Source organism: Lepus europaeus, chromosome 18, assembly GCF_033115175.1.
Source record: "Lepus europaeus isolate LE1 chromosome 18, mLepTim1.pri, whole genome shotgun sequence".
NCBI lineage: Eukaryota > Metazoa > Chordata > Mammalia > Lagomorpha > Leporidae > Lepus > Lepus europaeus.
The window spans coordinates 4,123,056-4,245,635 of record NC_084844.1 but is presented as its reverse complement, the minus strand read 5'-3'; the positions used below and the strand labels follow the sequence as shown (position 1 = coordinate 4,245,635).

Below are 122,580 nucleotides of genomic sequence, written 5' to 3'. Positions count from 1 at the left end.
CTCTGCTTCTCAAATAAATAAAATCCTAAGAAAGAAAATACTTGGGGGGAAAATCCATCTGTACTGAGCATGGATGGACTTCGTTTTTGCCCTTTCGCCTTATGACACCATAACAGCTACCCACATTATCCTGGTTCTTATCAGCAATCAAAGATGACCGAGTGCGCAGGGCGGCTGGGTAGATTATGTGCAAACACCAGGCCATTTAAAAATTTATTTGAGAGGCAGATCGCTAGACAGACAGGGCTTCCGTTGGCGAGGTCGCTCCACAAATGGTTGCTCTGCAAATGGTCGCAAAGGCTGGAGCTGGGCCAGGCAAAAGGCCAGGAGGCAGGAACCCCATCCGGGTTTCCCAAGTGGGTGCAGGGGCCCAAGCACCTGGGCCATCTTCTGCTGCTTACTCTTGGATTTCTGCTAAGAGTTTTATCAGTTTCCCTCCTACATTCAGCTTTCGGAGTCTGAGTTAATTTTTACCTCTGGGGTGAGATGGGGGCCACGTTCACGCCTTCACAAGCTGTCATGCACCTGTTTGTCCCAAAGAATTGCTTCTCCGATGAATTGACTTTGTTAGTGACTAATTAACCATACGCCCGGAAGTTAAGTTCTGGACTCTCAGGTTCATCGTAGGGATCTGTCTGTCTGTCCTTATGTTGGTCCGAACGCCATACTTCTCTAAATGTCTGGACGGAACTCGCCGGGGAGCGTCCGAGCCAAGCCTTCTTTTCGGGAGAGGTGCTTGCGTTTCTGTTGCGACTCTGCTTGTCCACGCTGCGATCTGCCACAGCAATTCGTGTCCTTTTGGGAACGCGTCTGCTCCATCCATGATGGCTGATTCGTTGGCCTACAGCTTTTCCTAGTTTCCCTTTAATTCCCTTTGATTTCTATATGGTCAGTAGTGATGTCCCCTCTTCCATTCTTGATTAATAAAATTACGACTAGGGCCGGCGCTGTGGCGCAGTGGGTTAAACCCTGGCCTGAAGCGCCGGCATCCCATATGGGCGCCGGTTCTAGTCCCAGCTGCTCCTCTTCCAATCCAGTTCTCTGCTATGGCCTGAGAAAGCAGTAGAAGATGGCTCAAGTCCTTGGGCCCCTGCACCCACGTGGGAGACCCAGGAGAAGCTCCTGGCTCCTGACTTTGGATTAGCACAGCTCTGGCTGTTGTGGCCAGTTGGGGAGTGAACCAACGGAAGGAAGACCTTTCTCTGTCTCTCCCTCTCACTGTCTGTAACTCTACCTCTCAAATAAATAAATAAAATTTTTTAAAAAAAGCACTGAAGGAATTTAATGGGCCCATCAGAAAATACCCACAGAGGATGACAGAGCGGCCAAGAGGTTGCGCGGCGGCCCAGACCCTGGAGAGAGCGAGCCTGCGGCGGGCCACGGGCTCAGCACCGAGGCCTTTGCACCGGAGCGCCGGCCTCCAGCTCAGCGCCCAGCTCTGCTCCTGCTCCCACCGACGAGGCACACAGCCCAAATGCCACATGCCTGCTTTCTTTATATTTATTTCCATAGATTTTTCTTGAATAAATGTTTCTCTGCTTTATGTCCTTAAGGACAATTTAAATTTTTTTTTTTTAGATTCATTTATTTATTTGAAAGTCAGAGTTACAGAGAGAGAGAGAGAAGGAGAGACAGAGAGATGGGTCTTTCATCTGCTGGTTCACTCCCTCAAGTGGCTGCAACAGCCAGGGCTGAGCCAGGCCAAAGCCAGGAACCAGAGGCTTCATCCGGGTCTCCCCCCTGGGTGGCAGGGGCCCAGTCACTTGAGCCATCTCCCGTGCTTTACCCAGACCATTGGCAGGGAGCTGGATTGGAAGTGGAGCGGCCGGGACGTGAACTGGTGCCCATATGGGGTACAGGCACCACAGGCAGAGCTTCGGCTGCTACGCCATGCTTTTTTTTTTCTAATGGAGATAACTGGGTGGGTGCTGAGTTGCAGCGAGCTAAGCCAGCACTTGGGGCACCTGCGCACATATCAGCAGAGCACGGTCTGAATCCCAGCGCCCTGCTCCATGTCCAGTGCTTGAGTCCCTGGCGCCCACGTGGAGACGTGCGTGGAGTTCCCAGCCCTGGCTGTGGTCCGGCCCAGCCCTGGCTGTGGCAGTGTCTCCAGGGTTTGTGAGCAATAAAACAGTTAACAGAAATGGGGAAATGTGCTCTGTTATATAAGAATCAAACCTGATTGCTGACGTCAGAAAGAGGAAATGGACCAGCCGGCCGAGGAGGTCTCTCCTCTGCCCACCTGTGCGGGCCGAGCTCCCCTAACCTGGAGGCAGTGCGTCACAGCGTCCAGACGCTCCTGGCCTTGATTCTGAAGACACGAGTCAGAAGTCTCTCTTTGGGGTCTGAACAGTGTTGGTAGTGAGAGGTTCTAGATCGTTCTGTGGCAACACTGAAGATGAGAGCCAAGCAACAGGTGCCTGCATCCTTGAGTACTTCTGTATTGATAGTCTGTGATGTGAGGCCCTCCCCTAACGTGTGGGTCTTGGGGCAGGGGTAAAGGTTACTGCATTCCAGGGCCGGCACTGTGGATGCCGGTTTGAGTCCCGGCTGCTCCACTTCCGATCCAGCTCTCTGCTGTGGCCTGGGAAAGCAGTGGAAGATGGCCCAGGTGCTTGGGCCCCTGCACCCACGTGGGAGAGACCTGGAAGAAGCTCCTGGCTCCTGGCTTCAGATCAGTGCAGCTCCAGCCATTGTGGCCAATTGGGGAGTGAACCAGTAGTTTGGAAGACTTCTGTCTCTCTCTCTCTCTCTGTCTCTCTCTCTCCCTCTTTGCCTCTCTGTGACTCAGCCTTTCATATAGATAAATAAATATTAAAAAAAAAGCAAAAAAACCAGGTGACTGCATTCCACAGTGCCCTGACCAGCTTCCCCCCTTTCCTGGCTGTTTCCTAGAAGTCACAATATCTGGGCCGGCACCGCGGCTCAACAGGCTAATCCTCTGCCTTGCGGCGCCGGCACACCGGGTTCTAGTCCCGGTCGGGGCACCGGATTCTGTCCCGGTTGCCCCTCTTCCAGGCCAGCTCTCTGCTGTGGCCCGGGAAGGCAGTGGAGGATGGCCCAGGTCCTTGGGCCCTGCACCCGCATGGGAGACCAGGAGAAGCACCTGGCTCCTGGCTCCGGAACAGCGCAGGGCGCCGGCCGCAGCAGCCATTGGGGGGTGAACCAACGGCAAAGGAAGACCTTTCTCTCTGCCTCTCTCTCTCACTGTCCACTCTGCCTGTCAAAAAAATTAAAAAAAAAAAAAAAAAAGAAGAAGTCACGATATCTGCTCTTGAAGTGGACCCAGCAGGCAAACCTCTTGCTTACAAGTTTCTCACGGGGACACGAAGGCAGAACTAACGCCACTTGGTGGAAAGCGAGCGGCGGAATTTCAGGTCCTGACTCTGTGTCCAGCGAGGGGCGGACGATTACGGTGCCCTGGGCGAGGACACAGCTGAGGCGGCTTTTCTGGTATTTCTTCTCCCCAGAACGTTCTGCCTCCAGGACGGTCATGGTCAGCAGGTGCAGCCGTCTTGGGAGACTGGCTCGGGACGCGGCCTCTCTTCTCTGAGGCTGTCCTGTCTCTGGACACAACCAGTTTCTTGTTCTCTTAAGATGCTGAACACAAAGAACCCTGGTGCAATTTCTGAGGTCACGGCTTGCCATTCCAGGGACAGAGCCGTCACTTAACCTTCTCACATTCTCCCCTCCTGGAGCAGTCAGTCGGACAGAAGGGCAGGTGCCGGGGCGGGCGCTCAGCTGAGCGGCTAACACCCGGCCCAGGACGCTCCCCCCACTATCAGGTACTTGGGTTGGAGTCCCAGCTCTGCTCCTGACCCCAGCTCCCTGCTAATACACACCCTGGGAGGCAACGGGGGATGGCTCAAGTTGCTGGGTTTCTGCCACCCACAAGGGAGATCCGGATTGATTCCCTGTCTCCTGGTTTCAACCTGGCCCGGCCCAAGCTGTTGTGGGCATTTAGGGAGTGAACCAGCGGAAGGAAGATCTCTGTCCCTCTTTCAAAGAAAATGAAAACAAAATAGGCCGGCGCCGCGGCTCACTAGGCTAATCCTCCGCCTTGCGGCGCCGGCACACCGGGTTCTAGTCCCGGTCGGGGCACCCATCCTGTCCTGGTTGCCCCTCTTCCAGGCCAGCTCTCTGCTGTGGCCAGGGAGTGCAGTGGAGGATGGCCCAAGTGCTTGGGCCCTGCACCCCATGGGAGACCAGGAGAAGCACCTGGCTCCTGCCATTGGATCAGCGTGGTGCACCGGCCGCAGCGCGCCTACTGCGGCGGCCGTTGGATGGTGAACCAATGGCAAAGGAAGACCTTTCTCTCTGTCTCTCTCTCTCACTGTCCACTCTGCCTGTCAAAAAGTAAAAAAAAAAAAAAAAAAAAAAAAAGAAAATGAAAACAAAATAAAATCAATGGTGCTGCTTTAAAACAAACACAGAAGCCGGTGTCCCTCGGCCCAGTGTTGTAACTAGCGGTATGGCAGGAAATCCATGGTTGCAGATCAACTCCTGCACCGTCACCACAAGCCAGGGGCTCCGTGTGTGACGGGGACACACGGGGACACACGGGGCTGGCAGGGCCGAGTGCGAGAGCACTGAGCAGCCGCAGTACGATGCACTGCTTCCCACATCTCCCATGAGGCTCCAGGTTGGCCAGGGCACCAGGCACGGATGCCAGAGGAGGAGGAGCCAGGCCACAGGCAGCCCAGGTGCCCAGCAGCCCCCAGAGAGCAGGGGCCGGAAATCGAGGGACCCTGCAGCGGTCACCTGGGTGCTGCGGATTTCTGGGCGGCAGCAGGTTACCTCTCGCCTGTTTCCCTGACCCCAGGCACCGTCGGTGCAGCGGACACGGCACTGAGCGAAGTCGGGGCAGTGCTGCCCTTATCACGGTGGCTTCTAGAACACAGACAGGGACTCGCGCCACCAAGGAGGTGCCAGGTCAGAGCTGGCATCAGGGAAGGCCCCTCAGAGGAGGGGAGCAGGTCAAAGGGAAGCCGGCAAGGGGAGATGCGAGGGCGGCGCCGGGCTGAGCCGGAGGCGGCAGCAGTGCGAGGCTCTGGGTCCGGAGCGCGTCGAGCGCCTCTGACGGCGGCGGGAAGGGTGTTGGGGACACGCGACAGAAAGTCACAGCCACCTCTCAGCCCGGAAAACCCCTGCCCGGGGGTGCAAGGGAAAGCAAACCAGTTTGTGATCGAATGAGCACAAACCAGAATTCGACCACAACCCCCGGCCGCACAGGGAGCAGCCCAGGGAGCCGCCCTTCCGCGCGGCCAGAGGGGAATGAGGGAGGCTCCTGGAGGCGGAGACCGGAGCTGATCTTCCGTGGCTTCCGTGGAGCGGCCAGGTCTGCTGGTCTGCACGGCTCTGTGGAGCCCACGGTCTGAAGCTCTGTGTCCCCACAAGTTCCTGTCCGGGTGGAGCAGATGGCTTTGCCCCACATCAGGGAACCTGGGTTCGAGTCCCGGCTCGTTTCCCACTAATGCGGACCCCGGGGGCAGCGGTGACGGTTCAGGTCAGCGGTTACTGCTGCCCTCGTGGCTGACTTGGGTGGAGTTCCCCGCTCCCGGCTTTGGCCTGGCCCAGCCCCGGCTGTTGCAGGCCTCTGGCCAGTGAGCCAACAGGCAGGAGCGCTGTCTGTCTCTGGCCAGAAATAAACCGCTGTGCTGAAATCCTGGCTCCCAAGCTGATGGTAACAGCATGTGGGGGCTTTGGGAGGGGCGGGGTCGGCGGCCCCAGTGAGGACGCAGCGAGGAGGCACCGTCTCAGGGGAGCCCCCGGCAGACGCCAAACTGCCGGCACCTTGACCGTGCACTTGAGTCTCCACGGATCTCTGAGCCACTCGCGTTGCCTGGGAGCCCCAGCCCCCGGCTCTGGAGCAGCTTCAGCGGACTGAGCCACTGCGCTCTCATGGGAATGCCCGAAGCCTCGAGGCGGGGGTGGGGAGCAGACCCAGGCCCGACTGAGCCATCCAGAGAGGCCTGGGCCCGGAAATCAGACGGTGCCTTTGAGTCGCCACAAGGAACTCAAACCCGAAGTAACCCAGGACAACAAAGACAAGAGCAAGGACGTCTGATGGGCTGGCTCCTCCCCCTCGGCAGCCCAGTTGTTCTTGCTGGAAGCAGGTACTCCCCGGTCCCGGCTGTCATTCCCCGCCTGGGCCTGGCCACCTTCCTGGCGGTGTTTAAGGTGATGGAAGCGACCTGGTGTGTTTTACAGGTCTGTTTATTTTTGCCTCAGAGGCCACAAACAATAATGGTGATTGATCGCTGTTTCGTCATCAATTGTCCTTGTCAAAGTCCCCGGAGGTGGCGGCTTCTGAAAGCAGGGCTAGCTGAGAGGAGACGCCGTGGCGCCTGCCTAAGGACCGGGGACAAGAACGTGCCCACCTCGGGATGTCTCCGCGGGGGGGGGGGGGGGTGTGGTGGTGGTGGTGTTGGAAAGGCGGAGCAGCAGAGAAAGAAAGCGAGGCACAGCCAGAACGGGAGCTTCCACCCACTGTTCACGCCCCAAATGGCCGCAGTGGCTGGGGCCGGGCCAAACCTGGAGCCGGGAGCTCCACCCCGGCCTCCTGCGTGGACGGCAGGGCCGTGGACTTGTACCCACATCTTCCTCTGTGTAACTATTTGCCCAGGGCTTTTCACATAAATAAACAAAATCTTTTCTAAAAATTACTGTGGAAGAAGTGAACAGGTGGAACATCGCTAAGAAACCCTGAAGATTCCAGAACTTCCACAGGAAGCAGCACGCGGGGCCAGAGGGAGGCTGGGCCCCCCGGCTGTTGGGGCCCTCTCTCTGCAGACTGGGGAGGGGCTTCCGGTGGGACCGGGGAAGACTCGGCTCGGAGATCCAAAGGGCAGCATCTGTGTGCGGCAGAGACCACTTTTCAGTAGAACCAAAGCCAAACGGCTCGAGGGCCTCCACGCCTGGACCTGCCCATGCCCGGAAGCTTGTCCCTCCCTGTCCCGACCACCTCCAATTCCCGCCTGTCACACAGGGCAGCTGGGGCGCTGCAAAAAGAGGGGCGGGGGGCAGATGGGGCCAGGCCATCCCTCCCCTCAGCTCGCCCGCAGCCACACTGGGGGCCTCGCTGGTGCTGGGGAGAGGCAGGAGGCAAGTGTGCATCTGCTGTGCAGGGGGCGTTTGGAACAGGCCTGGTCTGTGCTGTGGCTTGCAGGGTTAAGCCGCTGCCTGCAGCGCCGGCATCCTGCCTGCTCCACTTCCCATCCAGCTCCCTGCCGATGTGCCTGGAAAAGCAGTGGAGGGCAGCCCCAGTGCTTGGCCCCCGGCTCCCATGTGGGAGACCCAGAAGCAGCTCCTGGTTCCTGGCTTCAGTCTGGCCCAGCCCTGGCCATACGACCATTTGGGGAGTGAATGAGTGGATGGACGTCCTCTCTCTCTCTCTCTCTCTCTGCCTCTGCCCCTCCTCCTCTGTAACTCCGCCTTTCAAATAAATAACTGAAGCTTAGAAAGAAGAAGACAAAGAAAAAGCCCTGGTCTGAGGCCTGGAGTCTGCGTGAGCAGCTAAGGGGCTGCGGGCGGCGGCGTGGAACACAGAAGACGCCGCCGGGCGGTCAGTCGCACGCTTGCCCCGAGATGCCCGTCCGGATTACACTGCCCCCTCTTCTCCGAGGCCCCCAGCCCTCCTCCTCCTCCCGGACGTGCAGTTCTGTCCCAAGACCCTCTTCCCAGGCTGCCCTGTAGCCTTTTGTTCGCTGGGAAAACTTAGACGGCCGAGGCTCGGCTCCTTGCGCCACAGAGGCAGGTGTGTTCTCCGCAGGCTCCCGTGTTGCTGGGGTCGGACAGGGCCCAGGACGCTTGCCTGTGAGAGAACTCACAGGACAAGGGGAGGACGACTGATGGTGAGAGCGGCCGCTCCCCGTGGGGCAGTGACCCTGCCCTGCGTTCACCCTGGCGGGGACAAGCTGAACATCCGTGGCCCCGTCACAGCCTCAGTGGTCTCCTTGGGCACGTCCTCCACAGCTCTGCACTGCCAATGGCTACAGTAAACCTATGTTGTACAGAGGGAAAAGCAAACTCCCAGGTCATAGAATAAAGTAAAACCTCTCATAAAAAATGAGAAGGTGCCAGCGCCGTGGCTTAACAGGCTAATCCTCCACCTTGCGGCGCCGGCACACTGGGTTCTAGTCCCGGTTGGGGCACCGGATTCTGTCCCGGTTGCCCCTCTTCCAGGCCAGCTCTCTGCTATGGCCTGGGAAGGCAGTGGAGGATGGCCCAGGTGCTTGGGCCCTGCACCCCATGGGAGACCAGGAGAAGCACCTGGCTCCTGGCTTCGGATCAGCACGATGTGCCGGCCGCAGCGGCCATTGGAGGGTGAACCAACGGCAAAAAGGAAGACCTTTCTCTCTGTCTCTCTCTCACTATCCACTCTGACTGTCAAAAAAAAAAAAAAAAAAGAGAGAGACAGAGAAGGAAAAAACCCTCCAGGAACTATGTTGAATGAGCCACGCCTGTAGCCTTTCAAGTGGACAAGGTCCACAAGTCCTTCTGTGGGTCCTATTTATTTATTATCTACTTGAGAGGCAGGAAGACTGAGGTGGGAGGGAGTGTGCGTGAGCTCCCAGCCACTGATTTACCCACCCCCCCCACGACCAGAACAGCCCCTGCTAGGAGCCACAAACTCAATCCACGTCCTCCACGTGGGTGGCAGGGCTCTGTCCACTGGCGCCATCGCTGCTGCCTCCCGGGGTCTGCAGGGAGCTGGAGTCAGGAGCTGCGTCTGGGGATGGGACCCAGGCCCCCTGCTGTGGGATGCAGGGGTCCCAGTCGGCACCTGACCACCAGGCCAAACGCCTGCCTGTCCCCCTTCTACCTTTCTCTTGCTTTGGCTTCAGCAAAACTGATCCACAGAGACCAGCCTGCACCTGCCACAGCCCCAAACACGGGGTCTCAAGGGCAGTGGGAGAGCCCGTTCCAGGGCACTCGGCTGGCTGCTCCCACCTCATCCCAACCAACAGCAGTGATGGGGCCGGTGCTGTGGCGTAGCAGGCAAAGCCGCCGCCTGTGACGCCAGCGCCCCATATGGGCACTGGTTTGAGACCCAGCTCCTCCACTTCCTATCCAGCTCCCTGCAAATGCGCCCGGGAAAGCAGGGGAAGACGATCCAGGTGCTCAGGCCCCTGCACCCACGCGGGAGACCCAGATGGAGCTCCTGGCTCCTGGTTTTGGCCTGGCCCAGCCCTGGCCACTGCAGCCATTTGAGGAGTGAACCAGCAGGTGGAAAAATCTCTCTGTGTGTCTCTTCCTCTCTCTGTGTAGCTCTTTCAAAGAAATAAATAAATCTTTAAAAAATAAAAAAGGAAGGAAAAAAAAAAAAGAAAGAACAACACTGGCACCAAAATTCAGCTCTCATCTCTAAACAGCATTTCCCACGGTAAGAAAGCAGGGATCCCTGGAGGGCGAACCGGGACCAGGCAGCGTGCGGACGAGCGTGGGACACTGAGTCCCGACAGAGGGCAAGGCAGCGCTCAAAGACCAAGAAGGGAATCTGCGAATCAACCAATCCGCACGCTTCAGAAATGCCGAAGTCACAGAACACAGAGGCTGAGGAGCCGTCACAGGGAGTGAGACGAGAGAGCCAGGAGACTCCGCGCAATGCTTAGTCCTGGCCTGGATCCTGGGACAGATTTTCCCAATTAAAGGACACCCGGCTGAGCTTGAACACGGGCACAGTTGAAATAAGAGAACCGGGCCGGCGCCGTGGCTCAACAGGCTAATCCTCCGCCTTGCGGCGCCGGCACACCGGGTTCTAGTCCCGGTCGGGGCACCGATCCTGTCCCGGTTGCCCCTCTTCCAGGCCAGCTCTCTGCTGTGGCCCGGGAGTGCAGTGGAGGATGGCCCAAGTGCTTGGGCCCTGCACCCCATGGGAGACCAGGAGAAGCACCTGGCTCCTGGCTTCGGATCAGCGAGATGCGCCGGCCGCAGCGGCCATTGGAGGGTGAACCAATGGCAAAAAGGAAGACCTTTCTCTCTGCCTCTCTCTCTCACTGTCCACTCTGCCTGTCAAAAAAAAAAAAAAAGAGAGAGAGAGAGAGAACGGTGCAGGGCAGGTGTTTTGGTGTGGTGGCTGAGACGCCACCTGACACGTCCACAGGCCACTCCTGGGCGCCTGGGTTCGAGGCCCGGCTCTGGTCCTGATTGTAGCTCCCTCTTCATGCACAGTCTGGGAGGCTCAGGTGCTTGGGCCCGGCACCCACCTGGGAGACCTGGACGGAGCTCCTGGCTCCTGGCTCCAGCCTGGCCCAAGCCCTGGCTGTTACAGGAATTCAGGGAGTGAACCAGCGAATGCGAGATGTCTTATGAGTTAACGACGCGCTGTGATTGTATACATATAAAGATTTTAGCCGGCGCCGTGGCTTAACAGGCTAATCCTCTGCCTTGCGGCACCGGCACCCCGGGTTCTAGTCCCGGTTGGGGCGCCGGATTCTGTCCCGGTTGCCCCTCTTCCAGGCCAGCTCTCTGCTATGGCCCGGGAAGGCAGTGGAGGATGGCCCAAGTGCTTGGGCCCTGCACCCGCATGGGAGACCAGGAGAAGCACCTGGCTCCTGGCTTCGGATCAGTGAGATGCGCCGGCCGCAGCGGCCATTGGAGGGTGAACCAATGGCAAAGGAAGACCTTTCTCTCTGCCTCTCTCTCTCACTATCCACTCTGCCTGTCAAAAAATAAAAAATAAAAAGATTTTATTGTTATTTGTAAGACAGAGTTACAGAGAGAGGGAGGGAGGGAGAGAGAGGTCTTCCATCTGGTTCACTCCCCCGATGTGAAAGGCACAAGGTCTAGCTTTGGCATGGGAAGTCTGACAGGGGACGTGGCGGGAGGTGGAATAATATTTGCCAACGGGTGACTATTGAAGCTGAGTGATGAGCGGGCAGGGTTTGATGACTCTGCCTCTGTAATTTCACTTGAAATTTTCCACACAGAAGTTGACAGCCAATGCCTAGCAGTCTATCACCAGTCCTGTAACCTATTCACCTAGGACAGCAGGGAAAAACAAATTGAAACTCATAATGGCAAACTTAGAAAGTGCAAAACCTTCCTACTCCCCTGTCGTCGGGACGCGAGTTCCGATCCTCCAAGACCAGGGGCTCATTCGCACACCGTGGCCCACGTGGGACCAGCGGACAGACCGAGCTTGCAGCCTGAGATCCCGGCGGTCACCAAATCGCCAACAGGAAGTGACCACGTCCCCCCAGGCTACATTTGCTCAGTAAAGGGGGCCTTGCAGCCACGGGGCTGATGTGATCAAAATGACGCCTGAAGGCTTCAAGCCCACCCTTCCCTCCCACCACCAAGGGCTGAGCAAGCTGCTCCCTGCTCCCGGCCTGGTGGGCGGGGGTCTGCTTTGGCCCCCAGCCCACCCCACCCCTGCCAATCCTCTGAGCTGAGCCAGTTACCAAAGAGGGATGGCTGGCGAGTGGCTGGTATGGCCTGTGCTGATTGGAAAGACGTTTAATCTGGTTAGACCTCAAACCCAGGCTGCAGTCATATAAAACCACTCACTGTGCGGTGTTGTTTTCATGTCATTCCCTCGGTACACATCCCTGGTATCACTTGGTCCCTTGCCATAATTTGCTTCCTTAAAAAAAGATGTATTTATTTATTTGAAAGAGTTCCAGAGAGGGAGGGAAAGACAGAGAGAAGCATTTTCCATCTGCTGGTTCACACCCCAGGTGGCCACAACGGCCAAAGCTAGGCCAAGCCAGAGCCAGGAGCCAGGGGCTTCTTCCAGGTCTCCCACGTGGGTGCAGGGGCCCAAGGACCTGGGCCATCTTCTACTGCTTTCTCAGGCCATAGAAGAGAGCTGGACCGGAAGTGGAGCAGCCGGGACTCAAATTGGTGCTCATATGGAATGCCGGAGTCACAGGAGGCAGCTTTGCCTGCTACACCACAGTACCAGGACCCCATGCCTGAACTGTCTACAAATAGTTACACAAATGCATACAAAATTCAATTGTTTAAAGAAAATTACATAATCTTTATTGTACCGCAAGGTGGAGTCTGCCACGTGGCAGGGAAAGCAGCCTGCACTGTTATGTAAACGCGATTCGCTAAGCGGCTCGGCTTTGGCACAGCAGGTTAAGCTGATAACTGCGAGGCCAGCAGCCCACAGAACAGTCCTGGCCACGGCTAACCCAGCTCCTGCTGGTGCCCACCCTGGGCGGCAGCAGCGACGGCCCCGAGGCTTGGACCACGTCCACTCGTGGGGGAGACCTGGATGGAGTTCTAGTCCCCTGGCTTGGGACTGGCCCAGCTCCGGCTATTGTGGGCCTTTGGGAAATGAACCAGAACATGGAAGACCGCGCTCTCTCTATCCATCTCTTTCTGTCATTCTGCCCTTCAAACAAATAAATCAATGTCCCTTTATGCTGCTATCGTCCAATCAGATGAAAGGGCGCGCACAGCCTCAGGTCGAAAGTCCATCTGTTTCACCTGGTTCCTCCTAGTTTATGCAGAGTCCATTCTGTTTCATCTGTTTCACCTGGTTGTTTTCGTAGGCCTTGTGGTCGACTGATTGCTGCAAACCATGTAGAGGAGGTTCCCACAGGTGGCCAGCCTGCGGTTCCCCACACTCTTCACCCCCTCCACAGCCACGAGTCCTCCATACGGAGAAGAAAAACAGGGTCCGGGTTAAGGCCAGTCACCCCGGACACACAGCCAGCCAGAGGAGGCCACGCGTGTCCTGGATGCATCCGGCTCCCAGATGTCGCCCTACCCTGGCCGCCTCCAAACCAAACCGCCAGCTCCGGGCGGCGGTCAGTGCATCGGGCAGCGAACATTGTGACGCTGCCCGGGTCCCCTGAGGACTGGGCCCTTCCTTCTCCAGTGGCTGCGGGTCTGGTCTCTCTAGAAGTTTCCAGCAGCCCGAGGACACCGCCTTGGCCAGGGTTACAGCTCCCTCCGCACAGGGAGCCTTGCACCCAATGACTGGTCTGTGTGGGGCTTCAAAGACCTGGCTCTCTCTCCTCCGCTGAGGACGACACTGGAGCCCATCCTGGCTTTGGAGCCGCCCCAGGAACGGTCCGGGTCTCTGCTGGACCGAGGTCACGGCTCAGCTCCTCCCGTTGCCTGGTCCTGCTGCCCTCGCCCTCTGACCTGGACCAGGCAAAACTTCACCTCCGCCCGTGTTAGGTGTGGACTGGGCTTTTTTTTTTTTTTTTTTTTTGACATGCAGAGTTAAGACAGTGAGAGAGAGACAGAGAGAAAGGTCTTCCTTCTGTTGGTTCACCCCCCAAATGGCCACTACGGCCAGCGTGCTGCACCGATCCGAAGCCAGGAGCCAAGTGCTTCCTCCTGGTCTCCCATGCGGGTGCAGGGCCCAAGGACTTGGGCCATCCTCCACTGCCTTCCTGGGCCACAGCAGAGAGCTGGACAGGAAGGGGAGCAACTGGGACTAGTACCCGGCGCCCCAACAGGGACTAGAACCCAGGATGCTGGCGCCGCATGCGGAGGATCAGCCAAGTGAGCCGTGGCACCGGCCAAACTGGGCTTTCTAACAAACAGATTCGGGGCCAGGCCTGTGGCGTAGCAGGTAAAGCCGGCACCTGTGATGCCAGCATCCCATATGGCTGACGGTTCAAGGCCCGGCTGCTCCGCTTCCGATCCAGCTCCCTGCTAAGTGCTTGGGAAAAGCAGACGAGGACGGCCCACGTGCTTGAGCCCTGGCACCCCTGAGGGAGACACGGAAGCAGCTCCTGGTTTCTGGCTTTGGCTCAGCCCAGCCCTGGCTGTTGTAGCCAATTGGGGAGTGAACCAGTGGATGGAAGACCTCTCTCTGTCTCTCTCCAACTCTGATTTTGAATAAATACATCTTAAAAAAAAAAAAAAATCACAGAACAGGCCCATCTGAGCGTGTGCAGTGCTGGGCACTTGGTACACACTCCTTAAAGCTGAAGCCCCCTCCTCTCACCCTGCCCTAAAAGCAGACACCAGGCCGCCCCTGCTCTGCCAGAGGCCGCCTGGCACGGCCGCCGGGCTGGGTTTGAAGAAGCCAATCCACACCACTCAGCACCCGGGTTCCAGTCCCCCGATCAGAGCCCTTTCACCAATTCGTTTCCTCCTGGAACAATTTTCTTAGTTCCTCCCCTGCCAGCTGCCTTCTGACCAGAAATGGAATCTACGCGGTCGCGGAGGCTGAGCTCGGGCCGGCTCTGGGGTGAATGTGCAACAGCACAGAACAGGGCAGGAGCCCCAGACGGCGGGCTGTCACAGCACCCGGGACCCAGCACCCGGGGCCTTCGGAGAGTGCCAGAGGGTGGGCTGTCACAGCACCCGGGGCCCAGCACCCGGGGCCTTCGGAGAGTGCCAGACGGCGGGCTGTCACAGCACCCAGGGCCTTCGGAGAGCGCCAGACGGCGGGCTGTCACAGCACCCGGGGCCCAGCACCCAGGGCCTTCGGAGAGCGCCAGAGGGTGGGCTGTCACAGCACCCAGGGCCTTCGGAGAGCGCCAGACGGCGGGCTGTCACAGCACCCGGGGCCCAGCACCCGGGGCCTTCGGAGAGCGCCAGACGGCGGGCTGTCACAGCACCCAGGGCCTTCGGGGAGCGCCAGACGGCGGGCTGTCACAGTGCCCAGGGCCCAGCACCCAGGGCCTTCGGAGAGCGCCAGAGAGCAATTAAAGTGCTTGAAGGAGCCGGAAAGATGAGATTCGCAACCACCCGGATCAGAGCGGACTCATCCCTCGCTGTAGGGACTGCTCACGCTAAAGGCACCAGGTCACCACCCGGTCAGAGGTGCTGGCCCGGCCAGCCCAGGGGTGTGGGGCCCCGGCGGCCAGACTGGGCGGGGGAGGGCAAAGGATCCGAGCGGCGAGTCCAGGCTGGTTTCACTACTCAGGGGCGCCTCGGTCAGGCCCCGGAAGTGACCCGGGGACACCTGTGCGAGGACAGGCACAGGTGAGCGCCGCCCCATCACCGGGCACGCCGGGACCCCGCGGCAGGGCAGCGCGCTGAGCTCCGGGGTCGCCCGGGGGCGGGGGCGGGGTCTCTGCGATCCGAGCCCCGCACGGTGCACCTGCTGCGGGCCGGGGCTGGACTCCCGCGGGCCCGGGCGCGGCGCTGGGAGCCGGCCTCGAGCGAGGACCGCGCCCGGGCCACAGCCTGCCCGCGAGCGGGAACTCGGCGCAGGGCGCGTCTCGCGGGGCCGGCACTCGTCCACTCGGGCTGGGCCAGCTCGGATTCCAGGCCGCCTCAGGAGGGCGCCCCTGACCGCCACTTTAGTGCCGGGACCAGACGCCGGCTGCGGCCCCAAACACCCAGCAGCCTCTGCGGCGGAGGCTTCCGGTGGGTGGGACGGTCAGATGGGACTTCTCATTGGTCAATATCCCTGTCAATCACTGAGGAACGCAGGCCGTGGGTGTGGCCGGAAATCCGGGACTTCCCAGCCTTGGAGCGAGGAGAGTGCGGTGCCCAATAGCAATTTAGGCTTTTGCCTTGGCGGAAGATTGGCAGGTGCTCGAGCCACTGAAGCGCCGCGGAGGGCGAGCCCTGACAGTGATTGGTTGAAGCTCGGGTGGGCGCTCGTTCCGGGTGCGCGGGGTTACTTAAAGTGCAGGTGGAATCGTGCTTTTTTTGGGGCCGTCTCTGTTTTTTAAGTTGGGGTTTTGCTGGGGTTACCCAGGTTGTCGACTTTCTCGTGAACGCCCCTCTTGCACACACGGGCACTGTCGGAGGTCGACAAGATGGCGGAAGCGTGCGGGGCTCGCTGGGCCCACGCCGCGGCCGCAGGGAGGTGATGGACAGGAGACGGGACCGGACACGAGCGAGCGGCGTCCAGGGAGAGCCGCGGGGGCCTGGCCTGCCCTGGCCGGCAGCCGTCCACGCGTGGGAGTGTCCCGAGGGCCGGCTGCGAACACAGGCGCTCGGTTTTACTCGCAGGGACGTTGTTATCATTATTGTTGTTATTTTGAAAGGCAGAGAGGCCGTCCGTCCGCTGGTTCACTCCCCGAATGGTCGCAGTGGCCGGGGCTGGGAGCCAGGAGCTTCCGGGTCTCCCACGCAGGTGCAGGGCCCAAGGACCTGGGCCGTCCTCCACTGCTTTCCCAGGACACAGCAGGGAGCCGGATGGGAAGTGGAGCAGCCGGGGGACTCGAACCAGCGCCCACTCGAACCAGCGCCCGTATGGGATGCCGGCCCCGCAGGCGGCGGCCTTACCCCGGCATAGGGGCGTTAACTGAACCCCTGGAGCAGCAGCAATGGCTGGGCAAAGTGGACACTGGGCAGCCCGGCCGGCTGTGAGGCACTCAGAATGAGGAAGGGTGGGCAGTTGAGATGCCCGAGCCGGACGCCGGAGCGCCTGAGCCTGATACCCGGCCCGGGCTCCCGCTGGGCTGACCCTGGGCTGACCCTGGGAGGCGGGGACGATGGCCCGGTAACTGGGTTCCGCCACCATGTGGGAGACTGGCCCACCCCGGAGGCCGAGGGACTGTGGGGGTGAACCGCGATGGACGCGCTCTGTCCCGTCTTTGCCTCTGTAAGTGAGGACGTCGTTGTGTACAGGCCCAGAGATGCTGAGGGACTGGCTGCTCAGAGGGGCGAGGGTGGCGGTGAGGAATAAGAGCGGAGTGACAGGGACAGTAAGGACAGCAAGCAGGACCGCCCGGGCTTGGCCATCGTTCTGGGCCCTGGGCACAGACTGCAGACGTGGCTGGGAGGGTAACCGTGGGGGCGGTGCTGTAGACAGGGCCCTGCCCTCTGGAAAGGCTGCTCTCCCTCGAGGCTCTGAGCAGGAAGAAAGGCGACAACTGTTACCTGCTCTGACATAGGAGCCCCTCTCCCCCTGCGGAGAGACCGGCAGGACCCCAGAGGGGAGGGGTGGTCCAGGCGGCCCTAGGGGTGCTGTGGTCCAGGCGGGATCTGGGGGTGGCGGGGTCCAGGCGGGATCTGGGGGTGGTGTGGTCCAGGCAGGATCTGAGGATGGCTGGGTACAGGCGGGATCTGGGGGTGGCGGGGTCCAGGCGGGATCTGGGGGTGGCGGGGTCCTGGTGGGATCTGAGGGTGGCGGGGTCCAGGCGGGATCTGGGGGTGGCGGGGTCCAGGCGGGATCTGGGGGTGGCGGGGTCCAGGCGGGATCTGGGGGTGGCGGGGTCCTGGTGGGATCTGGGGGTGGCGGGGTCCAGGCGGGATCTGGGGGTGGCGGGGTCCTGGTGGGATCTGGGGGTGGCGGGGTCCAGGCGGAATCTGGGGGTGGCGGGGTCCAGGTGGGATCTGGGGGTGGCGGGGTCCAGGCGGGATCTGGTCCTGGGCAGGCACGACCTCTTGGGCGCCCCCTGGGGAGCTGACGGCTCAGTGATGACGCCGCGGCTGAGGTCTCGCCGTGCACCCTTCCTGCCAGGCCCAGCGTTCTGCCCAGAAGATAAACTTGGGTTTGTCTGAGTGCTGGGAGGCCCTCTGGGTAACTAGCTGGTTTTTCTCGTTAAGATTTATTTATTTGAAAGGGCAGCAGAGACAGAGCATCATCCATCTCTCATTGGCTGATTCACTTCCCAAAAAGCTGCAGCAGCCAGATGTCGACCAGGCCACGTCAAGGAGCCAGAAACTCCACGCTGGTCTCCCACCAGCGTGGCCGGGGCCCAAGGACTCGGGCCACCTGCCGCTGCCTCGCCAGGCACGTTAGCAGGGAGCTGGACCACAGCGAAGCAGCTGGGACTGGCACCGACCCTGGATCTACGGTGCCGGCTTGGCGGGCGGCAGTTTAACCCGCTGCACCGCAATGCCAGCCCCAGCAAATGAACCCTCTCTGTAGGTCACTAACAAGTCCGCGTAGATGAAGCGTTCTCCCAACACAGCAGCTGGAAGTCTTTGAGAACAGGAAGGGAGGGGCCAGCTAATTCTATCCAGCGGCTGCCCCGGGAGAGGGGCGGCTTCCAGAGCCTCTAGACAGCAGGTGCCGGTGGCAGGAATGAACTCTGGGCAGAACCCGCCCCTACGCGGGAGGCGCGGCGCTGCTGCTGGCTGGGGAGGGCCCAGAGCCGAGTGGGGGCCAGGGCAGGGCAAGAGGCAAAGCTGTGAGTGGTCCCCACTGCTCAGGAGACGCCCCGAGCACCCGGTGTTGTCTCAGTCCCCACCTGGGAAGCTTCTGGTTGGGCTGGCTGCAGCCAGCCCGCGGCTCTGGGCCCAGGGGCAGTGGTGCCTGGCCTGCCTCTGGGACAGTCCCCCTGTATCTGCTGTCTCCCTCCCACGGTTTTCCACTCCCCTGCCTGACGCTTCTTAGAGGCCTGATGGTATGGATCTTCCTCCTGGCACTCGCGAACGGACAGGGTGTGTCCTGACTCCGGCCGTCACAGCTTGTATCTCGTTCTTGCCACGGACTCCAGGCAGTGTTTCAGGATGGGCACCAACAGCAGGGGTGTTCTTCGGCAGGCCCCGGGGGCTTCCTGGCCCGTAGCCGGATTGAGAGCCCGTGAGACGTGTGCCTGTCAGTCTGAAATTGGTTTGGTGTGGAGAGGGCTCCGCTGGCCACCAGGGGACTTGGGGTGTCCCGGGGAGGCCTATCCACTCAGCCTGACGAGGAAGCTGGTGAGCGCGCCTCGCGGGAGGTGGCAAGAATGATAACAGAGGCCCGCACTAACCGAGGACGTGGCACCGGGGCCCGCCAGCAGGCACAGCGAGCCGGCACCGTCTCCAGGAAGCACCCACGGCCTGGCGGGGGCCCGAGCACACCCCGTTAGGAGGAGCAGCGTGCTGGGGACTTCAGACCCTGGCTTCTGCGGCCTCCCAGGAAACCCAGGCACTAGCAGGCGTGCTGGTGTCCACCCAACACCCATCCCCCCCCGTCTCCTCACAGGGCCACAATGGGGGTCAGGGACTCCCTCCTCTGTGGCCTCGTGTCCAGTGGGTGCTGGCTCCAGGCATCTCGGCCACCTACAGTGGGCCCATCTGCTTGCCCACGATTGGTTGAAACATGGACACACGACAGATTCTGGCGACTGGGAGGTGAGGAAGGTGGGGGAGAGGCAGCTGGACTAGGTCCCTCCCTCTTGGAGACACGAGCCAGATGGGACAGCTGAATGCCTGCAGCCGTCTTGCCACCGTGAGGAGCGCTAGTCTACCATGAGAACGTGCAGGCAGGGAAGACCGAGCTAAAGAAGTGGCAGCGTGGGGCCCGGCATTCTGGGCCTGAAGCCGCTCTGCTGTGGCTTCTCCATGCGGCCACTCTCCGCTTGTTGAGGCCAGTGGAGCTGGAACTTCTCTGCAGGGCGACGTCTTCACAGACACAAGTCCCCAGAGCGACCGCAGCGCACTCTTCCCCCGCGGGAGGGTTTGGCCTCAGTACGCCTGGGCCATCCTTGCTTAGCGTCGTCGGGAGAGGACCTGAGCGGTGGAACAGCACAGACTGTGTGTGTGTGGGGGGCTGCCTCCCACCCTGGGCTCGGGAGGGGCTGAGCGTCTGTCCCAGCTGTCAGTGCTGGCTCCGGCTCCTGACTGCTTCCTGCTGACGCGCACCCTCGGAGGCAGCAGGCGATGGCTCAGTTAACAGTTCTGGCCGCCCACCTGGGAGACGCGGATTGTGCTGTGGCTCCTGGCTCAGCCTGGCCCAGCCTGGCCCAGCCAGAGCTGTTGTGGGCACTGGAGAGTGAGCAAGTGGATAGGAGTGCTCTCTGTCTCCCTCCGTATCTTAAATAAATAAAAATTAAAACAAACATGCAGGCCGGCACTGCGGCTCACTAGGCTAATCCTCCGCCGGCACACGGGATTCTAGTCCCGGTCGGGGCTCCGGATTCTGTCCTGGTTGCCCCTCTTCCAGGCCAGCTCTCTGCTGTGGCCCGGGAAGGCAGTGGAGGATGGCCCAGGTCCTTGGGCCCTGTACCCCAGGGGAGACCAGGAGAAGCACCTGGCTCCTGGCTTCGGATCAGCACGCTGGCTGTGGCGGCCATTGGAGAGTGAACCAATGGCAAAAGGAAGACCTTTCTCTCTGTCTCTCTCTCTCACTGTCTACTCTGCCTGTCAAAAAAAAAAAAAAAAAAAAAACAAAAGTGCGGTGTCGTGGCACTGTGGGTTAAGCCACCACGTGACGTCTGCGTCCCTTGCGGGAGCACTGGTTGAAGCCTCAGCTGCTCCGCTTCCAATCCAGCTCCCTGCTACTGCGCCTGGGAAGGCGGCGGAAGGTGGGCCCCTGCCACCCACGAGACCAGGAGTTCTGGCTCCTGGCTTTGGCTGTCGCATTCATTTGAGGAGCAAACCAATGATGGAGATCTCTCCTCTTCCCATTGCTCTGCCTTTCAAATAAATAAAGCGTAAAAACCAGGGGCCGGCCCAGTGGCGTAGTGAGTAAAGCCACCATTCGCAGTGCTGGTTGGGTGTCAGTTCAAGTCTCACTTCCAATCCAGCTGCTACGGCCTGGGAAAGCAGTAGAGGATGGCCCAGTCCTTGGGCCCCTGCACCTGCATGAGAGACCTGGAGGAAGCTCCTGGCTCCTGGCTTCAGATCAGCTCAACTCTGGCTGTTGGCAGTCATTGGGGAGTGAACCAGTGGATGGAAGACCTCTCTCTCTCTCTCTGCCTCTGTAACTCTGCCTTTCAAATAATTAAATAAATATTAAAAAAAAAAAAGAATGATGTTGGGGACTGGCACTGTGGCATAGCAGGTTAAGCCACCACAGTGTTGGCATCCCATATGGGCGCTGGTTCAAGTCCCGGCTGCTCCACTTCTGATCCAGCTCTCTGCTACGGTCTGGGAAAGCAGTGGAGGATGGCCCAAGTCCTTGGGATCCTGCACCCGCATGGGAGACCCGCAGGAAGTTCTGGCTCCTGGCTTCAGATCAGCTCAGCTCTGGCCATTGCAGCCATCTGGGGCGTGAACCAGCGGATGGAAGACCCCTCTGTCTCTCTCTCTCTCTCTCTGCCTCTCTTCTCTTTGTGTAACTCTGCCTTTCAAATAAATAAATAATTTTAAAAAGCAATATAAAAAAAGAAAAATAATGACGTACAGGATCCCTGGGATTTGAGAAAGGGAACAAACAATTCTTAAATTAAAAAAAATTAAATCATTGATAGACAAGATAAGATTGATAATTAAAGGGCGGGGGGAGGTGGGGGCAGGGGTTGTTACACAAAGAGAAGAGAGGCAGAGAGAGAGAGAGAGAGAGAGACAGAGGGGTCTTCCATCCGCTGGTTCACGCCCCAGATGGCTTAACTCTGCGGGTTAAGCTGCCACAGCTCACGGCAGAATGCCTGGGGCTGGGCCCTGGCTCCTCTTCCCAGGAAGGCACATCCCGGGCGGCAGCAGAGACGCTGACAGTTGGATCCCTGCCATCTGCGTGGGAGGGCAGGAGGCAGTTCCCGGCTGCTGGCCTGGGCCTGGAGCTACTGTGGGGAGCGAAACAGCAAATGGAAACTCTCTCCCTCTCGCTCTCTCGCTCTCTCCCTCTCTTTCTCTCTCTCACTCTCGCTCTCTCCCTCTCTCCCTCTCTCTCTCTCGCTCTCTCGCTCTCTCCCTCTCTCTCACTCGCTCTGCTTTTCAAATAAGTACATAAAAGCCAGCGCTGTCATTTGGCTGTGACGGCGGCCCCGGAGCACCGGCAGGCCAAGCGGCAGAGGAGCGACATAACCGCCCCAGGGAAGCTCCTGAGGGCTCCCAGCTCGGAGCGAGGCACTGCCCAGTGACCACGGCTGGCGAGCAACACGTCACGCGTTCCGTGCGGTGTCATTCGGCTTTATTTGGAAACTGTTTCTAAGAACTTGCGTGGGCTGCCTCTTGCAGACTGTGGGTTTTCCTGCCAGGGAGGCCATCAGCCTGTGTGGCGTGAGGGGGCCACCACCGTTTCCATCGTCATCGTCACTCGTTCGCCCGCTCACCGGAGCGGGCGACACCCGGTACCCCGGGCGCTCCTGCAAGGCCACGTGGGCACCTTGTTGAACGCTTTCCGGTGAGGTTCTGTCTCCACACACAGGCCCGCCTTCTTTTTACTTTAAAAAGTTTTTATTTGAGAGGCAGAGGCACAGAAAGCTCCGATCCTCCGATCCACTTCCCGAGTGCCCGCGGCAGCCAGGACTGGACCAGGCCACAGCTGGCGAACCAGGAACTCAGCTCCAGTCTCCCACAGGGGTGGCAGGGAACCAGTTCTCAGGGCCACCGTGTGCTGTCTCCCAGGGTGGGCGCCGGGAGGAAGCAGGAGGCAGAGTGGGAGCCAGGGTTTGACCCCAGGTACTGTGACGTGGGCTGTGTGTCCAGTGGCGTCTCCAGAGTCCAGTCCTGGGAAAGCACCCCCTGCAGCCATGAGGGCACGGGCGATTGGGCCCCTCCACCCACAGGGGGAGCCCTGGATGGAGCTCCTGGCTCCTGGCTTCACCGTGGACCAGCCCTGGCCATCGTGGCCATTCGGGGAGCGAACCAGCAGATGGAAGATCTCTCCTTCTCCCTCTCTCTGTGACTCTGCCTTTCAAATAAATAAATCTTTAAAAATATGGCAACAGCCTCAGGCCCTGGCCTACGCAACAGCTGGAACCTCACCAGCAGGCAGAAGCCGAAGACGGTCTCGGCCGACGCTATAGAACGATCGACAAATCTATGCCACGCAGTCTGGACGCCTGACAAGCTACAGAGGCCTGGGTGCAGCAGGTGCTGTGGCGGCAGGGCCAGCCTACATGTCGTAGAGCCGCAGCTGCTCCCGCACGTCGCCCTCCGACATCTCCCCGAACGTCTCGCTGTTGTCCCGCATGAGCCGGAAGATGGCGGCCAGCTGTTCCTTCTGCAGTCTGCCGAGGAGAAAGCACAAGAGGACAAAGACGCCCCTGACGCAGGGAGGGAGACGCGCGGGCCGGGCCGCTCCCGTCCCCAGCCCCACGATAAGAAGAAAACACAGAGGATAAAACGGAACCCACGCGGGAGTGGTCTGGCGGGACGCTCTCCACTCCAGGGTTTTAGGCACTGGGTGGCTAAGTCGCAGGCTCACCGTGGAGGCCTGGGAACTCCAGGGCTCCCCTGGGGGCACCGTGCCTCAGTTTCCCCACTTTATCAGGCCTCGTTTTATTGTTAATGGCGCATGTCCCGGTGAGGCACCCAGGAGTGTGTGTCCCAACAAGGGGCTTCAGAGCTATTGCCACAGAGGTCAGAGACAGCCTGCGTGCAGAGAACGCCGCGGGTGTGGACAGCGGGGCCTCGGGCACGAGGGTGCCCGGCAGAGGAGCAAGGGCAGGCGTTTCCAGATGTGCACAGACGCCCGGTGCATCAGGGGACGCGGGAGGCCCAAGACCGGCCTCAGTGTTGGCTCCGCGCGGCCTCTGGGGCCGGGAGCATTTTCCTTTCTCTCCCTCCCTGAGGCTCAGCCACACCTCGGGTGCCGGCCTGGGACAGCTCCCCCGGCACACACACGGCGAGCAGGGGTGGGGACACAGTGCTGTTGCAAATGCCGCACCAGGATGGTCTCCTGCGCCGCTGGGGCCCCAGGCTGGTCCTCGTGGCCGCATCTCCCTACTCATCTCACCGCAGGCCGGGCACCTGCGGGGCCAGCCCTCGCAGCCCCTCCCTGCCAGGGAGTCACGTTCCACGCTCATCCGGTGCGAGCTGTGGCACAGCTGTGAGGCCAGCAGCAGCCGTCACTGCCCAGGGCCAGGAAGGCGGGGGGGGGGGGGGGGTCTTAGACGTCTAAGAAACAACGGGGCTTCACAAAGGCCGTGGAAGAAAATGTAGGGCAGGGGGAGGGCGTTTCACCAGCGGCTGATTCTGCCTGGGACACAGGTTCTGCCTGGGATGGGGTCCTGGCTGCTCCACTTCCACCCCCAGCTCCCTGCTCGCGTGCACAGTGGGAGGCAGCAGGTGACGGCTCAGTACCTGGGCTCCTGCTATATAGGTCGTGGGAGACCCGGATTGAGTTCCGGCTCCTGGCTTCACTCTGGCCCAGCCCTAGCTGTTGGGGGCGCTGGGGGAGTGAACCCAAAGATGGACGATCTCCTCTCACTCTGTCACTGTCTCCTCTCTCTCTATATTTACCTTTCAAATAAAATTAGGATTGATAAGTTTGGGCAGGAAAATAGTTTTGAAATCCATGCATCGTTTTTATCATTTTTTCATAATATGCATTTGCATGAATTGCTTTTGGAGAGTCTCTCAGATGCATGAATTTAAAAATCTTTTGCGCACCAAAATAAACATCGTCTAAGTCCATTTTCCAAACACTCTGGGAAGCGTCCCGTTCCTGCTGCAGCGGCACCGGCCTGACGCCCCATCTTCCGCCTGCCACACGGGACGTTTCCCTCCCTGAGAAGATTCTAGGACTGGGTACCGGAGTCCCAGCTCCCAGCCTCCTTTGTCACCCGGGAACGTGGTGCCTGCAGTCAGCTCCCCGTGTGGGCGCACGGGGCTCCGAGCTGTACCTTGTACCCCAGGAGCGGAGGCCCAGGGAGCAGGCTGCGCGGGGCATGCGTGCGTGCGCGTCTCCCCGTGTGGGTCTGTGTGTTCCCGCCAGGGCGGCCCTGTGCCTTCGCCCTCTGCCGGAGAGTAACAGGCCCCAAAGTGAACGCGGCCTCACGTTCTATGGGACTGAAACAAAGCCAGCTGAAGAAACACACGGTGGCCGATGTCATCTACTCAAAATTTATTGGACTGAATAAAGGCTAAATACAGGGCTCCAAGCCACCGGGAGGCCAGCGGGCTCGGGGGCCGCAGGCCGCGGTCAGGAAGTCTGCAGACAGGCCTCCACGGCCACGCGTGGGCGAGTCACGACTTAGGTACCCACGAGACACCAGCCTGGGGAGGGACGCTGGCACTGCCGCCTGGGGACGGGGCTGCGTCTCGCACTTGTGGGCGTGGGCTGCGTGGAAGGCATTGGCTGGCTGCGTCCCGCCCAGAGGGAAGCCCCTGGCACTGGGAACGGGCATCTCCTGGCCTGCCTTTACATGGAAAACCTTTTTTTTCTACAAACTTTAAAAAAAAAGAAGAGTTTTAACCAACACATCTATGAGCTGAAAATCTGTGGGTATAGTATAAATGTCAGATACAAAACTCCAAGAAACTGATCTGGTGCTGGTCTCGTTGTGTGGCCAGTCTCATCTCTGAGACCCTCCAGCCAAAGGCAGGGTCCAGCGCCCCGTGCTCAGTGAGCCCTGTTATTGCTTCTCGGCGGGGCTGGTGGGGACGCCAGGGCCAAGGCGTCTGGGCGCGAGAGGCCTGGGTCCAAGGCTTCTCTAATGGGAGATGGTTCCCGCGGCACTGGCTCTTTGCTGCCCGGTATCAACGGGGCGCCTGTCATCCCTCCCCAGAGAGAGGCGGGCCGCAGGGGAGGGGAGCTGGTGGTGAGCGCCTCCCCGGGCTGTCCCACCTCAAGGTCTTTTGTGTCCTGGCTTCAGTGAGGAAGAGGAGGCTGGGAGCCTGAACTCAGGGCTACCTAAGGTGGGAGGGGTGGGGTGAAGGAGCCTGAGCGGGGGTGGGCTCAAACTCAGGACCGTCAGCTTGACAGGGCAGAGCCAAGGGGTCCCCAGGATCCCGCCAGCCCACATAGCAGACTTGTGGGGAGCCCGTGGGGGTCCTTGCTGGGGTTCCCACTTTATCTCTTAGGCTTTTAGGGTGCCCAAAGGAAACACCTGTAGGAGGAGGCTAAGGGTAACTTCGTTATTCTTCAGTTCTGCAAAGAGAAATAGGGAGAAAAGAGATCATGTATGTCATTCATCCCACCTCACGGGTGCCGTGGGAGCGGAGACGGGGAGGCGGGATGAGGAAGGGGAACGTTTGGAACTGCAGAAGCCACGTGGGGCGCTGGTTTCTCAAACACGCTGTTCGTGCCTGGAGCAAGACCGGCTCTGGCACCATCAGAGCGTGCACTGCCCTGGGCTGATTCTGCCCAGCTTGGCTGCCCACGGACGCACCGAGCATCCGTGGAGGTACCTGGGTACCTGGGCAACTGAGTCCTGCAGCCTCTCTGATCTCCGCCCGCGTGGCTGGGCTCACGAAGTGCCTATCGTCCTAGGTCATCTCCGATTCCCCCGGGCTGGGTTTTGTCCCCTCTGTGCTCCCCCACAGTCCGTCAAAGACTGGCCCAGCTTTCTACGCGGATTTTCACGGGAACAGGTGTACTTTGTCCCTCTGGCGCCCCCTTCTGGAGGTGGGAGTCAACGTGCATTAACAGGCCGATTCCAATGCAGGCCTGACTGATGGACACCTGGGCAAGAACCAGGACAGCTGTGGGGCCTCCGCCTCTCCCTGGAGGAGGGCAAGACACCTGCCCGCGGAGTTGTGTGCGCTCCCCAAAGGGCCTAGACAGCGGGGCAGAGCTCCGAATGCCGAAGCCGGGGCTCTGCTCTGTCCGTGCCAGCCCAGCCTGTGATAATGGAGGAGCCAGCAGCCTCGTTTTTCTCTGCCCTGCCAAGCCACGGGCCAGCAAGCCATGGGCCAGCAAGCCATGGGCCAGCAAGCCATGGGCCAGCCAAGCCATGGGCCAGCCAGGCCGCCGGCCAGCCAAGCCGTGCCAGCTTCACGGGCTCTGGGAGGCGATGGGGAGGCCGCTCCCCTGGGGCGGGGAAGGGGGAGTGAGTGAACCCACTGGGCAGAGGGAGACCCAAGGGGGGGGCGGACGTGCAGGGTCTGAAGCAGCCGCTGCCTGCAGATTACAGACCCGACCACTTTCTGCCCTCGGGGCTGACGGACCTCGACGGCACTGCCCGGGTCAGCACTCGGAGAGCCCAGCCGGCACCTCTGCCCCTCGGCCCGCTGCGAACCCAGGCCTCTGGGGAATGCTGGGGCCGGCAACCACGGAGGAGTTAGGCTCTCGACACGAATGCGTTGACTGAGCGAATGCATTCAAAGCCGGGGCGGGGGACGGCACAGCGGCACAGCGGGCAACGCCGCCACCTGCAGCACCAGCATCCCATGTGTGTGCCGGCTCAAGGCCTGGCTGCTCCACTTCCACTCCAGCTCCCTGTGATGCGCCTGGGCAAGCAGCCAAAGGTGGCCCAAGTGCTTGGGCCCCTGCGTCCATGTGGGAGATCTAGAATAAGTTCCTGGCTTTGGCCAGGCCCAGCCCCAGCCATTGCGGCCATTTGGGGTGACTCTCCTCTCTCTCTCTCTCTCTCTCTCTCCTCTCCCTCCCTTTCTGTCACTCTGCCTTTCAAATATATAAATATTTAAAGAAAAATAAAGTTGCGCTATGCATCCTTAACCACCTTGCAACTTAGCAGGGGCCCTGAGTGCCAGGAAAGGAATCAGAAAACAGACACAGAGCTGGGGAGGGAGGAACTTGGCAGGCAAAGAAGACAGTGGCGTGACGACAGCACGCGTGTCACTGTGGCCGGCCCAGGGCAGCTCTCCGCACGCAGCTGGGAGGGGTTCTCCCAGCCCCCGGGGGAGCTGTGGGATCGGAGACGAAGACACAGCCAGCCCAGTAGCCTCTGCAAGCCCAAGAGTTCCCGCGGGAGGGGTGGGCGTAGCATGGAGGGCCCCACGCAGCACTGGGGCCGAGCACATGCAGGGGAGGGAGCGGGCGGGTGTCACAGGCAGGGAGGGCCGTGGGGCGCATGCTGGAGGGCGGGCAGCCGTGGGGGTGGACATGAACTCCAGCCTCTCCTCGACTCAGGCTGGGTGCAGATCAGCAGTGGGGGCTCCTCCCTCACCCCGGAGCAGAGGCCTGGGCAGGGTGTGGGAGGGGTGGAGCCGGGGTTGGGGGGCGGTGCAGGGCCTCCTCCGGCCCTGGGAAGTCTCAGCTCTCGGAGGTCCCGGCTCTGATCGCGGGGAGCAGTAGCACTCCAGTCCCCGCCTGAGGCCTGGCCCGCCATCCACCACCCGGCCTCTCCTGTTCTAAGGGTCCACCCAGGTCCACCCAGGTCCACACAGGGCAGGGGCCTGCGAGGCACGGTGGGTGGCTCAGGCCTTCCCCCACCCTCCTGTCCAGGGCCACAGCCCCCTTCTGCAGAGGGTCAGGTACTGTTTAAGATTCGTGGGCCAGACGGTCCCTGTGGAAACAACCAAGTCTGCCACCAGGACGGACGGACGCAGACCACCGGAAAACCAGTGGGCGTGGCTGGGCTCCAGGGGCACTGGACTGACAGCAGCAGGCGGTGGGCTGTGGGCGGGGACCGGCCAGCCCTGGCTGTGATCACAGAACCCTGCCTGTTCTGTCCCGGTCCTGGGGTTTCTGCCACGCCCTCCCCAGGGCCAGACCCAAGCCACATCAGCCATGTGACAAGGCCGCTGGGTGACCACAGCCCATTCCTGTGGCGCCCGAGGCCCCAGGACGACAGCCCCCTACCTCTTTAGCACAGCATCCAGCCGGCCCCCCCCCTGGGGGGGGGCTCCAGGAACCTCCACCCCTGGGGAAAGGCCCCTCCCTGCCAGCGACCCCCGCCCCCCTCGCTTGAGAAGAAGGGCTCTGGAGGGGCGGACCTGGACTTCCAGGTTACAAGGTGGTGGAGGAGGGGAGGCTGGGACCACGGGGACACAGGAGCGCGGGATGGGGGGCCTGCTGGCCTGAGAAATCTGTCTCCTTACCAAAAGGGTACGCAAGCAATTTGTGGCTCAGGACCTAGGGAACTCGCTACAGGGAAGTGAGGTCAGAGGTAAGCTCAATCCTGAAATACAAAGGCAGCAAAGCGAGTCACACCGGGCTTCCGAAGCGCTGACGCCAGCGCCACCCAGCCACCCAGGCCTGAGCTCTGCCTTCCGCCCCGGCCCCGAGCCCTGTGCCTCTGCTCACCCCGCCGGCCCCTCGGGGTTACCAGGCTCAGAAAATGGTGCTGCTGCCCCTGGGACTTGTGCTTGAACCGCAGGCTCCAGGCAGCTCCCGTGTGCCCAGGGTCTCGGGACAGCCCACCTGTGCCCCCCACGCATCCCCGGCTGCCCCACACCCCTCAGCCGTGGGCCTGGAGTGGGGAGAGGATGCCGAGGGAAGACCAGAGGGCCCAGGGGGCGCAGGGGGGTGTCCTGCCGGCAAGCGGGCGGGGGAGGCCCCAGTTCTGGCTGGCAGCTGCCCTGGCCTCCAGCTCCCCAGAGCAGAACAGATCCAAAATGACACCGCGGGCCTGGGCGGGGCCGGCGGCCCTGAAGTGATGGATCAGTTCTGTCAGTGCTGCCGTGGGCTCCCTGCACAAGTGAGCAGCCAGCCGCCTGCCTGGGGGCTCTTTGCTGATGTCTCATTTTCTTTTATGTGGGGGGGGGGGACCAGCAGCAGCGGCAGGCCGCCCACCTCCAGTCCCCAGGGGCCTCCTCCCAGCCAGGGCCTGCAGGGGTGGAGCCCGGCCCAGAGTCAGCAGGCAGGAAAGACCCCGACCCCTAAAGGAAGAGGCAGGGAGTGGGCGGGGCTCCCTACCTCTGCTCCTCCTCCAGCTCCTCTTTGGTCATCATCTTCTTGTACTGGTTCCCCCTCAGCTTCCCGGGGCTGTATTTGAAGGAGAAGGCATCTCCTACGGAGAGGAGGCTGGCTCGGACGCTGTGTCCCCCCTCCCCCACCCCACTCCCACCCCGGCCAACTCGGCAGCCCCCTTCCCTCTCCCTGGGCGGGGAGAGGGCCGGGCACATCGCCAGCCGCCCCAGGGCTGGATGCTCGCAGCTGCCTTGTGTCACCTGCACGTGAACTCAACCGCTCCAGCCCAGGAGCTCCCCTCCAAGGCCAGGCTAGCCGGCACCCCCCGCGCGCCCTGGCACCTGGCGCCGGCCGAGCCGCAGCCTGCAAGCCCAGTGCGCTCCATGCCAGACAGGCGGGTGCAGCCTCTCTGGGGAGGCTGGCTGGGCCCTGTGCCAGGGCCCAGGGCCACTGACCTCCTCCTGCCCGCTCGGTGAGGCAGGCCTGCTGGCCAGGAGCCTCCCATCGGCCGGTGTCTCTCTCTCTCACTGTGCCTTTCAAAAAAATAAATAAATCTTGAGAGAGAGAGAGAGAGAGCGAGCGAGCTGGCCGGCGCCCTGCAGGCTCCCTCGCCCCAGCCAAGTGCCGGGGCTAGACCGTCCCCTCGGGAGGCAGCTACCACGTTTCTAGCATCATTCCTCCGTTCGTCATTCATTCCTGGGTATCTAGCGAGCCCCGGGGTGGGTGCTGGAGTTAGAACGTCCAGCAGGCCAGGGAGTCGCTCCAAGACACAGCCTGGACGGGCACTCAGCCTCGCTGGGGAGGCGCACATCCCACGATGGAGGCCTGACTTCAATACTCACTCCAACACTTTTTTTTAAAAATACGCCGTGGCTCACTTGGTTAATCCTCCGCCTGCGGTGCCGGCATCCCATATGTGCACCGGGTTCCAGTCCCGCCTGCCCCTCTTCCAGGCCAGCTCTCTGCTGTGGCCCGGGAGTGCAGTGGAGGATGGCCCAAGTCCTTGGGCTCCTGCACCCACATGGGAGACCAGGAGAAGCACCTGGCTCCTGGCTTCGGATCGGCACAGCAAGCCGGCCATGGCGTCCATCTGGGGAGTGAACCAGTGGACGGAAGACCTTTCTCTCTGTTTCTCCTTCTCACTGTCTGTAACTCTAACTCTCAAATAAATAAAAATAAAATAAAATATTAAAAAAAGAGAGAGAGACTGAGCTCCTGCCGCGCGTGTGGGACCTGGGCTCCGGGCGTTGGCAGGGCCCAGGCTGGCTGTTGTGGGCATTTGGGGAGAGAACCTGCACATGGGAGCTCTGTCTGTCCGAGAAATAAATAACAATTTAAAAACAGCGATGCTCGGCTCCGGCCGGAGCGCGGCGGGGGCAGGTCTGGCTGGCTGGCTGTGCGCTTCCTGACCGGCCGTACCCAGATGCCTCCGATTCCCAGTGTGAGAGGCCCCTGGGGAGCGGGGGAGGGGGCTTCCTCTCTGCCTGCCTGAACCCTCTCGGGGAGATAATTTCAGCGCCACTAATCAATTAGCCCCGGGAAGCAGAGCTGCTCCCTGCAGAGGGGCGGGGCCCACCCTCTCTTCCGCCAGCTGAGGCCTGAAGCCCCTCCCCACTCTGCTGAGTTAAGTGGTGGCAGGAGAGGCTGGGAGCGGGTGTGGTGGGTGTGCCCTGGGCCACTTCAGGAGCCTCCCCCTTGTCCCCACCGTGCCCCCCCCATGTCCCTGCAGCCAGCTCAGGCCACGGGACAGGAGCAGACCCCAGGGACACAGGAGGAAGTGCAACGTTCAAAGGAGGTGGGCGGCAGGCGGTGGGGAGGGAGGGTCACAGGGGAGCAGGTCCCTCCATCCACACCCCTCCTGCTGCCTCTCACACCCCAGCTCCTGGCGTCCCTGGCGAGTGGCAGGCAGGTGTGGGGGGTCACAGGGGAGCAGGTCCCTCTGTCCACACCCCTCCTGCTGCCTCTCATACCCCAGCTCCTGGCGTCCCTGGTGAGCGGCAGGCAGGTGTGGGGGGGTCACAGGGGAGCAGGTCCCTCCGTCCACACCCCTCCTGCTGCCTCTCACACCCCAGCTCCTGGCGTCCCTGGCGAGTGGCAGGCAGGTGTGGGGGGTCACAGGGGAGCAGGTCCCTCCGTCCACACCCCTCCTGCTGCCTCTCACACCCCAGCTCCTGGCGTCCCTGGCGAGCCCGGCCCCAGCCCCGCTGTGCACTCACCATCCTCCTCCTCAGGCCCCTCGGGGGACAGGGGGGACAGGCCCTTCTCACTCTCGGAGTCCTGCTCCTCCTCCTGGAAGACAGAGGTGGGGTCAGCGCCTGCCTGCGGTGCCAGTCACCTGGGGCAGTGGGGAGGGCCGGCGGGAAGCAGGGAGAGAGGAAGGAGCCTTGAAGATCGGGGTGACCTCACCAGCACCAGCACCTGTCCTGCAGCCACTGCCAACCAGGTGGAGGCGGTGACGCCAGTGCAAACCCGGGTGGGCGAGGGGCGGGGAGCCTGCACCGAGGACCACACTCTGACCCGTGCCTGCAGCCTCTGAGCCTGACCCTCCCCAGCCTCCGGAGGTGGGCTCGGGACCCCGTCCACCAGCTGGCAGACGGCACAGGGCAGGTGCCTGGATGAAGCTGCCTGGTACCGCAGCCTCCCCCTCTGCTCCGTCCGCGGCCCTGGCTGCCTCCATGTCCACCTCCCCAAAACTGCAGCTCCGCCTTGTTGGCCGGGGCCTCCCCCGCACACAGACACGGCGGCCAGATGGCCAGAGGAATGTCCCCGGATGGCCTCGGTGCTGCAGAATGAGGGGGGACGTGCAGATGGGCTCCAGCTCGCGGGCCGCAGGGCACAGGGAGGGGCGGACGGGGGAGGGTGACCGGGACTCGGAGGCCCGGCGGGCAGAAGCAGCTGCGTTTGGAGAGAGGGAGCACGGCCGGGGACAGGCTGCTGGGCAGTGGGGGTGGGGGCAGCGTGGCGCACTGCATACCAGGCTTAGCCAGCCGCAGCCTCCAGAGCAGGCTCTGGGCCCAAGAGAGAGGCACAGTTCCCACAAGCCCCGCGGGGGTCAGAAGAGGCAAAGCTGAGGCCCTGAGCCCCCAGAGCAGCTGTGCTCACTGCCCGGAAGGCCACCAGGGAGGAGCGGCCATGGTTCTCAGCGCCTGCCAGTGGGAGCAAGGCTGCCGGAGCACAGGTCAGGACTCGGGCTGCGGTCCACACCCGCCCACTTGTCACCCAGCAGAGCGCCCGAGCTGGCGCCCTCTGGGATGGAGATCTCCTGCCCCAAGTCTGACTGTGCACAACAGAAACCAAGACAGAACGAAAACCAGCCTCACGTGGCGCTAACCACACTCTGGAGATTATTCTGTTCACCTGCGCACCAGAGCACCGACTCCTGGGACGTCTCAGCACGCGGCTCCCACGCAGCGCCCAGCACTGCCAAGGGGGCGTGGCTGTGCACCTGCCTGACAGCGAGGTAAGACGCACACACTCAGGCTCACAGGCACAGAGCAGAAGTCTGGAGGAGCCGGTGCTGTGGCACAGCAGGTTAAAGCCCTGGCCTGCAGTGCCGGCATCCCTATGTGGGCGTCGGTTCGAGTCCAGGCTGCTCCACTTCTGATCCAGCTCCCTGCTGTGACCTGGGAAAGCAGCAGAAGATGGCCCAGGTCCTTGGGCCCCTGCACCCGCGTGGGAGACCTGGAAGAAGCTCCTGGCTTTGGATCGGTGCAGCTCGACTGTTTCAGCCATTTGGGGAGTGAGCCAGTGGATGAAGACCTCTTTCTCTCTCTGTAACTCTGTCAAATAAATGAAATAAATCTCTAAAAAAAAAAAAAGTCTGTGGATGGACTCCCAGGAAACGCAGCAGTGGCCGTCTCCCCATCTTCGCTGCCCACTCTGATTCGTGTCTTCTAACCACATGCATAGAACACACTCACTCCATACATTCTAAAAAATGCTAATGGTGTCTTGGAACAGTGAGACTGGCAGGTGTTTTAAAATTTTCTTCTGGGGGCTGGCTGGCGTTGTGCCATAGTAGATAAAGCCACCGCCTGCGATGCCAGCATCCTATATGGGCGCCAATTTGAGTGCCGGCTGCTCTGCTTCCAATCCAGCTCCCTGCTAATTCCCCTGGGAAAGCATCGGAAGACGGCCCGAGTGCTTGGGCCCCTGCACCCACAGGGAGACCCGGATGGAGTTCTAGGCTCCTGGCTGTGGCCTGGGCTACTCCCTGCCATCTGGGGATTGAACCACAGATGGAAGATCTCGATCTCTCTCTCTCTCTCTCTCTCTCTCGTCTCTCAGTCTCGCTCTGTTACCCTGCCTCTCAAATAAGTAAATAAATCTCTGTTAGGTTGGCGCCGTGGCTTAACAGGCTAATCCTCCGCCTTGCGGCGCCGGCACACCGGGTTCTAGTCCTGGTCGGGGCGCCGGATTCTGTCCCGGTTGCCCCTCTTCCAGGCCAGCTCTCTGCTATGGCCCGGGAAGGCAGTGGAGGATGGCCCAAGTGCTTGGGCCCTGCACCCCATGGGAGACCAGGAGAAGCACCTGGCTCCTGGCTTCGGATCAGCGAGATGCGCCGGCTGCAGCGGCCATTGGAGAGTGAACCAACGGCAAAAAGGAAGACCTTTCTCTCTGTCTCTCTCTCTCACTGTCCACTCTGCCTGTCAAAAAAAAAAAAACTCTGTTAAAAAATTAAAGGGGGTGTGGTGCTGCGTTGCAGGACCCCCGTGCCCAGGGCTTGGCGGTGTGAGACAAGACTCTGTTTCCCATGGGAGTGAGCGTCCTTGAGCACCCGGGAAGCATCTGGTTTTTCCTTTTAACTGGCATCTCTCTCTCCCTATTTTTTAAAAAGATTTATTTATTTTTATTTGAAACCCAGAGTTCTACAGAGAGAGAGGTCTTCACTCTGCTGGTTCTCTCCCCAGTCACAACAGCCAGGGCTGGGCTAGACCAAAGCCAGGAGCCAGGAGCCTCTTCCAGGTCTCCTACGTGGGTACAGGGGCCCAGGGACTTGGGCCATCCTCTGCTGCTTTCCCAGGCCACGGCAGGGAGCTGGACCAGAAGCGGAGCAGCCGGGATTCGACTGGCAGCCATACAGATGCCGCATCTCAGGTGGCAGCTTCACCGGCTATGCCACCGTGCCGGCCCCTACATGTGCAGTCTTAGACCCAGGTTTCAGGCCCGTGTGATTCGTCAGAGCAAGGGTTGGGGGCTGGGCTGGGTCCGAGGGAGGGAGGCGGCGATGCCCTTGGCGGGGTGTGAGCTGGGTGTACCAGGCAGCCGCAGGAGGGCACAGCCAGGCAAAAGGCTTGGAGGCTGGGGGTGCGACAGCCTCACCCCAGACAGCATGGAGGCAGGCCTAAGTGCCGAAAAACGTCATCGAAGGCTGGGGGCGGGGCCTGCAGCCCAGGTGAGGGCCACAACAGGTGAGGGCCGGCAGGTAGGGAGGCAACAGGATGAGCGCAGCACCCTGGAGCCGTCAGTGGGGGGCATTGGAGGGGGCAAGGCAAGAGGCAGGAGGACACCTGGGAAGAGGCTGGAGCCCAGGCGAGGCCGCGAGGGCTGAACCGGGAGGCCACTGGCCTCAGCCCTTGTGGTCTGAGTCCCTCTGCCCCCAGGTGGCTGTGCTCCCCGCCCCTGTCAGGGCCACTCTTGGGGGTCACATGGACCCAGCAGAGCACACAGCCAGGAGCAGGTTCATTCCAGGGCCTTGAAGGCGACAGGGCTCAGAGTGCTGGCCGCAGACCTCCTGCAGGGCCACCCCTGTGGAGTCCCACGTGCCCTGGGTCCTGAGAGCGTCACATGGCACTGGGGGTCAGGGCTCAACTGAGCCCCCAACCCCTTTCTGTGCCAAAGTCCCACACCCAGCTGCAATTCGAGACTGGGTCCTTAAAGTGGTGACAGTGCAAAGGAACCCGCTGGGGTGGCCCAACTCCACTCCCAGCAGGGGCCACGTGGCCGCACAGGGACACGCAGAAGAGATGAGGGGCTGGTGTTGTGGCACAGTGTCCCAAGCCACCACTTGGGACACCCACACCCGTATCATCGGAGCGCCAGTTTGAAACCCAACCACGCTTCTTCCAATCCCGCTCCCTCCTTATGCACCAGAGAAGGCAGCAGAAGACGGCCCAAGTGTTTGGGTCCCTGCACCCACACCCATGTGGGAGACCCCGAGGAAGCTCCTGGCTCCTGGCTTCGGCTTGGCCCTGCCCTGGCCATTGTGGCCATTTGGGGAGTGAGCCAGCAGATGGAAGAGCTCTGTCTCTCCCTTTCTCTGTAACCCTGCCTTCCAAATGAATAAAATAAATCCTAAAACAAAAAACCAAAGCAAGCGCTGGATCAGCCGTGGGTTATTCCGTCTCTGAACTCTACCTGGGGTGCGGCGCACCGCCGGCTCCAGAGAAAGACTGCGGGCCGGTGGGTGGCCTAGGGCAGGGAGAGAAACCAGACAGGGCAGGCGCTGTGGTCACTACTCATTTTCCAGCTCAGCTCTGGTCGGTCGAGCGCTGGGCCTGTCAGAGGAGCCTGGGCTGGGGGGAGGGGGCAGGGCCCCTTCCCTGCAGCGACGTGCCAGTGCGGCAGACAATGCACACCAAAATAAACGATGACCTCAGACGGGATTAAGTGCCTTGAAGAAAGCCAAAGAGGCCGGCACACGCGGGGGCAGGGGGGTGGGGACGGGGGTGGGGTGGGGTCCGCCAGCTGAGGGCCAGAGATGGGCGAGTGAGGAGAACAACCCAGAGAAGCAAGGGGGAGGCCCCTGTGGCGGGGTGGGAGCGAGGCTGAGCCGTGGAGGGGCTGTGGTGAGGGTCTGGAATGTACTGAGTGCGGCGCCAGCAGCCTAGAGACCTAAGGGGGTGGGGCAGGGAGGCAGGGGCTGAGATGCGGGTCTGGCCTGCAGGAGCCCGCAAGACGGGGGACACAGTGCCCAGGGCGACTCTGGGGCAGACGCAGGAACCTGAGGCAGCGCTCACCACGCAGGCAGCTGGCGTGGGGGCGTGGGGGTGGGGGCTCCGGGAGCGGGCTGGGCGCCGTGTCCTGGAGTGGGAGAGGCTGGGGCCGGGGGAGGCGGCCGTGGCGTCCATGGCCAGCAGCCTTTTGGCCGCTGCTGTGGGCAGGAACGCTTCCAGCAAGAGCAAAGGCAGAGCTGGGGGAAGCCACCGAGTGGTGGAGGGGGCGGCGGGGAGGGAGAGGGGGAGGCCAAGGCCAGCAGCACAGCCCACGCCCACACAGACGCGGAGCTCAGATCCTGGGCTCTGGCCGCAGGTCCCCGCAAGGACACAAACTCTCAGCTCCCCGGATTCAATCCTATCAGATGACCCGTGTCCGGCAATGTTCCCACAGAGGGGATTGGAGGACGGCAACGGCTTCAGAAAACCACCTGCTCCCCCCAGAGGACACCACCTGGGGGCAGCCCCCATGTCTGTGGGGAAGGAGCTGAATTCGTCTCCACCCTTCGGGATGGGGAAGACAGGCGGGGCTTGGCAAAAAGCAGACGCAGAGAGAACAAAATCATGTTGTCGGGCAGAGGCAGGCTGGGTGGCGGTGACCACGCCGGCGGGACACGCGGTAACAGACAGGCGGCCGGCTCTTCACTCCTCAAGGAGGCCTCGGAGTTTCCGCCAGCAGAGGGGACCCAGGGCAGGGGTCACTGCAGACCCCAGCTGGGGCTATTTCCTTGTCCCGCGATTCACGGGGGTCTGACCTGTAGCCCCTTGCTCATCTGTGGTTTCGGTTACCCACAGTCAACTGGGGTGCATGGAAAATTCCGGAAACGAACAATTCCTATCTTTTTAAATAACTTTATTACGATATGTTGATACAATTATTCTCCTATATCAGTTAGTGCTTAGCCTCTTTCTGCGAAACCAAACCTTATCACAGGTATGTACAGGCGAAAACAGCTTAATAGACTTGAATAATATCTATATTCTCAGGTGTCCATGGGGGGGGTTTGCAATGTCTCCCCAAGAGATAAGGGCACGGTGACTATAACACCAAGGTCACAAATGAGGTCCCTGCCGAGAACAGGCCCGGGTTGTCTCAGTCACAGGCCGGGCTGCCTAGAGGGCCAGACACGTGCTGCACGGGGGTTAAGCCTCTGCCTGCAACACCAGCGTCCCACAGGAGCACCGATTTGAGTCCCGGATGCTCCACTTTGGATCCAGATCCCTGCTAATGTGCCTGGGAACACATTTATTTATTTATTTACTTATTTATTTAAAGATTTATTTATTTATTTGAGAGGCAGAGTTGCACAGAGAGATTTTCCATCTGCTGGTTCACTCCCCGGATGGCCACAATAGCCAGGGCCAAAAGCCAGGATCCAGGAGCTCCATCCGGGTCTCTTATGGGGGTGCAGGGGCCCAGGCACTTGGGCCGTCCTCCACTGCTTTCCCAGGCCACAGCAGGGAGCTTGAATGGAAGCGGAGCAGCCAGGACTCAGAACAGGTGCTCCCTCCCCGTGGGGTGCTGATGTCACAGGTGGCGGCTTCACCCCCTGGGCCACACCACCAGCCCTGCTGCACCTGCTCTTTGAAGCTGTAGCACTTCTTGCTAAGTAGCAAGTTTAACTGACAGCTGAATGTTCTGTGTACAGCCAAGACTCTGTTTCCAAAAAAAGAACAAAGTTGAGTCATTGGGAAAATCCCTGAGCTTCCTTCTTAGAAGAAAAAAAATTAAACTGGGAGCTGAAACAACATCACAAAACGCCCTCGTGCACCTCGGAGCACATTCACGGCCCCTCCTCGGCTGCTGTGGGCACACGGTTCCCATTGTGTGTTCTGTTCTTTCCCTTACTCCTTTCACGCCGGTTGGCTAATTCATCCGATGGCCTAATTAATGGCCAGTTGCATTATTTCCAGTTTTCCCTCAGCAAATCACTAGGCCTGTTAGGAGCAGAAGGTTTGTACCCCCCACCCCCAGAACTTACACGCTGAGGCTCCAGTGCCAGGGCGTTTGAAGGCCAGAGCCGTATCTGGGGTTTGGTGAGGTCACGGGGCTGTGATGGGATCGGTGCTCCTGTTAGAGGCGGCTTCCTCCAGGGCTGCCTGGGCGAACCAAGGACAGAGCCCTCGGCCACAAGCTGAATCCGCCCACACCGTGGTCGTGGTTCCCCAGTCTAATCAGCCCTTGGCTGTGAGTGGCAGGACCCCAGAGTGACATGAAGATGCACGTGGCCCTCCACTCCCTGGCTTCAACTTCCGAGTCAGGACAGAGGATGGGGAAGGGGCTCACTGCCCCTCGACGGCTCGGGCGGCCAGGATCTCTGTGACTTCCAGGAGGCACACCTGTGTCCACAGGACAGGGCAGGGCAGAGGCTCGGGGGTGGATGGCCTAGCAGGAAGCTGCAGGGGTGCCCAGGGCCGAGCTGCCCACCGAGCACAGACGGAGGCTGAGCAGCCCAGTCGGCCTGAAAAACCAAGGCCCACTGGGAAATCCCCTTCAAGGTTTCTTGTCTCCAACAGTTTTTTTTTTTTTTTAAATGATTTATTTACTTATTTGAAAGTCAGAGTTACACACAGAGAGAAGGAGAGGTAGAGAAAGAGAGAGAGAGGTCTTCCACCCGATGGTTCACTCCCCAATTGGCCGCAACAGCCGGAGCTGTGCCAATCTGGAGCCAGGAGCTTCTTCCGGGTCTCCCACGTGGGTGCAGGGGCCCAAGGACTTGGACCATCTTCCACTGCTTTCCCAGGCCATAGCAGAGAGCTGGATCAGAAGTGGAGCAGCCGGGACTCGAACCATATGGGATGCCAGCACCGCAGACAGCGGCTTTATCTGCTACGCCACAGCGCTGGCCCCCCAACACTGGATTTTGAAAAAAATCCCTGGGCCAGCCTTGGCATAGGGGGTAGAGCCGGCATCCCACATGGGTACCGGTTCGAGAAGCTGCTCCATTTCCGATCCAGTTCCCTGTTTGCATCTGGGAAAGCAGTGGAAGATGGAACAAGTGCTTGGGCCCCTGCACCCATGTAGGAGACCTGGGAAAAAGTTCTGGCTCCTGGCTTCAACCTGGCTCAGCCCCAGCCATTGCAGCCATTTGGGAGTGAAGCAGGGGATGGTTCTGTATCTCTCCCTCTTAGTAACTCTGCCTTTCAAATAAAATAAAAATTTTCAAAAATCTCAAAGCTCCAGAAAACTGGGAAGAACAATACAGTGAACACTTGTACTCCCTTCACCTGGCTAAACCAACGGTGAACCTCCTGCCACCTTTGCCTTCGGTCCACACACACACATGGTCTGCGCATGTGCACCTGCTAGGACCACAGCACGCCACCCCGAAACATTCCAGGATGCTTCCTCCTGAGGATAAGGACGGTTTCTTACATAACCATGGTGCCAGGATCATACCCCCGGAATCCCATGTTGATCCAATAAAACCGTCTGAGACACTATTCCTTTAAAAATGTCCCCATTACCTCCAAAATGACCTGACGGCTCCCCACCCCCACCCATGGTCCGAAGTCCAACCATGGCGCAGGGGTAGCACTGTGGCGGTGGGTTAATTAAGCTGCCCCTCGGGACACTGGCATCCTACAGGGGAGTGCCGGTTTGAGTCCTGGCCGCTCCGCTTCCAATCCAGCTCCCCATTCCCACGTCTGGAAAAGGAGCGGATGAGGGCCAAAGTACTTGGGACCCTGCCACTCCCATGGGAGACCTGAACGGAGCTCCCAGCTCCTGGGTTGGGCCTGGCCCAGCCCCAGCTGTTGGTGCCATCAGAGGAGTGAACCAGAGGTTGGAAAACTCCCTCTCCCTCTCTGTCCACCTGCCTTTCAAATACATAAATAAATCAATCTTTAAAAAAAATACAACCGAGAATTCCGCCAAGGACCAAGGCTGGCTTCAAGTGTCACGTGGTGTCCGTGCCCATGCCCTGCCCTGCTCCTGTGTGTCTGGGATGCTGGCCAGCTGCCCTGTGAGGCTCCCTCCCTGGTGCTGGATGGAGCTAGGCTCTAAGCTGAGTTCTGGTACAGAGTACTGCTGGAGTGACCCTCGACCCTCTGCGAGGACCCCTGGCCGGGCACCCTACAATGCAGGGTCGGCCTGGTGATCCTCCACAAGTACTTCAGGGAGGGGACCAGCTCTTGTTCCAGACAATTCTCCGTGGGTGGGGTGTGCCTGGCGTGCTTCCTCCATGGCCAACCCCCACCCATCACCGTGGGGGCCGTGGAAAGAGGCTCTGGTGATATAATGTTCCTGCCCCCTCCTCTGACTCGGCCAGCGCTGGACAGGGGAGGGAGGAGCCCTCGCTCCGCAGGCCTCAGGCTGGTGGACCTCATCCCCAGCGGGGTGGGCCTCACCCCCCGTGCACCACCTTGTCCTTGGCCGTGCAGGGGCCCAGCGGGGTGGGCCTCTTCCCCCGTGCTCCACCTTGTCCTTGGCCGTGCAGGGGCCCAGCGGGGTGGGCCTCTTCCCCCGTGCTCCACCTTGTCCTTGGCCGTGCAGGGGCCCAGCGGGGTGGGCCTCTTCCCCCGTGCACCACCTTGTCCTTGGCCGTGCAGGGGCCCAGCGGGGTGGGCCTCTTCCCCCGTGCTCCACCTTGTCCTTGGCCGTGCAGGGGCCCAGCGGGGTGGGCCTCTTCCCCCGTGCTCCACAGCGGCAGCTGGAGGGTGCCTGCCCGGGCTGCTGATCCTCTCAGCCATGGGCCTGTCACAGGCAGCAGCTGCCCCAGACGCCCGGCCTGGCTGAGAAGAGGGGCCCTTAATGGAACACGGGGAGGAGGGAGATGAGCTACCGCTCCAGGCCCTGGCTCCAGCGGCTGAGAGCAGGGGGGTCGCCCGCCTCCTCCCTCCCGCCTCTCTCCCTGCACGAAGGGGGCTGGCTGGGGCATCACCCAGGCTTCCTAAGGCTCGCTTGAGTTACTCTCCCCAGGGCGCCTTCTTCCTGCTAACCCTCCACGCCGTGATCTTCGGCGGAAGGAAGTACCGGAAGCTCTTGAAAATGCCCGGGTCTATTTCGGCAGCTCCTTCTCTGGTTAAGTCGCCCCCGGGAAGGGCAGGGAGGGCGTGATGCCATCTGCATCCCCCAAGCCCCCACGCAGGGCTTCTGCACAGTCGAGTGCGCCCGCAGGCGTTGTGGGGGTGGGTGGGGGGCTTGCCAGCCCTAAGAGGAGGGACAAGCGCTGCAGTGCAGGACTGACAGACACAGAGTTCTCCCGAGGGGCGCTCTCTCAGGACGGGGTGCTGTGCAGGGACAAGCCACAGCCTTGGCGGGCCGGCCTGGGGCGTGAACTCCCAAGCGTTCTCCAAACGGCACACAGGCCCCCACAGAAGCGGCACCACGGACGCCAGGGCGTGCGGGAAGTTCTTCTCCCTAGGGAATTTTACGTTTCTGAGCGTGGCCGCCAAGGGACACAAGGCCAGTGTGTAAACGGCAGAGGCTGGGGGTGCCGATGCCTCCCGTCCCAGAGACAGGAATCCCAAGCACGGGAGCAAGCCCAAGCCATCACGTCCTCAGCCGTGTCCTCCCCGAGCTCCGGAGGCACAGCCACACTCGGGGAGGCACAGCCACACTCGCGGCTGATTAGAATCCTCTCCCAGCATGCAATTCATCACCCACTTGTCAAAGCTCCGGCTCCTGCCCTAGGGGTCTGGCACACCCAGCAGAGAGAGGCCTCTGGGCCCAGATTCCGCCCCACCCCCAGGGCGCCCTCCAGTGCAAACCACTGTGTCCAGCGAGGGCAGAGGGGGCACCTGCATGCCAGCAGCGGTCTCCCGGCTCCCACCCCCCTCACCTGAAAAGGGAGCTCAGGAGCCAATCCAGACAGGCCCATCAGAAGGTGCACAGAGCCAGCAGGAAGGGAGCCCAGCGGATGTCCGGAGACAAGGCAGTGAGGTCAGGGCCAAGCTGAGGGCCTGGGGCGGGGGCTGGGGGGACTGGCACGGGGGTGCCCAGCTGGGCGGCAGGAGGACTTTGTCCCTGGGAGCAGGTGAGGCTAACCCGCACCCCCCCACCCCCGCAGCCCGGAAAGGCCCAGACAATGACCCATCCTTTGGGCCTCACAGAAGCCGGCACCGACTCTGGATCCGGCTCTCAAACCGCCGGGACAGCTCTCCCCCTGCTACCCGCCCGGTCCACAGGCACGCGGATCCGCGAAGGTGGGCCCGGGTGGGTGTGGAGCCGGATCTCCAACCCCTGACGCCAGGCCGGGCGGGGCGGGCCCCGGGCCAGGGAAAGAAGGGAAAAAAGCCCAGCAAACTGGCCGGCGACGCTGCGGGACCTGCGATTCCCACCGCCCCGCGCCCTGCTCCCCCCAGCCCCCGCTTCCCTGGGGCGACCCGGCCTGGACGCTGGGATCCGGCGTCTGGCCCCCGGGGATGGGGTCCCGGTGCGTACCTGCCTCGCCCCGGCCGCCTGCTCCTCCGCCTGGGCCGGCGCGGCCGCGGGCTCCACGGGCTCCACGGGCTCCTCCGGCCCCGCGGGCGCGGCCGCCGGCTCTGGGGCGCAGGGCCCGGGCGGGGCTTCGGGAGGGGCTGCGCTGGGCTGGGCCGGGGGCGCGGGGTCCGGGCTCGCTGCCGCTCCTCCGCGCCGCACCAGCAGCCAGGCGAGCAGCAGCGCCAGCGCGGTGGCCAGCGCCGCCAGCAGCTCGGCCGGCGCCTCCATCGCGCCGCTGCCGCCGAGTGCCCGCCCGCCGGGACCCCGCGGGAGCCCGCTGCCGCGCCCCGCCCCGGGGCGGAGCCTCTGCTCCCGCCTCGCCCCCTTGGCCCTGGGGCTGGGGAACGGGATGACTCGGAGGCCGGGGACCCCTTGGGAACTAGACCGGGCCGCCCCCTTCCCGGCCTGGGCTTCGGCTGGCATCAGCTCAGCGGGAATGGACGTACAAGGAGACACAGCAGGGCTCGCCCAGGCCTTCCCCACTGCCATCTTCTAGCCAGCGACAGCGCTGTCCCCAGGAACAGCTCGGAACCCACAGGCCAAACAGCCGGCAGCCTTCAAGGCGAGCCAGTCTCCCCTCCTGGCTCTTCCTTGGGTAACTGGGTGGGACCGGTTTGCGAGCTCAGTGTGCCCCGCCACGCCCCGTCCCATCAGCGCCAGGTCTTAAAAAACAAATAAAAAAGCAGGGCTCCAGGTTTTACTTAGGAAGCGCCCGGTACTGTTCTGGAAGGTTCTGGCGTCCCAGGCAATCGCTGATCTGGACGCGATTCTCCTGGGTTAGACCCCAGCCTGGCTCGGCTTCCCCGGCAGCTCCTTGGCTGACCGCCAGCTGCCCTCCGGAGGGCGAGCGGCGCCGTTCCCTTTCCCGTGGGTTCACCTCCAGGCTTCGGGGCAGCCGAGGTGCCCAGGCCTCGCTCTGCGCTGTCAGTTTCCAAAAGGTCCTGGACTGCTAACAAGCCATATGCTGTCAACTTGTCAACGAGTAAGAATGAAAGGACAAACAAAGCAAAAAACACGACTCCAAATCAAGTTGCTTTATTTAAAATGATGAACAAGTTTCATCCAAGTTAAAAATACCAACCCCAGGGCAGACCCACTGGTGGCGAAGCCCACAGTGAGCCGGAGGCAGAGGCACGGGTGCTCAGAGGACAGCCTGTCGCCGTGGAGACGGGGGCCAGGGCTACGTCCCCCAGCAGAGCCGGCACTGGGCGCCAGGATTCCAGTTCTCCCACTAACAAGGACACACCCTGAGCCGCCGGCAGGGGGGCCGAGCTCGCAACATCACATCATTATAACACTTCTGACAAAAGCTGGGGGGCTGGGGGAGGCAGTGCGCAGGGAGAAACCAGATCCTACCTCGAATCCATCAACATCATCAACACACACATCGGAACACGGTACTTACTGAAATGCTACACAAACTAGAACCCACGGCTGCTTCCTGTAGGCCTACTCCCAGACGGCACCCTTGTGCTCCCTGCCAAAGCCCTTCTGTCCCATACCCAAGGCCGAGGAGCCCCTGTGGGTTTGCACCACACGTGCACCAGCTGCTCCTACGGCCACGTCGGCCACGCCGTGGGCTCATTGATAAGGCCGATTCATGATCTGATGAGCCTCCCTCTCGTGAGCACCACGCGTGCCGGCTGGCCCTGTGAACCACAGCATGTTCAACGACCATGCAACTCCAGGCCAAGGATGGGGCTCTCATTAGTGCAACAAATGGAACCGAGAGCAGCGCCTGCTACAACACCTGTCAATGCCTGAACGCCTAAGCAGGCAGCTGCAGGAACAGAGCCACGTGTGGTAGCGCCCGTTTTCAGTGGCTCTCCCTTAACCGGCCCAGCACCAGGAACGAGCCTGGGGCAGCTGCGTGTGCGGCTCTGGATTCTTGGGCTGATGGGGACACCTCACTCCCAGAGTGCTGGGGACCTGGGTCCCGCGCTCACGTCTGGCCCACCCCGCTCCTCCTCAGCAGTGGTCACCAGCCCCAGGTCTGTTCTGGGACCCAGCTCTTTGGTTTCAGGCTCGGCTGTCACCTGTGCACCCCTCACTTTCCTACTGTGACGTCACCCAAGGGGGTGGTTCGTGCCAGGTGGGAACGGCACTAACTGAACAGGTGGACACTTGGTCATACGACTTCCTGCCCGGTGCCGGTACCTGGCCACCGCTCCCGTGTTTTCTGTTGGTTTTCCCACCTGCTCCTTCTGCCTCCTGCTTGGCTGCCCGCACACACACACCCCCGCCGCCAGGTGGGGGCTGTGGAATCCCTGGCCCGCCTACAACGAATAAAACATGACCACGGTTACTGAGGGGGCGGCACAGCCCAGCAGCTGCATGGACCTTTCGGGAGATGGAGCAGTGACAAGGGCAGGCCCCGTGCCCCTGGATACCACTCATCAGACGGGAGCCAAGAGCACTGGAGCAGCAGGACTGGGCCGCCCATCTTTCTAGTCCAAGTTTTGCCCCTTGGCAACTTGGCCCACTGCGCCCCCTGGTGGCAAAGAGCCTTTGCTTTTTATTTCAAACTTACAAATATATTAGAGAAAAGCTGATTGGTTCGGAATTGAGGGGAAAAGGGTCAAATGCTGGGGAAAAGAAATTTTAAGGACAGAAAGAAAAAGCTTTTGAAAAGCAGAGGAGGGACCCCATTCGGGTATCAGTACCGAGAGACAGTCCACATTTAGAGCTTGACTTAATTCACACCCATGCACACCTGGGCCACGGGGCCAGAGGGAGCTGCTGTGGGCCTGCTTCCAAGGCAGCGATCAGCAGGCGAGACAGGCAGGGAGCAGACAGCCCAGCTGCAGGTGCCGGAAACCGAACTAACAGGACCAGCCACATGCCCCAGGGTCAGGGAGCGATAACCTGGCTGCGATGATCCTCCCTTGGCCACACCTGTTTGCAGGTGGTATTGAGAGGCAACAGCACACGACGTGCCCCGCCCCCTCTGGCCACTTGCTGCTGGCCACTGTGAGCCATTCCTTCCACTCCAGTCCAGACTGCACGTGACAGGGTGTGACCTGGACGACCCCTTATTTTCTCTTAAATTCAGCGGAATCTACGGACAGATTAAGGCAAGCGGGTGACTCAAGAGGGCAAGAGCTGGACCTGCCGGTCAGCCCCCAATGTCCACACCAGAGTGACCTGCAGAGACAGCTCCAGGGCCACTTACTAATGCCTGCAGGGAGAAACGGGCCCAGTCGCGGGGTCCCCTTCCCTACGGAGCGCGTGCTGGGAGAGAACGGAACCAGCCTCCTAGGACCTGGCTGCTCTGTGGTGGGAACTCGCAGAATACCTCTCCCAGCGTCTCCCCTGCCCTCCCAAACCACCACACAACATCCCTGCAACGCCACAGCTGCTGACTGCGGGGAAAAGACGAAGGAGAGCGAGACGGGGCTGAGCACCGGGCCCGCGGCCAGGCACTGCCCCGTCTCCGGACGCCCGGCGACATCCAGGCAGGCGGCACGCGCTCACGGCCTTCCTCACACACGACTGGTTCCCTCGCAGGTCAGCCACTCACCACTCGATGCATCTGCTTGTGCACAGCTGGCGCCATTCCTTAGCAACAGCAGTGAGTTGACAGACACAGTCAGACACGGAAGCCCCTGGCTCAGCTTAGAACGAGCGCGCACAGAGCCTTCTTAGCCAACGTCTTGTTAGCTGCAGGGCTTCACGGAGCTGGCCGGGCTTTCAGCTTCTTGAACTCTATTCTCAGTTAACACAGCACTGACCGAAGACAGGAGCGTGGGCCAGAAGGGGAGATCCAGAGTCCAGGAGGCAAAGGAGAAGGTAGGAGCGGAAGAGGCGAGAACCCGGCTGGGAGGCCGCCAACAGCCACCTCGGGGAGAGTCTGCGCTCAGGGGTGAGCCCGGCCTCCACAGGTGTCCCTAATCCTGCCAAGGAAAACACAGCTGCCTGTTACGCGCACAGCGGACGCAGCGCTGCGACGGCACCCGGGGGCCCATGCTCAGGCCACGCAGAGCTTTCTCTGGGGCCTACAAAGCCACACGGCACGTGCAGGGTCACACAGATCTGACAATGACAGCACTAACCTGGGAAGAGAAAGCTAAGCGTGGCTGTGGCCACGTCGACATTCCAGCCTGAAAAATTCTCCTGCGTACTCAGAGGGAGGCACAGGGACTAAGAGAGCAGCAGCAGGTGCGAGGGGCCAGTGGGTCGCCTGCGGCAGCAGAGGACCTCAGGGCTCCCCTATCGTCCCAGCCCTCCCCCCTCGACGTCAACTAGCACACGGGGCGCGAGGAGCCTGGACACAGCACACGTGGACTCGCTTCCTCCGAGCCTGCCATGCGCCCAGCAGGCAGACCGATGCTGCAAACAGGTTCTCCTTCTGAGGTCTGACTTTGGACTTATTTCAATCCAATCTGATTTCAGAAACCAGACTTGGACACGTAACCGACATTCTGGGAAACACCTGGGCTCTCTGCTGGGGCTCAGCTCGGCCCGAGCCCCCGAAGCAGCGGCAGCTCCCCGGCGGGACACGGCCAGGACAACCAGGAGAAGAGCACTGAGGGGAGGTGCGCACAGGAACCAAGTGCCCAAAGATCTAAAATCACTCATTTTTTATTAAATAGTATAAAGTTTCGTTGGCACCATTCACGGTCTTGTTTTATGCGTAAAATGAGCCACGTTACTTCGTCGGCAGAGAGAGGCCTGCAGCAGATGCCGCGAGCGTCCACATCGTCCTCCGGGAGCCCTGTGCTCCGGCTCCTGCCTGCCCCGGGCGGGGCCCTGCCGTGCGCGCGTCCTGCAGCTGGCCATGCGGTGCCGTGCGCGCTCACCTGGAGGAGCTGCGCTCCTTGCTCACGCAGTCGTCCTGGGAGGTGGTGTCCCCGTTGCCCACCAGGCCGCACGTCCTCCTCTTCTTCCTGCGGTGCGTCATGCCGTCGCCTTCAGACCCCGACTCACACTGGACACGGGGGACAAACACGAGGACTCAGCCGGCTGCAGCTCGCCCTGGCTGCCTGCCAGACAGACCACTCCGGAGAGCCCCGCCTCGCTAACAGCGCAGACGCCGCTCGGCGCCAGGTGGAGCCGCTCTGCTCACCGGAAGCTGAGTGTTTGAAATAAGGGCCTAAGGATGCTCCACAGGGCACTATGGGAGCTCACGACCAGCACGGAGCTCGGTGTGCAACAGCATCTAACTCACTTCCCGTCTGCCCAGTGAGAACAGGCGGACGGCAGGATGGTAAGGCCCAGGGACGGCATCCGCTCAAGGCGGGGCCCTCTAACTTAACCTGGGCTGAGGCCACACCCATCCGAGTGTGAATCTTGACACAGTGGTGTGATCTTCACTAAGTCCCCCAGCACCCCTGAGACCTGCTACGCTCATTTTAGCGATTCACGTGCACACAGAGCTGTAACCCGGATGAAGTCCGCCACTCGGGAGTGGCAGCACCCACAGTTCTGGGAGCAAAGTGAAAGAACGCGCCCTGCCCCCTCCCTCCTAGAGGGTGCCCGGCCCTCACCTCTGAGTCCGACTCAGAGGAGCTGGAGCTGGAGGAACTGGAGGAGTCGCTGGAGGAGTCGGAGGCCATGCCCGTGGACTCCTGGAGGTCAACCGAGTCGGCCAGCACCGCCAGCTCAGGGTGCTCCTGCTTCAGGATCCTGTGGGCAAGAGACGCCGCCTCAGTGCCGTGGGGCCGCCACGCCCACTCAGGTGCAAGTGGAGATCTGTGTCTCACACCTACGCACCCCAGGAGTGTCCACTCAGAACGGGGACACGCAAACCCAGGCCTGGCGAGAGCCTCACACGCTGCCCGTGTCTGTCTAACAGGAAAACTACACGCTAGCTACCGTGCTCTGCCGGCACCTGCCCGACAAGCCAGCCCTCTGGCCACCGCGGGGCGGAGCCGCCAGAGCCAGTTCCTCCTCCTGAGCCGCTCTCGCTGGCTTTTAGTGACCTTTCTTGTCCACAGTGTGGACTGAATGGCCAGCGTGGGGTCTGGTTAGAGTCTACTGCTAGGAGCAGAAAGGGTGCGGTTTGTTAGGACGCGGGACGGCTCATACAAGAGGCAGGGCCCCTCATTTGGAAGAGAAAAACCTTGCAGTCCTACGTCGGGTCGGCAGCCCTCCCCTCGGAGCCTGACAAAGACCTGCGGGACGACAGGGCCTCCGCAGTGACCAGCTGCAGCACACGGCGGCCTCCGCTGCCCGGGCCACCCCCTTGCTGGCCCTCTCAGCAGGGAGGCTGAGCGGTGAACAAGCCAGAAGCCCTCTCTTACCCCGAGAGCTGGTCCCTCCAGGTCAGGGTTGGGACACAGTGGCACGGGGTGGCTGGGGGTGGCTGGCACTGCCGCTGCCCGTGCTGTGTCTGTTCTGTGGATAAACAGAGGAGCTAAGTCTCCAGGGCAGTCACCTCGCTCACGAAAGGTCAGAGTTCAAACGGGTAAGGCTTCTGGGTAAGAAAAGGAAATAACCGAAACAAAACCCAAACTGAGTGGCTCCTTCACTGGCGCTAGCTTTTGAAAACAGAAAACAAAAAAACCAAAACAAAACGAGAAGCCATCCCAGCTGGGAGCACGTTCGAGGGGCTGCGATGGACTGCAGGGCCTTGCCCTGCTGCCTGGCGGCTGGCACGTGCGCCGCGCCGGCCCGGCCTCAGCCTCTCTGCTCCCCGCAGCCTGGCAGCCCCAGCTCTCTCCCAGGCCTCGGTAACGCCGAGCGAACTCTCTCCAGTTCAGCTCTGGGGCAGGAATCGAACAAAGCGGAAGTAAGAAGAAAAGCGTCTCTCACCTATACCATTTCCTCGATAACTTTGGTCTCCCTCTTACCGTCTTGTGCCACACGACGGGGAAGTTGGTGCTGCTGGCAAAATTCTGGGTGATGGCAATGGTGGTGTCGAGGTTGAGGACAACATGCCACCAGCCTCCTGCAACGCAGCGGAGACACGGTTTGACGGGTCTGAGCCTGCGGGGAACCACCGTGTGCCACCCGGACGCGGGACAGGACAGCCCGAGGCTGCCAACGCGCTGTGTGGCGAGAGCGGCTTCCCTGCGCGGCCCTACCCATGACACACACGCTGCCCACGTGTGTACTTTCTGGCCTTTCACAGGAACCTGTCCATCCAAGGCTCTGCCCTCGGTCTGAAAGGCAGGAGGTTGCCGGGGTCCAGGATACTGAACTCAACCAACACGCTTCACCTACTACAGTGCCAGCTGTTTAGGGACCTCCCGCCTCACTGCCCGCAGCCGGTGCCGCCCTACATCGATGAAGCGCGCCAGCGGCCAGGCACACGCAGGGACCGCTGCACCACCGCGGGCAGAGGGCGAGCCTCACACGGTCACCGAGTGCCCAGCCTTGCCCACGCGCACTACCGGGGGGTATCGGTGAGTTCCTTCATAGGCAGCACACACACACACGCACTGGTGTGGGCTTGCTCTACACACTTCCACTAGAAAGCACACGTCACTACCCAGAACGCACTTCCTTCTAGCTCCTCTGTACCTGGCACAAAGACAGTCTCTCCCGGCCTCTGCAGGATCTCCAGGGGTTTGAATTCAGGCGGCCAGGTCGGAAGCTGTGTCCGGGGGTAGATGATGCTGAACCAGGTGATGGCCTCATCCTGCTGGTTGCCTCCTTCCTCTCGGGTCACCTTGATGAGCTCCCTGGGAGTGCTCGTGGGGAACAGGCACCAGCGCTTGTGGCCCTGAACCAAAGCATTCCAGGCGCTGGTTCCCAGAGGGTCAATGTGGATCCCTGTTCCGGAACGCGGCGGCCCCATCACGAACCACCTGTGAAACAGCCGGACGTACGGGGTAACTTCCCCTGCACACGCACAGCACAGGAGAGCAGTTTCTTTTTCTTGCTTTGTTTTGTACATTAGGTCGTTTTCATCTCCCAGAAACGGTAAGTGAACCTTGCGTGGCCGGTAAGTGAACTGTGCACGGACAGGACAGACGAAGTCGCTGCTGGACCTTAACCAGGAACGCTCCCCTCCCAGCACAGTGGATCCACTGCGCTGCACTCGCCCGGGAGTTTCAGAAACCCTGGCGCCCAGGTGGTCTGCATCCCCCGAGACCCTAAATGATGGGGCCAGCGCTGTGGTGCAGCGGGGTAAGGCCCTGGCCTGAAGCGCCGCATCCCATATGGGGGTCAGTTCAAATCCTGGCTGCTCCTCTTCCCATCCAGCTCTCTGCTATGGCTTGGAAAAACAGAAGATGGCCCAAGTCCTTGGGCCCCGGCACCCGCGTGGGAGACCCAGAAGAAGCTCCTGGCTCCAGGCTTTGGATCAGCTCAGCTCCAGCCGTTGTGGCCATCTGGGGAGTGAACCAGCGGGTGGAAGTCCTCTCTCTCTGTCTCTCCCTGTAACTGTCTTTCAAATAACTAAAATAAATAAATTAAAAAAAAAAAAGAAAAGACCCTAAATGAGCTCTGCGTGGCCCGGGAGAAGCACTTCCCTATTCTGGAAAGGGTCAGCCGGCCGCCAACAACGCTACGCGACGAGACGTTTTAGAGCAGGGCTGTTTCTTGTCATCGACTTTAAAGGCAAAGTGAGCCATCTTCCACCTGCTGCTTCAGTCCCCACGTGCCTGCAAGGGCCGGGCCTGGGCCTGCACACCCGGGCTCAGCTGGGCTGGGGCTGGGCCTCAAACTCCACACCCAGGTCTCAGTTGGGCCAGGCTGGAGCCTGGGACTCCACACCCGGGCTCAGCTGGGCCGGGGCTGGGCCTGGGCCTGGGCCTGCACACCCGGGCTCAGCTGGGCTGGGGCTGGGCCTCAAACTCCACACCCAGGTCTCGGCTGGGCCAGGCTGGAGCCTGGGACTCCACACCCGGGCTCAGCTGGGCCGGGGCTGGGCCTGGGCCTGGGCCTGCACACCTGGGCTCAGCTGGGCTGGGGCTGGGCCTCAAACTCCACACCCAGGTCTCGGCCGGGCCAGGAGCTCCACACCAGGGTCTCGGCTGGGCCAGGGCTGGGCCTAGAACTCCACACCCAGGTCTCGGCTGGGCCTGGAGCTCCACACCGGGTCTCCCAGGTGGGCCGTGGGCCGCCGTCTGGGAAGCGGAGCGGCAGCGCTCTGGGGTGGCAGGGGCTTACTCCCCCAGACCCCCGAGGCACGCGGGGCGCGCCTGCCCCTCACCTGTAGGGCGGCCTGCGCTTCTCGCCCGCGTACTGGAAGAGGTCGTCGGTGAAGAACTTGGGCACTTTGTAGTCCTCCAGGAGCTTCCTCCTCTTGGGGTGCTCCCCGTAGCTGCTGTCGAAGATGTAGAGCGGGCTGTCGTCGCGCGTGCTCTCCATGTACTCGATGTAGTACTTCATCTTCATCTTCACCGAGTAGCCGTCGTTGTCCTCGCCGCACTTGAACTTCTGGTTGCGGTACTTCCGCTTCAGGCGCTCCAGCGTCCACTTCTCCTGCGCGGACCAGCCCTCCTGGGCGTTCAGCAACACCACGGGCTTGTACGGCCGCTCGTAGCGCTCCACGAACTCCTCCACGGACAGCTGCAGGGCGTCTGCGCGCTCCACGTTGTCCTGGGGGGATCGCAGAGACCCGCCGGTCACGACCCGGCCCCCAGCAAGAACACGAGGGGTCGGCCCGAGGCCGGCGGGCGGGCAGCCGGGACACGGGCCGTGAGCGCGGGGGCTCGTCCCGGCCGTGAGCGCCCGAGGCGTGCGGCTGCCGCGGGCCTGCGCGACCCCGAGCCGCCCCCACGGCCCCACGGCTGCTCACCGCCACGGCCCCCCGGCCCCCACGGCCCCTCACCGCCACACCGCCACGGCCGCTCACCGCCACGGCCCCACGGCCCCCACGGCCGCTCACCGCCACGGCCCCCACGGCCGCTCACCGCCCCATGGCCCCCACGGCCCCCACGGCCCCCACGGCCCCACGGCCCCCACGGCCCCCACGGCCCACGCCGCTCACCGCCACGGCCGCCGGGCTCAGCGGGAAGCTCTCGTAGTAGTTGTGCCGGGTCCAGTCCAGCGAGTCCTTGAGCTCCGGCCGCGCGCTCCGCTTGGCCTCGCGGATCCGCTTCTTGCTCTTGTGGTTCATCCTGCGGGGTCCGCGGCGGCCTCGCTTCCTGCCGCTGAACGCGCCGCTCCCAGCTCGGCCGGCGGCCGCCCCGAAACGCCCTTCGCCCCGGCCCAGCGCCTTTAAAGTCGCCTTCCAGAATATTCACTCCCCAGCCACCTCCCAAGCCCCGGGTTGGGCGTGCGGCGGCCGTCCTCCCCGCCCCACCGTCTCCCGCGGCCCGTCATTGGCCTCGGCGCCTCCGGGGTCCGCCCTCACACAGGCCGGGGTCCGCCATGTTGGGAAGGTCCCGCCCGCCGCCGCCCCGCCCACTTCCGGCGTGCCGCCCACTTCCGGCCGCGCGCCGCCTCCCCGCACCCGTTTCCGGCCAGGCCCTGGCGGCGCGTGTTTTGTGCGTGGCCTGGGGCTGTCGCGGGGCGTCGTGGGAGCGTGCCTTGACCCTTCCCGCTGCCGGGCGTCCCCACGCGCGCAGCCTGGCGGCTCGGTGCCCACCGCTGGCCGCGGGCCGCCCGGGGCGCACCGACGCCTCTGTGGGCTCAGCGGGCCTTGCGGCCCGGGGCCAGCGCTTCCGGTTCTCGGGGGAGGGGTCCGAGCTGGAGGTCCGCGTGCCGCAGGTGCGTGCGGGGCGCCCCCAGCCCGGCCGTCGGGGAGCGCTGCCGGAGGACCGGTCCGGGTCGGAGGCCCTTTGGCGGGTCGAGGAGCGCGGAATCGAGGGGACCCCGGCCCCGAGGACAGGCGCTCCCCGCTGGATTGTAGCGGCCGGCGAGGTCGGTGGTGGCCACCCACGGCCGGGGCGGGAGGTCGGGCGCCCCTCTGGTGTCCCGGCTGCGTCCGAACGCCCCCTTGGGCTTCCCCCTGGGCTGCGGAGAAGACGGAGGCGCCCGCGACCCGCGCAGTGCTGTCCCCTGGCCGGGCGTCCGTCCCTCCCCGGCCGGGCGCGTCCCCTCTCCTGCCCCACAGCGGTGCCCAGCGCGTTCCAGGCGCTCACTTTCTGCGTGGATCGAATGATCCAGTCCGCCCCTCTGCGGCCGCTGTGGTCTCCTGAGCCCGTACCTGCACTAAGTCGTTTGCCTTGAATCTTTTTTTTTTTTTTTAATATTAATTTATTTGAAAGAGAGGTCTTCCATCCGCTGGTTCAGTCCCCCAGATGGCCACAACGGCCGGAGCTGTGGTCGATCCGAAGCCAGGAGCTTCCTCCAGGTCTCCCATGCGGGTGCAGGGGCCCAAGGACTTGGGCCATCTTCTACTGCTTTCCCAGGCCACAGCAGAGAGCTGGCCTGGAAGAGGGGCAGCCGGGACCCGAACTGGCGCCCATATGGGATGCCGGCGCTGCAGGCTGCGGCCCCACCCGCTACACCACAGCGCGAATCTTAATTTCCCGGCTGAAACTGGCCGGGGAGGAAACTTCAGCACCGTTAGGTTAGGCAACTTGGGGGACCTCAGCGTGGCCAGGGAGCCGGCAGGTCGGCAGGTCGAGTCTGAGCCGGGGCGGCGCCCCCCATGTCTGCTGTGGCCTTCTGAGCTCAGGAGTCCGCTCCCCTCTGGGGTGAATTCCTGGGCCCACAGTTTTCCAGTGACATACCCACTTCGGTTTGAGCTTAGAACCCTCCAGAACTTCTTACTGCTCTTAGAATGTAGAACTCCTGTGGCTGACGAGACCCCACAGTGCGTTTCCACTAGCACGCCGCGTCCACCTCCACTTCCCAGGCCTGTCCTGAGGCGGCGGGCTGGGCTTCCGTTCCAGTTCTGCCTGAGCCTGACTTCCTTGCTCACTGTGTGGTTGTCCCTGCTCCCGCCCACGCTGTGCTGGCACATCACTCTTCTTCTTTTTAAAATTTATGTATTTGTTAGAAAGGCAGAGACAGAGAGAGGTCTTCCATCCACTGGTTCACTCCCTGGATGGCCACAACAGCCGGAGCTGCACTGATCCGAAGCCAGGAGCCAGGAGCTTCCTCCAGGTCTCCCACGTGGTGTAGGGCCCAAGTACTCCGCCATCTTCCACTGCTTTCCCAGGCCACAGCAGAGCTCGATTGGAAGAGGAGCAGCCGGGACTTGAACTGGCGCCCATGTGGATGCTGGCACTGCAGGTGGTGGCTTTAGCCACTACGCCAGCCCCATATCACTCTTGGGTTCATAGCATGTGTGGGCTTGTTGCCTGTGTTCTCCGGTGACAGGCCCTGTACCTTAATCTGCAGTCTTGAGCGTGGGGCCTGGCACGACGCTGTTGTTTCGTATCCCCCGCAGGTTCTGACCTGGAGCAGGACTGTCATTTTTGTTAATGGAGGCCATTGCCCGAAAGTAGCTGTTGTGTACATATTCGAACTTCCAGCAGGTGAGTTATTTATGGCTTACAGAAATATTCTCTCCAGGTTCTGCACCTGCAGTATGGAATGTACGTTTGGCCCTGTGCTGTGGTCCTGGCCCAGTACCTATGGTTTCACAGAAGATCCCTGCCGGGCAAGGCGGTCTTAGAGGTACAGAAGCCTGGATTATGTTCTCATCTTACACGCTGACTGGTTTGTTTGAAAAGCGCATTTACAGAGACAAGGAGACGGATCTGCTGGTGTACTCCCAAGGTAGCCAAAATGGCCAGGGCTGGGTTGGGCCAGGTCTCCCGTGTGGGTACAGGTTCCACTGCTTCCCCAGGCACACCAGCAGGGAGCTGGATTGGAAGTGGAGCAGCCCAAGGGATGTGGGCATTGCAGGAGTGGAGGTTTAACCCACTGTGCGACAATGAGCAGCCCCTTCTGTTTAAATTCTGGTGGTGGGCCAGCTTGAGAGGTCTCCGAGCTAAGGCTTTTTACATTTTAAAGTGTTAGAATGGGCCAGGGGCCACAGGTGGCCCAGGAAGCCTGAACTATCTACCGTTCAGCCCTTTGGTGTTCTCCCCTGAACTCCAGTCCACTAGCAGCAGCCTAAGCCGTGCTGACACGCTTTCCCTGCTGTGAACTGGGTAGCGGGGGTGGGTTTGGTATGGCGGCAGATGCTGCTGGGCCCCCAGCTCCTGCGAGACCCAGATTGAGTTCCTGGCCCTTCCTGGCATTTGGGGAGTGGAGATCTCGTCTAATCTCATGGAAAACTTCATTTCATACTTGCTTGCCCAACATGAGTTAGGCAAACCTATGTCCATGCTCAAACCAGAAAATGGCAGAAAGTCTGCCACTTAGGGGTGGTTTCAGGTACAGAACAATGAGAAAACCCGATAACCGGGCTGAGCCTACGCCTGTCGTGTCAGCATCCCATTTAGGTGCTGGTTCTAGCCCTGCTGCGGCTGGGAGAGCCTAAGACGGCCCCAGTGCTAGAGCCCCTACACCTGTGTGGGAGACTCAGAAGCCCCGGGCTTTGGATCAGCCCACTTCTGGCCTTTCTGGTCACTTGAGGAGTGAACCAGCAGTTGGAACATCTTGTCATGGTACATTTGTTTATAGGAAAGCACAAAAAATGTTTAGAAGGAAATCCCAAATTCCTTCCAGTTCTAAAACAATTCCAAATGCTGTTCTACTAGATTGGAGCCGGTGTGAGCCTTCCAGGAATTGTGGCTGCAAAATGTGGTGCCAAAGTCACGTTGTCAGACAGCGCGGAGCTACCGCACTGTCTGGAAATCTGTCGGCAGAGCTGCCAGATGAACCACCTGCCGCAGGTGCCCGTCGTGGGCCTGACGTGGGGCCACGTCTCTCAGGATCTCCTGGGCCTACCACCGCAGGACATCATTCTGGCGTCTGATGTCTTCTTTGAACCAGAAGGTAAAACTGCTCAGTGGTGCACTTGGCCAGATGCATCATAGGAAAGAAAAGGCTAAGCCTAAAGAAGTCCTCTCCCCTCAGACTTTGAAGACATCTTGACTACAGTGTACTTCTTGATGCAGAAGAACCCCAAAGTTCAGCTGTGGTCTACTTACCAGGTTAGAAGGTAAGCATTGGCAGTCCTGGCCTACTTAGGCTTTAGTACTCGGGCAACACCTAGTTGAAGGACTAAGGCTCAAATACACCCAAGCTCTCTCTCAATTCCTCTTCCTCCAGCGCTGACTGGTCCCTGGAAGCTCTGCTCTACAAGTGGGAGATGAGATGCGTCCATGTCCCCCTGGGGTCTTTCCAGGCTGACAAGGAGCACATCGCAGACTCTGCCCTCCCAGGAAGACACACAATTGAGATGCTGGTCATCTCCCGTGCAGAGGACGGCCTGAGTTAGACCCACACAGCTGCTCAGGGGCAGTGCCAACCCTGACCAGCCCCCCAGCAGGCCAAGTGCAGTGGGCTCAAAACGGTCAAGTCTGCTGGCCTCAAGTTGGGATGCGGCACAAGGGAAAAATAAACAGCTTCTAAGACAGAGGACTGGGCTGTGCTTGGCAAGACGGGGCCTACAGTGGGTGGAGAGGCGGGTACTCGGCACTGTCGTACGGCAGTGGTTTCAAGCACTCGACAGGCATTTTGCTTCCCATCTCTGCAGTGACAGTCAACTGCACAGATCTCAGACAGACAGGGGAAAGAAAGACCAAGACACATTCTGAGAAAAGCTAACACCAAGAAAACATTTTAATTGAACTACAGAAACAATGGTTATAGTACAGAATATTCATAAGCAAAAAGATACACCATGTTATAGTACTTACAAAGTTACAAACCATGTTTCCTTAACATTTTCCATATTTTAAGTTCATACAAGACAATCCGGTTTACCATTTTTTGGGGGGGAGAGGGAGAAAAAAGGTGTATTTATCATCAGCTAGATGTGCTCACTGTATGCTCCGTAATTTATATGCAAGGCCCGGGTGACTGGAAGTGCAGTTGTCAGGCATTTAATAAACTGGACAGCCATTTGTTTCTGCACGACAAGGCATCTTTACACAGGAGCAATCGGGAGAAAACAGGAAACAGCCAAGCACTCTGCACTGCAACACGCCACCTTAACAGCTAACCAGCATTACTCAACTGCTACACAACTGCGCCTAGTGCACAAAAATACACAAGAGAGAAGATTAGAATTGTGTGTGGTCAACAATCCTTTCCAAAAAAAATCAAGTCTTTTCACCTGAAGTCTTTATACAAATTTGGGTTCTGATTACCATTTTTAGATCTGAAGGTAAATAACATATACAAATTTACACCAACTTTTGTAGTTTTAAAATTTTAAGGAATGAAGGCAATGTTGAGTCAATCTCTTGACAGCTTTAGACTGTAATGGCTGCACATGTTTCCTTAAAAGTGAGGAGGCCACAAATTAGGTTACCAATCCGTTTAATTCCAAACAAAAAGTCAGCACTATATAAACAAAATGAAATTTTACCTCAAATATCCAATCCAATAATGAAATCTGAAGTCGTTCACCTTACTAAATTACAAGAAATTTGAATAACAGCAACAAAATGGCACATAAAATGAAGTTTGCCACCTGAGGCAGATTAAAACAAGTAAAAAGTTAGACAAATGTTACAAAATAACCTTTTCAATAGCCAGTTGGTTGTTCCAAGGATTCTTCAACGGACCAAACCGATGGACTGAGTATGTGGTCCTTTTCTCAAGTCCTCCGTTAGGCTGCTCGCAGACACATCTAGGTTTGAAAAGAAACAAGTTCAGCTTACCTCCCATCACCGGGAGAGCCCAGTTGCACATGGTTTCAGTTTCAGGCTTGTACTTGCTAAGGCTCTGGTGAAACAAGGAGGTTACGGTAAGGTTCCACCCGGCCATGGTCAGTTTTCTTTCTAAAGGCCCGATTAAGGAATTTTCAATGGCTACCACCAACTGCTTACAAATGTCAATTTATCTATGTTTGGCTAAGTAAACAAAGTTTAAAAAATAGGTGGTGGTGGTGGTGGTGGGGAGTGATAAGGGGGGGAAAGGAGGGGGGAGGGAGTGGGGGGGCAGGGGCTGTATCCAAACAGAAACTTGAGGTCAGAGTATCAGACTATATTTTAAGATAAATGTTTCCAAATTAAGCATTTGGCAATTGAGATAAAATAATGCTTTTATCTGAGCTAGTTAGGGCCCTTTCCTCTTAAAAAATAGGACCAAACGATTTGAGAGTTAAAGACACACTATCCTTTCCCCACCCAGCGCGATACCTGTACTTTCTTTTGGGGTTCCAAAAGTTCATTGCTTCGCATTTCAACTCGTGTGCTACATCCATCAGAATAGGAAGGCCCAGTCAGTACAACAATAGTTGAACTGATTGTTTTTCTCTAAGAGGATAGTGCATCTTTAACATTTAAAGACAAACCTGCTCCAATACACGCCCACAGAAACTGGTCCCTGGAGGATCAGCCAAATCAGTTAAAATCTGCAATACTGGCCAATATTCTTTTATCAAACAGGAGACCGCAGCTTTAAAGGGGGAAAATGCAGACGTTGGATAAAAACAGCAAGAAATAGTCATTTTCATTAATAGGTCTCAAACAGTTTACGAAACAGCCATCATTATCTAAGCTCTCCACACATCCTCTCTGCAGACCCCTCTTCAGTATTACGCCCAAAGCCGAGTAACCTCGGAGCAGCTCTCCCGACGGGAGTCGCTTTGCACATCTACACGGCTCACAACACCACGCCAAGCCCCGTGCAGACCTAGGCGGTGCGCTCGGGCCCACAGACATTACCATTTTCTTAAGAGGACACGGCTCCTTCCTCCTCCGGAGACTTGGGGGGGCTCTTGGATCGCGACCTGGACTTGGACTCCCGCTTGGAGACGGGGGGAGGGCTCCTGGACCGAGACCGGGACCTGGACCGTGAGCGCGACCTGGACACCGACGAGGACTTGGACTTGGACCTTCGCGCCGATCTGGACTTGGACGTCGAGCGGGAGCGCGACCGCGTGCGGGACCGAGACTTGGAGCGGCTGTAGCGAGATCGGCTTCGGGACCGGGAGCGACTCCGACTCCGGGAGCGGCTGCGGCGGCGCCGCCTCGGGCTGCGGGGCGGGACGAGCGGCGCGGCGCGGTCACTCCAGGCGGCGCCCGCCCCGCCCGGCCGCCATTATCTCGCGCCCGCCACGGCGGCGCCATTTCCCTCGGCGCCCGCCCCGCGCGCCCGCGCCGGCCCCCAGCCCGGGGTCCGCAGAGGGCGGGGTCCCGGCGGCCGCTGCCCCCCGCCCGCGCCGCGCGCCCCACGTGCTCCGCGGGCCTTTGTGCGCCGGGCCCGGCCTCCCGCCCCGCCCCGCTCACCTGCGGCTCCGGCGTCCGTAGCCGCCGCCCCCGTACCTGCGGGGCGGCGGGCCGCGGCGGCTGTGGTGCGAGTCCGGCGGGCGGCCGTAGCGCGCCATCTGCACCCGGAGCTCGCGGCCGTCCAGCACCGCGCCGTCCATGGCGTCCATGGCGTCCTCGGCGTCGCGCTTGTCGTGGAAGCGCACGAAGGCGAAGCCGCGGGACTCCTTGGTGTAGCGGTCCCGCGGGATGTACACGTCGCCCACGCGCCCGTACTTCTCGAAGACGCGCCTCAGCGTGTCGGGCGAGGTGCGGTAGGTCAGGTTGTCCACCTTGAGCGAGGTCATGCCCTCCACATCGGGAGGCGGGCGGCCGTAGCTCATGGCTGGAGGCGGCCGGAGGCCCCGCGAACTGGCGCCGAGACTCTAACGCCCTGGGCGGGCCCGCGCGCTCCGCCGACGCGGCGGCTTCCTCAAGTCCCGGCGGGCGACGCCGCGCCTCCCCGCAGGCGGCCGCCTCCCGCGTGGGAACGCGAAGCGAGTCTAGGCAGAGGAGGCCGGGAGGTAAAAGCCCGCGGCCGGGCGCACCTGGGCAGCGACTGAGCGGGCGGCCGGCCCCAGCGCCCGTTTATAGCGCGCCTCACAAAATGGCGCCCGCGCCACCCGGAAATGAATCCTCTGATTGGCTCGCCCCGCCCCGCCCCCTAACGACGTACGCCGCGCGCCCGCCCCTGCCGTGCGCGCCTGCGCAGAGCCCGGCGGGCGGGCCGAAAAGCGCGTTGTCACTGCGGGAGGGCGGGGGAGCGGAACCGGAGGGCAGTTGGAAAGCCCGCGAAACGCTCCTTCCGGTTCGGGCTGGCGGAAGAGGCGGAGCTACCAGGCTCGGCCCCGCCCTCCTCCCGTGCCAATACCCGAGGTCCACGCCGCTTTGCCGCTCGGCCCTCAGCTGCGAGTCTGTCAGGAGGCTGCTTCTGGCCCCCTTTGCCTCGCTGTGTCCTCGGCCTCCGTCAGACCTCACTAGGTCGTCTCCAGGCCCCTCTCCCGCACTTCCCCACCACACCCGGCCGCGTCCCGCTTCCCAGCCCCCGCCTCTCCTCAACAGGGCCGGGAGCGCTCGCAGTGCGCCTGCGCGTCGCGTGCCGCCGGGGACTACATTTCCCGGCGGGCCGAGCGGCGGCTGCGGTCAGCTGACCGGGCCGCGCGCCTGCGGTGAGTCAGGGCTGCGCTGGCCGGGCGGCGCCGGCCGCTGCTGCTGGCCCTCAGCCTCTGAGTCCTCGGCGCTTCTCCGGGGCTCGGGCCCTGCCGTCCTCGGATGGCGTCCTAGGCACGGGCTCACCGTGCCGGCGGGGGAGCTTCGCTCTGGCCCGCAGCGCCGAGCCGCGCGGAGTGGAAGTTGGGCGCCGGGCCCGCGCCGCCGCGGGGACGGCCGAGCGGAGCCAGGATGGCCCCGGAGTCTAAAAAGCTGTTCAACATCGTTATTCTGGGAGTGGCGTTCATGTTCATGTTCACCGCCTTTCAGACCTGCGGGAATGTGGCGGTGAGTCGGGCCGCGCCTCCCAGCCCCGGCCTCCCCAGCTGCTCCGGGGTTCGGTTTGATCTCGGCGTGTTTGTTTTTATGGGCGCTGCACATCCCCGCGTCCTCCCGGCCGACCTCGCTGCCTGTTGTCTGTGTTAAGCTGTGCCGCGGTGCTGGGATGGTTGGAGAAGGGAGAGGAGTCGGAGCCGAGGCGGCTTCGGGGGCGCGGCTCGCGCTGCTCCCCGCGTCGGGCAGCCCCGGGGTCTGCTCGGCGTCGCGGATTCGGGCTTAGGCTCCGAGTTCCTGGGATCCGACTTTCCGAGGCGGGGGAGGCGGCGAGGCGCTTTCCGTTGATGACTTTGTCTCCACACAGCAAACTGTCATCCGGAGTCTGAACAGCACCGATTTCCACGGCAGTGGCTACACCAGGTACCGCGCGCCCGACTTAGCTTCCCGGGGGTGGCGGCGGCCCGATCCCATCGCACTCGCCAGCAGTGAGACCCGGGGTGGAGTCCCGGGGTCGCCTCCCTGTGGAAACCTGGGGTGGAGTCCCCGGGGTCACCTCCCTGTGGAGACCTGGGGTGGAGTCCCCGGGATGGCCTCCCTGTGGAGACCTGGGGTGGAGTCCCCGGGGTCGCCTCCCTGTGGAGACCTGGGGTGGAGTCCCCGGGGTCGCCTCCCTGTGGAGACCTGGGGTGGAGTCCCCGGGGTCACCTCCCTGTGGAGACCCGGGGTGGAGTCCCCGGGGTCACCTCCCTGTGGAGACAGGGGCTTGAGTCCCGGGATCGCCTCCCTGTGGGGACCTGGGGTGGAGTCCCCGGGATCGCCTCCCTGTGGAGACCCGGGGTGGAGTCCCGGGGTCGCCTTCCTGTGGGGACCTGGGGTGGAGTCCCCGGGGTCACCTCCCTGTGGAGACCTGGGGTGGAGTCCCCGGGGTCACCTCCCTGTGGGGACCTGGGGTGGAGTCCCGGGGTCACCTCCCTGTGGGGACCTGGGGTTCAGTTCCCGGGATCGCCTCCCTGTGGGGACCTGGGGTTGAGTCCCCGGGGTCACCTCCCTGTGGAGACCCGGGGTGGAGTCCCGGGATCGCCTCCCTGTGGAGACCTGGGGTTGAGTCCCCGGGGTCACCTCCCTGTGGAAACCTGGGGTGGAGTCCCCGGGGTCACCTCCCTGTGGAGACCTGGGGTGGAGTCCCCGGGATGGCCTCCCTGTGGAGACCTGGGGTGGAGTCCCCGGGGTCGCCTCCCTGTGGAGACCTGGGGTGGAGTCCCCGGGGTCGCCTCCCTGTGGAGACCTGGGGTGGAGTCCCCGGGGTCACCTCCCTGTGGAGACCCGGGGTGGAGTCCCCGGGGTCACCTCCCTGTGGAGACAGGGGCTTGAGTCCCGGGATCGCCTCCCTGTGGGGACCTGGGGTGGAGTCCCCGGGATCGCCTCCCTGTGGAGACCCGGGGTGGAGTCCCGGGGTCGCCTTCCTGTGGGGACCTGGGGTGGAGTCCCCGGGGTCACCTCCCTGTGGAGACCTGGGGTGGAGTCCCCGGGGTCACCTCCCTGTGGGGACCTGGGGTGGAGTCCCGGGGTCACCTCCCTGTGGGGACCTGGGGTTCAGTTCCCGGGATCGCCTCCCTGTGGGGACCTGGGGTTGAGTCCCCGGGGTCACCTCCCTGTGGGGACCTGGGGTTCAGTTCCCGGGATCGCCTCCCTGTGGGGACCTGGGGTGGAATCCCCGGGATCGCCTCCCTGTGGGGACCTGGGGTGGAGTCCCGGGGTCGCCTCCCTGTGGGGACCTGGGGTTGAGTCCCCGGGGTCACCTCCCTGTGGAGACCTGGGGTTGAGTCCCTGGGATCGCCTTCCTGTGGGGACCTGGGGTGGAGTCCCCGGGGTCACCTCCCTGTGGAGACCTGGGGTGGAGTCCCCGGGGTCACCTCCCTGTGGAGACCCGGGGTGGAGTCCCGGGGTCGCCTCCCTGTGGGGACCTGGGGTTGAGTCCCCGGGGTCACCTCCCTGTGGAGACCTGGGGTGGAGTCCCTGGGATCGCCTTCCTGTGGGGACCTGGGGTGGAGTCCCCGGGGTCACCTCCCTGTGGAGACCTGGGGTGGAGTCCCCGGGGTCACCTCCCTGTGGAGACCCGGGGTGGAGTCCCCAGGATCGCCTCCCTGTGGGGACCTGGGGTTCAGTTCCTGGGATCGCCTCCCTGTGGGGACCTGGGCTTGGGGGGACGGAATGCAGTAGGGTGCTGGGTTTAGGCTTCCTGTGTGATCCTGGCTCCTTCCTTAGCTTAGCCGGCTTATTGTCACGAGCCCCCTGCTGCGAGCACTGGATGCCGGAGTGCAGAGTGCGGGCATTTAATGAGCACTTGCGTTCCGCCTGTCAGTGGAACATCAAGTTTGTGTGATTCCGGAAGCATTAGGTTTTTCCCTTTTTTTGTAATTTCATAAGAATTCATATATGTGCATCAGGAGCTTTTGGGTTTGTTTTTTTAAGGTATCTATTCTCAGTTTTATGGGTGGCGAACACGGGTAAACCCTCGCAAGTTGCTGGCTCCTTGTGCTTAGAGCTGGGAATGTAGTGTGTACAAACACAGGTTTCTCTTTAAAACCGTTTTGTTTATTGACAACAGTCGCTTCTTCATGTGTGTATCTGCACACGCCCCTTGCACGTGCTTTGTGGAATTGCTGGATTGAGATATGAACAGGTTCTGGATTTCTCTGTAGTTAAGTGTTGGGTTGTGGCAATCCCTGCTCTGCAACTTTCTTTTTCCTAAGATTTATTCATTTATTTGAAAAGCACAGTTACGGCTGACGCCGCGGCTCACTAGGCTAATCCTCCGCCTGCGGCGCCAGCACCCTGGATTCTGGTCCCGGTCGGGGCGCCGGATTCTGTCCCGGTTGCTCCTCTTCCAGGCCAGCTCTCTGCTGTGGCCCGGGAGTGCAGTGGAGGATGGCTCAGGTCCTTGGGTCCTACGCCGGCCACAGTGGCCATTGCGGGGTGAACCAACGGAAGGAAGACCTTTCTGTCTCTCTCTCTCACTGTCCACTCTGCCTGTCAAAAAAAAAAAAAAAAAAAAAAAAGAAAGAAAGAAAGAAAAGAAAAGCAGAGTTACAAAGAGAGAGGGAGGGAGACACAGACACACACTCAAAGATCCATCCGCTTCCCAAATGGTTCACTCTCCAAATGGTCACAACAGCCAGGGCAGGGCCAGGCAAAGCCAGGAGCCTGGAACTCCATCCAGGTCTCCCAGTTGGGTGGCAGGGGCCCAAGCATCTTCCACTGTTTTCTCAGGGGCGTTAGCAGGGAGCTGCGTGAGAAGTGGAGCAGCCGGGGCTCCAACCAGCACTCACATGGGATGTGGATGTCGCAGGCTGTGGGTTAACCTGCTGCACTGCAGTGCCGGCTCCTGCAGCTTTTCCTAATTTGGTCTTTATTACTTCTTCTGAGCCTTGTATATGATACTTGAGAATGAAGGGATGTTCATATCTATTCTTCTCATCCAACAATAGTAGTACCACAACTTTTTGTAGTACTTTGTCTTCACATGTCCTCCAAAGAGCAGAGTTAAAAACACATTTGATGTTGGAGAGAGTCATAAAACCCAAAGAACAACTTGAATGTGTAGGTAGTGGCTGGTAAATGAGTTCAGGATCCTTGAGATGGTTTGATATGTGTATGAGATAACACTGGGGCTGTGTCAGTAGCACAATGTTCAGATGAGACCATTTGGTTGAGGCCAGGCAGTTCCAGTTGAACAAGTTATAACTTCATGCTTGTTGTTTATGGAAGGTCCCGCAGTTTCCACAAGTTGTAGGCTAAGTTTGTAGCACAGTCAGGTTGACCTTGGCCTCCAGAGTCCCATTGCCGGGGAGGGGATCCTGGCTCGCTGTTCACCAGCCACCCAACTGGTCTGGGGCAAGTTACTTCCCCTCAATGTGTTTCAGTTTTCCTTTTTGGTAAAATGAGACAAATTACAATACCTTATTCCTGGACTTGTTAGGATTAAGAGAAGAAATAAGAATAAAGTACTTGGCACAGTACCTGTTATATAACAGCTGCCATCATAGTTTACCGGTACATGAAAAGCAATTTTTGTACACAAACTGATGCAAGGAAATGTTGAATGGGACTTTAGTGTTTCCTGTAAGTGAGGATTTTAATATGGTATTATTTAATGATGTGATTATCAAAACAATTCGGGCCAAAGAGTAGGAATGTTTACTGTGAAATCTATAGATGCTGAGTTGTAGAAAGTGAGCTTTGGAGACACTGCTTAAGGTCTTGTTCTTTCCTTCCTTTGGGTGCTGCGTGGACAGCATGGCCATCATTTATGGAGTGTTCTCCGCCTCCAATCTGATCACGCCATCAGTGGTCGCTATCGTAGGACCTCAGCTCTCCATGTTTGTCAGCGGTTTATTTTACAGGTGAGTGGGATACTGTTTCACTAATCTCACCGGGACCCTTTCAGCATCTTCCAAGCACATAATAGCGTTCAACAGGGACTTGCAGCTGTGGTTTAAATAGGATCTGGGAGGAATTCAGGAATCTGGCCCTCTGCTTTTTCGTTAGGGATACTGTATTGTTTTTGTATCGTCTGCTTTTTTTTTTTTTTTTTTTTTACTACTGATAAGAATTGTACCCTCAAATCTCTCTCCATGTAAAAGGCTTCCCATGAAATAATCTTACTTTCTAGCCAGTTAACAGAGTCTAGTGAAATAACTAAGCATTCCTCTGGGCTCCTGGGCTGTGGTCCATTGCATGCTAGGCTATTGGCAAAGGCTATTGGAATCCTGTACAGTGTCCAGTCTTACACATTTGAAATAGTAGGTAAAGAAAGGAGTAGTTCCCATTTGTCCCCTTCTTTCAAATCGGGAGAGGTCCCTCGTGGGTTGACTTTAAGATGAGAGCCCAGAGCCGATTCCTGGAAGGCGAGCGCGGCACCGTCACAGTGTTGTGTGACTGTAATGCGTGGCCTGTTGCGTTGTAGCATGTACATTGCCGTTTTTATCCAGCCTTTCCCGTGGTCCTTCTACACGGCCTCCGTTTTCATTGGAATCGCAGCGGCTGGTGAGTGTTTGGGTTTTGATCGTGTTTCCCAGGGTCCAGGGGCAGAGTTCATCCCCTTGATCAGCTTTTGTTTTGAATTGCAGTGCTCTGGACAGCACAAGGAAACTGCCTGACAGTAAATTCAGATGAGCACACCATTGGGAGGAACAGTGGAATCTTCTGGGCACTCTTGCAGTCTAGGTAATGGCCCTTCTGAACTCAGTTTTTCCTTTGTGGGTGGGTATGTGTCACACTATTTCTTAAGTCCGTTTTGTTGGAAATTCAGATCTTCAGTGTTACATGAATTGGGTTCCTAGCTGAATGTGCTACAGATTGAAAATCTTAGAGCGTTACTAGAAATGTGTGGCCCTGCGTCACTGAGACCTGTGACTGATTAGAAGATGGTGCTGTCCTCCATGCTCAGCGTCTGCTGTGTTTCAGGGGCTGGGAGTTCTTTGCTTCGTTTCACGTAATCCTCTTCACTTCACGAGAGGAGAAGCTATTCTTTGTGTTCACAGATGAGAAACAGAGACTTAAAAAGTAACTTGTAAGATTGATTGATTGATTTGAAAGGCAGTTACGGAGAGAGAGAGAGAGAGAGAGAGAGAGGTCTTCCATCTGCTTGTTCACTCCCCAGATGGCCACAATGGCTGGAGCTGTGCTGATGTGAAGCCAGGAGCCAGGAACGTCTGGGTCTCCAATGTGGGTACGGAGGCCCAAGCACTTGGGCCATCTTTTACTGCTTCCCCAGGCCATAGAAGAGAGCTAGATTGGAAGTGGAGCAGCCGGGACTCAAACTGGTGCCCATATGGGGTGCCAGCACTGCAGGTAGCAGCTACACCCGCTCCGCCACAGTGCCGGCCTCCACGATTTATTTTTTTTAAAGATTTATTTATTTATTTGAAAGAGTTAGAGAGGTAGAGACAGGGAGAGATCTACCATCTGTTGGTTCACTCCCCAGATGGCCACAATGGCCAGAGCTGTGCCGATCCGAAGCCAGGAGCTTCCTTCAGCTCTCTCACGGGGGTACAAGGGCCCAAGGACTTGGGCACTACTCTCCCAGGCCATAGCAGAGAGCAGGATCAGAAGTGGAGCAGCCGGGATTTGAACCAGTGCCCATATGGGATACCTGGGCTTTAACTCACTGCGCCACAGCACCACCCCCAACAATTTACTTTTAATATTTATTTATTTGAAAGGTAGAGTGACACAGAAAGATAGGTCCTCCATTCCTTGATTCATTTTCTCAAATGGCCACAACAGCCAGGTCTTTGCCAGGCCCAAGATGGGAGCCTGGAACTCCATCCAGATTGAGGGGCGGGGCCCAAATCCTCGGGCCGTCTTCAGGCGCTTTAGCAGGAAGCTGCATTGTAAGTGGAGCAGCCAAGGTTTGAACTGGTACTCTGATGTGGGCTGCTATGAGCGTGATGGCGACATAACCCACTGTGCCACAAAACTGGCCCTGACTGTTTCAATCTAAGCCTGTGCTATCTTGACTCCCAGAGCCAGGTTCTTCCCACTGAACTGTACTACCTGACAGCTGGTGACTGAAACGCAAAAATTAAACTAACTGTACCAGGTCAGAGCGATGCAATGTAATTAGTATTTCCTAAGGAGAAAAAGTCAGCAGTTGTTCTGCTTGTGATTCCTGGATTCTAGGAATCTGTTCTCGTGGCTCTTGCCAAACATTTGACCTTGATAAAGCTTCACAAGTGTAGATGTTTGGTTTTAAGGGATTGTGTGTGTGTGTATTTTTTATTTTTTAATTTTTTGTTTGAGGAATATAATGACACAGGGAGGAGGAGCTCTTCCGTCCTGGAGAGTGCACCGAGAAGCAGGAGTGGGGTGAGCGGACCTCCCCTTGGCTCCGCAGAGTCTGATTGGATGCAGATAGTGCAGTCGGATTTTCCTTTCTGGAGTTCGTTAGCGGTTGGGGCTTTACAGGCAGCAGCTGCTTGTTTCCAAGAAGTCAGGTTCCGAGTCCCAGGGAAGCACATGTTTCCCAGGGAGTCAGGTCCTGTCTGCAGCAGCTGAGTCAGGTCCCTGTCCCCGAGAGGAGTCTTCACCCCTTCCGGCTTGGTTACATCTCTCAGAAAGAGGTGGAGTTGGCACTGCAGACACTGTGTTTCTCTGGGTGAGCGGGGCTGTGTGTCAGGGAATTTCGGTCTCGAGGACTCTCCCGCCTGCACTCCCGTTTCTAGACGTGACGCCTTGGGACACATGGCAGTGACCAGCAAGCAAGGACTCGAGTGGCTTCAGTGGTCGTGTATGTCCTTCCTTATTTGCTCAAATGGAGGACTTTATTATGTTTTGAAAAAACGTATTGTATTTATGTTATGAAAGCAAAGAGCAGATGTGTGGCACCGTGGCTCAGACACCATTTGGAACGCCCGTTTCCCTTATCGGAGCACCCAAGTTCAAGTTGTGGCTCACTGCCAATGCCAGCTTCCTGCTCGTGCACACCCTGGGAGGCAGCAGGTGACGGCTCAAGCACCTGGGTCCCTGCCAGCCATGTGGGAGACCTGGACTGAGTTCCTGGCTGCTGGCTACGGCCTGCTGCAGCTCTGGCTTTGTAGGCATTTGGAGAAGGAACCACCAGATCCTCTGTCTCTACCTTTCAATTAAATAGAAGTTAAAAAAGAAAAAAAATCCTGTAAGTGAAATGTAGACTGGTCATTCCCTTTAAAAAGTTATTTTTTAAAAATAAACAGTGGACATAATTGCTTACATTGTGCACATGAACCGATTTCTCAACACCCTTTCCTCTCCTTCTTCCTGCAGCTTATTCTTCGGAAATCTCTACATATATTTTGCCTGGCAAGGGAAGACTCACATATCAGGTTTGTTTCGCTCACTTTGCTTTATTCAGATACGTCCAGGGCATAATCGCAATTGCGCAGAAATCGCCAGTTTGCTCATAAACATCGTTCTACACAGGCTTGCTACCTCAAGTCCTCTCAGAGTTTAGCTTTCAGAAAGCTTTTTCCTTGGATTTTTAAAAATATCTATCTCTACATTAAAGATTTATTTATGTATTTGAAAGGCAAAGTTACAGAGAGGAGAGACATAGACATCTTCTGACCACTGGTTCACTCCCCAGATGGCCTCAGTGGCCGGGGCTGGGCCAGGCTGGAGCCAGGAGCTAAGAAGATCCTCATCCGGGTCTTGCACATAGGTAGCAGGGGCCCAGCCACTTGGGCCACCTTCCCCTGCTGTTCCCAGGCCATCAGCAAGGAGCTGGGTCAGAAGTGGAGCAGCTAGGACACGAACTGGTGCCCATGTGGGCTGCCAGCATCCCAGATGGCAACTTTAACCTGCTGTACCACAATGCTATTTGAGAGGCTGAGTTACAGACAGAAAGGGAGAGACAGAGAGAAAAGTCTTTCATTCATTGATTTACTCCCCAAATGGCCACAATGGCTGAAGCTGGGCTGATCTGAAGCCAGGAGCCAGGAGCTTCTTCTGGGTCTCCCACATGGGTGCAGGAGCCCAAGAACCTGGGCCATCTTCTGCTGCTTTCCCAGGCCACAGCAGAGAGCTGGATCGGAGGAGGAGCAGCCAGGACATGAATCAGTGCCCATATGGGATGTCAGTGCCACAGGGGGACCCTTAGCCTACTGCACCATGGTGCCAGCCCCGGGATTATATTCTTAAATTAGGAATATGGTTTGTCCCTGTGCTCCAGGTGGTGTCTCGGTCTGAGAGAAGGTTATGCTGTGAACAAGTGTACCAGATGGTTGTCAGGGGACCCTAGCGCTCATTGGTTTTGTACACTTGTTTAACTAAAAGAATGTGATTAAATTCTGTGCGGTTTTTCTTTGGACAGAGGTGGAGTGTCCTGTTTGCCCCTCTGTCCTCTGCTTTACTGACACATTCAAGCGTCGTGGCGATGAGTTTTGGTGGTTGTAAGCCACCGTGGACCTGATAGTAATTCTGGAATTGTCTGGTCTCTGCTGTCTGCTTCCTCCTTTTCTCCCCGCTGTAGAGAGTGACCGGAGAACAGTGTTTATCGCCCTGACGGTGATCAGCCTCGTGGGGGCTGTTCTGTTCTTTCTCATTCGGAAACCAGACCCAGAAAATATCCTTGGAGAAGACGACTCTTCCGACGGCCAGGACGTGGAAGTCGCTGAGTAAGGAGGAGGCAAACTTTCTTTTTATTTTATTTATTTTTTTAATTTATTATTTTTTAAAAGATTTTATTTATTTATTTGAGAGGTAGAGTTATAGACAGTGAAAGGGAGAGAGAGAGGTCTTTCTTCCGTTGGTTCACTCCCCAGATGGCCACAGTGGCCGGAGCTGCGCCGATCCGAAGCAGGAGCCAGGTGCTTCTTCCCAGTCTCCCATGTGGATGCAGGGGCCCAAGGGCTTGGGCCATCTTCTACTGCTTTCCCAGGCCACAGCAAAGAGCTGGATTGGAAGAGGGGCAGCCGGGACTAGAACTGGCGCCCATATGGGATGCCGGCGCAGCAGGTGGAGGATGAACCTGTGCCACGGAGCCGGCCCCAGCTTTTTTTTTATTTCACGGGAGAGCACTGGCCTGTGCAGCCCTGTTCCCCGCCGCTCTGTGTAGCTACTACAGGCAGACAGCAGGGCGCGTGTCACAGAAATAAGGGAAGGGAGGTGGAGGGGGAGCTGGGAGGGAAGGAGGAGAAAGAGGTCGGCCGGGTGGGGGGCGGGGAGCAGACACAGGCTTGTAGCAGGCTCACACCTCCTCCCTGTCACGGCCCTGGGCCTCCGTGTGCTCGTTCAGCCCCGCCGACAGCCCATGTGTTTTCCTGTGCGAGGCTGTGGGCCTCCAGAGTGAGGCAGGAGGCAGTCTGCCCTGGGTTCCTGTGTCTGACCGAGCGCTGAAGTTTTCCAATTCCTGTGGGACGGGTGAGTGCAGGGCCACCAGGAGTTGTCACGGAGGAGCCTCGGTTACACCAGACTCTGGCTCGCAGCGCCTGGCTGTCACACTGAGGCGCAGAGGTGGTTTCCCCAAAGTAGCTCCGAGAGGGCAGCAGGTGTAAGGGGATGGCCCCGAGTTCTCCGGGCACACGGCAGTGACGAGTGACACTGATTACAGGTGACAGGGGATTTCTCTGCTGATCTGGTGTGAGTAAAGAAGAATGAGTCCTGACCCGGCTTTCTTTCGCTCTGTTTAGGAACTGGTAAATCATGAAGTCTGTCTTACAGCATTTTATCTTTAAACCTTCTATGTTGAGTGTTCTGTGCTACCCTTTTAATCCAAAAAGGGCAGTCATAGGACTGTTAGATATTTGAAATTTGTACTACGTTTGTTTAAAGCAAAAGGGATGTGGTACACTGGTTTGGATGTATAAGTATATATGTTTGTGTATGTATGCAAGCACACACCAGTTAAATCCCAGAGAAGCTGTTTGTAAAGATAAATGCCAAAACTTTGACAAAAATTAAGCACGTATTCATCCTGCAATGGCGCATGTTGGCAGGAAGATCGGTGGAGCCCACCCCTTTTTCAAGCCCGTGTGACTGCTGCGTGGAGGAGCAGGCCGGGGCTGGGTGGGGGTGTTACATAACTGACAAGCGCAGCTTAGCTTTTTTAGCATTCGCTCTTCCTGACCTGCCTCTCAAACGTAGAGCCTCTGTGTCTGTGCCTGCATGGTGCCCAGTGTGCACCAGCCCTCCCCTCAACCTGCTGGATAAAGCCGGACACAGGACTGAGGGGCCCCTGTTTGTATAGGACTTCATTTTAGAGAGGATGGCAGACTGTACACGGGTGAAACAGTATCCACGTGAGTGTTAGGAAGACAGCGCAGGAGGGGAGGTGCTGGGAGCAGAGACCTGCCAGTGAGGAAGGGAGATCAACGGGTGGCCATTGCCAAGGCCGGGCCTGGCAAGGGGCGAGGTGGGCAGGACTGAGTTATGCAAGGATAGCTTGTGTTTTGCTGGTTCTACTTTTGGTTTGATTAGAAGCCATTGAGGGTGTACGGCTGTGATGTTCAAGGATCCCTTTACAGGCCCTGTGCAGATCATGTGAATATGGCTAATGGCAGCGGTGTCTCAGTGCTCCGTTTGCATCTCTGAGGGTCTAGGAGCTGGGTGGGGGGTGCATTTGAGTGTCTCTAACGTCTTAGCGCTGTTTGGAGGGTACTGCATTGAGCAAGACTCTCTGATTCCTTGGAAGCCTTGGGCTTTGCTTTCCAGTGGGAGAGAAGAGAAACAGGGTCCGACAGCAGTTTATTGTGCTGGAACTCGCCTACCGTGTAGTCACGCATTCCAAGTCCAGGAAGGAGCCCTGTGCTCCTTAGCCGCAGGGTAATGTGAATGGAAGAGGGAGAAAGCAGTGAGGGCACAGGGGTGTGGATGAGGCTGGGAGGTGTGGTTTGCAGTTGCTGATGGAGTTGCCAGGGAGACAGGAGGCAGGACTGAAGGTCGGCCCTGAAAGAGGTGAAGTAGGGGTGCTTTCTACCTGGCGCTATTGGAGAGTGATGGGAGGGCTTGAAGGAATGTTAGACTTTGACCCACCTGGGGTACCTAGCTATTGTCTTGATTCAGGGTCCTGATACTAAAAATACCTTCTTTTGAAAGCTCACTGAATTGAATTGATTGTGTTTTAATGGCCTGAACCAGTTCCTACTGGTTTGAGGCCTGGAGTCTAAAATACAGGAATCCCACAGTAGATCCCCTTGGAGCACAAGGTGAGGGCAGTGCTAACGAGCCAAGTCCGAACAGGATGTGCCTCCAGGGAGACCTGAGTGTTTCGTGAAAAGGTTTTCCTGATGATTAGAATCCACTATCTTATTTATTTATTTTAAAAGATTTGTTTATTTATTGGAAAGGCAGAGCTATGCAGAGGCAGAGAGAGAGGTCTTCCATCTGCTGGTTCCCTCCCCAAATGGCCGCAGTGACAGGAGCTGGGCTGATTCAAAGCTGGGAGCCAGGAGCTTCTTCCAGGTCTCCCACGTGGGTGCAGGGGCCCAAGGACTCGGGCCATCTTCTGCTGCTTTCCAAGGCCACAGCAAAGAGTGGGATCAGAAGTAGAGCAGCTGGGACTCAAATCAGTGCCCATATAGGATGACGGCACTGCTGGTGATGGGTTTACCTGCTATGCCACAGCACTGGCCCCTATACTTTTTAAATGTCAGTAATTTTTTCCTTAATTAAGTCATCTGGCTTTCCATTAGCTTCCTTTATTGGGGGGAAAGTGAACAATGTCATTTAAAGATACAAGACAAGTAGACTAGGCTGGTAGGGCAAGAAATGTAATCTTTTTAAAACTTGCTCACCATAATCTCATTAACTGTTAGATGTAAATTACATCATCTCATTTAATCCCAGAAGTCAGTGAGAAATGAAATCACTTGCCTAGAAACACATGACTTAGGAGTGGTACAGCCAGGACTCTGACCCAGAGCCCCCAGGTCTTTGACCAGAGCACCATTGCACGTCGCAGCCCTGTCACACGAGAGGACGAGCCTGGTTCCGGAAGGGACTCCGTAGGGATGGTGGAAATGCAGCGCTCCCAGGTGGTTTTTACACTTTGAAAACAGCAGGGTCAAGGCTGTCTCTGTCCTGCCTGAAGTAGCGTTTCTGAAAAACACGTTGATGAACTTGTGCAGTGAGAATAGGGTAGTGCATTTGAATATTTCTCCTCTTAATTTTCAAGGGAAAAAACTTTTATTTTATTTTATTTCTCAGGTCCGCCCAGAACACCATGACCAAGGCAGTCGATGCGTTTAGTAAGTACCCTCTGAGTGAAATGCGCAAGCTGTGCACAAGGGTCGGCCTCTGCCTCTCCGCTTTCCCTTGGGGCTTTGGGTTGATGCCGCCCTGGTGTGTCCGTATCCCCCGGTGTGGTGCTCGAAGTGCGTCAGGCTTCGCCATAAATGTCTGTCTGTCCAGTGGGGGGTAAGAGAGCCGGGTGCTGTGGCCGCCCAGCTGACGTGTCTGTCTGTCCGTCTGTCCAGTGGGGGGTGAGAGAGCCGGGTGCTGTGGCCGCCCAGCTGACGTGTCTGTCTGTCCAGTGGGAGGGTAAGAGAGCCCAGTGCTGTGGCCACCTAGCTGACGTCTGTCTAGTGAGGTGGTGAGAGAGCCCAGTGCTGTGGGAGAGGCCAGCCAGTCTGGAAACAAGCTATCCGGCCGCGGCCGGCAGCCTGCTTGTGAAGGACATTCTGCCTGTGTCTGAGGGGCCCACAGACCCCCAGCCCACGGGACGGCCTCACGTTGTTGACCGGAGGAGGAGGGGAAGGACTCGGGCTGCAGGATCGCACGCCGCGGCCGTGTAGCAGCCTGTGATGGGGTGGAGTTCTTCCCAGCGGGACCTTTGGGTGGTGTCCTTGCTTGTTCTCTGGGGCCTCCTGGGTGAGCTGGAGTCGGGAAGGGGGGTGCCTCCCGCCATGGAGGCGTGCTGCCGCCCGCCCACTCCATTGGAGCCTTCCTCTGGCTCCAGTCGGTGTCAGCCAGGCCTGGATGTCCTTCCTGGATGACAGGCAGGCTCTGCCCTCTCCCTGCAGGAGGCGGCACTGAGTGTCCCGGGCCGCGTGCTGCTCGTCGTGGAGCCAGTCGGTTGCTTGGTGGGACTCGGGGTTGGGCTGTGAGGTGGAGTTGGGAGAAAGATGGCAGCAGCCAGGAGCATCAGGGCAGACTTCGGGGACGGTTCCTGCTGCCTTCTCTCTCTCTCTCTCTCTTTCTTTCTCTCTCTCTCTCTCTCTCTCTCTGCCTCTGCTTCTCTCTCTGTGTAACTCTGACTTTGAAATAAATAAATAAATCTTTAAAAAAAAGAGCGAGAAAGAGGTCTTCCATATGATGGTTCACTCCCTAAATGGCCAGAGCTGGGCCAGGCTAAACCCAGAAGCCTGGAACTCCATACAGGTCTCCTACAGGCAGCAGGGCCCAGGCACTTGGGGCATCCTCTGCTGCTTTTCCAGGCTCGTTAGCAGGGAGTAGATCAGAAATGGTGGTCAGCATTGTGGCATAGTGGGTGAAGCCACTGCCTAGCGACACTAGTATCCTGTATGGGTGCTGGTTCATGTTCCGGCTGTTCTGCTTCCTCTCCAGCTCCCTGCCAATGGCCTGGGAACAGCAGGAAGCTGGATTGGGGATGGAGCAGCTGGGACATGAACCAGTGGTCGTATGGGATGCCAGCATTGCAGGTGGTTGCTTTACCCACTGGGCCACAACACCAGCCCCTGATTTGTCACTTTTAAGTATCAGAAACTATAAACTTCGGCTTCATGGGATAAATAATTCCCATTAGGAAATACTCTGGAGAGGGGCATGGGCATCGGGTCCAGTGGTTAAGCAGCAGCTGAGACATCCGCGTCCCACACAGGAGAGCCTGCGTTTGATCCTGGCACCACTTCCAGTCCCAGCACTGATGGCTTGAGTGCGTGGGCCCTGTCACCATGTGGGGACCAACAGTGAGTTCTGGACTCCTGACTCGAGCCTGGCCCAGCTCTGGCACTTCTGAACATTAGGGGAGTAAACGAGCAGATGAGCTGTCTTTGTCTTTGTCCCTTTCAAGAAGGAAATACTGGAGGCAGCATTGTGACATCGCAGGTTAAGCTGCCACCTGTGACACTGGCATCCCATATAGGTGCCAGTTGGAGTTCCTGCTGCTCCACTTCTGATCCAGCTCCTGGAAAAACAGCAGATGGCCCAAGTACTTGAGCCCCTGCCACCTACTTGGGAGATCCCGAGAAAGTTCTGGGCCCCTGGCTTTGGCCTGGCCCAACCTTGGCCATGAGGCCATTTGGGGAATGAACCAGCGGGTGGAAGATCTCTTTGTTTATCTCCCTCTGTCTCTCTGTAACTCTGCTTTTCAAATAAATCAATACATCATTAAAAAATACTTAGGAATTTTCGTGAAGATTTAACTACTGATATGTTTATTTTAGCAAGAAACTGCCAATAATTTAAAGATTCAACTCTGAGGTATTACTACATCTATACAACAGATTACCTAGACTGTTAAAATGATCTCCATGAATGTTTAAAAATATTTTCCCTTTATGTGAAAACCAATTATGAAATCGTGGGATTTGTTTTTGTAAGAACAAAAAGCATAGAAAACGTCTGGGAAGAGATGCATGAAGATGCTGGAGTTTTGTTCGGTAGAGCAGCTGTGTTGAGAGGCAGTTCTCCTCACTCCAGAAAGAATCCCTGAGCCCATCAGCAGTCGTTTCTCGTTCCTGCCCTCTCTCTACCCCCAGTCCTGCCCCTGCACCACCGAGAGTCTACTTTCTGTCCAGATTTGCCTATTCTGGGCTTTTCATATAAATGGGATCATAAGATGTGTGGACTTTTGTGCCTGGCTTCTCAGCACCTGTTTTAAAGGCTCATGCATGTCACAGAGTGTTTCTGTTTTCAAACGTTCCGCACCGTGCTGCTGTAAGCGTTGGTGTGTGAGTTTTAGAGTGGACCGATGATTTCGGATCCCTTGGATATAAGCCTCACGGTAGTGTGATTACTGGTCATGTGCTGCCTCGTGCTTGCTCTTTGGAGCACCCGGCAGGTGGCCGCGCCGCCTTCTGTCCCCAGCGGTGTGAGAGCACCCGGCAGGTGGCCACGCCGCCTTCCTTCCCCACCTTCCTTCCCCAGCGATGTGAGAGCACCTGGCAGGTGGCCGCGCCGCCTTCCTTCCCCACCTTCCTTCCCCAGCGGTGTGAGAGCACCAGGCAGGTGGCCGCGCCGCCTTCTGTCCCCAGCTGTGTGAGAGCACCCGGCAGGTGGCCACGCCGCCTTCCTTCCCCACCTTCCTTCCCCAGCGGTGTGAGAGCACCAGGCAGGTGGCCCACCCGGCAGGTGGCCGCGCCGCCTTCTGTCCCCAGCGGTGTGAGAAGGCCTCCTTTCCATGTTGTTGCAGTCACTGTCGTTTTTGATTACAGCCACTCTGGTGGGTGTGAAGTGCTACCTCACTGTGGTTTGAGTTCCCTAATGGCTAATGAGGTTGAGCATATTTTCCTGTGCTTTTAGGCACTTGTCTCTCTTGGGAGAGATGCTGCTCAGATCCTTTGTCCATTGTCTTAAGTGGGTTGTCTTTTTATTATTGAGTTGTTAACAGTTCTTTATATTCTAGATGAAGTTCGTTGTATGTGTGATTTGCAAATAGTTTCATTCTGTAGGTTGAATTTACATTTTCTTTTTCCTTTTTTTTTTTTTTTTTAAGAGAAGGATGTAGGGAGACCTCTTCCATCAACTGGTTCACTCCCTAAATGGCCTCAATAGCCAGGGCTGTGCCAGGCCAACACCAGAAGCCAGGAGCTTCCTCCAAGTCTCCTACTTGGGTGCAGGGGCCCAAGGACTTGGGCCATCTTCTGCTGCTTTCCCAGGGCATTAGCTGAAGCTGTATCGGAAGTGGAGTAGCTAGGACACTAACCACGGCCCATAGGGGATGCCGGCACTGCAGGTGACACCTTAATCTGCTGTGCCACAATACTGGCCCCTGAATTTGCATTTTCTTGATAGTCTCTTATGAAGCACAGAAGTTTTAAATTTTTTCTCTTAGCTTTAAGGAGGTGTAGTTGAAGAAGTCGTATATTTATGGCATGCATGATGTTTTGCTGTGTGTGTACATTATGAAAGATTATCAATCAAGTTATTTAACTTATCGCTTCACATCGTGACCAATTTTTGAATATCATGAGAACATTAGGATCTGTCGGGCTGGTGCTGTGGCGTAGTAGGTTAAGACCACCTGCAGCACTGATGTCCTGTGTAGGTGCCGGCTTGAGCCTCAGCTGCTCCACTTCTGATCCGGCTCTCTGCTGCTGTGCATGGGAAAGCAACAGGAGATGACACAAGTCCTTGGGCCCTTGCACCCGTGTGGGAGACCCCATGAGGCTCCTGGCTCTGGCCAGGCCCAGCTCTGACCATTGAGGCCATTGGGGGAGTGAACCAGCAGATGGAAGATCTCTCTCTCTCCGCCTCTCTTTCTTTGTAACTCTGACTTTCAAATAAATAAATGTTTTAAACAAAATCTGTCTTGCGAATTTCAAATATACAATTGAGTATGAACTCTCATGTCAAGCTCTGTCACTCGTGGAAGTCCTGGGTTCTTGTCTTGCAAGCAGGAATTCAGGTGTGAGACAGGGACAGAGCGCGCCCAGTCCCTCCAGCGAGGTCACAGGGTTGGGTGGAGAGAATGCACCTGGGCAGGCCAGGCGGGCCTGTTGGACTCCCTAGGTTTTTAAGGGGGTCTGTGTACCCACTTCCCCTCTCCTCTAGAACAAGGGGTTGGGAATCCTAGTAGAAGGGTTTGTTGGGTGAAAATTAGCCAATTCCTCCCCAGATTTGCTGGTGCTGGGCAGAGTAGAGGGGCTTCCCTTAGGGAAGGTTTTATTGCCCATGTTATCAGGTCAGGTAACCCATTTGGTCCGGAGAGAATTCTCCTGGGAGCTTTCCTGGGGCGGAAGGGCTGGGACCCCCTGGGAGGTCACCTGGTCTGAGCAGGACTGTGAAGTGTGAGATGCTGGGCTTCTGGAGTTTGTGCAGTTGGTGCTGGTCTTCAGGCCTGTCTCACACGCACTTGGGCTCAGTTTCTGACTTCGGACCTAACAGCTCTACTTTCGATCTTCAGAATTTATTAATCCTGCCTGAGGCTTTGTGCTCCTTAGCCAACATCTCCACACTTCCTTCATCCCCGAGGCCCTGGCAGCCTGAGTCCAACAGCTCAGACCCGTTTGTCTTTCTGTGTCTGGTTTATTCACTTGTCATAAGGTCCTCCAGGTTCGTCCATGTTGTGAGAGGCAGGACTTCCTTTTTACAAGCTAGATAATACTCCATTGTGTGTGTGGGTATGTACAGCCTAGTGGATGCTGCGTTTCTCTGTTCTCACTGATCCATCGCAGGCACTGAGCTGTTTATTTTAGCCATTGGGAATCGCGCCACAGTGACCCTAGGAGTACAGATGCCTCTTGGAGACACGTCATTTTCCCAGAGCGGGCTCGCTGGGTCCTGTGGTTATTTCTGCTTTTGCTGGAGCTGCTGCAACGGCTCTCCCAGTGTGCGTTCAGCGGTGCACAGGATTCCCTTGCTCCAAGTGCTTGCTGACACTCGTTAGTCTTTTGTCTTGATGATAGTCATCCTGAGGGGGTAAGCTCTCTGGGTTTGATGACAGTTTTTAATTTACTAAAGTCCGGTTTCTTTCTCTCATTGTGTGTGCTTTTATTATCCCGAGAAGACTTTGTCTAACCCTGGGTCACAAAAAATCTGTTCCTAGATTTCTTCTGCGAGTTCTGGAATTTTAATTACGTTTAGGTTGATGAGTCACTGTGGTTCATTCCTGAATGTGGTGAGAGCCATCGGAGCCCGACTTCATTCTTGTGCGCGTGGATGTTTGGTTGTCTTAGCATCGTTTCTGAAAAGCCCGTTCCTTCCCAGTTGAACTAAGTTGTTGCCTTTGCCAACTGATTTAATTGACTATAAACGTCAAGATTTCTACCTACATATATACGTGTATGTGTGTGTATTTATATATAAATGAGGTTTATTAGTGTTCCTGTGACTACCAAGGCAGCTAAGCTTTTTATAAAGAGAAAAGGTTTGTTTTGGGTCGTGATTCTGCAGATTCGCAGTCCAGGATCAGGCAGGCCTTCCTGGTGTGGCCTGCTGTGATGGTGTGCTTGCTGGCAGACCTGCGGCGGCACAGATCTCGTGTGGGGCAAGAGGAAGCCAGCCGAGAAAGCCTGGTCCAGTCACTACCCCTGCAGCCACACCTCTGAAAACCACAGCTGTATTAACTTCCAACACCCTTGAGCGTTGTGAAGATGCTCCTGTTACTCCAGTACCTTGTGCTGTGTTCATCCCATTTTGAAATGGGAAAGTGAGTCCTTCTTTGTTCTTTTTCAAGGATGTGTTGGCTATTGGGAGACCCTTAAACCTGTGTATGAATTTTAGGAACAACTTGTCAGTTTCTAATAAAGATTATTTAAATTTTTTGAGCAGTTTGGGTTCATAGCAAAGTCAGCAGAATGCAGAGGGTTCCGGTGTCCCCGCTGCCCGCACATGCCGGCGCCCCCACCACAGCAGTGCCGTTGTGGTCAGAGAACCAGCACTGCCTCATCGTTGTCACCCCGGCAGTGGTGGGTGGCCGTAGGATTCACTCTTGGTCTTGCATGGGCGTTTTGTGGGTTTGGGCAAATATATGATGACGTGGATCTGCCTTTATCTAGATTATGTTTAGAATTTCTTCTTGTTGGAAAAATCAGGATTATTTTAAAGTGAATGTGCTTTACTAATGTATTTTTTAAAGTTAAAAGTGTTACTTTAAACTTTGTGTTAGTGTTGTGTTATTTCCTGGAAATACTTGAAGCTATCTTACTGCGCTTATTCTCCCTATGTTTAGATGACACTGGAGGGAAATGCCCTCCTGCTCACACAGTCAGGATAGTGCGTTGACTTAGGTAAGCTTCGTGGTTGGCAGTTGAATGCCAACCAGAATCTCGACCGCCATCAGTGAAGTCTACTTAGGAGAGTAGTGATCCTTAAGTTGCGAAAGGTGAGCAGGTTCAAACAGTTCAGACAGTTTGGTTAAAATGTCGAGTTTTGAGAAATCGATTTTCCATTGTAGAGTTATGCTAAGTTGAGCAGTGTGAAACAGACGTGCAAATGATTGGAAACAAATCTGCAGAACTCAGGTTTCAGGCCCCAGGCAGCATCTGGGCCTGGGGGGGAGGGGCCCCAGCTTCTGTGTGGCCTGAAAGCTCCCCTGGGTATCCTGACCTTGAGCCCAGTCCCAGAGCTACTGTGGGCCAGTTCCTTAGGGAAGTCAGGTCACAGGACAGGACGGCCCAGCCCAACCTTCAGTCATGCCTGTTGCCGTGTTTCAGCTCTGTCTTCTCTCTGTCGCTCTCTGTCTCTGTCTCTCTCTCTCTCGATATTGTTTGTTTAAAGATTTGGAAAACGTATTGAACAAAATGCAGTTCTACAATACATTTAAACCCCTTGAATCAACATTTTTGTTTATGGAGCAGATGGAGTTCCCATCTTAAGCATTTAAATATGAAACGTTTAGCCTCTGTCCCAAAGGACTTGTTGACTGGCATTATTGATAAAGGGATGTTTTGGTTAAAGAAATGTTTCAGAATTTTGGTTGAGTTCATTTAAATATGCTAAGTACTTTTTTTTTTTCTTTTCTTTCTTTTTTTTTTAGGAAAGTCTCTTAAGTTATGTGTCACCAAGGAGATGCTCCTTCTAAGTATTACAACCGCGTACACAGGTAATGGGACTGGGTCTTGGTTTCCTGTGCTTTGTGATGACAATAAGACTGAACGCAATAGCTGTGGTTATTCCGCGTGTTTCTGTGCCTTGATGGAACTCAGCTGCGTGGCTTTCTTTTTTTTTAATTTTTATTTATTTATTTATTTGAGAGGTAGAGTTACAGACAGTGAGAGAGACAGAGAGAGAGAAAGGTCTTCTTCCATTGGTTCACTCCCCAAATGGCCGTAACGGCCAGAGCTGTGCCGATCTGAAGCCAGGAGCCAGGAGCCTCCTCTGGGTCTCTCATGCAGGTGCAGGGGTCCAAGGACCTGGGCCATCTTCTACTGCTTTCCCAGGCCACAGCAGAGAGCTGGACTGGAAGAGGAACAGCCGGGACCTGAACCCGGCGCCCATATGGGATGCTGCACCACAGGCTTGGGATTAACCAAGTGAGCCCCGGCGCCGGCCCCTGCATGGCTCTCTGATGGGGTCACTTGGGGTCTCCTGTGGCATGTTGTCAGGAGGTTGTGGGGCAGCAGTTTAAGCTGCTGCCTGCAGCATCAGCATCTCCTGTGAGTGCAGGTTTGAGCCCCGGCTGCTCCACTTCCAGTCCAGCTCCCTGCTGATGCACCTGGGGAAGCCGCAGAGGATGGCCCAAATGCTTGGGTCCCTGCCACCCACGTGGGAGATGGAGATAGAGTTCCAGGATCATAGTTTCCGCCTGGCCCAGCCCCAGCCGTTGTGGCCGTTTGGAGGGTGAACGAGCAGATGGAAGATCTCTTTGTCTCTTTCTGTAACTGTGCCTTTCAAATAAATAAAATCTTTTAAAAAAGAAGGTCTCTGGGTCTGGAACTTCCGAGATGGTTTCAGTCGCTTGTCTGGTTCCTTGTTGGGGTCACATGCAAGGCTAGGGCTTGCTCTCTCTCTCACTCTGACTTGTGTTATCCGTGTAGTCTCAGGACCTCTGCTCACCTTCGTGACCCCTCTGAGAGATCTGGCCTCAGAGGATAGTGGCCAAAGGCTCCAAAAAGGAGCAACAGGGACACGCACCAGACTTTAAAGGTTGGGCCTGGCTCTGGCCCAGCGTCATTTCCCCTGCAGTCTGGGTGACAGCAGAGCACGAGCCGGCTCCAACGCAGCGAGCAAGGCTTCTGCCCGCGACGGGGAAACCAGGGCACAGGGCTCATGGGCCCAGAGGTTTTAGGACGAGACTGTGAATTCATGCCTGTAACCATGTGGACTAAGGTAGTTTATAGTGAAATGGACCGCAAGCAGTAATAAGGCAGCAGAGAGCTCTTCGGTCTAGAATGAGAAGCCCCGTTTCCTCCCCGTGGTGCTGTCATGTACCGGCGGCTGACTTTGCCATTGTGTGTCTCACAAGTGCACAGGTTCTGTAGGAGAAAGAATAAATGGTGAGCATCTGTGAACCCCACAGTTAAGGTTTTGTAGCGTAAGGGATAAAGGCCCTCCACCGCTGCACCCTAAGTATTTTACTGAAATCTTAGGCGTTTTCTTTTCCTCGGAAAAAAAGATTCAGTGAAAGCGCTGTGCCTTTAAGCAGCAGTGGAGAGCGTTGTTTTTCCCGTAGGAGTAAGAACGCCAGTCCCGCTGGAGAGCTATTCACATCGCTAATGAGCACGTTAGTGTGCACTCTTACAAATCCGTGGTAGTTACATCCTCTGTCTGCGTGCAGAGTGGCAGGTTTAACATAAGGACGGCTGTTTGTTGGAGTTATGTATTTTTATCTGAAATGGTTGTATGCATGGACTCCGATTTTTTTTTTGTATTTCCAAGTAAATAAAAATATAAATATAAAATCCTTTAAAAAGTTTGTGGTGGGGTGGGTATTTGGCCTAGTAAGTAACACACCTGCGCACGACATCAGGCTGCCGGAGCTGGACACCTGTCGCTGGCTTCTGATTCCAGCTGCCTGGTATCACAGGCCCTGGGGGCAGCAGTGATGGCCAAAAAGATTGTGTGTCTGCCCCATGCACGGGAGACCTGGATTGAGTTCCCGGCTCCCAGCTTTGGCTCCAGCCAAGGCCATTACAGGGGATAAATAAGTGAAAATTTAAAAATAAGAAGTTTGTGGGAAATGGAATTGGAGGATAAGTTTCTTTTGGTGTAAGAAAAATTTTTTTAAGTTATTTATTTGAAAGAAAAAGAGCGACAGGTCTCCCATCTGCTGGTTCACTCTCCAGGTGCCTGCAACAACCGGGGCTGGGCCGGGCCCACGCCAGGAGCCAGGAGCTCAGTCCTGGTCTCCTGCGTGGGTGCAGGGACCCAAGTACATGGGCTGTCACGAGCTGCCTCCTAGAGTGTGGGTTGGCAAGAGTGAAGCAGGGACTCGGACGCTGGCTCTCCGATGTGGGACGCAGGTGTCCCAGGCTCCTGGAAGTCCCCTCTAAGTGACAGCTGCCACCCTGCCGTGCCTCAGTTGGAGCTGCTGTGGCCGTTACCGCGCATGGAGTGGCTAGTTTCTCACAGCTGGGGCTGGGACTGGAAATCAGAGGAGGTGGCCGCGTGGCCGTGCTGCAGGTTTTCTTCCCGTCTTCTCTCTCTGTCCTCGCGTGGGAGACGGTGAGCCTGGAAGCTCTCTGGTGTCTTCCTGCAAGCGCCCTGGTTCCATCGGGAGGGCTCCCCTCTCGGGCCCTAAGGACCACCCACCGTCTGTACCTTCAGATACCGCTGTGTTTTGGGGTTTGGAGCTTCATATGAATTTGGGGGGGGGATTAATTCCATTTGGTCAGTTATACAGGATTTTCAAAAAGTTCTTGGGAAATGTAGATCATCTGTTTTTTCATGATCTCTTTCAAGTCCCCTCAGTAGAGTAAAAGGTGTGCCGTGCTTGGGAGCACGTTTTGAGTGTGAATGAGTTTTGTCTTCTGTGTCGACAGCTCGGATGCTGCTAGGCGGGAAGGGAATCCAGGAATGGGGAATGTGGATGTTCGCTGAAGCTCTCTGTCTCCCCAGGTCTGGAGTTGACTTTCTTCTCTGGCGTGTATGGGACCTGTATCGGTGCTGTAAATAAATTTGGAACAGAAGAGAAAAGCCTCATTGGACTTTCTGGCATTTTTATCGGCATTGGAGAAATTTTAGGTGGGTTTACAAAGATGTCTTTGCGTCGTAGATTGGATTGTTGTAGTTAAAATGGAAACTTTAAGTGTCTTTGAATTTCTGTTTTCCCTACTTACTTTTACCCAAACAGGTGTGTTTGCTTTTCTATTATCTCTATTCTAAAAAACGAAACTGTGAAACATTTGCCAGATACCCAGATGGAAGCCACAGCTGGGGGCCGTGGGATCGTCCAGCTTGCCCTCCTAAAGCGCTCAGAGGGGTCTCCGAGTCCTTGTCCCTTGATTCTCTGGCACTGAGTGTGGAGTTGGCGTCAGGACAAAACCATGGCCGCCAGCCCGCAGGGGCTCGTTCTGTGTGTCGTCTGGCAGCGCTTGGTTCTGTGATAGCTGTTCTGATGAGCTGCGCAGCGCGGGCTGGCTTATAGGCAGAAGGGCTAAAGGCAGGAGGAGGTCACGTTTCCAAGTTACTTTCCTTGTCAGGTGGGGAGGTGGAGCCAGACCGCAGAACACAGCTGCTTGGGTAACGTCGGGTCGGTTGGGTTACTTTAGTGATTGAAGAGATGTCAGGGTTGTGGCAGGAGACGGCACTGTCGTGCAGGCTGGAACCGGCCTCTGAGCCACGTCACTGCTCTCTGACCTCTCAGAAGGCCAAAGGACAACTTAGTTTCCGTTTGGTGACTGGAGCTCTGGCACGGGTGACCCCATTGTGATTCTTAGTCTGGTCTGTTGGGAGCTTGTGCAGGAGCTTGGTGAAAGCAATGACCCCCCCCCCCCACTCTTCACACTCCCCGGGGGGCGTAAAGGCCCAGCCCCAGACAGCCCCCCTGCAGACTAGTCAGGTCCTGGGTGAACATGCACAGGACAGGGTGTGAAGGGTCCCAGTGCAGGAGTCTGGCATGGGGTGCGCCCCTCCCAGTGTGGGGTGCGTTCTCTGCCCCGGGGGCTCCCTGGCCGGCTGAGGGGTTATGGTGGTTTCAATCTGTAGACGCGAATGGTGACATCATCGGCTGTTAGACAAGGGGCTCAACCTCTAGCTCCTCCCCCTTCTACGCGGGGAGGGCAGAAAGTCCAGTTGTCTGTTGGGCTTGGCGCCTTCCAAGGAGCTTCCATTCCGAAGCCGTTCCCTCCCTCCCCGTGGTCACCTCCTCAGCATGAGCTCAGGCATGGTTGGAAAGATTGTGATCAAGTAAATCCCAAGGGCTTGGGGTCTCTGCCAGGAACTGCGGGCAAAGCCCAGTTACACGTAACGTGCCCCACTGCTCTGGTTGTCCCCCCAGGACAAAGGCCTGCCCCGCACTTGCAGCACGTCGCAGGCTCTGTTAGACGTCAGGAACTGACCAGGGCACCAGGTATTGTGGATTCCTGTGTCAGCAAACCAGACAAACATACCTGCCCATGTAGAGTTTACATTCTTGGGGAAAATACAGTAAAAATTCAGGAAAGCTGGAATTTCAGACAATGGTAAGCACTAGGGGGACGGCAGCCTGGGTGTTGTCGCTGCCTGCTTTATCTTTTATTTATTTATTTTTTGACAGGCAAAGTGGACAGTGAGAGAGAGAGAGAGACAGGGAGAAAGGTCTTCCTTTACCATTGGTTCACCCTCCAATGGCTGCTGCGGCCGGCGCATCGCGCTGATCCAAAGCCAGGAGCCAGGTGCTTCTCCTGGTCTCCCATGGGGTGCAGGGCCCAAGCACTTGGGCCATCCTCCACTGCACTCCTGGGCCACAGCAGAGAGCTGGACTGGAAGAGGGGCAACCGGGACAGAATCCGGCGCCCCAGCCGGGACTAGAACCCGGTGTGCCGGCGCCGCAGGCAGAGGATTAGCCTAGTGAGCGCGGCACCGGCCGCTGCCTGCTTTAGTGCCAGCCCCTGAGACAGGCCCAGGTGTCTGTCTGTCAGGGTTCAGTGAGTGACAGCTGAGCGTGTGGAGTGAGTAATCAGAATGTGGGCTCAGCAGAACTCGCTACCTGGTTGGTGAGGAGTCGGACTGCACCAGGCGGATAAAAGAGCTGCTGCAGCGGCCGGGTCTGAGGAAGCTGCTGAGAGGGGTTGTGGGTGTGCTGAAACGCCGGGGAGGGGCCCGGTGGAGACGCGTCAGGTAAGCGGGTGGGGATACAGACGGGTGCTCGGGAGGGACACGTGGGTGGAGGTTGCCCTGGGAGGCATCAGTGTGTAAGGGGTGGGTGGAGCCTTAGCCGAGGTGCAGGGAGAGTCTGGTTCCCAGCACTGAGTCTCTGCCGGTAGACCAGCTGTGCAGAAGGGCACTTTGTTATTTGTATGTGTAGATAATTGTTTTTAAAGATTGATTTTGAGCACCAGTTACACACAGAGAGAACGAGAGACAGAGAGCGAGCTTCCATCCACTGGTTCACTCCCCAAATAGCCACAGCAACCAGGGCTGGGCCAGGATGAAGCCGGGAGCCAGGCGCTTCCTCCAGGTCTCTCACTTGCGTGTAGCGGCCCAAGCACTCGGGCCATCCTCCGCTGCTTTCCCAGGTGCATTGACAGGGAGCTGGATCAGAAGTAGAGCAGTTGAGACTCGAACTGGCACACATATGGGATGCTGGCACTGCAGGCCGGAGTCTTAACCCACTGAGACACCGCGCTGGCCCCAAGAAACATGCTCTTATCAAATAGGCAGCCTGCTGAGTGGTGTTTTGTTTTGTTTTGTTTGCAAATTTACAAAAAATTGCAAAGATACAAAGCAAGAATGCCTGAATATTCTTTAACAGTATTCATGGGGCTGGCTACTGTGGCATAACAGGTATAGCCACCACCTGCAGTGCCGGCATCCCATATGGGTGCTGGTTCAAGTCCCGGCTGCTCCACTTCCAATCCAGCTCTGAGCTATGGCCTGGGAAAGCAGTAGAAGATGGCCCAAGTGCTTGGGCCCCTGCACATGCATGGGAGACCAGGGAGAAGCTCCTGGCTTCGGATTGGCACAGCTCCGGCCGTTGTGGCCAATTGGGGAGTGAACCAATAGATGGAAGACCTCTTTCTCTCTCTGTCTCTTTGCCTCTCCTCTTTTTCTATAACTCTGACTTTCAAATAAATGAATAAATCTTTTTTAAAAAGCCAATATTCACCTTTTGTTAATATTTTCCTTTATTTATGTTTATCAGTTGTTCTCTCTCTTGTTCACTTCCTCATGTACAAGGAGTCCTCAAAAAGGTTTATGGAATATATGTTAAGAAACCACATGATTTCAAAAGTTTTGTAACAAAAAACTTAGTAAATTTCATTTTTTCATGAATTTTAATGAGTTAATATGAAAAGCAGACAGACACACAAAAACAAACACATGGATTTTCCATCGCCTGGATCATTGCCCAAATGCCCACCACAGCTGATGCTAGCCATCTGAAGCCTGGAGCCAGGAGCTCAGTCTGGGTCTTCCGCTTGGGTGGCAGGGACCCAGCTGCATGAGCCGTCGCGTGCCGCCTCCCAGTCTGCGCTCCAGCGGAAACCTGTGCTCAGGAGCGGACCTGGGACTCACTCCCAGGCACCAGTGAGAAACATTGTCCCAAGCAGCTTTCTTAACCACGTGCCAAATGTCCGTCTCTTCATGACGTTTTTAAAGTCCCCTCATCTGATTTTGATCTTCTGAAGCACATGAGAGTGTGTTACACATCTCGTGGCTATTTAACACCCCCAGTACTGTTGTCCAGCCCCAGCCTGGCTTGCTGTCCCAGTGTGCAGCAGGCCAGTCGCTGGCATTGCGGTGGTGAAAGAAAGTAGCTTTGGCCAGCGCCGCGGCTCACTTGGCTAATCCTCCACCTGCAGCGCCGGCACCCCGGGTTCGAGTCTCAGTCGGGGCACTGGATTCTGTCCCAGTTGCTCCTCTTCCAGTCCAGCTCTCTGCTGTGGCCTGGGAAGGCAGTGGAGAATAGCCCAAGTGCTTGGGCCCTGCACCTGCATGGAAGACCAGGAAGAAGCTCCTGGCTCCTGGCTTCAGATTGGTGCAGCACACCGGCCATAACAGCCATTTGGGGGGTGAACCAACTAAAGGAAGACCTTTCTCCCTGTCTCTTTCTCTCACTGTCTAACTCTGCATGTCAAAAAAAAAAAAAAAAAGTAGCTTTGTGTTTTACAAAACAAAGAGCTAAGAGAATGGCAGCTATGGCTTAATTCCGGGGTCCCTGAGAAGTTAAGGGTCAGGGCTCTCATGCAGTGAGGTTGGGGTGAGAGGTGCTCGTTCAGCTCCTGTGGAGGTTCTGGTGGTCTGCAGTGTTTACGGCCCTCCTTTGATGGGTCAGTGATAGGAGACCATCGTGTTCTTGTGGGCATTCTGATGATGGCTTGGTGGTCTCCAGTCGTCCTGGGGCTGTGTGCAGTGCTCCTTACTTCAGGGCCTGGGGTTCCTGCGCCAAGAAGGCAACTTCCAGACAAGACCAATTATCGAGGTTTTATCTATAGAGGACCAGGGGACCGCCCGAGGCTCGTCATCAAGGACCCCACGCACCATTTCCTTAATGGCGGAGTGAGTTCCCCTGAGTGGTCGGTTTGCAGTCATCCAAGCAAGGCAAAGAAGCTTGAAGCTGCAGGAGACTGGAAGACCAGCGCCTGATGGCGTCTGCCGTCTGGTTCCAGGCACTGGGGAGGGACCCTGCCTGTGTGTCCAGGCCAAGTGCTCGCTCACGGTACCACAGCACAGGTGTCACATGTCGTCCCTCTGCTGGCCCCGGTTTTCGTCTGGTCAGGTGCTGCATCCGGTCGTCCTGTCTCTGCTGATGCAAGATGTTTCCACGTTTGTAGTTTATGGCACGGACTGCTGCCTCTGAAAATGGATGCTCTTCACACTGTGGGTTTTATGCTCCCTGTGATTAGGCAGAAGTTATGCTTCTCATCGGGGATACTGCCCACGTGACACTGTGTCTGTGGCAGGACATCCTGTCTGGAGACGTGCAACGCCCATCCGTCCCTCATGGGCAATGTTAATTTTAGTCTAGGTCAAGGTGTTGCCTGATGTCGCTGCTGTATAATTGCTGTGTTTTAATTGTCGCCCGGCCACCCATAAGCGTTCTGTAGGCAGGCGCCTGGAGCCGTGCAGAGACCCTGCTGCCCGGCAGAACTCCCCCACTCAGCCCCGAGCTCCGTCTCCACCGGGACTTCAGCAAGGAGGCCCCGCCTCCAGCACGCCGTCCACAGGCGGCCCTTGGTGTTCTGCCTTTCACCCCCCTGTATTTACTGTTTGTGTGGACCTAGGACTTCCTCTTTGTCCCAAAGGTTGATTATTCGTGGTACTGCACTTAATTATTTTGGCGCTCGTGTCACCGCAGCTTTGAGCGGTGGGCACCCTTTGAGCAGGCGTCTGTGGCGTCGTGACGTCCCCCAGCATTTTTTGAGCAGTTCTTTCCATCTGGTCAGCAGGTTTATCTGACGCTTACCCTGCCCCCAGCCCGGAGTCAGCCATTTCTCCAGAGGCTCCTGCTTCCTCCCCATGGGGAATGGCGTTAGATAAACCGAAATCTGCGAGTGCTGGGAGTACTGACAGCGGCTGGGTGGCTCTCTTGTCTGCTCCTTCGGTGGACAGACGAGGCAATACAAACGTGTACGTGGCAGTACATACATGTAAGTGCAAAACGTGGCCTCTTGTGTCCGGCTTCTTTTACTTACCGTGTTTTCAAGGTCCATCTGTGTTACAGCATGTAGCAAAATTTTGTCCCTTTATGTAATGGTATTTGAAGTGTACTGTGTACCAGGGCACCACATACCACGGTCATGTGACGGACCTTCCACCTTTAGGCCACTGCCACAGCCTGCTGGGACTGCTTCCTGGGCGTGTCCCTGGATGGGATTGAGGGGTCAGGAGAATTCGCTGATTTTTCTCCTCATTGCTGGTCCTGTTTTCCTGCTTCTTTACATGCTGGTAACTTTTTTTTTTTTTAAGAGTTATTCATTTGGCCGGCATCATGACTCACTAGGCTAATCCTCTACCTGATGTGCCGGCACCCGGGTTCTAGTCTCTGTTTTTGCTGTGCATTGTTCAGTGGGTGTACAGGATAGTTCATTTCCATTTCTCGAGTAATAATGTTGAGCATCTTTTCATGTTTCTTACCTCTGCGTGTGAAATATATGTGCTGCCTTTCCCCCATTTTCTAGGTGAGCTTTTTATTATTAACTTTCACTGTAAAAAGAGTTAATTTTTGGCCAGTGCCACGGCTCACCTGGCTAATCCTCCACTTGCGGCGCCTGCACCCTGGGTTCTAGTCCCGGTTGGGACGCCGGATTCTGTCCCGGTTGCTCCTCTTCCAGGCCAGCTCTCTGCTGTGGCCTGGGAGTGCAGTGGAGGATGGCCCAAGTGCTTGGGCCCTGCACCTGCATGGGAGACCAGGAGGAAGCGCCTGGCTCCTGGCTTCGAATCAGCACGGTGCACCGGCCACAGCGGCCATTTAGGGGGTGAACCAACAGAAAAGGAAGACCTTTCTCTTTGTCTCTCTTTCACTGTCTAACTCTGCCTGTCAAAAAAAAAAAAAAAAAGTTAATTTTCATTTTATTTGAAAGGCAGAGAGAGGGACAGATTTTTCTTCTGCTGGCTTATTCCCCAAACCAGGCCAAAAGAGGCCCAGAGCTCAGTCCAGTCTCCCAGATGTGTGGCATAGAACCACGTACGTGAGCCATCACCTGTTTCCTCCCTGGTTGCACGAAAGCAGGAGTGGAGTATCCAGGACTTGAATCAGATCCTCCACATGGAGTCGAGCACCCGGGACTTGAACCAGATCCTCCACATGGGTCGTCGGCTTCCCGAGGGGCGACTTGGTCGCCGCACCATGTGGCTGCCTCACTCTTCAAGAATGTTAAAGGCGGGGAGAGCCCCCGTCTCCTCCCTTCGGGTGGAAAGGCCGTCTCTTCTGCTCTTGCTGTTACTTCTCTCTCACTCTCGAGCCGTGTGACGTGTCCTGATTGTCGAACTCCCTCGGTTTTCTTGTCGCCCTTTGTGCTCGCCCATATTCTGAGATTTCACAGGCATCGTCTTTCAGGGCAGTGCCTTAGCTCTTTCAGCCGCGAAAACGTGGGGACCGGTGTTGAATTGTGTGCCCCACTTCACACGGTTGGGGTGGGGTAATCCGCAGAGAGGCAGTAACGCGAGTGTCTCTGGGTAGACACAGGTACCGTGAGAGCCCAGTTTTCACTGTGGTGGTGGCGTTTGGTCATCAGTGCCCAGAGTGCGGAAGTGTTGACTTCGTTGGGAACGCCCCTGCCTTGCTCCTTGCTCCTAGCTCTGGGCCAGCGAGGCCACGTCACGGGCCAGTAACCTGGGTAACGCTCTCGCCATCTCGCTTCCTAGGTGGGAGCCTCTTTGGCCTACTGAGCAAGAATAACCGTTTTGGCAGAAATCCAGTTGTGCTGTTGGGCATCCTGGTGCACTTTGTAGCTTTTTACTTAATATTTCTCAACATGCCCGCGGACGCCCCCATCGCCCCCGTGGAGGGAACCAGCAGCAACGCTTACATCAGATCCAGGTACCCCGACCGCCCTTTCCCTAGGAGTCTGAGGACGGGTGGCTGGGGGCTGTCCTCGGTGGAGAGGGGTCCTGGTGTCTCCACGAGGCCGCCTGTCGAGTGCTAGCGGAGGCGGGCTGAGTTGGAAGCAGGACTCCGTGGAGGATCCCCAGGTCACTTTTGTAATGAAGGAGCATGGCGTTGTCTGACGTGAATTGTTGGTGCTGTTTATGGAGCCGTGAAGTGCCACAAGGTCGCACCTGGAACGCCGGGCAGTCTCCAGGCAGGCTGTCCACTCAGTCCTTCCGGGGTGGCCTGTGTGAAGTTTGAGGACACTGGCTGATCGCTTCGTTATAGATCCAGACACTGGTGTCTGGATCCCCAACTCCAGCGGGAACCCAGCCCCCAAAACAGTATTTGCTCCCCACGGAGTTAATGGGCCAGAGCTGTGTGTGTTGGAGCGCGCATTCCTTCTTGGTGAGCGCTGATGCTGAGCTTCGTGGTGCACGCTGGGCGGTGGGCCGCTCCCGTGGGCGCTCGGTCTCTGGCGGTCACTGGCTGTGCTCTTGTGTCCTGCAGCAAGGAAGTCGCCATTCTCTGCAGTTTCCTGCTGGGCCTGGGAGACAGCTGCTTCAACACCCAGCTGCTGAGCATCCTGGGCTTCCTCTACGCGGACGACAGCGCGCCGGCCTTTGCCGTCTTCAAGTTTGTCCAGGTAAGCGCTTCGCACTGGGTGGGCGTCAGGTGCTTTCTTGTGCTTTGCCTTCCTTGGGCACTGGCATTGTGGGTTTTCAATGACAGCCTGGGACGTCCTTTAACAGGGTTTGTGAGTGCGGTTAAGAAGCCGCGGGCAGCGTGACCTCTGCCCTCTTCCCTGCGTGTGTAGAATAAGCTTGCGTGCTGGTCTGCACCGCTCAGAGCAGAGCCCACCTCCCTTGGCCGCCAGGGTCCCGTTCAGCGTCGTACAGACGACATTTCCCACTCTGTAGCGCCCGCCATTGCTCTGGTTTTCCGGAGTTCTGTTTCCAGTAGTGGAGGTGGTAGCTCGCGTGGTTTCCCCGCCGCGGTCAGGGGTCCGTGGTGCTCTCGGGGGTCCTGTGTGCCCTCTGTGACGTGTGCTCTCGGGGTCCTGTGTGCCCTCTGTGACGTGTGCTCTCGGGGTGGGGGGTCCTGTGTGCCCTCTGTGACGTGTGCTCTCGGGGGGGGGGGTCCTGTGTGCCTCTGTGACGTGTGCTCTCGGGGGTCCCTGTGTGCCTCTGTGACGTGTGCTCTCGGGGTCCTGTGTGCCTCTGTGACGTGTGCTCTCGGGGGTCCCTGTTGCCCTCTGTGACGTGTGCTCTCGGGGGTCCCTGTGTGCCTCTGTGACGTGTGCTCTCGGGGTCCTGTGTGCCTCTGTGACGTGTGCTCTCGGGGGTCCCTGTGTGCCCTCTGTGACGTGTGCTCTCGGGGGTCCCTGTGTGCCTCTGTGACGTGTGCTCTCGGGGTCCTGTGTGCCTCTGTGACGTGTGCTCTCGGGGGTCCCTGTGTGCCCTCTGTGACGTGTGCTCTCGGGGTCCTGTGTGCCCTCTGTGACGTGTGCTCTCGGGGGGGGGGGTCCTGTGTGCCTCTGTGACGTGTGCTCTCGGGGGTCCCTGTGTGCCTCTGTGACGTGTGCTCTCGGGGTCCCCTGTGTGCCCTCTGTGACGTGTGCTCTCGGGGTCCTGTGTGCCTCTGTGACGTGTGCTCTCGGGGGGGGGGGTCCCGTGTGCCTCTGTGACGTGTGCTCTCGGGGGGGGGGTCCTGTGTGCCTCTGTGACGTGTGCTCTCGGGGGGGGGGGTCCCGTGTGCCCTCTGTAACGTGTGCTCTCGGGGGTCCCTGTGTGCCTCTGTGACGTGTGCTCTTTGCTCCTAGTCTGTGTGTGCGGCCGTGGCGTTCTTCTACAGCAACTACCTTCTCCTCCACTGGCAACTCCTGGTCATGGTGACGTTTGGGTTCTTTGGGACGATCTCCTTCTTCACCGTGGAATGGGACGCTGCGGCCATCGTGGCCCGGGGCTCTGACTACCGGAGCATCTGACTGGGTGCCGGCGAGGGGAGGCAGCGTCTTCAGGGATCCCAGCTGGACGCAGAGCCTGGCGGAGGAAGCTGCCGTTGGTTTTTACAGGATGTTGGATGATGTGCGGTATGGAAAATCAAGGAATTGTGACCGTTAAACCTGCCAGGGCTGGCATCACGTTTACAGATAGTAGCTATTTCAAGTGGAATAAGGGAAACCTGCTCTGCCAGTTACCATGGTTCTGATCCCTTGTTCTTCATTCGTCTGTCCCGTGTTCCTTTCGATCATGCTGTAGACTGTAGATGTTTTCTCTGCACTGTTCCTTCGGAGCCCCAGGGGGGCCGTGTGTCCCAGCGAGGTGCCTGTGGGGTGTCAGTGCGCCTCACCACGTGATGGGCAGCCTTGCCACTCCGCGTGTGTATCCGGGAATGACATTTAAATAAACAGCAGATGCAAATGAAGTCTCACCCTCGGAAGAATGTCTTCCTCCTCAAATATTCTGTAAGTTTCCTTACATTGTACTTCATGGCAGGAGGTGGCCAACTTAAGAATTATAAAATGAGATAAAAATTGTCTTAAGTCTTAAAAACATGAATCTAATATCTATAAATGAACAAAAAACACATTTAAAAATCAAGCACTTAACCAAGGGAGAATTTTGTTAGTAAATTCTCCTGGAAGATGCAAAGCAGAAAAGAAATCCCCAGACGACCCGTGCTGGGCTCTGAGCTGCGGTGGTGGGACGTGTCGTTTGCGTGCCACACGTCTGCTCGTGACCGGGTTCACGGTCCTCCTGTCCAGAACAGAGTGTGACCCTTGGCGAAGCGCTTAAATGCTTCACTCTCTCCCTGTGGGCTTACTTAAAATGTGCTCGAAATTGAGATAAAATTTGGAAACCTTGAAATTCACTGTTTAAGTGGATGGTTTTTGTTATATTCACAAAGTTGGCCCACCATCATCGCCTGACTCCAGAACATTCTCCTGGCCCAAGGAGAACCCCTGCCTGTCAGCAGACACTCCCCTCCTCCACCGGGCACCACTCGGCCTCTGGGTTGGCCTGTCCAAGAGGCGAAGAGCCCTGGCAGATAAAGCCAGCCCAGAGGACAAGTGGTACCTGATTTTTTTTTCAGTCTACTATGATTTGGGACTTGTGTAGTTGGCTTGCAGGTGATGAGCCCAGAGTCCAGGGGAGCGCGGTCTCAGGGTTTTGTTGGGGAGTCAGAGTCGCGGCCTCCATTGGTGGGCGGCTCCGGGCTCTCCTGTGCCGGGTTGTGGGTGTTGGTTTCCCTTCTTGAAGTTGAGGTAACCTCGGATGGCTTGGTTGACTGTAAGAATTCGGTACATGAGATTTGAGGCCTGGCGCGGATGGCTCGCCGTGTCTTGAACACGGTAGTATTTGTGCAGGTGTTCTCGTTGTCTCGTGCAGTGTAACAGATTACCCCCGACACTGAGCTGCTTACATCAGCACCCATCTCTTAGCCCTCAGGTCTGCGGGTCAGGAACCTGGGGGTGGCTGAGCTGGGCCCTCGGCCCACGGTCCCTCTTCAGGCCCAGCCTGGGTGTTGGCCAGCTCCTGGTGCTCGCTGCTCAGGCTGTTGGCAGGAGTCACTTCCTCCCCACGTCTTAGCTTATGGCTGCTGTTGAATATCGGCCTCTGTTGCTTGTCACATGGGGGTGTCCTCTGGGCCACTCAACACGACAGCTGTCCTCATCAGAGCGAGGCAGAAGCCACTCTAACCTTCAGCCCGAGAGTGACGCCTGTCGCTCCTGTAGTCTGTCCGTCAGATGCACATCGCTCATTCCAGCCCACACTGCAAAGGGGACCCAGTGCCGGGAGGCAGGCGGATGGGGACCACCTCGCAAGGCTTCCTGACACCCCGGGGCTTACACTGAAGGCGAGAACTGGGTCCCTTGTCCTCCATTTGCTCATCCCAGCCCCCACGCTGCGCCGGCAGAACAAGGCTGAGCGGCCCCTGCCAGTGCCTCTGGTGTTGTGACCCAGGGAGGGCGCGGCTCTCTCACCACCACGGGTAGGTTCCTTGTGATCAGTGTCACAGGGAGAAGCAGCAGGGAGGCCGCTCCCCTGGCTGGGTGCTGGATTGGTCATTTTAAGTTCTCCATGCAACTGTTTTTTTGTTTTTTTTTTTTCAGGTCATGTTTTTATTTTTTATTTTTTGTCTATTTAATGTCTATCTCAGTGGATTCTAGATGACTGGATAATGTTAAGGTTGTCTTTTGAATTCTCAGCATTGAGTTAAGAACGAAATGTGACAATGAAATAAAGAGTTTAATTTTTATGCTTGTGTTATAGTCTCTGATTTTTTTATAAGTTTATTTTGGGGCATGTCTTTACAGATTTATTTATTTATTTATTTGAACAGCAGAGTTACAGAGAGGCAGAGAGAGAGAGAGAGAGAGGTCTTCCATCCTCTGGTTCTCTCCCCAGATGGCTACAACTGCTGGAGCTGAGCTGATCTGAAGCCAGGAGCTTCTTCCGGGTCTCCCACGCAGGTGCAGGGGCCTGAGGACTTGGGCCATCTTCTGCTGCTTTCCTAGGCCATAGCAGAGAGCTGGATCAGAAGTGGAGCAGCCGGGACTCGAACTGGCACACATCTGGGATGCTGGCACTGCAGGTGGCAGTTTTACCTGCTGTGCCACAGTGCCAGCCCCTCTGATTTTTTTTTTTTTTTTAAGATGTATTTATTTGAAAGTCAGAGTCACAGAGAGAGAGTTCTTTCATCTGCTGTTTGACTCCCCAAATGGCTGCAACAGCCAGGGCTGGGCTGAAGCCAGGAGCCTGGAGCTTCTTCCAGGTCTCCCACGTGGGTGCAGGGGCCCAAGCACTGGTGCCATCTCCCACTGCTTTTCCCAGGTGCATTAGCAGGGCACTGGATAGGAATGGAGCAGCCGGGACATGAACCAGCCAGCCATGTGGGATGCTGGCATTGCAGGCGGTGGCTTACCTGCCACGCCACAACGCACAATGTTGGCTTCTCTCTGATGTGTATCTACATACCTCTAGCTGAGCAAAGCCTTAGCTTAGAGGGCAGGCATGGTGGTGCACCTGGTTAAGCTGCTCTCTGGGGCTTGGGACACCTGCACCCAGTACCAGGGGTTGCCTCTGCCTCTGCTTCTGATCCAGCTTCCTGCTCATGTCTCTGGGAGGTGGAGGTGACGGCCGCAGTGCTGGGATTCCTGCCATCCACGTGCGATCCTGGGATGGAGTTCCTGGATTCTGGCTTCCTGCTGTGGGCATTTGGAGAGAGAACCAGTGGATGGAAGGTCGAACTCTCCCTCCCTCCCTCTTTCCACATCGCTCTGCCTGCCTTTCAGATAAATGGAATTTTCAGTCTTCGACTGCTCTCACGTGTGGGTGCACTGCTCAGTGCAAGCTCCTTACTGTGTTCACCTCGGCCTTCGCAGAGTGGAAGCCTCCCCGCTCCCACACCCGCCTGGGCTCTGGCTGCCGGGCTGTGGGTACACAGGTTTTCTTTGGGAGTTCTTTCTGGTTGGTTTAGTGACTTTAGCACAGTAAATCCCTTGGGAACTTTTAACTTCCCAGGATACAAATAACTTCCAATTCTAAAGTATTTTTGGATCCTCCACTGGGATGGCGACTACAAACCCGCACGCAGCACACAGGGAAAGCAGGCATCGGCAGAGCTGTGCGGGAGCCGGCGTTGCTGGGCACGGTGGGTTGAGCCGCCGCTGTGACACCCACATCCCCTATGAGCAGCAGGTTCCCGTCCTGGCTGCTCCCTGCTAGTGTGCCTGAGAGGGCAGCAGAGGTGGCCCCCATGCTTGGGCCCCTGCACCCAGGGAGGCCTGGATGGAGCTCCTGGCTCCTGGCTTTGGCCTGCCCAGCGCAGTTGATGTGGCCATTTGGGGAGTGAGCCAGTAGAGGGAGGATCTCTCTCTCCCTCTCCCTCTCCCCCTCCCCCTCCCTCTCCCTCTCCCCCCTCCCCCCTCCCCCCTCCTCCCTCTCCCTCTCTCCCTCTCCCTCTCCCTCTCTCTGTAACTCTACCTTTCAAATAAACTTTTTTTAAAAAAATAGAGAAATTGGAATCCTTGTGCACGGTTGAGGTTGGTGGAAATGTAAAATGGTTCCTTTGGGAGAAAAAAAGAAGAAGGAGTCGCTGTGCGATCCAGCGATTCCACTCCGGGTGTGTGCCCCAGAGACCTGAAGAGAGGCGTGTGCAGCCGTGTTCGGGGCAGTGCTGTAAGGGGGCATCAGCCAAGTGTCCATCACGAGGCCACAGAATGGAGGCTTCTCCACCCTCAAAAGGAAGGGAACTTGGGGCCGAGGTTTGATCCGCAGTCGAGACAGTGGTTGGAAAACTGCACCCGTGTCCCTGGGTCCTAGGCCCAGTTCTGCCCGGACCCCAGCTCCCTGCCCAGTGCACCCTGGGAGGCAGCAGTCCTGGCTCAGGTACTGGGTCCCCGCCCCCCACGTGGGGGACCCAGATTAAGTTCCTGGCTTCCAGCTCCAACGTGGCCCTGCCCCAGCCCCTGCAGGCATGGAGAAAGCGAGCCAGCAGATGGGAGCTGTGCCTGTTCCTCTCTCTGGCTCCGCCTTTCAAAGGAAAATTTAAAAATTAGTTCTTTGCAGGACGGCCTAAGTTCCGTTCTGTTACTTTTGATCCTCTTAAGAAAATGAAAGCCTTGCGTGTGGTTGTATAATCAGCAGTGATCATGGGTGTAGGTATTGATTAAGAGATGATTTAGTTTGAAAAGTTAATGTCTCATTAAAATGTCACATTAACAACTCCAGGTGGTTGGGGTTTCTGGGGTGAGTTTCCAGAATGTAAAATAGACCTTTTGCCTGTAGCTCATGTTTATTTTTTTAATTACTTATTTGAAAGGCATAGCAAAGCGAGAGGGAGACAGAGGGAGATCTTCGATGCACCGGTTCATGCCTCAAACGGCCGCAGCAGGCCAGCAGCTCCATTGGGGTCTGCAGCGTGGGTGGCAGGGCTCAAGTACTTAAGCCACCGTCTGCCACGTTCCCAGCCTGGGCCCGAAGCGGAGCAGCCAGGACTTGAACCGGCACTCCGGTGTGGGCTGCCAGTGTCACAAGCCGTGGCTGCTGGCCCCTACAACTCATATCTCTTAGAAACGGGAAACATTCCGTAAAAACACTCCAACTGTGGGCTTTCTGTGTGATTCCTTTCCACTGGTCCGTAATACACTAAATTGTAGTTTTAATGCTAGGAACTCTGTGTGCGTAAACCAGGTAGCCCAAGAAACTCCAGCGTTGCCGTGGCTCTCAGACGTGGCCTTCAGGAGCCGGTGCTGTGGTGCAGTGGGTAAAGCCACCGCCTGCAGCGCCAGCATCCCATATGGGCGCCGGTTCGAGTCCCGGCTGCTGCACTTCTGATCCAGCTCTCTGCTATGGTCTGGGAAAGCAGCAGAAGATGGCCCAAGTCCTTGGGCTCCTGCACCCGTGTGGGAGACCTGCAAGAAGCTCCTGGCTCCTGGCTTCGGATCGGCCCAGCTCCGGCCGTTGTGGCCAATTAGGGAGTGACCCAGTGAATGGAAGAGATCTCTCTCTCTCTCGCTTTCTGTAACTCTGCCTTTCAAATAAATTAAATAAATATTTAGGGGGAAAAAAAAAGCAACTTGGCCTCCTGTGTGTGCAGTCTGGATGCCCCAGGCGCCCCCGCCGGCACAGCTGGCCGTGATCGCTGGCTTTCTGAGCCACCGTCAGGCTTGGCATTCGGCACGAGTGGCTCTGCCCGCCCGGTGAGGGAACGGAGATGCAGAATTCGAAGCCGCGGCTGCGCTGGTCCAGAGGCAGCTCATTCGAGCGTTTCCTTGACTTCATTCCCATCCATAGGCCCTCGTCCTTAAGATGTTGTCACAGTCCCAATTCTTCAATCTTGTCTGTTTTCATTCCAAGCCTGTTTGACTTCCTTTTTTTTTTTTTTTGTTATGGGTTTAGCTCTTTCAGTTTCACATTTTAAAAGGGCTCTTGGGGATAAGTATTGTAGACACTGGAGGTGCATTAAGGAAAACAGATGGTTTCTCTCTTCGCGGCTGTAACCATGCAAACGAAAGAGAGGCAACCAGCGGGTGTAGTCGGGCGGCCTCACGGGGCGTCTGGCTGCGGCGCCCCCTGCAGGCGGCTGTATCCGAAGCTGCACTGTGTGTGCTGTTTTGTAGCCAGAGCCTGCTGTGGGCTGAAGGTCAGGGTCCTTGCCGTCTTCCAAGGCCGACTTTATCTGCAGCCTTCACTAATACACAGCGTGCTGAACCACACACCACCCGCTTTACAAGTAATCAGAAGCTAGGTGCCATTATTGTCCCCACTTGGTAAACGAGAAAAGCTCAGATCCAGTAACATACTACAGTGTCAGAGCTGATAAGCCGTGGGGCAGAATCAGACCCCAGAGGGTCTGTCCCAGGAGCTCGACTCCAGCCCCCTGGCTGCAGGATGCCAGGATTGTCACAGCCGAAGCCAACTTGCTTTCCAGTCGCTAAGAGGATTTGACAGGTGGAATAAGCCCTTGTGTCCTTGTCAGGTTACCAGGCAGGGGCCTCAGAGAGAGGAGATCGTTGTCCGGATGGGCCCAATGCGATTAAAGGGTTCTGATGAGTGAGAGTGGGCGGCGGAGGGCCAGAACCGGCGACACGGGCAGAGTCTCCCTCTGCTGGAGAGGATTTGAAAAACCTTTTAAAAAATACGTGAAAGGCACAGCAACAGCGAGAGGGAGAGAGAAAGATCTTCGATGCACTGGCTCACTCCTCAAACGGCCGCAACAGGCCAGCAGCTCCGTTCTGGTCTCCCACAAGGGTGGCAGGGCTCACGTCCGAAGCCTCCCCAGCCTGGGTCGGGAGCGGAGCAGCCAGGACTTGAACCGGCACTCCGATGTGGGCTGCCACGGCTGCTGGCCCCTACAACTCACACTACAGCCCTCTTGGCTCCTGGGTGCTTTCCTTGGGGTGGGGAGAGGAAGGCCGAGGCCTCCTATCAAGTTCCTGGGGTGCGGCCGGGACTTTGATGTGTAAGATGCGGGGCTGCTTCCGAGGCCGCCTGTGCCTGCCCGCAGGTGCCTGGTTTTCCTTGGGCTACTTCCTGTCGTCCTGCTTAACACAAGGATGACCTGGCAAGAACAACACCTGTGCGAGGAAGCCGCCCAGCGGTTACCTGGTGAAACTGGCCCTCAGCCATCCTCATAGCCAAGGACGATTGTTTCAAAAAATCTCTGTCCCCCTCCTCACTTTGCCCTTAACCCCCCTGCTGCAAACCTCCCCACCCCCGCTCTGCCTCCCTGGGGTACACCTGTGCCCTCCACGTATGCCATGGCAGGTGCATCCCAGATTATGTTCCCCGCGTCATTCATTCCCACACGAACTCTCATTGGAGAGCCTCTGTGTTGCTGGTTTTTTTCCCAATGATTTACTTATTTGAAAGGCAGAGTTAGAGAGAGAGAGAAAGAGACCTTCATCCACTGGTTCACTCCCCAGATGGCAGCAACAGTTTGGGCTGAGCCAGGCCGGAGCCAGGAGCCAGGAGCTCCATCCGGTCCTCCCGCGTGAGTGACAGGGGCCCCAGCACTTGGCCGTCTTCCACTGCTTCCCCAGGGAGCTGGGTCGGCATCTGGGACTTGAACCGGCGCTTCCACGTGGGATGCTGGCACTGCAGGTGGTGACTTAACCCATGCATCGGCCCCTGCGTGGCATTTTAGACGGACAGCACTCCCATTTCCAGATGAGATACATTCAGTATTCATCAAGCTTAAGCTCAGAAGGAGGAGAATCAGACAACTTAGTGAAATGGGCAGATTCCTGGAAAGACAGAAACCGGACGCAAGAGGAAAAGGCACTGAGCAGACCTGTAGCAGCCGCCCGGCTGAAACAGCAACGAAGGGAGCCCGCAGAGTGCGGACCAGCCCAGGTGGCCTACCGGCGAATTTTATCAGATATTTAGAGAAGGAATCATACTTCTCCCTCACACGGAAAATACAGGATGGGGCCAGCGTTGTGGCACAGTGGGGTACGCTGCCACCTGCAGTGCCGACATCCTGCTCCACTTCCTGTCCAGCTCCCTGCTAGTGCGTCCGGGAAAACAGTGGAGGATGGCCCACGTCCCTGGGCCCCTGCCAGTCACATGGGAGACCCGGATGAAGCTCCTGGCTCCTGGCTTCGGATCGGCCCAGCTCCAGCTGTTGCGGCCATCTGGGGAGGGCACAGCAGATCGAAGACCTCTCTCTCTCTGTCCCTCTCTGTAACTCTGCCTCTCAAGTAAATAAATAAATCTTAAAAAAAAAAATAAAAGAATTGTTTAAAACCTTGTGTGAAATTACCTTCATGTGTCTGAGGCATATATGAAGCATAAATTAGTTTCATAATCGACTTGGCCCCCATCCCCAAGATATTTCACATGCAAATGCAAACGTTCGCAAATCCTAAAAAGCCGCAACACTTCAGTCCCAAGCCTTGCAGACAGGAGAATCTCAGCGGGTGTCAAACTGGTTTTGGAACCTGGGGTGAGAGAAATCTGTGGCTTAGAGATGGGTGCACATCCTCTTGTGCCCTGCAGGGGGCGCCCTGCCCTTGCCATGGGTGCTGGTATGGAACAAACCCCCAGCAAAAGGAATTGAATTGGAATAGTAAATTAAGATGCAGCTTAAACTTTGGCTCTGGCCCTCAGAGGCCCCACTGCGACCCCCGTGCTGCCGGCTGCCCCCGGGGGTGGTGTGCGGGCCCTGGCCCTGGCTCTTGCCTGCGACCTGTGTGAGTCCCTGATCTTTTGTGTCCTCTTTGGAAGGGGCTGAGAACTGGACTTGTGGGAAATTGGAAACCACTCCAGATACGCCTCTTTGGAAGGTGGTTTGCCTGAAACCGTAGCGGCACACATACGCTCCAATGAGACGGATTCGTTTAGCTCGTCTGGCCCTCGACCGTAAAAGGAACCTTGGAGGCAGCCGCGGAAGCGAGCACGCGGGTTCACTGTGGATGAGAGACGGCCTTCCCCGCGCTGGAATTCTGGACAGGGCGTCCGACAGGGCAGGTGCATACAGGCTGTCTTTAAAAGCTCTTGGAAAAAAATGAATTAAGTATGAATTTATTTTAGGGTAAAAGATGAAATCCATAATTTTTTCATAATGCACATTTTTCATGTATTACAAAAAATAATTTTGCACCAAAATGAGCTCATACATTTTAGCCCATTTTACCATGAACTTTATGAAGTATCCTAATGTGTATGTATAAATAATAAATAAATAAAATATAAATTTATTTACTTGAAAGGCAGAGTTACAGAGAGAGAGAGAGAAATCTCCCAGCCACTGGTTCGTTCCCAAATGGCTGCAATGGCCAGGGCTGGGTCAAGCCAAATCCAGGAGCCTGGAGCTCTGTTCGGGTCTCCCACAGGAGTGGCAGGGACCCAAGTACGTGAGTCCCTGCGCATTAGCTGAGAGCTGGGTGGCCTTAGCCCTCCCGGCCACAGCACCGCCTCCCTGTGTACGTTTCACATCAAAGCCATTTAATGCGGCCGCAGGTTGCTGGGAAGACCGAGCTGCGTAGTGAGGAGGGTCCTGTGCCCCTGGCCCCGGCGCCTCCTCACCAGGACTCCCATACATTGCAAGGAGACCCAGAGGGCTCCGGTTGCTGCCTTTGCCTTCGACGACCTCTCCCTGCGCCGTGAGCTGGAGATGCCGGGAGCCCAGCGGCTGCTCTCATTCCTCTCGGCGGAGGGGGGTCGATAGGCTTTTCCCAGCGTGTTCTGGAGTCCTCTGGCTCAGGTGAGCCCCACGCGGAGAGAGAGCCAGCGTTGGCCCTGGCCTTCCCGGGGTGGAGCTCTGAGGGGACAGGGTCCTTTCACCCTGGTTGAGAAAGGAGAAGCCAGAGGCTTTGGAGCTCCCAGCAGGTGGGCAGGTGGGCAGGGGGCAGGTGGGCAGGGGGCAGGTGGGCAGGGGGCAGCTGGGCAGGTGGGCAGGGGGCAGCTGGGCAGGGGGCAGCTGGGCAGGTGGGCAGGGGGCAGCTGGGCAGGTGGGCTGGCCGGTGTCTGGCTTCCCACACTGCCTCCATGAAAAGCTTCCCCGGGGAGGACCACAGCGGGAAAGGCGAGGGTGAAGGAGACACACAGTCCCCTCCCTCCTCCTCCTCGGGTGCTTGGAGTCATCGCTCCCTGGAAGACCCCCTGTGTGCAGGCAGCTGGTTCCAGGACCCCCATGGGTGCCGGCATGGTGGCTGCTCAAGTCCCTCCTAGGACGCCGTGCAGTCTGCACAGAGCCCACCTTACGTTACGCACGCTTCGGATCGTCTCTCGGTCATGTGTGACACCCGAGGCAGCACAAGTACTGTGCAGATGGTCGCCGGACCGTGTGGCGCGGGGACGCCAGACCGTGTGGCGCGGGGTCACCGGACTGTGGTGCGGGGACGCCGGACCATGTGGTGCGGGGACCAGTGACAAGGAAATCACGCCTGTCCACGTTCAGACACAGGCATGTCCTGCCTCAGTTTCCCTCCATGGCGGGTTGAATCCTCCGATGTGGACCCCACGGGGAAGGAGGGAAAACTGTATCAGCGCTGGGTCGGTAGAGGGACAGGGGCACGAGGGTCCCTGCTTGGAGCATCTTCCACTGCCTCCCTGGGTGCACATTCGCAGGAAGCTGGACTGGAGACGGAGGCTGGGCTGGGACTCAGACCCAGCTACTCTGGTACGGACGGGTGTCCCCAGTCGTGGCTGAACCTCTGCACCAAACTCCCCCTCCTCCCCTAGGGTCCTTTTTTTTTTAATTATTTATTTGAAAGGCAGAGCATTGGGTGGAGGTGGGCAAGAAGAGAGAGAGAGAGAGTTTTTCATTCCCTGGTTCACACCCCAGACTCCTGCAGCAGCCAGGTCCAGACCGAGCCGAAGCCAGGAGCCGAGAAGTCAGTCCGGGTCTCCCACACGGGTGCAGGGCCCAAATGCCGGGCCCTTCCCTGCTGCCTTTCCAGGTGCATCAGCAGGAACTGGACTGGAAGCAGAGCAGCAGCCAGAACCTCAGCAGGTGCTCAGCTGTGGGGTGCCGGCATTGCAGGTTGTGGATTAACCCACGGCGCCCCAGCAATGGCCCGCTCCCTGGACAGTCCTGCACCCTGTCCACACACACACTCCCTGGACAGTCAGTCCTGCTCCCTGTCCCACACACACACTCCCCGGACAGTCCCACACACACACTCCCCGGACAGTCCCACACACACTCCCCGGACAGTCAGTCCTGCTCCCCGTCCCACACACACACTCCCCGGACAGTCAGTCCTGCTCCCGTCCCACACACACTCCCCGGACAGTCCCACACACACACTCCCCGGACAGTCAGTCCTGCTCCCCGTCCCACACACACACTCCCCGGACAGTCAGTCCTGCTCCCCGTCCCACACACACTCCCCGACAGTCCCAGCACACACACTCCCCGGACAGTCCCACACACACACACTCCCCGGACAGTCAGTCCTGCTCCCCGTCCCACACACACTCCCCGGACAGTCCCACACACACACTCCCCGGACAGTCCCACACACACTCCCTGGACAGTCCCACACACACACTCCCTGGACAGTCCCACACACACACTCCCCGGACAGTCAGTCCTGCTCCCCATCCCACACACACACTCCCCGGACAGTCCCACACACACTCCCCGGACAGTCCCACACACACACTCCCCGGACAGTCCCACACACATACTCCCCGGACAGTCCCACACACACTCCTGGACAGTCCCACACACACTCCCCGGACAGTCCCACACACACACTCCCCGGACAGTCCCACACACACTCCCTGGACAGTCCCACACACACACACTCCCCGGACAGTCCCACACACACTCCCCGGACAGTCCCACACACACACTCCCTGGACAGTCCCACACACACACTCCCCGGACAGTCAGTCCTGCTCCCTGTCCCACACACACACTCCCCGGACAGTCCCACACACACACTCCCCGGACAGTCCCACACACACACACTCCCCGGACAGTCAGTCCTGCTCCCCGTCCCACACACACTCCCCGGACAGTCCCACACACACACTCCCCGGACAGTCCCACACACACACACTCCCCGGACAGTCAGTCCTGCTCCCTGTCCCACACACACTCCCCGGACAGTCCACACACACACTCCCCGGACAGTCCCACACACACTCCCCGGACAGTCAGTCCTGCTCCCCGTCCCACACACACTCCCCGGACAGTCCCACACACACACTCCCCGGACAGTCCCACACACACACACTCCCCGGACAGTCAGTCCTGCTCCCTGTCCCACACACACACTCCCCGGACAGTCCCACACACACTCCCCGGACAGTCCCACACACACACTCCCCGGACAGTCCCACACACACTCCCTGGACAGTCCCACACACACACTCCCTGGACAGTCCCACACACACACTCCCCGGACAGTCAGTCCTGCTCCCCGTCCCACACACACACTCCCCGGACAGTCCCACACACACACACTCCCCGGACAGTCAGTCCTGCTCCCTGTCCCACACACACTCCCCGGACAGTCCCACACACACACTCCCCGGACAGTCCCACACACACACACTCCCCGGACAGTCAGTCCTGCTCCCTGTCCCACACACACTCCCCGGACAGTCCCACACACACACTCCCCGGACAGTCCCACACACACACACTCCCCGGACAGTCCCACACACACACTCCCCGGACAGTCCCACACACACTCCCCGGACAGTCAGTCCTGCTCCCTGTCCCACACACACACTCCCCGGACAGTCCCACACACACTCCCTGGACAGTCCCACACACACACACTCCCTGGACAGCCCCACACACTCCCTGGACAGTCAGTCCTGTTCCCCGTCCCACACACATTCACGCACACGTTTGCACCACATAGGAGGATACTTCAAAAGCAAAATTAAGATGTTTAATTTGATACAAAAATGCTTGATATCCATGCATAGTTTTTCATAGTATGTGATAGCCATGAAACTTTTTTTTTTTTATTTTTAAAGATTTGTTTATTTGAAGTTACACACAGAGAGAAGGAGAGGCCAAGAGAGAGACAGAGAGGTCTTCTGTCTGCAGGTTCACTCCTCAATTGGCCACAACGGCTGGAGCTGTGCCGATCCAAAGCCAGGAGCCAGGAGCTTCTTCCGGGTCTGCCATGTGGGTGCAGGGGTCCAAGCACTTGGGCCATCTTCCACTGCTTTCCCAGGCCACAGCAGAGAGCTGGATCAGAAGTGGAGCAGCCGGGACTGGAACCGGCGCCCATATGGGATGCCGGCCCTGCAGGTGGCGGCTTTACCTGCTACGCCACAGCACCAGCCCCAGCCATGAACCTTTCGAATGAATCTTGTATGCATGGATTTCAATTTTTTTCACCAAAATAAACCTATCTTTCAATTTTCTCTTCCACTACATTTTGGGAAAGATTTTATGTATTTATTTGAAAGGCAGAGTTACAGAGAGAGAGACAGAGACAGACAGAGAGAGAGAGGTCTTCCATCCTCTGGTCCACTCCCTAGGTGGCCGCAACAGTCAGGACTGGGCCAAGTGGAAGCCAGGAGCCAGGAGCTTCTTCTGGGTCTCCCACGTGGGTGCAGGGGCCCAAGCACTTGGGCCATCTTCCCCTGCTTTCCCAGGCCACAGCAGGGAGCTGGATCGGAAGTGGAGCCGCTGGGACTGTCCCCGTGCCTTTGGCCCTCCGTCTCCCGCCTGTTCCCTCCCCTTCCCCGGCAGCACCTCCTGCTCACCTCATTGGCACGCATCTCCAGCACAGAGCACACGCAGAGCCTCTCCCAAGGCCACTTCCCTCATCGCATTGTCCTCAGCTCCAGGAGAGCTGCTCTCATGGGGGGGCGCCCCCACCCCGCTCTGCGCCATCTGCATGGACTGGCCGCCGGGTGCTGCACGGAGCCCTCCCCAGGGCCCCGGGATCCACGTCTCTTTCTCATGGTTTGTGAGTGGGGTCCCCTGGGGGTCAGGCAGTGGTGGGGAGCAGCCCTGGGGTCTCAGTGCTGACTCTGACCTGGGTCTGCGTTTGCTCAGCAGTGCACACAGGGCATGGCAGGCAGAGCTGGGAGCCGCAGGGGACCGGGGCGGGGCAGCCCTCTGATCTCTCCCAGCCCAGGACTCAGGTCCCCAGGGGCGTGTGTGTGCACGTGTGCATGTATGTACATGTGTGTCTCTGCACGTGTGTGCACGCTCATGCGTGTGATTCTGCCACGCCGTCCTCCAGCGTCAAGGGGAGCAGGAGTGAGGTACGGACCTGCGCATTTCCTGAGCCCCAGGACCTCTTGCTGGGTGCAGGCCTCCCGTGTCGGCGAGCCTGGAGGTGGCTCGGTGGGCAGTCTCTGTCGCAGGCGCTGCTGCTTCCTGCCTGGGCTCTGCTGCCGAAACTCTAGGAGGACTAATTAAATCCGGGAACGTATTGCTCTGAATTATTCACCGGCGTCCAGGAGGCCAGAGGATCACTGTGGCTGCAGCCTCTGTGTGTGGACAGGAGGGGGCCGGGATGCCCCGAGGACTGGGGTTTGGGGTGGGGAAACCAGACCAGTCCATGGCTCTGAGTCGCTCCACCGGGGCGTGGACTTGACCTTCGTGGGGGAGGTCAGAGCGAGAACCCTCTAGAGAGTTCCTGGCAGAGAGGGACGGAGCCTCATCTTCACGTCTGGTCTCAGTTTCCATCCCAGCCCGCTCTGGGCAGTGCCCAGCAGGTGGCGGGGGAGCCCCTGGGTGATGGCCCCGCCCACTTTCAGAGCATCCCAGTGGTGGGAGGGGCCGGGGCATTGTCCGAATCTTTTCCGGGCGAATCTGGCTGCTCCCTCCAGTCCCCTCCTACGTCCTGACTTGGACCAAGGCCTCTGCTTTGGCCTCCCTCGGGGCGCACGGATCCTCAGCTGGGCCACAGCCCCACATTGAGCCTGAACAGACCCCACTTGTCTTCAGCACTGCCCATCCCCTCGGCCGGTTTCCAGACTGCCTCTGAGGTCTGAGCTCAGCCCAGGTGAGCCGGTCCCCTGCGTGTGTGCAGGTGGGAGGTCTGAAAGTTAGAATGGCTCCACCACAAGCAGCCCTGAGAGTATGGGGTCTGCCCGGGCTTTCTGGATGCACAGCCTGGTGGGAACAGGCTGCAGGTCCCTCTGCGTCCCCTGCCCAGATAGTGACGGCTAGGCTCAGCTCCGCTGGAGCACACCCCCGAGCAGGCCAGCACGGTTCTCTGCCGCTGGGCAGAGTTCTGGGGCGGGCCAAGCAGGGATCTGGCCCCTTCTGGCAGCTCCAAGTCCCAGGATCTGCAGGCGAGCTCCGGGCACCACATCCCATTCCACTGAACCAAAGGCACGCCCCCACGTCCCCAGTGATCCTGGCCAGACATCACGCCCACTCCCTACTCCTTCCTCCCCGCCTCCTAGTCCTCTTCTCTTTGGGGGGCCCCCTCAACCTGGGGGGAACCCCCATTTCTTCTGGGAGTGTGATGTGATAAGAAGCATCCGGCCCTGGGACTGAACGGCCCTTGAGGGTCCTGGCCTCCTGACACCCCAGCTGTGAGGCCTCAGTTTTCCCTTCTGTAGAATGGGCGTCCTGCCACCTACGTCATGGGATTGTATGAGGATGAGTTTGTACCTGGGAGAATTGGAGACCCATGAGGAGGTCTCCCCTCCTCTCTCCGCACCCCCAAAACACAGCCAAACTTTTCTTCTTGGACGGAACACCAACTTCCCACGTGGGTCTTGTGTGTGGAGGGCTTTCCGCATTGGCGGGAAGGGGGGAAGTAGGAGGCTTGTGTGGGGTCCAGGAAGGCGCTGCAAAGCTGACGGCGCTCCGCTTACCGGCTCGGAAGCGTCTTTCCACAAATGGCGGTGCCTCCTACAGCAGAGGCTGCTCCCTGACCCCGCCCCGCCCCACCCCAGCCTGGGCTCCAGCTCACTGATCTGCAGGGGTTCTCCCTGACCCCTTGGGTAGGGTGGAGGATGGTGGAGAAAGAACCAGAGACAGAGAGGATGCTGGGTCCCCCCAGATCCACGCGGAAGCCACTTGGGGATGGGTCCTCCGGAGGTGCCGGCTGTAGAGGAGCTCCCGGGGTAGAGCCCTTGAGACCGGACCAGTGCCTTGCAGGTGGACACAGAGTGAGCCCACAGCCAGGAGGCGGCCACCCGCAGGTCGGGCAGGGAGCCCTCACCAAGAACACACCTGCCCACTCCCTGACCTTGGGCTTCAGCCCCGAGAGCAGTGAGTGTGTCCCGGCCTGTGCTGCTCTGGCCTGGCAGAGCTGATTCCTGGAGGCCTCCCAGCTGGGAGCCCAGAGCTGCTGTCCAGCGCTGTCTTGGGTGCCTCTTTATGTGGGAGGCTGAGCCCTAGAACCGTGGGCTGGAAAAGGGTGTGCCCTGGGACGGGCATCGTGGAGCGGTGGGTTAAGCCACCCCCTGCAATGCTGGCACCCTGTAAGAGCACTGCTTCAAGTCCCAGCTGCTCCATTTCCAATCCAGCTCTCTGCTGATGAGCCTGGGAAAGCAGCGGAAGGTGGCCCAAGTGCTTGGGTCCCTGCCACCCAGGTGGGAGCCCTGGATGAAGCTCCTGGCTCCTGGCTTCAGGCTGGCCCAGCCCTGGCTGTTGTGGCCATCCAGGGAGTGACCCAGCAGAGGAAGATCTGTCTCCGTCTCCGTCTCTATAACTCTGCCTTCCAAAGAAATCAATAAATAAATCTTCAATAAGTAAATAAATCTTTGGTGCTGGCGCTGTGGCGTAGTGGGTAAAGCCGCCACCTTCAGTGCCGGCATCGCATATGGACACCAGTTCAAGTCCCGGCTACTCCACTTCCGATCCAGCTCTCTGCTATGGCCTGGGAAAGCAGTGGAGGATGGCGCAAGTCCTTGGGCCCCTGCACCCACATGGGAGACCTGGAAGAAGCCCCTGGCTCCTGACTTCGGATTGGCCCAGCTCCGACTGTTGGGACCAATTGGGGAGTGAACCAGCAGATGGAAGATCTCTCTCTCTGCCTCTCCTTCTCTCTCTCTCCCTGTAACTCTGACTTTCAAATAAATAAATAAATCTTTAAAAAAGAGACGGAGAATGCACCCTCCTTGGGAGCAGGTTGTTGCTGTTCAGGGGGGAGGGGTGGTGACAGTTCGGGTGGTGCCATCAGCAGCCTCCGTAGCTGGGACGAAGACCAGGGCCCAGGGCCACAGCCAGGACCTGTGTGGGTGGTGACTGGATTGTGCTCTTCCAATGGCCGCGTGCCAGTCTCCACTCTGAGGGCCTCTGTGACTTCTGATTGGGAGGACAGACCCCCGTCCCCGGCTGCTAGGCCGCCCTTTGTGCTGACATCTATGGCTCTGGCGAGGACTCCCTGACCCCAGCTGGTTGCCCCCCCAGGCTCCCTGCATCCCAGAGCAGGGCTGGTGCCCCCGCCCCAGTCCTGTGCCCCAGCATCCCTGTGGACGTGGGCACAGGCAGACCCCAGCACGCCGGCCCCATCGCCGCCCCAGTCCTGTGCCCCAGCATCTGTGGACGTGGGGACGGGCAGACCCCAGCACGCCGGCCCCGTTGCTGCCCCAGTCCTGTGCCCCAGCATCTGTGGACGTGGGGACGGGCAGACCCCAGCACGCCGGCCCCGTCACCACCCCAGTCCTGTGCCCCAGCATCTGTGGACGTGGGGACGGGCAGACCCCAGCACGCCGGCCCCTTCGCCGCCCCAGTCCTGTGCCCCAGCATCTGTGGATGTGGGCACGGGCAGACCCCAGCACGCCGGCCCCATCGCCGCCCCAGTCCTGTGCCCCAGCATCTGTGGACGTGGGGACGGGCAGACCCCAGCACGCCGGCCCCTTCGCCGCCCCAGTCCTGTGCCCCAGCATCCCCGTGGACATGGAGACAGTTAGACCCCAGCACGCCGGCCCCGTCGTCGCCCCAGTCCTGTGCCCCAGCATCCCCGTGGACATGGAGACAGTTAGACCCCAGCACGCCGGCCCCGTCGTCGCCCCAGTCCTGTGCCCCAGCATCCCCGTGGACGAGGAGACAGTTAGACCCCAGCACGCCGGCCCCGTCGCCACCCCAGCCTCCAGGCTCGCTTTGCTGTTAAACTCATTTCTGTCCTCTGTGCTCGGATTTTCTTTATTTCTCACCACCGCTTGCTGTGCAGAAGGCGGCAGAATCGGAAAATTAATTTGCTTCCTTGGTAGCCACAAAGTGGGGAGGGGTCTTTAGGGGGAGACTCCCCAGCCCGTGGATGCTTTCAGCAGCCCGGAGTGTGCTGGCCTGGGTTTTCCTGCTCTGTCCGGCCACGTCCGAGCCAGCCGCCTCTGCCCGTCACTGCCTCTGCCCTGGTCCCCAGCCAGCCCTGTGCGGCTGTCGGGTCGGGGACTAGCATAGCCTGGGCTGTCCCCGGAGGCCCCCGCAGGGCTCCTGCCCGGCCCCGTTCTCGGGGAACGGGAAGGGATGGACCTGCACACAGCTCCTGTCTGTGCCTGGGTCGCGGTGCTGGGACGTCGTGCAGGTCAGCATTCCACAGAAATGCGTCCCCTACGTCCCACTCAAACCAGCGCGGGGCAGTGGACCGCAAGCAGACACGAGAATCCTGCTACAGCTAAAACCCTTAGGCTCCAGAGGGAGACAGTACCCCTCTTCCTCTAGCTCTCAGTGGTTTTAGGAGCCGGTGTTGTGGCGCGGTGGGTGAGCCACGCCCTGCACAGCCGGCACCCCCCATCTGCGCGCCAGTTCAAGTCCCAGCTGCTCTGCCTCCCGCTGATGCGCCTGGGAAGGCGATGGAAGACGGCCAGGGCTTGGGCTCCTGGCCCCAAGGCGGCTGCAGGAGCGAGGGTCCTCACTTCCGCTCGTCCTCCCTGCCCTCGGCCTCGTGACCTGATGCGGGCGTCTCCTCTGGCTCAGGACTTCCACGCTTCACCCAGCGCGGGAGCCGGCAGAGAGCAAGGAAGCAGAGAAATCCAGCTGGTGACCCTGGGACTCAGATGCGCCGGCCGGAGCAGAGCAGCCCTTCTGCCACACAGAGCCCCGGGCTGGGGCTCACGGGACAGAATTCACAGCTCTGGGGACTGGAAGGCCAAGGGCAAGGTGTAGGCAGGGTTGGTTCCTTCTGGGCCACTCGGCTCAGCTTGCAGGTGCCCCCCCCCCCATCCCTCCCACGGCTTTTCCTCTGGGCACAGGCACCCCGGGTCTCCTCCTGTGTCCAGATTTCTTCTTAGTGGCTCGGAGGCTCCCCCAGCATCACCAGGTCTTTGCAGGCCCCAGCTCTGAATATGAGTCACGTTCTGAGACCCTGGGGGCAGGCTGCAGCAGGGAGGGAGACGCAACCCCCAGCCGTGTGTCCAGGGCGCTCCCCAGAGGGGAGAGGGAGGCAGAAGCTCCTTCCCCACAGGGAGCTGCTGCCCAGGGCCAGTTCACACCCAGAGGACAGCCAGGGCTGATAGCCGGGTCCCCAGGGCCAGTTCACACCCAGAGGATAGCCAGGGCTGAAATCTGGGTCCCCAGGGCCAGTTCACACCCAGCGGACAGCCAGGGCTGATAGCTGGGTCCCCAGGGCCAGTTCACACCCAGTGGACAGCCAGGGCTGATAGCTGAGTCCCCCAGGGCCAGTTCACACCCAGAGGACAGCCAGGGCTGAAATCTGGGTCCCCAGGGCCAGTTCACACCCAGAGGACAGCCAGGGCTGATAGCCAGGTCCCCAGGGCCAGTTCACACCCAGAGGACAGCCAGGGCTGATAGCCAGGTCCCCAGGGCCAGTTTACACCCAGAGGACAGCCAGGGCTGAAATCTGGGTCCCCAGGGCCAGTTCACACCCAGTGGACAGCCAGGGCTGATAGCTGGGTCCCCAGGACCAGTTCACACCCAGAGGACAGCCAGGGCTGATAGCCGGGTCCCCAGGGCCAGTTCACACCCAGAGGACAGCCAGGGCTGATAGCCGGGTCCCCAGGGCCAGTTCACACCCAGTGGACAGCCAGGGCTGAAATCTGGGTCCCCAGGGCCAGTTCACACCCAGTGGACAGCCAGGGCTGAAATCTGGGTTCCCAGGGCCAGTTCACACCCAGTGGACAGCCAGGGCTGAAATCTGGGTCCCCAGGGCCAGTTCACACCCAGTGGACAGCCAGGGCTGAAATCTGGGTTCCCAGGGCCAGTTCACACCCAGTGGACAGCCAGGGCTGAAATCTGGGTTCCCAGGGCCAGTTCACACCCAGTGGACAGCCAGGGCTGAAATCTGGGTCCCCAGGGCCAGTTCACACCCAGTGGACAGCCAGGGCTGAAATCTGGGTCCCCAGGGCCAGTTCACACCCAGAGGACAGCCAGGGCTGATAGCCGAGTCCCCAGGGCCAGTTCACACCCAGAGGACAGCCAGGGCTGAAATCTGGGTCCCCAGGGCCAGTTCACACCCAGAGGACAGCCAGGGCTGATAGCCGGGTCCCCCAGGGTGGCGCAGGGGAGGCAGTGAGGCAGCCCCGCCCACTCCGCCCACTACCCCGCCCACCCCACCCGCCGCCCCGCCCGCCGCCCCGCCCCTCCTCGCAGACCAGCCGGCCCCACCCCCAGTACAAGGCAGGGAGCTCCTGCCTCCTTCCACCCTGATTTTAATGACTGTAATTACAGTGGCGGCTCCAGCAGCTCTAATCTGCTTAATGTAGGCGCACACTCCCCCACCCCCGCCCCCAGCGCTGGCTTTAACCCTTTGGCTGCTGCAGGGGAGAGGGGGGCCGTCTGAGTGGTGCCCACTCCTGGACTGGACTGTGGCCCCTCCCCCATTCATGTGTTGAAGTCCCACCCCCTAGAAGCTCAGAATGTAACTGCATTTGGAGACAGTCTGCAAAGAGGTCATTAAGTGGGGCCGCCATCCCATATTAGCCCAGGTTCAAGTCCCAGCTGCTCCACTTCCGGTCCAGCTCCCTGCTAATGTGTCTGGGAAAGCAGCGGAAGATGGCGCAAGTGCTTGGGCCCCTGCACCCATGTGGGAGACCCCGAAGAAGCTCCTGGCTCCTGGCTTTAGTGTGGCCCAGCACTGGTCCTTGCAAGCCATCTGGGGAGTAATCAAAGGATGGAAGACCTCTCTCTCTCTCTCTCTCTCCCCCTCCCTTCCTCCCTCCCTCCCTCCCTCTATAATTCTGACTTTTAAATGAATAAATAAATCTTTAAAAATAGGACATTATGTAAAGTGAGGTTATTAGTGGGCCCTGCCCCCATGACTGGTGGACACGCCCCCACAGAGGACAACGCCCTCTTGGCCAGGAGGGCAGGAAATCGGTCACTGGTCAGGGCAGGAGCAGGCGACTTTGACTCGTGTGCCCTTGAGCGTGGCTGTCCCAGATAATCCACTCTGTGGTGAGACAGGAGCAGAGCGTGGGGGCTGCTGGGAGGCAGGCTGCTTCCCCACGCCATTGTCAAGGTCATGCGCCGTGGGATACCTGAAGGTCAGTGCCAGATCGTGAGGCCCTCAATGCAGGAGAGGCAGGTGCATAGCCTGGGGGTCACCTTGGGAGGAGCCACCGGTGATGCTGCGGTGGGGGAGGGGTGTGTGTGGAGATAAGGCCTGAAGGGGGAGTGCAGATTGGAGTCTACAGCAGGGGGTGGTCGTGAGCTGAGCGGAGGAGAGGGTGGGAGTGTTCAGCCCCCTACCCCCACCCAGGAGGGGGACGGATTTTGCTCCTGTGCAACCGTGCAGAATAGCTGGGTGGCCGTAGCCCCGGGACTCCACACGCACACCTGGCTGGAACACCTGGGTGGGGGCCACCTGTGTGAGGGCCTCCCTCCCGCTGCCTCTCACCCCCGGCAGCCCCTTCCCGTCTTTGGTGAAGATTCTGTCGGGTCAGAGGGTTCCTAAAATTTTGGACTGCTTGTTGTCAAGGCAACCCAGCACACACACTGATGCCCCCCACCCCGCCTTGCTGCTCAGTGCCCCCGGGCTTCAGGGGCCCCCACAGGGCCACGCACTCGGTGACACACTGGAGGAGCTCACGGAAAACTCGGCAGTCGGGGGCCTCCTACCTGTGAGGGGTGGCACAGAGCACAGCACGTGGGGCAGTGACGCGTGCAGGGGCTCAGCCCGATGCCCATGGGGACTCAGCACCAGGTGAGCACTGGGGAGGTTAGGCCAGCAGACAGGTGCTTAATTAAGATGTTTTCTGCATCTGTCAGAGCGGAGAGGGAGGGCGGAGAAGGGGTTCGTGACCCACATTCTGGGAGGACACTTGAGCGCCCACAATGACGCACCGTGGGCCCTGCAGGCGCGCTGGCGGCCAGGCCGGACGAGGGCGCCTCGCGCTGACCCTGGCCTCGGCTCCTTAAACGTCTTCTCTCCTTTGGGGCCAGGGCAGTCAGCGCCTGGTCCTCGGTCGCCCTCCGCACTGCATTGGCAAACACAGTCCAGGAAGAGCCGAGGACAGCCTGGGGCCAGGCGTGGGGGCCGGGTCCCAATCCCAGCTCTTCTCACACTGTTCGTGGAGCTGCGGTCAAGTTACTGCATCTAAAAAGCTGAGATAGAATTCACCCAAAACCCACGCCTCGAGAGCGAACAATTCAGAGTTGCTGATTTCCTGAGGTGTATTTCTTTTTTATTTTTTTAAGGATTTATGTATTTATTTGGAAGTCAGAGTTATACACAGAGAGAGAGAGAGAGAGAGAGAGAGAGAGAGAGAGAGAGGTCTTCCATCCTCTGGTTCACTCCCCAGATGACTGCAACGGGCAGGGCTGGGCCAGGCCAAAGCCAGGAGCCAGGAGCTTCTTCTGGGTCTCCCACGTGGGTGCAGGGGCCCAAGCACTTGGGCCATCCTCCACTGCTTTCCCAGGAGCATTAGCAGGGATCTGGACAGGAAGTGGAGCAGCCAGGACTCGAACCAGCGCCCATACGGGATGCCAACTCCCAGGCGGCAGCTTCACCTGCTACGCCAGAGCTGGCCCCGTGCGCCTCTGAGTTTAGTGTACTGTGACCGTGCAAACACCCCTCTCACGCTTCAGAACATCCTGCACCCGCTGGAACTCACTAGCTGGTCCCTGCAAACCCGGGAGTTCCTGGCTCTGTGGGTCTGCCCATTCTGGACATTTATACCAAGGGAATCGTGGGACATCTGCCCATTTGTGCCCGGCTTCATTGGCTTAGCAGACTGCGTTCAAGGTTTATCGACACTGTAGCACCTGTCAGAGTTTCATTCCTTTAAAAAGTTGCTTTGTGGCCAGCGCCGCGGCTCACTAGGCTAATCCTCCGCCTTGCGGCGCCGGCACACCGGGTTCTAGTCCCGGTCGGGGCACCGATCCTGTCCTGGTTGCCCCTCTTCCAGGCCAGCTCTCTGCTGTGGCCCGGGAAGGCAGTGGAGGATGGCCCAAGTGCTTGGGCCCTGCACCCCATGGGAGACCAGGGGGAAGCACCTGGCTCCTGGCTTCGGATCAGCGTGGTGCGCCGGCCACGGCAGCCATTGGAGGGTGAACCAACAGCAAAAGGAAGACCTTTCTCTCTGTCTCTCTCTCTCTCACTGTCCACTCTGCCTGTCAAAAATAAATTAATTAATTAAAAAAAAAATAAGTTGCTTGGTGGCAGAGCACCCGGCAGAATGCGCCACCCAAGCGGTTTCCAAGTGTGCAGCACGGCCGCGCTAACTTCATTCGCACTTGCTGTGCAAGCACCCCGGAACCGGAACTCCGGGGGCGGGCCTTCGGGTCCGTGGTTAAGCCCCTGTCTGGGACTCCTGCAGGGCTCCCGGCTTCCATTCTGTTGACGGTGGGAAGACCCCGCTTGGGGCTGGGTACCCTGAGGCCCTGGCACACAGGGGAAGGTGGCAAGGTACCCTGGGAGGCAGTCTCCGGACTCTGCTCTCCTATGTCACCCTCATGGGGGTGGAAGCAAGGCCCGGTGAGCCCCCTCCCCTCCCCCGTGGGCAGCTGCTTTTCAGAGGTGATGGGGATGCCCAGTTTGCAGCCGGAGAAGGGGCCTGTCGGCCTGAGGGCAGCCCCTCCTCTGGGGGGCGCCTGCAGTGCTCAGACAGAGCACCCCTCTTCCCAGGGCCTGAGCTCCTTGGGGCACACGGTTCATGCCTGCCCCCAGTCCCCTGGCCAGGGCTGGAGCCCAGCGAGTGACAGAGGCTCAGCAGGTGCAGCGTGCGGTCTGCCGGGCTCGGTTTTAGAATCTGGATCAGCGGCGCCTAGCCGGTCCCTCTCTGAGCTGGTTCCTCATCTGTGTGTGGGGGATGGGCACTCAGACACAGGCAGCGTGGAGCTCGCGGTGCCTGACGATGTGGGCTCTGGCAAACAGGTGAGGTTTCCTGCAGCTGCTGTCACCCAGAACCACACACTTAGGGACCCAGAACAACACACGTTCCTCAGCGGGTCTCGGTGGGCCAAGCTCAGGTGTCGGGGAGAACTTGTCCTTTTTGGCTTTTGGAGGCCACGTGCATCCCCTGGCTCTGGGCCCCTTCCTCCATCTTCCCAGCCGATGTGGCTGGTGGCGTCTCTCACACCCTCCCCCGACTCCCTCTGCGACAGTCAAGGATCCTTGGGGCTAGAGCCCCCGCCCCCACCCAGGCAATCCTGGACAATCTCTGTGTTTGAGGTCTTTTTGGACATTAACTCGAGGGGCCGGTTTGCAGTGCAGCACGTTAAGCTGCTGCCTGTGACGCTGACCCCCCAGACGCGAGCACCACCAGTCCCAGGGCTCAAGCCCCAGCTGCTCCACTGCCCGTGCAGCTTCCTGCCAACATGCCTGGGAGAGCCCTGGAGGACGGGCCGAGTACCCGGGCCCCTGCCACCCACGTGGGAGACCTGCATGGAGTTCCCAGGTCCTGGTTTTGGCTTGGTCCAGCCCCCGCTTTTGCAGGTATTTGGGGAATGAACCAGTGGATGGGAGATCTTTCTCCTCCCTCTCCGTCCGTCATTCTGCCTTTGAAATAAATAAAAAATAAATCTTAAAAAAATGTATCTGAGAGGCAGAGCGAGATGGCTCCGTCTGTTGGTTTTCTCTCCCAGTGCCCACAACGGCTGGGCCGGGGCTGGCACTGAGGCCCGGAGCCAGAACTCACACCTGGGCTCCGTCACAGCCACAGGAACCCGATCCACTGAGCCACCGCTGCTGCCTGCCAGCCATGAGAAGAAAGCTGGAGTCAGGCACGGAGCTGGGCTCACACCCAGGTGCCCCGATGCGGACCTCTTAGGCCAAAGTCTCGGCATTGTGTTTTTGTTTGTTTGTTTGTTTTTATTTTTTTGACAGGCAGAGTTAGACAGTGAGAGAGAGACAGAGAGAAAGGTCTTCCTTCCGTTGGTTCATCCCCCACATGGCCGCTACGGCCGCGCAGATCCCAGGGCAGGAGCCAGGTGCTTCCTCCTGGTCTCCCATGCGGGTGCAGGGCCCAAGCACTTGGGCCATCCTCCACTGCCTTCCCGGCAGTGAGCCGCATTGTAAACTCACCATCTGTTCAGCAACCTGAATGCCATCGTTCATCAATAGAATTAATAATTCACACTCGCAGGGATCAGGCCGTGAGCACCTCTGAGGGGCTACGAGGCGGCCAGCCCAGACGGCTCCTCCCCTGTTCCCGCAAGTGGCCTGTGATGCAAGGACGGAGAGCGCCCAGAGGGAAAGGGGGTCATTTGCTTTTTGAAAAGTTGACCTTTGGCTGGTGCTGCGGCTCACTAGGCTAATCCTCTGCCTGTGGCGCCGGCACCCCGGGTTGGAGTCCCGGTCGGGGCACCGGATTCTGTCCCGGTTGCTCCTCTTCCAGTCCAGCTCTCTGCTGTGGCCCGGGAAGGCAGTGGAGGATGGCCCAGGTCCTTGGGCCCAGCACCCCATGGGAGACCAGGAGAAGCACCTGGCTCCTGGCTTCGGATCAGCGCGGTGTGCCGGCCGCAGCGGCCATTTGGAGGTGAACCAATGGAAAAGGAAGACCTTTCTCTCTGTTTCTCTCTCTCACTGTCCACGCTGCCTGTCCAAAAAAAAAAAAAAGTTGACCTGCAAAAGCAAATTTACATAAGTCAGGACCGTAAGCACAGTAACACATTCAGAGTCCCCGGGTCGTGTGCTGCTGCGTAGCAGGCGCTCTGTAAGCAGAATCTCACGTTCGCGATAACTGAGGCGTTTGCCTGTCTGGTGGATCCCTCCCACCCCCGTCCCCGTGAGCACGTGTGTGCATGAACACCAGGCACACACGCATACACACATGAGCACATACATGTGCACACGCCCGCATGGACGCACAGACACGCGTGCACACAGACACAGCAGCCTCCCTCCCTGCAGAGCAGGGAAAAGTACAATAGCGCTGCTCCCGGCTCCCACAAGCTGTGCAGCAGAATGGCCCTTCTGGCATAAATAAAAATAAACCCCAGACGCCGCTGTTCAGCGGGAGGATTAGCCCGAATGTTGTGAAACAGAAGCAGGAGCTATGCTTTGCGGAGACGGCTCGCCCCACTTCGCGCGGCGTGGGCGAGGCTGCGGCGACATCACTCACACGTCGCTCTCCGGCCCGGGACACGGGGCCGATGCGCTGTGGCTGTGGTCAGGCTCGGGAAGTGGGGATTTCAAATGCCGGGAGCTGTTTCCTCCCTCTCACCCTGGCTCCCCTGGAGCTCCAGGGACAACCCGGACGCTGCGGCACCGTGGGAGCGGCAGTCAAGGCTCCCAGCCCCAGCCGGGCCCAGAGGGGTCGGGGCAGCCCACCCTTGCCCGCCCCCAGCACTGCTGAGCTTCCTTGGGGGAGGGGGCTGTTGGGTGGGCAGGGGCCGCGGGCTCCACGCTCTGTGCCTCCTGCGGCAGCAGGCCTTCCAACAATAGCGTTTGCTGCCTTGCACGCTGAGCTAAAAATATTGAGCCTACATTTTGAAATTCCACAACTTCACCCGAGAGGCCTGGCTTCTCCCACGGCCACACGGAGCAAGGGTGGCCTGTCCTCTCCAGGGGCTGCCAGTTCCTGTCCACGTGGTCCCTGTCACGGCCCCCGCCCCGAGCCATGACCCCCAGGACCTCAGCGCCTGGGCTTATCTGGGAGCAGGGCCTTGGCAGCTGGGGTCAGGGTGGGCCCTGGGTCCAGTGCCTGATGCTCTGATGAGGAGAGGGGAACCAGGACACACGGCGACAGAGCAGCAGCCACGCGTCCACGGGCAGAGGCTGGAGGCACAAACAGCGGCATCATGGCCCCGGGACAGAGGCTCCCGGCTGGGGTTCAGACCCCCGGACGGCAAGGAGGGCGGCCTGGTGGTCATTCGTTACCGTAGTCTGGGGTGGTGCTCCGACCCTTCCCTGGGCTGCCTGCACATTGTCCCACAGAGGCCCTCCACGACCTGGCCTGGGCCTCCTGGGGCTATGGGCTTCTCTGGCCTCTCCAGCCCGGCCAGCAGGATTGAGGGTGGCAGGAGGGGGCCCGGCTGTACTTGGAGTGCCCCCCACCCGCCAGTGCCGAGCCTGCACCCCCACCTGCCCTGGGCTCGCTCCCGTTCTGTTGTGACAGTGACGGCGCGGGGGAGGCTGGGGGTCTGGTGCCACTGGACACCAGTCCTGGGATGTGACCTCCCATGGGAGGGGGCTCCCTGCTCCCCACACCCCCTTGCTTAGCCTCATCACAGGTGATGGGTGTTTGTCTGGAACTGTGGCTCTCCACCCTGGCCATTCACACTGTGAAACCTGCGGCATTAAACACCCAGCTCCAGGGAGCCAAACACACACACGCAGGTGGGCGCTTGGACTAGCAGTTGGGATGCCTGTCCCGTGTCAGCCCTGGGCTTCCTGCCAGTGTAGACCTGGGGGCAGTGGTGATGCTCAGACAGGTAACTGTGTTTCTGCCACCCACGTGGGAGGCCTGGACTGAGCTCCCAGCTGCGGAGGCCGCACCGGGCATGTGGGCAGCGCTCTCTGCCTCTCCTCACAGACAAAGCACTGCGTCTTCCTGCGTTCGGCTGACCGACCTGCTCCGAGCCAGGGCCACTGGGTCGGCCTGTGGTGCACGGTCCTGGTTTGGGGGCCCCAGAAGCAGATGCTGGGCAAGGATCTGAGTGCAGGTCGTTTGTCTGGAAGGCGCTGTGAGTTCGGTTTGGTTTGGGTGCTGAATGTCCCCCCAGAGGCCCATGGTTAAAGGCTTGGTCCCAGGGCCGTTGCTGTGCCAGAGAAAAGCCCCTGCCTGCAGTGTCAGCATCTCATAGGGGTGCCGGTTCGAGTCCCGGCTGCTCCACTTCCGATCCAACTCCCTGCTAATGGCCTGGGAAAGCAGTGGAGGATGGCCTAAGTATTTGGGCCCCTGTCACCCATGTGGGAGACCCAGAAGAAGCGCCTGGCTGGTCCAGTTCCAGCCGTTGTGGCCATTTGGACAGTGAAGCAGTGGATGGAAGATACCTCTCTCTCTCTCTCTTTCTCTCTCTGTATTTCTGCCTTTCAAATAAATAAAACAATAATAATAAAAGGCTTGATCCCCAAAGCCTTATTTTGCGGCCCTAGGAGGGTGGAAACTGGATGCAATCACAGTGTTTGGAGGTGCGCTCTTTGGGATTGGCCTGGCTTGGACCGGCCACCAGGGTGGAGCCTCCAGCATTAAAGCCCGGTGCCTTTATGAGTCGCCACATGGACACAGACGGAGGTGCACGCTGTGTCTCACCACGTCCCGCTCTGGGCCACCTCAGGGCTCCGCCATGGGACAGCATCTCCAGGGGCCAGCCCTGGGGGCCTGCCT

The 122,580-nt window shown here is 58.4% G+C and overlaps 5 protein-coding genes across 15 annotated transcripts; 2 read left to right on the top strand and 3 right to left on the bottom strand.

The window, feature by feature from the left end:
* Positions 1 to 21,905: 21,905 nt before the first annotated feature.
* MXRA7 (matrix remodeling associated 7) lies at positions 21,906 to 43,081 on the bottom strand. The gene is made up of 4 exons (XM_062216169.1): positions 42,554 to 43,081; positions 31,450 to 31,522; positions 29,240 to 29,333; positions 21,906 to 22,703 (listed from the first exon to the last, which is right to left on the bottom strand). Exons 1-4 carry the CDS (start codon positions 43,079 to 43,081, stop codon positions 22,589 to 22,591), a joined length of 810 nt encoding a protein of 269 aa, XP_062072153.1. The 3' UTR covers positions 21,906 to 22,588.
* Positions 43,082 to 43,611: 530 nt separating this feature from the next.
* On the bottom strand, positions 43,612 to 52,697 carry JMJD6 (jumonji domain containing 6, arginine demethylase and lysine hydroxylase). 3 transcript variants are annotated; one of them, XM_062215893.1, is made up of 7 exons: positions 52,473 to 52,697; positions 51,693 to 52,081; positions 50,057 to 50,343; positions 49,346 to 49,481; positions 48,079 to 48,217; positions 47,392 to 47,519; positions 43,612 to 46,485 (listed from the first exon to the last, which is right to left on the bottom strand). In XM_062215893.1, exons 1-7 carry the CDS (start codon positions 52,599 to 52,601, stop codon positions 46,449 to 46,451), a joined length of 1,245 nt encoding a protein of 414 aa, XP_062071877.1. In that variant the 5' UTR covers positions 52,602 to 52,697; the 3' UTR covers positions 43,612 to 46,448. The 3 variants fall into 3 exon arrangements, with proteins under 3 accessions (XP_062071877.1, XP_062071878.1, XP_062071876.1); XM_062215894.1 differs by lacking the exon at positions 43,612 to 46,485 and having other exon boundaries at positions 47,158 to 47,519; XM_062215892.1 differs by lacking the exons at positions 43,612 to 46,485; positions 47,392 to 47,519 and adding an exon at positions 48,835 to 48,928 and having other exon boundaries at positions 48,093 to 48,217; positions 52,473 to 52,686.
* Positions 52,698 to 53,056: 359 nt separating this feature from the next.
* METTL23 (methyltransferase 23, arginine) lies at positions 53,057 to 57,481 on the top strand. 5 transcript variants are annotated; one of them, XM_062215726.1, is made up of 5 exons: positions 53,057 to 53,194; positions 54,950 to 55,054; positions 56,086 to 56,323; positions 56,405 to 56,489; positions 56,600 to 57,481. In XM_062215726.1, exons 2-5 carry the CDS (start codon positions 54,971 to 54,973, stop codon positions 56,766 to 56,768), a joined length of 576 nt encoding a protein of 191 aa, XP_062071710.1. In that variant the 5' UTR covers positions 53,057 to 53,194; positions 54,950 to 54,970; the 3' UTR covers positions 56,769 to 57,481. The 5 variants fall into 5 exon arrangements, with proteins under 5 accessions (XP_062071710.1, XP_062071708.1, XP_062071707.1 ...); XM_062215724.1 differs by lacking the exon at positions 53,057 to 53,194 and adding an exon at positions 53,214 to 53,347 and having other exon boundaries at positions 56,574 to 56,690; XM_062215723.1 differs by lacking the exon at positions 53,057 to 53,194 and adding an exon at positions 53,222 to 53,347.
* On the bottom strand, positions 57,082 to 60,315 carry SRSF2 (serine and arginine rich splicing factor 2). 3 transcript variants are annotated; one of them, XR_009868442.1, is made up of 4 exons: positions 59,731 to 60,315; positions 59,167 to 59,477; positions 58,794 to 58,897; positions 57,082 to 58,127 (listed from the first exon to the last, which is right to left on the bottom strand). XR_009868442.1 is itself a non-coding variant. In XM_062215722.1 (3 exons), exons 1-2 carry the CDS (start codon positions 60,090 to 60,092, stop codon positions 59,174 to 59,176), a joined length of 666 nt encoding a protein of 221 aa, XP_062071706.1. In that variant the 5' UTR covers positions 60,093 to 60,312; the 3' UTR covers positions 57,082 to 58,127; positions 59,167 to 59,173. The 3 variants fall into 3 exon arrangements, 1 of the variants encoding a protein (XP_062071706.1); XR_009868443.1 differs by lacking the exon at positions 58,794 to 58,897 and having other exon boundaries at positions 57,082 to 57,525; positions 58,019 to 58,127; positions 59,731 to 60,312; XM_062215722.1 differs by lacking the exon at positions 58,794 to 58,897 and having other exon boundaries at positions 59,731 to 60,312.
* A 635-nt stretch (positions 60,316 to 60,950) lies between these two features.
* On the top strand, positions 60,951 to 96,234 carry MFSD11 (major facilitator superfamily domain containing 11). Of its 3 annotated transcripts, XM_062175239.1 has the most exons (13): positions 60,953 to 61,245; positions 61,598 to 61,653; positions 65,529 to 65,636; positions 66,200 to 66,279; positions 66,363 to 66,459; positions 69,040 to 69,098; positions 70,244 to 70,388; positions 73,918 to 73,958; positions 81,371 to 81,436; positions 84,391 to 84,516; positions 91,783 to 91,957; positions 92,516 to 92,651; positions 93,828 to 96,233. In XM_062175239.1, exons 1-13 carry the CDS (start codon positions 61,150 to 61,152, stop codon positions 93,990 to 93,992), a joined length of 1,350 nt encoding a protein of 449 aa, XP_062031223.1. In that variant the 5' UTR covers positions 60,953 to 61,149; the 3' UTR covers positions 93,993 to 96,233. The 3 variants fall into 3 exon arrangements, with proteins under 3 accessions (XP_062031224.1, XP_062031223.1, XP_062031225.1); XM_062175240.1 differs by lacking the exon at positions 61,598 to 61,653 and having other exon boundaries at positions 60,951 to 61,245; positions 66,225 to 66,279; positions 93,828 to 96,234; XM_062175241.1 differs by lacking the exon at positions 61,598 to 61,653 and having other exon boundaries at positions 61,161 to 61,245.
* Positions 96,235 to 122,580: the final 26,346 nt, after the last annotated feature.

What these genes read in the sequence shown, in the direction of transcription:
- MXRA7 (XM_062216169.1), bottom strand. Translation starts at nt 43,081, where the DNA reads ATGGCAGTGGGGAAGGCCTGGGCGAGCCCTGCTGTGTCTCCTTGTACG. An exon ending in GGGGCCTGAGGAGGAGGATG is followed by an intron (nt 29,334 to 31,449) that starts GTGAGTGCACAG and finishes TCCTCTCCGTAG; the next exon opens with GAGATGCCTTCTCCTTCAAA. An exon ending in GAGCTGGAGGAGGAGCAGAG is followed by an intron (nt 22,704 to 29,239) that starts GTAGGGAGCCCC and finishes TCTCCTCGGCAG; the next exon opens with ACTGCAGAAGGAACAGCTGG.
- SRSF2 (XM_062215722.1), bottom strand. Translation starts at nt 60,092, where the DNA reads ATGAGCTACGGCCGCCCGCCTCCCGATGTGGAGGGCATGACCTCGCTC. An exon ending in TACGGACGCCGGAGCCGCAG is followed by an intron (nt 59,478 to 59,730) that starts GTGAGCGGGGCG and finishes CCCGCCCCGCAG; the next exon opens with CCCGAGGCGGCGCCGCCGCA.
- JMJD6 (XM_062215893.1), bottom strand. Translation starts at nt 52,601, where the DNA reads ATGAACCACAAGAGCAAGAAGCGGATCCGCGAGGCCAAGCGGAGCGCG. An exon ending in TGAGCCCGGCGGCCGTGGCG is followed by an intron (nt 52,082 to 52,472) that starts GTGAGCGGCGTG and finishes CGATCCCCCCAG; the next exon opens with GACAACGTGGAGCGCGCAGA. An exon ending in TTATCGAGGAAATGGTATAG is followed by an intron (nt 48,218 to 49,345) that starts GTGAGAGACGCT and finishes TCTTGCCCACAG; the next exon opens with GATCCTGAAGCAGGAGCACC.
- METTL23 (XM_062215726.1), top strand. Translation starts at nt 54,971, where the DNA reads ATGTACGTTTGGCCCTGTGCTGTGGTCCTGGCCCAGTACCTATGGTTT. An exon ending in CGGGCAAGGCGGTCTTAGAG is followed by an intron (nt 55,055 to 56,085) that starts GTACAGAAGCCT and finishes CTGTTCTACTAG; the next exon opens with ATTGGAGCCGGTGTGAGCCT. An exon ending in TGTCTTCTTTGAACCAGAAG is followed by an intron (nt 56,324 to 56,404) that starts GTAAAACTGCTC and finishes CTCTCCCCTCAG; the next exon opens with ACTTTGAAGACATCTTGACT.
- MFSD11 (XM_062175239.1), top strand. Translation starts at nt 61,150, where the DNA reads ATGGCCCCGGAGTCTAAAAAGCTGTTCAACATCGTTATTCTGGGAGTG. An exon ending in AGGGAAGACTCACATATCAG is followed by an intron (nt 69,099 to 70,243) that starts GTTTGTTTCGCT and finishes TCCCCGCTGTAG; the next exon opens with AGAGTGACCGGAGAACAGTG. An exon ending in CAGGACGTGGAAGTCGCTGA is followed by an intron (nt 70,389 to 73,917) that starts GTAAGGAGGAGG and finishes TTTATTTCTCAG; the next exon opens with GTCCGCCCAGAACACCATGA.